The following is a 144,179-nucleotide window of genomic DNA, read 5'->3' on the forward strand; positions in this document are numbered from 1 at the left end:
CTAATTGAGATATCAGTACCCAGCAATTTTAATGCAGAAATTAAGAAAATGACCAAATATCAAGACCGTAAGAATGAAGTGAAAAGATCCTGAAAGCTGAAGAGCACCGAAATTGTACCATTGATAAATAGGAGCAATGGGAATGATCAAGAAGATCCTCACAAAGATCCCATAAACCATCCCTGGGAGCATTACCAAAAAATAAACTACGGTTTGAGGCTGTATGGGGCTCAATGACAATACTGAAGAGTCCTTGGAACAAAACTCTGAGAACAACACAAGCTCACAACTTAGCCCATGAATCGCAATCCTTCACCGAAGCGGGTGTGGATACTTCGAGTCCTGGGAGGGCTACGTCCACCTTATGAAACCCAAATTATGGAGATAACAATCAACGACTCACACAGTCTCTTAAGAGCTACATAATTTATTCAACCCACAAGATGGTACACGGCAACAAAAATCCCAGACGAACAACATGATTATTAAGCACATAAACATACAGAAAAAAAACACCCCGAAGAACCAAATCACCCCAAAGACCCAAAACACCCCGAAGACCCAAGACACCCCGAAGACCCAAGACACACCGAAGACCCAAAACACCCTGAAGACCCGAAACACCTGAAAGACCCAAAACACCCCGAAGACCCAAGACACCCCGAAGACCCAAGCCACACCGAAGACCCAAAACACCCCAAAGTCCCCAAAACACCTCAAAGACCCAAAACACCCTGAAGACCCAAAACACCCAGAAGACCCAAAACACCCCGAAGACCCAAACACCCGAAAACCCAAAATACCCCGATGACCGAAAAAACCCCAAAGACCAAAAAGCCCCAAAGACCCAAAAGACCCAGAAGACCAAAAATACCCTGAAGACCCAAAATACCCCAAAGACCCAAAAAGACCCAAATACCCTTAAAGACCAAGAAGAACCAAAAGACCCTTAAGACCCAAAAGCCCCTGAAGGCCCCAACGACCCAAAAGACACTGAAGCCCCTTAAGACCTAAAAGCCTCTGAAGACAACAAAGACCCAAAACACCTCAAAGACCCAAAATACCCTTAAAGGCCCAGAGGATCCAAAAGACCCTGAAGACCCAAATGGCCCTGAAGACCCAAAACACCATGAAGACCCAAAAGACACTGAAATGGTCAAAGATGCCTACTCTCTGAAATGACGTGTGGTGAGGCGTGCGGAGCCTGCCAAGTCACGCTCGTAATACCATAAAAAACTATTGTGGATATAAAATAGTGTTACGTTTGTAGGGGGTAAACAATGAAATACCTTAGTCGAGATAGAATCGTGTCAATTAGGATCTCCCATATGTCGCGTAGAGGAATCTCGATGTATCTATGTAGGCCGTCTGTCCGGGTAAGAGCGTTTGCATGTCGCCATGAGGGGCGTGGCTTTGTGTTAAGTAATTCTAGGGCTTAAAGGTTAATTCCCCAGTGTGTAATTTGCCCCTGTCATCTTCCCTCTGTCTTTATTACAATAAAAAAGCCCACCAAACAACAACTATAACAAATGACTCATTCGCTCACAATGCCGCCAGGGCTAACCAATACCCAGCACATTTGCCGATCGTCACGTAAATCCCTCCTCACGACCGCCGACGTCATCCAAACATTCCCGAACAGCGACTGGACTCTGCCCCCGACGACTCATGGCGAAGAGGCGTGTCCTGGTGGAGGCGCGATTGGATGCTTGAGTGGTGTTCGATGGTTGGACTGAGTGTGATGTCAGCTTGGAACATTGGAGAGCTGAGGAAAAAAAAGCCACGTTTCGCCATCTTTGTCTCTCGTTCGTCTGGTCCTGGTTTTGTGGTGGATGGTCGCTCCTCTCGTGCTGCGCCTCGCTTGGCGATGGAAGTGAGGAAGGGCCGGTTGGCTGCTTGTTTACGTCTAGGCGTTTTCGGCACCATTTGTTGGTGCATTTCGCGGTGGTTCAAGGCGACGACCAGCCAGCCTTACCAGCCATTTGGGGATGCAAAGCTAAGTGCCAGCCGGCTTTAAATGAAACATCATTTATTTTTACTTTATTTCCCCTTTGTTTGTATACGAGTCTGTATGGAGACGTCTCAAATTAGTAATTTTAGTTTTTACCTCGCCTTTCAATTTTGTCCCTTGCATTTATTTTCATTAAATCCTTTATTTTTGCATTTCATTCTTGTATTGTGGATTTTGCTGTCTCGTCTTTGTGTTTCGTGGGTTTAGAATAACCCCGTGTGTTTCCAATCAGATAAGGCCTCGAACCTTCCCACGCGCACCAGAAATAATCCTGCCAAGTTCGACATACGCCTCAGAGTTAAAGCTCGTTATGGTCATTCGTCCTCTTGGGGTCTTAACCCCAGGGACACGACAACAGTAAACTCCACTGGTTGAACTAAAATAGTAACAGAACCAATCAATTTCAATTCGTGTCTTTTAAAGTGCTATTCATCATTTAAGAGTAGTAAAAGGAGTGAGCAAACATTGATGATTTAGCCATAGTACACGCCAAGTTTCCACTCTTGTTCAAAAATACTGTGGAACCTTTAAATGTAAATAATACCAGACTCTAATGCTCTGTAAATGTGCAGTGCTATTTTCCTGTAATATGCCATGTAATATAATACCTGTAATATGCTATTTTTTACTTGAAACGATTCCCATAGTACTGTGCCGTGTTATTGTAATACACACTATTGTAAGGTCATATACCTGAGATGCCGTCTTCCTGTTTTTCCCAAATTCTGGAGACAACTCATCAAGACTGTCTCAGACAGTCAGACACATACTCTGCATCTGCCTCATGACTGACAAATCAGAATGGACACAACAGCTCATGATAAGGAAACGTTCTTGAGTTATGCATTTGCTGAAAAAGCTCATCTTGCTTATCCTTAAACGTACTCCTTAGACAAGCCTAATTTAATCATACAAAGGGCTAATGGGAGATCAAAGACCGTCGTTTGGTGTTCTGCACCGAGGGTAAGTTCAATGACCTGAATCAGTTTCATTGCAAGGAATAATTAATTACCTCAGTCACAACTCACAGAGGTGGATGGAGGTTATGTTTTCACCCCTGTCTGTCTGTTTGTTACTTGCGAAAATCGAAGATTTTTCAAGTATTTTGGTTGGTCTTGTACATTATTCTGTCTGTTTGTCTGTTTGTTTGTCGCTGTATGTCAGTTGCCTACAGGTCACAATTTTCAACCGATCTTCACGAAACTTCACCAAATGGTGGAGTTGGTCATAAGCAAGAAGCCTATTGTTTTTCGGGTCAAAAGGTCAATAGGTCATCATAGGCCATAGGTCACCAACTTTGTCATATTTCTAAAATGCACAATTTTCATCCGATAAACTTGAAATTTGAAGAGGATTTGCATATCTCGACACTGAATTCAACCACCAAAATATTTTTGAGGTCAACATAGGCCAAAAGGTCAATATAGACATAATTTCTAAAATCCTCAATTTTCATCCGATTAACGTGAAATTGACAATACAGCTCAAACACGAATCTGATACTTCTGACCTATTATGCCATGCAGTCCTGCCTCGATATATATATATATATATATCTATATATATATATATATATATATATATATATATATATATATATATATATATATATATATATATACATACACACACACACACACACACACACACACATATATATATATATATATACATATATATATATATATATATATATATATATATATTGTTGCGGATATGAGGACTGTATTTTTTTGATTGTGTGTATTATTATGATTGTTATTCTGCGCCTCCTGCCTCCGGAGCTGTGTAAAGGTCAAAGGGCGTCCCATAATTAGTCCATAAAGCATCCACACTACAGCCAATCATAGAATACCCCTGTTCGATAGTTATATCTTATTCTGTGTTTTAGGGTAAGGCTGTGTCTCCCATTCATTGAAATACTCCATTGCACCAGTGAAAGAGATAGATTCCCTTCATTCCCATTCCCAAAAAACCTCCATCCCCCCTTTTCGTCAATTGCCATTCGCATTGCCAACTGCATTTTGGGCGGTTTTCTCTTCATCCGCCATTGACCACGAGGCAGGGTTGGGGAAGAAAGGCAGGTCCCCACCTCGTCATAGAGGGGAGGAGTGAGTCAGCCCCACTCAACCAACCACGAACAAGGGGTTGGACTTGGAGGGGGTGTGGAAAGAAACATCGAGGAGGTTCGCGAAGGTTGAGGGGCGGGGCCTATATAACCCGCAGGCAGGGCGTTTCCCAAGCGGCAGACGGGAGATGAACCATTACAGAGAGACGAGAGGGAGTCCAAGAGTTGAGTCCGAAAGAAGTCCAGGGTTGAACTGCAGCTCGAGCCACTGAAACTGCATTTACTGCAGCTCGAGCCACTGAAACTGCATTTACTGCAGCTGGAGCCACTGAAACTGCATTTACTGCAGCTGGAGCCACCGAAACTGCAGCCACAGCAGCGTGAGGCCTGGACGGCAGTTTGGAGCAGGGCCGCGAAGGGGCGGCGGCTGCCCAACGAGTTGATCGGTTGCAGGACCAGTTGGACCTCCCTATCCCGCAAGCCATCCATCTCCCGCCAGTCCTATCATCATTCCCTGCGTGAGTCTGTCCTTGTTTGTTCTGTCCCTGGGTTAATTAAGACTGTAGGTAAGCTAGCGTTGCACTGTGTATCTAATCTCGTTTGTAAATAAACGTGACTGCTTTCTTCCTACTTATATGTGTAAATAATAAATCCAATTACTCTTCTGTACGTCTTCTTCCTCTTTGTATTCGGTCGCTTTAGAGTTTTCCCGATTGAATAGCGGTGGCGCGATCCGGCCAAAGTTTGGGGCAAATCGGGTATTAATCAAGGAAGCACTGTTCGGTCGCGGTAATACCACCGCTCGGTCAAAATAACATCTTAACCGCGTCCGTAACAATTGGTGTCTGGGAGTGAGATACGGACCCGAAGCGCGCTTAACGCGCTCAAAATTACAAGCTGCTGGAAATTTGTGTTGTTTTACAAAAACCCGAATTTTGAAATCGCGCCATGGCTGGTCAAGGCGATCGAATGCCGGTGGGTGAGCTAGAGGAGGGGTTAGGAGTAACCCAGGATCAGAGGGACGAAGTAGAGGAGAACATTGGCAATGTGGTTGAGGGAGTATCAGACGCACAAAATGGCGTCCTCGCGCACGTGGGTGTAGCGGCACCAAATTTTGCCGCGCCCGCGACCGTAGCAGCGCCACCGGTGGATTTGAATCTTTTTATGATACAAATGAAGGCCCTTATGGACAAGAATAGTGAGCGATTGGAAGGCCAAATGGGACAAATGGGGAACCGGATGGATGCTCAGAGTGAGCAAATGAGGGCTCAGAGTGAGCAATTGGGGGGCGAAATGGGGGGCAAAATGGGAGAAATGGGGGAACGGCTAGAAGCTAAATTTGAGGGGTTAGACAACGGGATAAAAGAGGTAAAGAATGGGTTAACAGGGGTGGAAAATAGAATGGCTGCCCAGGAGAATCAGTTAGAGTGGGTGAAAAATGGGTTAATGGGGTTAGAAAATAGGAAGGAAGACAAATTGCGGGAAATAGGGGAGCAATCCGCCCGGGAAATCGACCAGATGGGGAACCAGATGGAGGAGATGAAAGAGGAGATACGACGAGGTGTAAGTGAGGAGGGCTCGGGGGTACGCGAGGAGGTAAAGCGAGGCGAAAAGCGTATAGAGAAAGAGGTGAGGAATAATACGGCGAGGTTACAAGGGGGAATAGAGGGTCTGACGAAGGGAGTAGAACAGCTGATAGAGGGACAGACGGAGTTAGTGGAGCAGGTTCAAAAGAACACTGCGGTACTAGGAGGGTTAAAGGCGACACAAAAAGAAATTAAAAATGACTTAATAGCGACACAGAGGCAACGTCAGATGGTACGTGAGGGACTGACAACGAGGTTGGAAGAGGTGACAGAGGTAATGGAGACAAAGGACCGGCAGGTGAGGATGCACATAGAGACGGTCAAGGTAGCCTTAGAGGACGAACTTGAGGAGATGCACCGGGAAATAAAAGAGGTGAAGCAAAAGTTAAAGGAGATGTTAGAGGGGGTGAGTGAAATTAAGAAGAGACGGACAGAAACTAAAAGAGAAATCCAGGAGGAGGTGATGGAATATGTACAAGGTTGGTGCTCAACTCATAATGGTGTGCTCACTAACCAAATAAAGAGTTTTCAGGTGGCAGAAGAGGTGCGACGAAGAGGTGCCAAGGTGAGTGGCGATATATTCGGAAATGTATATGATGTGAGGGGAGCTTCAGTCGGCTTGGGGGTTGATTTAGACCCGGGTGTTCGTGAGAGGCCGTTGGTGAAGTGTGCGACAGGTCTGGTGTGCGAAAAAAGAGGTGTGCGAGAATGTCCGACCATGGGGTGTGTGAGGAAAAAGTGCGTGCCAAGGAGTGAGTGTGCTGTCAAGAGTGAGTCGGTCGTAGCGCGTGTGCGAGGGGGCACATGGAAGCGCGGTGTGGTGAGTGTTACGGAGGAAGTAACGAAAGAGTGTGCGCAAGAGGATGCGCGAGAAAGGTGTGTAACGGACGGGTGCATGGGGAAAGAGTGCGCTGTCAAGAGTAAGGGAGGATGCACACCTGTGGTGAGTGTTACAGAGGGTGTAACGGGAGAGTGTGCGCAAGAGTATGCGCGAGAAAGGTGTGTAACGGACGGGTGCATGGGGAAAGAGTGCGCTGTCAAAAGTAAGGAAGAATGCACGCCTGTGGTGAGTGTTACAGAGGATGTAACGGGAGAGTGTGCGCGAGAAAGGTGTGTAACGGATGGGTGCATGAGGAAAGAGTGCGCTGTCAAGAATGGAGGTGAAAGTAGTGAGAGTGACACGGAGCGTGAGTTGGTTGTGACAGGTGAGCGAGGATGTACACCTGGAATGGAAGGATGCACACCTGGAATGGTAGAGCGTGTGTGGGAATGCACACTTGAGTTGGTCGTGAGGCACGTGGTTGGGTGTGCGAGTGAGAGCACACCTGTGGTTGTCACAGAGGAGGTGACCGAGGAGGGGGCGCGAAGAGGTGTGTTGGTGAGGTGTGCGAGCGACGAATGTGTGCCAAGGTGTTCGGTGGTCAGGTGTGTGACCAAGTCTGTGAGCGGAATGAGTGTACCTGGGGGTGGAAGAGAAGGTGCAATGACCAAGAGCAGGGAGACGGCTGGATGTATGAGCAAGAAAGGGGTAGCGTATGCGTGTAAGCATGCAGGTGAGGCATCGACGGTAACCGTGTTAGAGGTTAGAACGACATTTAGCCGAATCGGGCCCTCGGTGCGTGTCGGGCAGCTTCGCGTGCCGCGAGAACCAGCGGGGATCCGAAGCACGGCGGGTTCGAAAGGACCGCCGTACGTGATCCACGCTGGGCCGCGCTGGGAACGGCCGCGTCCGTGCTCCGCTAGGCGGAACGGGCAGCCCGATAGGAAGGGTCGTCATGGCGACCCCTTTTTGTTAAGGCGTTCCGGCAGGTCGAGATCGGGCAATTGGATGGCTCCACGCCGAGGTGGTGCGTGGGATCTCGGCCCGGGTAAACCTCCTTCCCTGCACCGAATGTCGGACGCATCCAGCCGCCGGCACCAAAGAATCCGCATTCATTGCTCGGCTGTACGAAGCCGAGCTTTCGAAGTGAATTGGCGCACTGAGAGGATCTAATAAGTAGACGGGTGATGAGGTTAGTGTTTTGGACCCGAAATTAGAAAAAAGCAAAATTTGATGATTGGCAAAGGATTGGCAGTAATGATTGGCAGATGATGGGTAGTGATTGGCAAATTTTTGATTTGTTGAAATTTGATGTGCAAACTTGATAGTGGGACCTCCCCGATGTGGTGGGATGGCCAATCCACCATCCCTCACAAAAGGGGGGGGGGGGCAAAGGAGCACTAGCTTATGGGGTTTATGGCAGTGAAAACTAGCCCGGGTGGGTTAGGATATTGTGTGTAGGGACCTAGAAGATGACATTAGGTAACGTTAAGGTTAGTTAGTGACAATGACACCTGTAGTGGGGACGCAGGTAGATTAGAGTGGATGATAATGACGTGGTATGTGCTTAGTTTAAAGGGAAGATGGGGAGCACTAAGTTAGCAGGGCAACAGGTAGATGAGATGATGCCGTGTGAGTGTTGGAGGTGTCGTCGGAAGTGTATTGTGAAAGTGTATGGTGAACAGCTGTAATTGAACAGGAGTGATTGCACAGGTGTGCAACTGGACAGGTGTGTGGCGCAGTGTATGAGTGAGTGAAGGTGATTGTGTATTGTGCTGACCGAATGGTCCAGGAAGAGGAGGAGGGTGCAGGTGGCACCAGGTGTGAGTGCACAGGTGTGCACCAACAGGTATATGGAATAAATGGTTGTGTGGAATACATGGAGTGTGGGATATATGGCGGATTGGAATGGATGGTCGTGGAGTGAGTATGGTGGAAACAATGGAGTGGAGTGGATGGTGCGAAGGTGTGAATGGGGGAAGAGTGGACCCCCATCACGAATACCCGGGGCGGGTAGTGTAAGTGTTAGGTAGAGGGTATAGGTAAATTGTGGTTGGATATTGGCATCTGTGATGCGGGTGAGAGAATGGTATTTGGATGGGTGCATTAGTGTTGTGGAAATGGCTGGGCGTGTAGCCTGTTAGTGTGTGTAGTTGGTTTGGGCACTCCACCACTGTGAGGATGTCGGCCAGGTGAGGCCGCAGGTGGGCTCTGGGAGCCGGTAGTAGTTGTTGTGGATGGGGCCCGAGGATCCGGAGGACGGACCCGGGTAGCCCAGTGCCAGAGGGCACCGAGTGGGGTGACAGAGCCAGGAGGGGCCTTCCTCAGTTAGTTAGGTTAGGGTGAGGAGCTAGGTAAGCTCGGGTGGCAACTACAGTGGTGGAGGTGTGCAGGTGGGTAGACCTGCTGGGAGAGCTACACGTCACAGCCCAGAAATTGTGCAAGGGCACCGGGAGATGAATCGGGGGAGTGAGACCCCAAATTGAGAAGCACCACAGTTGGTCAATGGGAATTGGTTTTTTAGAACCCAGAGTGTAAATGGCCAATGGATTGGCAGGGAGAGACCCCGGGTAGTGTAAAGTGTGTTAATGTCATTTAGAGGATAGATAGGATGAAGGATCTCCTCGCACCATCTGCATCCACTCACCTGAGGTGACAGGTACTCCGCACCATGCCATGTTTATTATTTTTTGAGGCAAATGTTTTGGATTGTGAGACGCATCATGACGTGGGTGTGACATTGTGCTTGATGTTCCATCTCTTCCTCCTTATGAGGATTGATGACGAAATTGAGTGATGGCAAATTTTGAAGTAGAGGGATTGTGGAGACGAATTTGGTATAAGGGAAATATGGGGAAGACGTGACAGTAGCGACGAATTGGTAAATGTGTAGATTTTTGTACATATGGGGTAAGGGCAAGGGTAGTATAGGTGACAGGGGGGTGACGTACAGTAGGGACGAGCTTTCTCATTTCACCCTCCGTACGCATTTCGCCTTGCATTGCCTTATTGATGTGTACCCTTGTGACCTTACCCCTCGCTCATTTGTCTTCCCCCTTTTGTCTCCCACATAACCTGTGCGCCATTGGGCGCCGAGGGGAGCGTGCGTGAGTCCTCCATTGTGCGCCCGGAACTCTCAGAACCAGCTGTCTGCATCGATGCACCACATTATGGACCACATGTCTGTGGCCGAGCACCGCTTATGGACCCCATGGGTTGGGGCATGGCCCCTCTGCTGGAACCGGCCATGAGGGCCCAAAATCTTGCTGGCGGACCTTTGCCACATGGCACCGATGCCCCACAGGTGAACCACACATAGTCGGCCCCTGTGGGCCATAAATAAAATAAAAACGGACACATTAGGTGCATTCTTTTATTGCAAATAGGCCGCCAGCAAGGGAAGATGACAACACCAGGAAAATAATAATAGCCAGCAGAGGGAGCCGAAGAGCAAGAGACCACCTGCAGGGTTAGGGGTTGTTGGTTTTATTTTCATGAACAACGGTGACTGCACCGATTGGTGCTTGGGGTTGTATTGGTGCGTTTTTGGGTGCTTTCATGGTGCATTGATGCAGAGCAGACTGTCTCCCCCCCCAGAAAGAACAATTACAGGTCCTGGGTTAGTTTTGTAAATAAAAGCAGAGTCATTGTAAATAATGCTCCCCACCGTCAATGTATAGTTTGAAGACCATTCCGCAATTCCGTTAACTGTGGGCGTAAGTCTGTTAGGCAGGGTGCAATGGAGCAGCGGGACACATTTCTTTATGTTTTAAAACTGTCGCACTCAGGGTCAGGTTAAAAGTAGAGGGAACTACACCTACGTGTCACACTAAATAAAAGTTGTAGGCCCGGGATGTGCCTAAGAGGAGGAGGGTGCAGTGTTGCGGATATGAGGACTGTATTTTTTTGATTGTGTGTATTATTATTATTGTTATTCTGCGCCTCCTGCCTCCGGAGCTGTGTAAAGGTCAAAGGGCGTCCCATAATTAGTCCATAAAGCATCCACACTACAACCAATCATAGAATACCCCTGTTCGATAGTTATATCTTATTCTGTGTTTTAGGGTAAGGCTGTGTCTCCCATTCATTGAAATACTCCATTGCACCAGTGAAAGAGATAGATTCCCTTCATTCCCATTCCCAAAAAACCTCCATCCCCCCTTTTCGTCAATTGCCATTCGCATTGCCAACTGCATTTTGGGCGGTTTTCTCTTCATCCGCCATTGACCACGAGGCAGGGTTGGGGAAGAAAGGCGGGTCCCCACCTCGTCATAGAGGGGAGGAGTGAGTCAGCCCCACTCAACCAACCACGAACAAGGGGTTGGACTTGGAGAGGGTGTGGAAAGAAATATCGAGGAGGTTTGCGAAGGTTGAGGGGCGGGGCCTATATAACCCGCAGGCAGGGCGTTTCCCAAGCGGCAGACGGGAGATGAACCATTACAGAGCGACGAGAGGGAGTCCAAGAGTTGAGTCCGAAAGAAGTCCAGGGTTGAACTGCAGCTCGAGCCACTGAAACTGCATTTACTGCAGCTCGAGCCACTGAAACTGCATTTACTGCAGCTGGAGCCACTGAAACTGCATTTACTGCAGCTGGAGCCACCGAAACTGCAGCCACAGCAGCGTGAGGCCTGGACGGCAGTTTGGAGCAGGGCCGCGAAGGGGCGGCGGCTGCCCAACGAGTCGATCGGTTGCAGGACCAGTTGGACCTCCCTATCCCGCAAGCCATCCATCTCCCGCCAGTCCTATCATCATTCCCCGCGTGAGTCTGTCCTTGTTTGTTCTGTCCCTGGGTTAATTAAGACTGTAGGTAAGCTAGCGTTGCACTGTGTATCTAATCTCGTCTGTAAATAAACGTGACTGCTTTCTTCCTACTTATATGTGTAAATAATAAATCCAATTACTCTTCTGTACGTCTTCTTCCTCTTTGTATTCGGTCGCTTTAGAGTTTTCCCGATTGAATAGCGGTGGCGCGATCCGGCCAAAGTTTGGGGCAAATCGGGTATTAATCAAGGAAGCACTGTTCGGTCGCGGTAATACCACCGCTCGGTCAAAATAACATCTTAACCGCGTCCGTAACAATATATATATATACAGTGGTACCTCGGCTTACGAGTGCCCCAACGTACGAGTTTTTCGGGATACGAGCCGTCGCTCGGGCGGTTTGTTGCTTTGGGATACGAGCCGAGATCCGATGTACGAGCTCAAAAAATTTATTTTTGAATTTTCCGGTTGTGGCTTCCGGTTCCGGTCACGTGGTTATCTTGCCGTGAAAGCATCTCTGCTTGGATATAAAACACGCAATCGTCGAAATACATTAGCGAGGAATCTCCTTGCTCCAGCCGGTGACGTCATCGGCGGGGATCCCCGCCAAAGCGTGTCGCGCGTGCGGGTATAATGAGCTACACCTGTGGATCACGTGACCACGGAAGCACGCCTCGCTTGAGAGGCATGGCTTTCGGTTTGCGTTTTGCTTTATAAGGCGCGATAAATGGGCTTGAGTGTTAGCGGTTCATGGCGTTGACGGTTCATGACGGTTCATGGCGTTGACGGTCAAAAACCCATTACATCAATTTTACCAGGCACTGTACAGTAAGTACAGTGGACACCAAATGCACGGTGGAAGGCTAGAAGTAGAAGATCGTCCAAGACAAGTGAGAATAAGCCATACTTTGGAGATGACGTCATTCGCTGGTCCGATAACCAAAGATGTGGTATAAAAAACCAGGTGAGCTAACAATGCAGCAATTAAGGAATTCGGCCAAGGCACCGGCACACAACGACCTACCTACATCGAAAGACTCAATGCCAATGGTGACAGAAGCCAAGACGGCCGGCTTAAACACCGCCGAAAGACCACGGTGTACCAACTTACGATGCAGAACATCTTGCACTTAATATGATGACAACAGGTGCCATCCTCTGACGTACCATTACAGGTACAGGTACAGTACACGTGAGCACAGAGCAAAAGTTCACTGAAACCGAGATTAAGAAAAAAGAAAAAACACCTCGTGGTCCGTGCTCGATATCCGAGTTTCAATCTTTTCAAACACATGATGCTCTCGGTCACGGTATCTCCTGCGAGCTGCTTCTCCTTCAACCACACAAACAACAACTTCTCCATATCTTCATGGATAGAGGTCCAGTTTATTTCTTTACATTCTCTTGTATTATGTACAGTATATACGAGGTCGTGCTTGTTTATACATTATTTGTTATTTATAAAGTACATTTTTGTTATTTAAAAGCACCTAACAAAAAAAATTGGTGTTTTTTTTTTGAGGCTGGAACGGATTAATAGCATTTCAATGCATTTGAATGGGAAAATTTGCTTTGACTTACGAGCGATTTGGCTTACGAGCTCCGTCACGGAACGGATTAAACTCGTAAGCCGAGGTACCACTGTATATATATATATATATATATATATATATATGTATGTATGTATATGTATATATATATATATATATATATGTATATATATATGTATATGTATATATATATATATATATATGTATATATATATGTATATGTATATATATATATATATATATGTATATGTATATATATATATATATATATATGTATATATATATATATATATATATATATATATATATATATATATATATATATATGTATATATATATATATATATATATATATATATATATTTATATATATATATATATCGTGGTTATCAACTGAAATACTCGAAAAATGAGTATCGTCACTATTGATATACCTATTCTGTAAAAAAAAAACACCTGTATTTCTATAAAATAAAAAAGTCATCAGGTTGTTTGTAAAAGTTTTCATTACCCTGTGCTGAGTTCAAATTCAAAATAAAAACTTGAGCTCCACTTGTCATCTTACAGCCCAAGGCACAGGTTCTTCTTCTTCTTAATTTTTCTTCAAGACAGGTTCTTCTTTTTTCCTCAAACATTTATCGGACATGCATTTACCGATCTTGTTCAATCTTGGCACACAGACAAGGAATGATGACTTACGTATGCGCGTCATTTTTCTTTTGAGATAAGAGCCAATATGGTCGACTGGTGGCCATTTTGTTACTGAAACGTATCCCCAAGCATTTATTACTCCCGCCAGGGAGTAATGCATTCGATCGTGTCCGTCCGTGTGTGTGTGTGTGTGTGTGTGTGTGTGTGTGTGTGTGCGTGCGCGTGCGCGTATGTGTGTTCATATGTTCGTGTGTTTGTGAACAAGATATCTGGAAAAGTTCTGAACGGATTTGGATGAAAGTTGGTGGGATGATTGCCCTTGGGATAAGGAAGAATTGATTCGTTTTGGTGAAGCTCAGGATATTATTCCGGATCCAGGAAATTTTTGAAGGATTTTTTTACCATTGGAAGATGGGGCTCAGCAGCGGCCACCCACGGCGGGAGTATGCGCTCCACTGAGTGGCGTTCTAGTTGAACGTGCATGGCCCGATTTTGTTCAAACTTGTCACATAGTACATGGTGGCATATACGTGCACTTACTTCACTTTGTTTTGCAATTTATCACAAATGGATGACTGGTAGACTGGCGGCCATTTTAGTTGTAAAACAAACCTGATATTGACCATGTCCTCAACCATTTCTCGGACATGTATTTACCGATTTTGTTCGAAGTTGGCACACAGGTAAAGAATGATGGGGTACATAAGCACGTCATTTTTTCCGAGATCAGATCCAAGATGGCCGCATGGCAGCCACTTTGCTACTTAAATGTGTCCCCATCTATTTCTCGGACATGCATGGTCCGATTTTCTTTCAAATTGGAAAAAAGCCAATACATGAGTATACATATGCAGAAGATTTTGTTTTGTCATCCCACTAAAGACGGCCGACTGACAGCCTTTAACTCCGTTCAGCAAAATTGCTAAAATCACGGCGGGGGCCATGATATTTTATGTCTTTTGCTTTTCGTCACATTTCGTATGCAGCCAATGGTTGTTGTTTGCATCAATGCTGGGAGCATGGCTGTAGCACTGATGCAGTGTCCCCTGTTTCCAGTAAGCTGGTACTCATTTTGCCGACCTCGAAAGGATGACAGGCTGAATCAACCTACCTGATGTTATTTAACAGCACGACTGGACTCCAACTCAAGACACTAACAACTTAAGCGAGTCACCTTAAGTGTGAAATATTCACCATGCAGGCTTTTGTCACACACATTACCTCAACATACGCGATATTCAAAAACAACTAGAACTGCAATATCAATAAATTCTAGCAAATTGCTCATTCCTTTACAGTATTGGAATTACATGCATGAAGGAACACCCTTCTATATTTGCAAACGGTACCTTGAAAGTTGGGCTGAAACCGAAATTATGTTTTTAAAAAACCTTCGTTAATAAAACAAGTACAAAAAGTTTTAATTAAAACAAAAGCCGCGTCGATGTTACACAATGCCTAGATGCAGCTGTGCCTATAACGTCGATGTTATAGGCACAGGACATTCCTATTGATTCGATTACTTGATGTTATTTTTGTGCAAAGTGAAAATATATCTCGGCAATTTCCCGTGTGTGGCGACGAATTTTTAATATATCTCGGCATTTTCACGTCTGTTATTTCAGGCGGTGTATGACTGACCATGCCGCGATTTAAAAAATATATATCTCGGCAATTTCCCGTGTGTGGCGACACGTGAACGAAGCTATGCTCCTCTCTCCACATTATTGTGACGACGTATAAATTAAATATTTCATCGTGACGATTGTCATCAAATGGACGAATTTTTAATATATCTCGGCATTTTCCCGTCTGTTATTTCGGGCGGTGTATGACTGACCATGCCGCGATTTAAACAAAATATATATATCTCGGCATTTTCCCGTCTCTTATTTCGGGCGGTGTATGACTGACCATGCCGCGATTTAAAAAAAATATATCTCAATGGACTTGAAGTTACAGGCCTTTGAGAATTCATTTCGTTCTATAAAGGGCAACTTTCATCGGATTTTCTTCCCGCTTTTTTTCAACCGAGTCTAAAACTATGTTAGCGACTGTGAAAAATGAAATGATATATCGAATTTGATTTGAAATAAAACTGTGTGAGAGAGGAAGACACCACGGGCCTACAAAACAGGCCTCAAAGCTATGCGAGTTAATAAAATGGTGGATATTTGTTTATATGAAGGCTCTCCCAGAATGGGTGGAGCTATGGTTCCCAGAATGGGTGGAGCTTTGAGGTTTTGTCTTCTCTGCAAGAACAAGAAGAACAAGAAGACTAACAACAACAACAACAACAGCAGAGGGCACTCTATGAGCAGCGTCTGCGACGCGGCTAAAAATAAAAACTTTCTCATCCCTTTGGGCAGTTTATAATGGTCGGATTGCTGCCGAGATCTTTCCGAAAATAATAAAAAATAACCCTTTGTAGATAGGTGAAGCAAAAACATGTGTACTGCTTATGTGCATATAAAATACATCGTGGTAATATACACCTTTTATCATTCAAATTGCACTTGGCCATGGACTGACACCCAGCCCAATGGTCTGAGACCCACTGTCTGCGCTGCGAGTTTGATTTTGATTTTAATTGTGGGAGGAGTCGGGTGAGCTGTCCAACCATTGGGGTGAAGGCAGTCGTGACGTCACTTCCGTGAATGTGAGATCACTTTCTGTCTTTTATATGTTCTAGTAGGGTGTGCTTACACATTGTGTAAGCAATAACAAACCGTGCTTTATACATATAAGTTTCTAATAAATAGATGCTTTATGATTATAGGCAAGCATCACTGACCTGCTGCTATATATCAATTTAGGTTATTTGTTTATTTATTTTACGGACACTTTAAGTTTAAAGGTTTTTTTTTTTTACATAAATTTTCATTTACGGACGCTTTTTCTTTTTTTCTTTTACGGACATAATTGTCATGTTTATTTCACAATTTTCAAATGCTAGATATTTGTTGAGGGTTTTTTAAAATTACGTATGCGTTTACGGTTTTTAACGTAAATTTTCATTTACAGGACTTTTCCAATGGTTGTGAGATATCCTGGTGCACCGGCTTCGATGTCCATCGGCATGCCAAATTTCAGCTTTCTACGACACCTGGAAGGTACCGACATTAATATCAGTCAGTCAGTCAAACAGTCTGTCAATCAGTCAGTCAGTGGTTAGAAAGAGCTTTATATATATATTTATATTCAATTATCAGAGTAATAAATTATTGACTGGAGTTTTTTATCTTCCTTTTTCAGCCGGCTCCTTACGTTGAAAAATGTTTGGATATTTGGTTGGATCAATCAGTCACAAGCTGCCTCCAGGTGTAATGGTCATGCTGTACATGTCTCTTCATGTTCCACCCCTAATTGGTGTACCCCAGAGGGAGAGCAAAGTTTTGCAGTGATCTAGTCTGGTCCATGCAGCACTGATGTACAGGGAGGCCATTCGTGTTACAAAACCATCGTTTACAGCTTTGAAATTGGATTTCTCCTCTCTGTTCACTGATTGGTTTCTGCAGTTCATCGATAAGTATGTGCTGAGCTCTATCTCTTTCTCCCTGCTCTCTTTCTTTCCATTTCTATTCCTCCTTCTTGCCTCTCTCTGTTCCACAATGTATTTGACATCGTCTGATTGGTGTCATTGTCATGCTGTTGCTGTTGTTGGTGTATGAAAAATGTCAGTAGGACATATGGCATCCCATCCATAAGAGAAAACCTTCCTCGCAGGACACACACACACACACACACACACACACACACACACACACACACACAAACACACACACGAAAAGTTTTCTTTTTATCTAGACAGTTGTCTCTAGTCATCATTGTCTAGTCATCTAGATTCTAGACATCGATCTCTTTCTATATGCATATATGAGCATTACATCCAATAGAGGATGTGTATGTAGCCAGGGCTACATTCACTACAATGGAAACGATGTTGACCCTTAGGGATTTTTACAGCACAGCTGCTGTGGCATTTTGTCTTTGTCCTTTACTTTCTGCTGAAATTGTCTTTTGTTGCATGATGTGCTTGACATCTTTGCTTACAAGGGATCTCCAGGTAAGTTGATCTTGAATCTGCTATTTTCAGGTATTTATATCAATCACACGAGCTTTGAAGTTTGTTTTAATAATTTCTTTGCATCAACCTATTGTACCACCACTGGCTCATTCTCTCATCTATATGTCTCTGTTTAAGTTTCCAACTCATCTCATCATGGTTTTGCAATTATGACATGTACACTGGTCGTTGCTGCAGCAGCAGGTACTTCTGCCTTAATAATTTTGTCCTGCCAATTAGTTTTTCGGATTAAAAAATAGAAGATTTTCAAAACCATATGTGTGCCTTCTGTATGTTATCCAGGTTTCACATGCATCCCCACAGCAAGGATGGAATGACTAATGCATGATATCATTTCAGCTTGGTGACATCTCTGAGGTTATGCTTGTTGAGGATTGTGTGATGTCACATCTCAAATACTGAGCTGGCTCAATTGATCCTCCCGATGATAATTTCTTGACCGATTTTGAGTCATTTTGAATGATACTCCCAAGGTTATGTGAACTGATTAACGGTCATCAGCTGGATTGCATCTACAGTGACGCATGGACATTGTGGTGTTATTCGAGATGCATACCGTTTCTGGACGGATCTTAGTGTTGCCAATTCTAGCCTGGGTTCTAATCCCAACCGAGCCGTAAACCGTCATCCCACTGTTTTACAGGTACGGTGATTCGTCAATGCATGGTCTGTCCCTTGAATGGACGTTAAACTCCCAGTGTCCTATCTCCCAGCATTAGTTGGTGAACCCTGGGTACACAGCCTAGATTGATACTTTTGAGGCTTGGGAATGTCTCCGTTCCACCTTCTGAAACCCACATGTGGAGATAACAACGAATAACACGCGAAGCGTGCAGGGTTAAGCAATTGATTCATGTCAGTCCGTCCATCTGTCTTATCAGTTTATCATCATCAATTTATGATCGAGGAAAAACTTGTTGAAATTGAATGTTTTATTTTGAACATGAATCGGAACATCAATATGAAGACAATTTTCCCTTTGGTTTTGAATTCGTCCCGATCGCACATGCGCAGAGATGAGTGAGAAAATATATTTATTCTGTCTTCTTGCCTGACAGTCAAACAACATTGAAAGTCATTCAAACAAAAAAGTCACTGTTTGTAAAGACGTTATAAAAAGACGTTATAAAAGATACAAACAATAGCCATGAATAACTAATGTAACGTGTTCGGTCGGGTGGTGTAATATACACTGGGTAAAACGGTGGTAAAACGCAGAATTAATTGATATATACACATTTTAAACAAATTTAACACAAGTCTAACCCGCAAGGCTAACCCCCACTCTAGCAGGGAAAATGGCCTTTTAAAAAAAAGGGAATGGAGGCTGTATATTGACAGGAGAGAGACATGCATTCTGTTCTGCTCTCAACCAAGGCAAACTCGGTGGCAGAGGTGTGGCTGGCATTGTTCACAGGTTGCACATGCACTCTCAACACCTCCCATAATTGCAACCAAGAGTTTTTGTGAGCCAAATGCTTGGCTGTGACATTGCCGCTCAATAACTTGCGAGTTTGAGGGAGCCTCACATTTGAAGTCTACTGCAGAAGTGTGTGGTGTGTGAGATAATATGAGTGTCACTGTATGCACGACTGGTATGTATTTGGAATGAGTAGCATTTTATGAGGTCATGCTCTTCATTTTGTTAAGCAAACAAAACCTAAACCCGATGTGCTCTAAATTCAGAAACCTGGCCATGGATCATCAAATAACATCTGTGAATCCCATACTTCCCATTCTGGCCGTGCTTCTGAGGAATGATTGCTGCAAGCATTGCTAAAAAATTAATAAATAACAAGACCGAAAAATCTAACTGCGGCGTAGCCGGGCTTGTTTGATACTTTAGTTGAAGAGGATAGTATGATCTGGGTGGAGATACCAGTTACCAAATACTGTAAGTATTAAATTATTTTGAAGTACTCCAAGTCTCTAAGCTGTTTGTCACCATGGAAGTGAAGAGATTGCATTGAGACACTGGTTTATTCCATATGTTTTGAGTCAACAATGAACCACCCATACACCGCTTCAATCCAGTAACTTTGCAGTCATGACAAAAGCGATTGCAGTGTTACAATTATATTTACTATATTATTATTATTATTATTATTATTATTATTACGAAGATGATGTTACTGTATTAATAAACCGAGGCTAATTCCTTACTCCCGTGATAATTAGTACACCGCTTCTCATTGAGTCATCAATGGACCATACACCACTTCAATCCAGTAACTTTGCAGTCACAACAAAGGGATTTCAGTGTTACAATTATATTTACTATATTATTATTATTAACATTATTATTATTACAAAGACGATGTTACTGTATTAATAAACTGAGGATAATTCCTTACTCCCGCGATAATTAGTACACCGCTTCTCATCGAGTCATCAATGAACCATACACCACTTCAATCCAGTAACTTTGCAGTCACGACAAAAGGAATGCAGTGTTACGATATATTTATGATATTATTATTATCAACGTTATTATTATTATAAAGACGATGTTACTGTATTAATAAACCGTGACTAATTCCTTACACCTGCAATAATTAGTACACCGCTTCTCATCGAGTCATCCATGAACCATACACCGCTTCAATCCACTGATGTTGCCATCACTACAAAGGGATTGCAGTGTCACGATTATATTTACTATATTATTATTATTACGTTATTATTATTATTACGTTATTATTATTATGAAAATGATGCTACTGTATGAAAAACTATCCACTGACTCTACGGTCACTACCTTTGAAGGAATACCATGCCATGTATTCACCACTCCTGCCTTACTACCACCATAGCTCTCCTCTTTACTCAAACTGTGGCCCCTTGTCTTGTCAGTGTCCCTTCTGCTGAAAAATAATTTTGAATTTATTTTGTCTATACCCTTCATTAAGGCTCTCCCTGTAGGATAGTATGGCTTTTAGCTATTGCAGGGTTTGTTTCTACAATTAGTGCCCCAATTTTAATGGCACCCCAGAGTTTCCTAGACCCCTAGGAGTACTAAACCACCATTTTGCATTTTCTCCCTTTTTTCTGCCAATTTCCAAGGACTTTCAGAATAAAGTTTTGCATCAATAATGGGAATAAAAACTATGCATGGTTGACATAATTTTTTGACTTTGACCTAATTTTAAAGGAAATGACCAAATTATAGACATTTTAACATTTATCATCAAAACTCGACTAAGGCTTGTCCAATCAGAATGAAATTAGACTGTTTAGATAGCCTCGAGTAAGGCGCATTTATGCTTTATTTACTTCATACCCCTCTGAGGTCAAAGTCAAATTCTGAAAGAAATAACGTGGCCATGGTCAAATAAATGGCGTTCTGAAAAAAAAACATTTTTTTTTCTCATTGCTCAATTTTGCCCATGTGGAATCTCAAAGACCGCTTGGCCTTCCAAGATGTTTTGTGGACAGGTGGGGTGTGTAACAAGGCAGGATTGATTCGATTTTGGTGAAGATACGAATATGGATCCGAGAATTTTAAAGTGATTCTTCACCGTCGAGTGATTGGGATAAAAACGATATGGACGGATTTGGACAAAACTTGGTGGATGAGTTGGGAATGTGGCAAGGATAAATTGATTTGATTTTCTGGAAGATACAAACATGGATAATAATTTTTAAAAAAAATGTAAAAGTGATTCTTCACCATTGAGAGATGGGGCGAAAACTCGGTGGATGCGTTGGTTAGGCGACAAGAACAAGCCTATTTGATTGTGGTTCGGGTCCGGATCCAGATCGGGCCTATCAATGGGATACAAAACGTAAACTGTCCAGCCTGGTGGAGGCTTGTGCTCTACCAAGTGCCCTTCTAGTTTTTGATTGTGACTTCATTAACAAACTTGAATGTTTCTTAGATGCATCCAACATCACCCTTATGGCCTGATACACAGGAATAAGATGACGTTGAGTCGCACTTTAAAATAAGATGCAGGTTTTATTGCTCACCATAATATGCAGCGTCAATCGGCTTCGTCGTATTTATCTAGCTATATTGGCAGAGTCTTCTTCACTACGATACTGTCCCTCTCACATGCCATGCCCTCTCATGCTGTACATCAATGTATATATATACATTGTCTTTTTATTGTCTTATTATATATATATAATCTCATTCCTCTCTGTGTATGTGCGATCGGGATGAATTCAGAGCGAATGCACGGTAAGACGGTAAACTTGTCTTCCTATTCATTTTCAAAACATAACATTCAATTTAAATAGGCTGTTCCTCGATCATAAACTGATGATCATAAAATGATAGGATGGATGGACATGAACCAATTGCTTACTCCCGCTTTTCGCTTCACATTTGCAGGGTAATAACATAGTTACATTTGCTCCTCTCCAATCCTCTGTGACCTGTGCTGACTCCAACGAGCTGTTAACAAAATTGGTTAGCATCACGCTTATCTGCTCTGCCACGTCTCTCAATACTCTTGGATGCATATTATCTGGCCCTGGAGCTTCATTATCCCTTTTCTAGCTGTTTCTATATACTTCCTCAATTCGGATTTTGATCTCCTCCACGAGCCAATTCTCACCTCCGAGATAGATTCTCTCAGCTATTGGAACTTCCCCTGACTGTTCTTGTGTGAATGAAGTGGCCAAAAAACTTTAATAAACCTGCATTTTAATATTTATCATCCACCGATTCTCCAGTGCTAAGCCCCAAGGGGCTCCCAATGCAATATTTTTCTGGCCCATTTCTGTTTGTTCGATTGTCATCATCATTCTTGAAGCACTCCCTTTGTCCCTTAGAATATTCCCATTGCTTCCTAAACCAAAAACAGTGTTGCTTGCACCATACTTCCAAGAATTGGTTTAAAGATATTGCTATACTTGGTACAGCTCACACCACCACCCATTCTCAGGAAAATCGGGGGGGAGGGATGGGGCAGGGGGGGGGGGGGGGTAAATCACATTTTAACTAACATCTTTACCTAGCCTTCTTATTTTCAAAGTGAATTATCCTCGCATCATCAGCCCCTACATTCACCACAATCAATGTCCCTCCACAATGACAAAACATCTACCATATAAAACAAAAGGTCAGTTTGAGTTTTTGTACAGATGTCTGTCCCCCTTCATAAGTGTAGGTTTTAAAGGCCAATCTTTTAACACGAATGTGTGTTCACTGCCGTCTATTTTTGAGGATAAAAAAACTCGAAAAACATTTTCCATAAAATAGTAATTATGTTTCTTACATTGGAATTGTAGACGGTGGCTTGCAAACCGAGCCTCAAGGGAGGTATACAGAAGCGTTTTTTTTTAATAACAATAAATGCAAGGCGAAGGCAGGTGAAGTTCGCTGCACGTAACATGCAACACAAGCAGAGTAAAACGAGTGTTCATTTACATCTGTATGATGTCCAACAAATAAAGACGATTATAAGCACATCTGACACTAGGCCGAGGCTTCAAATTTTGACAAGCTCACAAGGCTGCACCATCAAATAAACTGTTCCATCCCATCATTTTTGACCTGCCCCGTTACCCCTGCCCCAAAATGAAAAGTCCACAGCCCCAGAAGCTACCCACCCCCAACGAAAACGATCTCTCTGGCCTCCCTCCCATATCCACCCAATGCCTAACACCACACATAGCTACCACACCCACAGCAGTATCATATTCGTCTGCATCACAACACTCATGTGCACCTGAAGCACCCCATCGACTCCCACACCAATAACATTCCCAAAGCTGACTTCACCAACCACAACCCCATCACGGTCACCCTCACTTGAAACATGCCCAATGTCATTACCAACCACACCATAAGCCACACATTATGCAACCCCATGCTCATCCACACTTCCACCTGTATTCAACACAATGAGATTGATGTACGCACCCCATCGACTCCCACACCAATAACATTCCCAAAGCTGACTTCACCAACCACAACCCCATCACGGTCACCCTCACTTGAAACACGCCCAATGTCATTACCAACCACACCATAAGCCACACATTATGCAACCCCATGCTCATACACACTTCCACCTGTATTCAACACAATGAGATTGATGTACGCACCCACCATATTCAGTCCGTTATTGCCCTTCCATACCCACACAGTTGTCAGCACACTACCTACTTAGACCTTTGCCCACACATTCTGCACCTCCTACACAAACTGCATTCACTGCACCTCTCAAATCCACGCCTGCCATCAATCAATCAATCCCTTTACTGGCCCCACCACTCATCCTGAATACGGCCAAACCTTCAACTTAATTCAACAGATCCAACACCATCTGACAAATCCTTCAAAGTTGTTGTTCCTTTCCTCACATCCACCCACCAAAGCCTTAGGGGAGCCACATCTAAACATTTGGTGTAGGAAAGACCCCTGCCCCCTTACACTTCAGTCACCACTAACCTGGACACCATTCACCCACATACGACCCACAAAACACTTTTAACAACTATTCATGCATTTGTTCCTGGCCCTGCACTTATCTGGTGACATCTGCTTTGCCTCATCCTCTTATTTTTACTCAATCAGACTTATAATTCAATATATTTTTACTCATCCTCCTCAGACTTATAACCCTTGGTGCCACAATCTGTAGTGGGATGACCATCATCACGATGAGTAGATGCGACATTTGAGTGATGCATCTCTCCGATGACATTCTTTGGGGTGCCCCATTGTGAAATCTACTCCTTCCGTGCCTGTCCTCTGGCCTCACGCCCATGCAATCTCCTCCATCACGCTAATCAAAACATCACCATCCACGAGTGCCAAATCCATCTGCGTGACTGAGCAACCTGCCATGTGCCCGTGCACCTTGTGAGCCCACGGTCTCCAGCAGGCCGCCCAGACCCATCAATGGAGAACACCATGGATCCTTCACCCATGTCCTCAATCAGATGCTTAAATGTCCAGAAATCAGAGCAAGGACCAAAAACTCCCTGATATGACCACCCAGCACGCCGGCTAGAAGGAGAATTACATCGCTGCCACAGGTAACTGGGAGTGAAAGCTGCCCTCAGAACTATTATCAGGCACAAAGGGAATCCCTACTTTAATGCCAGGAATGTGTAGGCCAGAGCACTGGTGAATGAGCTGCCAATCTTCCCTACTGAGCTAAAGAGGCACAGGCGGACTTGGCGGCTCCAGCTCTGTGACAGGACTCAGCAGAAGTGTTTCATAGTCCTTTAGAGACCGTTTTGCCAATACTGATGCCTTGTTTGCCACTTTAGATTCCTTCTTGGCCTTGTGGCTCGTCATCCACTAAGTGGTAAATCAGTTTGTGATGGTGGAGCCCAAACCCTCTTGCATAACATCCAAATGTCCATGACCTTGATCAACATCCAAGAAACCAACGTCCTCGTCCAATTGACCTATAATTTTAAGAATTTTCTTATTGGGTCACAGAATTGGTTCACCAATCAAAAGCGAGAAGCTGATGATTTTTGATCTAAAGCTCAAAGATCAAGGCTGCATAAAATCAATTTTCATTCATTCATTTTTTAAAAACTGTTTTCGTTATTTTGAGCTTTCAGAAGAAGAAGACGTCTGATTTGAAAACGGTTGGGCTTTCATTTTCTGGTGCTTTCTAATTTTGTATTTTCCATTAATTTTCGAAAATTTGTAGAATTTGTTTTTCACTTGGAAGTTGTGGGTTATGATGTGTAAATAAAGGTAGAAAAGTCTGATTGAATGCAATTTAATTCCAGTCTATGAGGCAACAAAAGGTGAAAATTTTGAAAGGGGATTTAGATTTTCCATTGGCACTGTGTGTATATATATATATATATTATATTGTTACAGACGTGGCTTGGATGTTATTTACCGAGCGGTTTTATGGTATGACCACGTCTGCACAAGTTACCCGATTGTGCCCGAACGTTGACTAATCGCGCTATGCTAGACCAATGAAGGAAAAAGAAGACACACGGCTGGAATTAATACGACACGACACCAGGGATACGGTTCTCAAAGGTTGTTATTACAATAATGCGGAAGGTTTAGATTACAGGGACAAGAGGGAAACATAGGAAGGTGGGCACTTAAACACACTTATATTAACCCCAACAGACGACAGATAAACGGGACAAGGCTCACTCACACGGGGTTTGATGGAAAGGACAGGCGGGTAGCGATGGCTCCAGGTGCACCTGGGCTCAAAGGTCAGAATCGACTCGGTCCGGTCCAGAGATGCGGGGAGGTCGCAGCGCTCGGATGGCGTCTTGTCTGCTCAAGCTGGGGGCGCATCTGACTCAGCGCTCGCAGGTGGCTTTCCTTCTCCAAGCTGGGTGCGCATCTCACCTCACATCCGGCGCGGGGCCGCGTATATCCGGCGGGGAGTGACACGCCCTCGGCTCGTTAGCTCCGCCCCAGATGGAATCGGCACGTTGCTTCCCATTGGGTGCGTGGGGGGGCTACTGGCTCCGCCCCTGACGAGGAGCTGACAGCCAGCCCCTTCGGGGTAACGCCGTGGAGCGTATGGTCATGGCGGGTAACCGAGCCGGTGTGAGGACGCACACTCTCCGCCCCTCTGTTGTTGTAGTCGTAGTTGTAGTTGTAATTGTTGTTGTAGTTGTTGTTATTGTTGTTGTTTGGGGAAGAAGATGGGAGGAGGTATGGGAAAGGTCCTAAACTCACTACTGATGCCATATAATCACATTCTGGTGCAACGAAGAGTCATAATTAATGGAAACGAGGCCTTAACTGACATAGATTAAGAATAACTAGGAAGATGTCCGAAAGTTGTCTACGTGTGGTGCGGTGGACCTGGGCACGACATTTAATGGGGGAATAAGGGGAAGGTCGGCTCTACTGATTGTTATTTACATGCAATGGGACTAGGGAATGGGGGATTGGGGAAAGTTGGGGAGTATTGGAGAAAATAGGGGAATATTTACAAGCGGATATGGAGGCCAAATTCCATATTCGCAACATTGCACCCTTCTCTACCCTCGGGGCGTCCCGACCCGATAAATTTTTACCTACTTTAGTGTGGCACGCAATGTAGTTCCCTCTACTATTAACTCTACCCTGAGTGCGACAGTTTTACAGATATTCACAAATGAGTAAATATGTCCCCCTGCGACGTTGCACCCTTCTCCTCACAGAAACACACCCACAGGATAACCGAATCCGGAAAGAATTCGCAAACTAAACATACAGCCGGTAGGGAGCATTATTTACAAGACTACGCTGCTATTTACACTACGATCCAGGACCTGTTTTTGGAGGAACACATGCAGATGTTATGCATAGAGAGAGCGCGCTTGCCAACATCGATACACCAACCCACGAGTGCTCTGTGGCCGACGGCCTTTAATAACGTGCAGAGCACCCTTCCCGAGCATCAACAGCACCACCCCACCACCAATCGGTGCAGTCACCATTGTTCATTGGAATAAAAATAAATTCGACAACCCCTAACCCTGCAGGTGTCTCTTGCTCTTCTTGTGGTGCACTTGGTGTCAACTAAAAGTGGTTCACCTGTATGGCATAGGTGCCACGTTGACCCATAGGTCCATCCCCGGGTGGTGCTTGGCCGCAAACGAACTGCGGTCCATTGTGGGTGGCCACAAACATTGCGGTCCATATGGTGTATCGATCCCGGCAGCAAACAGCGAAAGTGCAGGCCCACAACTGCGCAGCCAGCACCTCTCTCTCCTCTCTCTCTACCCCAAAGCCAGATCCTCGGAGGTGGGAGACAAAAGAAGAAACAAGTGAGTAAGGTGGTAAGGGCGCAAAAGTGCACGCAATGTAAGGTGATGCACACTGGGGGCACATGGGAACCAGGTGAGACAGGTACGTTCCTATCGTACGCCCCCCCCCACCAGGTAACCTACATGGCCCCTCCCTTACCCCTTACTGCATCCACAAAACACAACACTACCCATAAACATCTACTTTACAAATCGACAAACATCCCTACTGTCTTCCCCGTTCCTCCCCTATACCAAATTCGTCTTCTCTCCCTCCTAACCAATCAAATTTGCCATTTTCAACTCTCATCAAAATTTGCCATTTTCAACTCAACATCAAAATTTGCCATTACCAATTCATCATCAGTCCCTCCTAGGGAGGGAGAGATGGAATCACCCCAATGTCTCATCCAAGTCGTGATGCGTCTCACAAATCCTCACAGCAATCTCATTTCCTGCACAAAACAAAGAAAACACAGGTGTGGAGTCATCATCATCACCACAGGTAAGTGGCTGCGTATGGTGCGACAGGTTCATCAATCCTAACTATCTCCTAAATGACTTTAACAACTTTACACTACCCGGGGGCTTTCTCCGGCCAAACCATTGGCCCTCTTACACTATGGGTTCTAAAAACCAATTCCCATTGGCCAAACTGTGGTGCTCTTCAATTTGGGGTCTCACTCCCCCGATTCATCTCCCGGTGCCCTCGTACAATTTCTGGGCTGTGGCGTGTACCTCTCCCAGTGGGTCTACCGACCTGCACCCCTCCACCAATGCAGTTGCCTCCGAGCTTACCTGCTCCTTACCCTAACCTAACTACCAGGGGAAGGCCCTCTGGCTCTCTCCCCACTCCGTGCCCTCTCTGGCACTGGGCTGCCCGATCCACACCCGGGATCCTCAGGCACCCACTCACAACTACCGGCTCCCAGAGCCCACCTGCGGCCTCACCTGGCCGACATCCTCACAGTGGTGGAGTGCCCAACCAACTACACACACTAACAGGCTACACGCCCAGCCATTTCCACAACACTAATGCACCCATTCACAACACCATTCTGCAACCGCACCACAGATGCCAATATCCAACCACAATTTACCTATACCCTCTACCTAACACTTACACTACCCGCCCCGGGTACTCGTGAAAGGGGTCCACTCTTCCCCCATCCACACCTTCGCACCATGCACACCACTCCGTACCACTTACTCCAACTCTCTCCACACACCTGTACCTGCACACCTGTGCTCTCACACCTGGTGCCACCTGCACCCTTCTCTCCCCAAGCGCATTCGCGCTGATCCACACGCTCACTACTCATACACTGCTCCACACACCTGTCCAGTTGCACACCTGTGCAATCACACCTGTTCAATTCTCACCTGTTCAATCCTCACACACACGGCATCATCTCAGCTAACTACTCCCTTCTGAAACTTGCGCTTCCCAGTCGTCCCTTTAAACTATTGCGCTCCCTCGTCATTATAATCCACACTAATCTACCTGCGTCCCCACTACAGGTATCAGTCACTAACTAACCTTAACGTTACCTAAGGTCATCTTCTCTAGATCCCTACACACAATATCCTAACCCACCCGGGCTAGTTTTCACTGCCATACACCCCATAAGCTATTGCGCATTTGCCCCCCCCATGGGAAGGGTGGTGGGTTTGCCATCCCACCACATCGGGGGTCTCTCACTACCAATTTTGCACATCAAATTTCAATAAATCAAAAATTTGCCAATCACTGCCCATCATCTGCCAATCACTACTGCCAATCCCTTGCCAATCATCAAATTTTGTTTTTCTCTAATTTTGGGTCCAAAACACTAACCTCATCACCCAGTCTACTCACTACTGCCTCTCGGTGCGCCAATTCCTGTCCAAAGCCTGGCTTCGTAAAGCCAAGCAATGGATGCTGGTTGTTTTGTGCCAGCGGCTGGATGCGTCCGGCACTCGGTGCAGGGACGGGGGCTTACCCGTGCCGAGATCCCACGCACCACCTCAGCGTGGAGCCATCCAATGCCCCGATCTCGACCTGCCGGCACGTCTCACCAAAAAGTGGTCGCCATGACGACCCTTTCTATCGGGCTGCCAGCTCCGCCTAGTGGAGCCTGGACGCGGCCGTTCAAAGCGAGGCCCGGCACGCACCGAGGGCCCGATTCGGCTAAAAGTCGACCTAACCTCTAACCCGTGTAACGTCGATGCTTCACCTGCATGCTTACACCCCGCAGCCCGTTCCTTGCTCACACATCCAGCCGTCCCCATGCTCCTCGTACCTTTCCTTACACATCCAGGTACCCTCATTCCACTCACAGCCTTGGTCACACACCTGACCACCGAACACTTTGGCACACATTCGTTGGTCGCACACCTCACCAAAACACCTCTTCGCGCCCCCTCCTCGGTCACCTCCTCTGTGACAATCACAGGCGTGCCCTCATTCGCACACCCAACCACGTGCCTCACCACCAACTCCAGCGTGCATTCCCACTCACGCTCTACCATTCCAGGTGTGCATCCTTCCATCCCAGGTGTACATCCTCTCTCACCTGTCACAACTAACTCACGCTCCATGTCACTCTCACTACTCTCACCTCCATTCTTGACAGCGCACTCACCCTTACTCTTGACAGCGCACTCTTTCCTCGTGCACCTGTCCGTCACACACCTTTCTCGCGCACACTCTCCCGTTACACCCTCTGTAACACTCACCACAGGTGGACACTCTTCCTTACTTCTGACAGCGCACTCTTTCCTCATGCACCTGTCCGTCACACACCTTTCTCGCGCACACTCTCCCGTCACACCCTCTGCAACACTCACCACACCGCGCTTCCACGTGCTCCCTCGCACACACGCTACGACCGACTCACTCTCGCCAGCACCCTCACTACTCCTTGGCACGCACTTTTTCCTCACACACCCCAGAGTCGGACTTTCTCGCACACCTCCTCTTTCGCACACCAGACCTGTCGCACACTTCACCCACGGCCTCTCACGAACACCCGGGTCTATCTCGACCCCCAAGCTTCTTAAATCCCCTGGCGCATCATACGCACGACCATATTGGTCACCACTTACACCGGGTCCTCTTCCTCTTCGCTTCTCCTCCATTACCTGCGAATCCCTCATCCGGTTAATGAGCACATCACGATCCAAACACAGACTTTGGACCAATTCTTTTATCTCCTCTTTTATCTCCTTGTTATCCCCTCTCCGTCGCTTCTTAATTTCGCTCACCCCTTCTTCCACTTCTTCTAATTTGTGCCTCACCTCTTTTATTCCCCGGTACGTCTCCTCAAGCTCGTCCTCCAAGGCTACCTTGACCGTTTCCATGTGCGTCCTCACCTGCCGGTCCTTCGTCTCCATTACCTCTACCACCTCGTCCAACCTCGTTGTCAGTCCCTCACGTACCATCTGACATTCCCTCTTTGTCGCTATCAAGTCATCTTTTAGTTCTTTCTGTGTCGCCTTTAAACCTCCTAATACCGCAGTGTTCCTTTGAACCTGCTCCACTAACTCCGTCTGTCCCACCGTCAGCTGCTCCACCTCCTGCGTCAGGTCCTCTATGCCCCCTTGTAACTTTACAGTCCCCTTTCTCACCTCCTTTTCCATGTGCTCCTCACAGTGCCTCACCTCCTCGCGCACTCCTCCGACCTCCTCACTCACTCCTCTTCTGATCTGCTCTCCCATCACTTGCATCTCCTGCCCAGATGCCACCCTCATCTGCTCCATTTCCTCCCTGTGAGCATCCAGTTTGGTTTCTACCCCCATTCTGACCCCCTCTATCTGCTGCTCCATTTGTTTAACTTCCCTTTCCGCTTGGTCCCTCATGTCCCTCAATTTGCCTTCCATACTGTTTTCTAACCCCTCTAACCCATTTTTCACTCCCTCTATTTGATTCTCTTGAGCGGCCATTCTGTTTTCTACCCCCGTTAACCCATGTTTCACTCCCTCTATCTGATTCTCTTGAGCGGCCATTCTGTTTTCTACCCCCGTTAACCCATTCTTTACTTCTTTTATCCCGTTGTCTAACCCCTCAAATTTCTTTTCTAATCCCTCACCGGTACCCCTCATTTGGCCCTCCAATCGCTCACCCTGAGCATCCATCCGGTTCCCCATTACCCCCATTTGGTCCTCCAATCGCTCACCCTGAGCATCCATCCGGTTTCCCAACCGCTCACCCAATCGCTCAATCTGGCTCCCCATACTCATCTGTACAGCTGCCTGTAGCTGCGCAATGAGGGCCTGTATGTCAATCGGCTGCATGTTAAAGCCCGGTGATACAGCGGGCTCGGCTACCGCGCGCTCTTGCGAGGCGCCATTTTGCGTGCCTGCTACCCTCGCTGTTTCGCTCTCCTCCTGTCCCTCATTTTGGTCCTGGATCGACCCTACCTCACTCTCCTTTACCGGACCCCAGCTGTCTTGATCCGCCATAGCGCGACTTTCAAAATTCGGTTTTTATTTTTTATTTTCGTAAAACAAATTCAAATTTCGCCGTTATAATTTCGCGCGGGAAACGCGCTCCGAATCGATTCGGTCGAGCGCCGTACGCGCTCCGGCTCGATTTTCCCTCCCAAAATTTGGGCCTAACTAATTTAGTCCCGGGTTCGAATTCCACTCCTCGACACCAATTGTTACAGACGTGGCTTGGATGTTATTTACCGAGCGGTTTTATGGTATGACCACGTCTGCACAAGTTACCCGATTGTGCCCGAACGTTGACTAATCGCGCTATGCTAGACCAATGAAGGAAAAAGAAGACACACGGCTGGAATTAATACGACACGACACCAGGGATACGGTTCTCAAAGGTTGTTATTACAATAATGCGGAAGGTTTAGATTACAGGGACAAGAGGGAAACATAGGAAGGTGGGCACTTAAACACACTTATATTAACCCCAACAGACGACAGATAAACGGGACAAGGCTCACTCACACGGGGTTTGATGGAAAGGACAGGCGGGTAGCGATGGCTCCAGGTGCACCTGGGCTCAAAGGTCAGAATCGACTCGGTCCGGTCCAGAGATGCGGGGAGGTCGCAGCGCTCGGATGGCGTCCTGTCTGCTCAAGCTGGGGGCGCATCTGACTCAGCGCTCGCAGGTGGCTTTCCTTCTCCAAGCTGGGTGCGCATCTCACCTCACATCCGGCGCGGGGCCGCGTATATCCGGCGGGGAGTGACACGCCCTCGGCTCGTTAGCTCCGCCCCAGATGGAATCGGCACGTTGCTTCCCATTGGGTGCGTGGGGGGGCTACTGGCTCCGCCCCTGACGAGGAGCTGACAGCCAGCCCCTTCGGGGTAACGCCGTGGAGCGTATGGTCATGGCGGGTAACCGAGCCGGTGTGAGGACGCACACTCCCCGCCCCTCTGTTGTTGTAGTCGTAGTTGTAGTTGTAATTGTTGTTGTAGTTGTTGTTATTGTTGTTGTTTGGGGAAGAAGATGGGAGGAGGTATGGGAAAGGTCCTAAACTCACTACTGATGCCATATAATCACATTCTGGTGCAACGAAGAGTCATAATTAATGGAAACGAGGCCTTAACTGACATAGATTAAGAATAACTAGGAAGATGTCCGAAAGTTGTCTACGTGTGGTGCGGTGGACCTGGGCACGACATTTAATGGGGGAATAAGGGGAAGGTCGGCTCTACTGATTGTTATTTACATGCAATGGGACTAGGGAATGGGGGATTGGGGAAAGTTGGGGAGTATTGGAGAAAATAGGGGAATATTTACAAGCGGATATGGAGGCCAAATTCCATATTCGCAACAATATATATATATATATATATATATATATATATATATATATATATATATATATATATATATATATATATATATATATATATATATATACATACAAGGGCGAAACGTCGGTAACTGTGAGTTTTGCATGCACTTGTGACAGTATCTGAATTTATAATCCATAATGACGCTCTGCTAGATGGTTCCCCTGGAGCTTTGCAGGCAATGCGGACATGCATGGCGATGACGTCATGACGTTCGCTCATTAGGTTGGAGAACCAGATTACAGATACCAATTATATATATATATATATATATATATATATATATATATACATATATATATATATATATATATATCTATATATATATATATATATCACTGTTTATGGATTTGTGCCTGGCCTGCAGTTATCTAGTGGTGGTGGTTATCTCGTTATCAGGCAGGTGTTGTACACAATTGGTATTCCCAGAGGAGATCTGTGTGAGAAGGTTGCGGCCTGACATTGTCATCTGGTCAGGTGCAACAAGACAGGACATCTTAGGGGAATTGTCTGTACCTTGGGAAGAGAACATGGAGGAGGTGCAGGAGAGGAAGAGAGGAAGTACAGTGAGATGGAGGCAGAGTGTCGGGAGAAGGGTTGGCAAGTTTCTTGTCAGCCATTTGAGGTGGGGTGTAGAGTGTATATTGGCAATTCCTTTTCTGAATTTCTGGCTCGGCTTGGAGTGTGTGGGACAGAGAGAAGGAGGATGTGGGACAAAGTTGCCCAAGTTGCCTTGAAAGACTCACTTTGGATATGGAGGAAGTTTATGGAGGCATGTCAAACGGTGTAGGTTGAAGTTGTGGGTGGTGGTTCATTTCAGCCTAAAGGGGTAGAGACTGAGCACGGAAGAGAAATGGAGATGTGTGAATGGTGTGAGTGTGTTTGTGTGTGTGTGTGTGTGTGTGTGTGTGTGTTGCAGGAGTGGGTGTTGCAGGAGTGGGTTTGTGTGTTGCAGGAGTGTGTTTATGTGTTGCAGGAGTGGGTTTGTGTGTTGCAGGAGTGGGTGTGGTTTTGCATGAATGTGCTTTGTTTGAGTGGTGCATGTTGTAAGGGTGGTGGTCAGTTGTTTTTCTTTTGTTTTTGGTGTGTGAGTGAGTGGATGAGGGGCTGTGGATTCTCAGAGAGGAGGCGGTTTTGTTGTTGTAGTCTGTGTTCTCACTAGCTGGGGGTGGGTGTATGTACGCATCCGGGTTTGGCTCCTGCATGTAGTGGCGTATGTGCCTCTGCTGGCCCACCTTAGCTGACTGTATCGAGGTTGAAGGGCCAAAGCGGGATGATGCTGAGGACCTCGACTGAGGACCCGGTGTGTTTTGAAATATATATATATATATATATATATATATATATATATATATATATATATATATATATATATATATATTGTTGCGGATTCGGGGGTCGGCGCTTCCCTTATAAAGGGGGGGTTAATCCCCTTGTCTTTTAAGCTGGCTGTCCCCCAATCCTGGAAATTATGACGCTCCTCCCGGTCGGAATCAGCTAGGGTGATTGGTCAATGAAGTCCCAAAAACCTACGTACTAACCCCAACCGCGAGCAGGGAAATAACTCCCGCTCGAACCACGGATAAGATGGAATATTGCCGAGCGGTTAGCAATCCGCGGCCCGAGCCGTTAACAAAGACTAACCCGATCCTGAGCGGTTCCGAAATCGTGCCACAGCTACTCAATTGAGAAAATACGGTGGCGATCGAATGAGAGGAAACCAGAGTAAGGGAGGAACAAAGAGTGGGTTTATTAATTATTTACAAGACCCAAAGAAGAGGAAACGAAAGCATGTACAAGAAAGGAGAAACAAAAGGACACAGGGCAAGCTTATCGATACAGTCTTACTTACAACCCCGGACAAACAGACAGACTCACACGGGATGGTAATGCCAGGGGAGGAAGGTCCAGGCAGATGGTCCAGGCGATGGGATCCGGTCCAGGCTCTGGGTCCGCGGGCGAAGAATGGCAGGCAGCTTCGCGTGTCATTGGCGCACGACTGGAATTACATATGCGAGGGCTGGGACTGCTGCATACGTCTAGCGTGCCAAACTCTCTCTCTCTTGATCAATCAAGGTCCATATCAAACAGCAGTTTGTATCATACGCGGGTTCCCTGCGCAGTTCTTATTAGAATGTCCTCGCTCACGCAGTCTGCAGTTCTCCCAATAGCAACCGTCCCCTGCACAGTTCGTTAACAATGGAGCTCCCTCACGCAGTCCTTTCAATAAGCAAGGAGTCCGTGGCACAGTTCTGAAAGCAGTCCTCGCGCTTGCGCTTATATAACGCGCTTTGAAATCAATGCGCGCTTCATAGAGACACGCCCACCAGTGAGCTCACCTCAGCCCTGGTTGGATAGCGAGGGCTCACCGGCTCCGCCCCTTGACGGCTCGTTGACAGGGCCACACCTCATTCTTGGCGCTCCGCCCCCTTCTTCTCCAAGCTTGACCGCGTGCGTAATGGCCTTTGGAGCGAGGCAGCGATGCTGCTGTTGGGGTGTAAAAGAGCCGATGGCCGCCGAATCGGAAAAGAAAATTTTATGCGCACCGGCGGTCATCGAGCTAGAAAAAGAAATAATTCAAATTGAAGAAGAAATGATTATAGTTGAAATTGGGGCCGAAGAGACGGCAGAGAAAGTAAATGCAGCACAGGAGGTAGTAATGGAGCCTGAACAAAGTTTGCATTTACATCGTGATGTCGTGCTTGCTAACCCCAATAAAAGTTTGCAGGTGTTGCTGGAGAAGAAGGTCCCTAAGGTGAGCGAGAATGTGTTTGGCGGGAAAAGGGTTTTGGAGCGCTTGGGATCAAGACGAAACCCAGGCGGTCATGGAAGGGCCGTTGTACGGTGTACGAGAGCGAATGGCGCGCGTGTGCGAGAAAAGTGTGCACCGGAGTGCGAGTGTATGGCATAATGTGCATGAGAAGGGTGTATGGAAAAAGAGGGTGCGATGGGCGAGGAGAGTGAGAGAGAATGCACACCAGAGCGTGTTGTAGAGAGTGTGCAGGAGTGCACACCAGAGCGTGTTATTGGGTGTGTACCAGAAGAGTGCACACCCATGGACGTTACGGAGTACGTAACGAGAGAGTGTGTAATGGAGTGCACAATAAAATGATAATTGTGACTGTCTGTCATAACATCTCAGAAGTCCAAGATGGCTGACAGCCCAGCAAGCAGAGGTAATGCTGGAAATGTCTCCATTGGGTTGAGTGGACCTGTTGGTAGAACCCTGAGCTGTCAATGAAGTGTCAATGCTGTGCAGCATTGACGGATAATAATAAGAGTGAGAGTACTCATCTGTGAAGTTATTTGTTGGATAGGTCGAAAATTGTGAAAGTTGGTCTTTCAATAGTTGGTCACCTCCCTCCTGGGGTGGATTGGAATATGTGTTTGTGTGCGGCAGGGACCGGCGGGGATCGATGCCACGGCCGTGTCACAAGGACCGACGTGCACGATTCGTGCCGGATCCCACCCTGTATGGTTGGTGCCGTGCCGGGGTGAAAAATGGCGATCGGCAAGGTTCAAGGGGAGGTAGGAGAGTTCGGAGCTGCGCCCCCTGGCGGGTGCGGTGCTCCGACCGTGGGCGGTTGGGTCATCGTGCATGGGACCGCGAGGCCCCGCGTAGAGATGGCGCTCTGAACCTCGGCCTTTCCATGCCTCCTCCCCTGGATCGAAAATGCCGGACGGACCCAACCTACAGTAGACCAACCACCCGCACGGATTGCCTGGCCTCTCGAGGTCGAGCCGTAATGGCGATGTATTTCCACATGGAGAGGCTCAAGTGGAGTGGACGAATAGCAATAGTGTTGGGGAATGGTACCCGGCGTGGGGGAATTGTGGTTTTACCATTCCTCACTCCGGGCTCATGAGCATTAGATTAGGGGGATGGCAGTGACATGCACATGGAGGAGCCAGTGATGGTTACCTCCATGGGGCACCGAAGCTAGCCGAGGGCGGGTTCGGATAATTGTTAGGGAATTAGAAGGCAGATGGTAGAGGACATGAGATTTAAGTAGTGAGTGACTTTTGTACTGTAGAGGGGACGTAGAGAGCTTAGGTGGATGTTAATGACGAGGGAGTGCTTAGTTTAATGGGATGACGGGGAAGCACGAGTATTAGGGGAAAAGCAGCTAGATAGATGATGCTGTGTGTATGAGGAATTGGTTGAGAATAACCAGGAGTTGTGTATGGGAGACAAAAGGAATGGTGTTTGAGGTGTGTGAGCACAAGAGGTGTGCCAGATATGTGGTGTGTAAGCACGAGAGGTGTGCGAGGTAAAAGGTGTGCGAGAAAAGTGGTGTGCGACATAAATGGTGTGTGGATGAGTGGTGTGGAATGCTTGGTGTGAGATAGAAGGTGTGGAATGTATAGTGCGAAGAAGTGAATGGGGGGAGATGGACCCATTCACGAATACCCGGGGTGGGTAGTTTAAAGCCAGGTAGAGGGCTTAGGTAAATTGTTTGGATATTGACACCGTGCGGGAAGTGGCACTGTGCGTGCAAGAACGCACGGAAGTAGTGCGGGAAGTGCGCACTGCAAGACGGAAGTAGTGTTGTGCGGGAAGTGGCAAGTAGTGCTTTGGTTGGGTGCATGAGTCAGTGACAGGGCTGGGCGTGTGGCTTAATTGGTGCGTATGGTTATTGGAGCACTCCGCCACTGGTAGTTTGTCGGCCAGGTGAGGCCGCAGGTAGGCTCTGGAAGCCAGTTAGAGTAGTGGTAAGTCGTTCAGTGGGACCCGAGGATCAAAGGGAAGGACCCGGGTAGCCCAATGCCAAGGAGGGCATCAGAGGGGTAAAGAGCCAGGAGGGGCCTTCCCCAGTTTAGGTAGTCGCAGGAGCAGGTAAGCTCGGGTGGCGACTTCAGTGGCGGAGGTGCGCAGGTAGGTAGACCTGCTAGCAGAGCCACACGACCCAGCCCCGAAATTGTGCAAGGGCACAGTAAGAAAAATTGGGGAGTGAGACCCAAATTCGTAGGGTACTGCAGAGTGGTCAATGGGGAATTCGGTTTTTAGAACCACATGGTTTAAAGAGGCCGATTGGCAGGGTACGACCCCGGGTAGTTTAAAAGTTAATGTCAGTAGAGTAGTTAGGATTTGAGGAATTCCCTTCGCGCCATCCACATCCATTCACCAAGGAGAACGAAGCTCCGCACCAAGACCAAGTGCAAATGATTTGAGTGTAAGACGCATCAGGATGTGATGAGACATTGTGGTTGTTCCATTCCTTCCTTCCTGGGAGGGATTGGGAGACGAATTTGGCTTAGAGGGGGATATGGGAGACAAGACGTAGAGACGAATTTGAATTTGTAAATACAAGGAAGGGCAAGGGTAATGTAAGCTGACGATGGGTGGGGGGGGGGGGGGGGGTACGAACGGTTAGGGACGAGCTTGCTCTGCTCGCTCCTCCGCGCCCCTCATGCTGCATTACCTTGTATTGCTGTGTACCTCTGTGCCCTTTCCGCTTTGCTGGTGGTGCTTTGTCTCTCCCCCCACCCCAGGACCATTTTGGAGGTGGAACTGTGCAGCTGCACCTTGCTACACCTGTGCAGCACCCCCTGCTGCACTTTGCAACATCTGTGCAGCTGAACTGCATGGCACTTTGCTGCCGTTTCCTTATCCTTGGTTGTGACTTTGCTGTACATGTGCAGCACCCTGCTGCCACAAACACTTTGCTGCACATTATCACATTACACTTATGGACCACAAGTATTGTGGCCTTACACTTCTGCTGTGCAGCACTTTGCTGTAAACTCACCTTGCATCTTCGGACCACCTGTTTTGAGTGGCAGAAATGTCATGCAGTTGGACCACATAGGGTTGGCCCTGCTGGAAAATAAAGGAACACACTTGTTGTGCTTTTTTTTTTTTTGTGCTAGGGCCGAGAAGAATTGTAAGTTTATTAAGCCCCGAAGAGCAGGAATGGCCTGTATGCCAGTCCGGGGGCCTGCCGGTTCGATATGTACACACAGAAGATAGAAGATGCAAGACACCTGCAAATGAAATGTGATGGCTTTTGAATGTGTATTTGTGCTTTGCTGTGCTTTCTCTCCTCTCCAATCTTTGCAAAAAAAGACAGGTCCTGGGTCATAGAACTGTAAATAAGGTTAGGTTTTGTGCTTGTATGTAAAAATGCTGCCCACCGGCTTTATGTTTAGTTTGAAAACAATTCTGCAATTCGGTTAATTGTGGGTGTGATTCTGTTAGTTAGCTACTCAACGCAGTAGGTGAGACATATTTAGTGTTTTAAAACTGTTGCACACACGGGTTAGAGTAAATGTTAAGCCCCTGTCACACCTTGACGATTTATCCAGCATATGCCGATGTATCAAAATTTATCTAAAACGCTGGCGTTCGCTGAACTATCGATGTTTTTTTTCAGTTTTGGGCGTATAATAGCGTATTCATAACGAGTTGGACGAATGCATAACGTATTAGTAACGTACACAGAACGTTTCCATAACTTATAGATAACTTATACCAACGAATGCTTAGCGTGTTGTCGGCGTTCACAACTTATGCCCAACGATAGTCTAACTTATGCATAGCGCGCGGCAGCGTATCGCCGACGATCACGTGGCGTAGCCTATTAAAAGGCTGCCGCTCGACGATTCAAATCATAACCGCACTAGACATCGAAGTGTCAACATCACCATCATGCCGAAGAAAACTTCGAAGAATGCTGCCAAGAAGCATTTTTTATTTGTTGAATTGTACATGTATATTGCAAAGTGCATAATTGAAAAAAAGCTTTTTATACGATGCTCATTTCAAGAGGAATCTTACTGTCTCTGAGGTCCTTTATTGCCTGAACAATGCAGTAATACAAATATCTAAATCATCCTATCTTGCCACGGAACTGCGCCAGCTGGGGAGTTAACCCAGTGCTTGAGGAGATTCCTCTGTTTCTTTCCATCCTTGGAGGCAGTGTTGGGGCCAGTAGCTGTCTGTGTATCCTCCAAGTGATGTCCCTCTCACCATGCTCCTGGAACAAGGTCGCGGTTCTCATTCTCTGCCCGGTCAAGCTGCTGGTTCTGTAGTCCTGGGTACCTGGAATTTGAATTTGATTTTATTTACTTATAAAGCGCACCTATAATAAAAACATATATTCTAATGCGCTGTACAATAAAAAGTAATATAATGATACATATAACATTTAAGGTAAATCATATAATGTTTATAAGCATAGGCTAAAAGTTAAATTGCATTGTATACTGTATAATATATGCTATGTAAACATGAATTACCTGGTCCTCATGAGGTTGTGCAGGATCAAGCATGCTTTGACAATGAGCTTGACAGTGGAGGGGTGATGCTGCATGGTACTTAGCAGACCCTGGAATCTGTTAGCCAGGATGCCGAATGCATTTTCTACTACCCTCCTTGCTCGGCTAAGCCTGTAGTTGAAGATGCGTTGTTCATTCGTCAGACCCCGGAGGCTGTATGTCTTCATCATGGTTGGTCGTAAGGCGAAGGCATCGTCACTGATAAAGAAGTAAGGCACGTCCTGGTTGTCGTTGGGAAGAGGCTCAGGGTCAGGGAAACCAAGGGTACCGTCTTCAGCGCATTCCTTCAGCTCACAGTCATTGTATATCTGCGCATCTGATGCTGATCCAGTACCGCCGACATCTGCCCAAATGAATTTGTAGTCAGCATCCACAAGCGCCATCAGAACAATGGAGTAGAATCCTTTGTAGTTGAAGTATTGGGACCCACTCTTTGGAGGACAGCGGCAGGCCACGTGCTTCCCGTCAAGTGCCCTACATGTATGGAGAAAGTTCCATCGTTGGAAGAACTTGTCAGCTATGGCGCACCAACCATCAGGAGTACTTGGGCAAACCAGCACCTCATCCACGTATTCATCAATAATGGCTTGACAGACTTCTCTGACCACTAGGGACTGGGTGTTGTGAGGGACCCTCCATCCGAACTTCATCGAGGCATACTTGTTTCCAGAGGCAAGGTGACGCAAAGTCAGTGCCAGCTTCATGCCAGGCTCAAGCGGCTCCCTGTAGAAGGTGTACTGCTTGGTTATCCTTGGACCCACTCTGGCTAGCAGCTCGTCGAACATCGCTGGGGGCATATGCAGGAAGTTGGTGAAGGATGCATGGTCCTCGTTATGGAGTTCCACCATGAGCTGGTCATACATGCCAAACTGCCGTCGCCTCCCGATCCAGGGTCTCACCCAGTTCCTTCTCCTCCGTTCACCTCTTCTTCTCCTGGCTCTATTGGCACGCAACTGGTACAGTGTCAAATCGATGAGGTCATGTTGATGTTGGAGGACAGCTAGTAGGTATTCTCGTCTCAGCCTTGCCGGATCCTCCATCTCTCGGATGACATGGACATCTGCTCACCATGGAGTCTGGAACACTGACGGGTTCCTCCTGTGAACCCCATTTGTACATACCAATTCCCCTAAACGCTGCCAATACACCATTATACGGTAGCTGTAAGTTAGAAACACGTTCAGTAAGTTCTGTGGTCGTCCGGAAGACGTCAAATACGTCTACATACGTCAATATGCGTTGGAGATACGTTACACATAGGTTCAAAGCACGTTACTCATAGGTTAGAAATAAGTTTCGGGTACACTAGACATTATCTCGACGTATTTTGACTTATGAGTAACTTACAAGTAACGTGTGTCGACGTGTGTCAATGATCGCCTAACGTGCCTACAACTTATGGCCAGCGTATGCGGAACGTGTGAGTCATACGCTGGCATACGTCGACAAATTTTGTGCATGCACAAAATTTGTCGACGAGCTCGGCATACTACGATGTATGCCAGCATGCTTCAGCGTGCTCTTAACGTATACAAAACTTACCCATAACGTATTCGACGTGTGCCAGCGTATTCGCCAAATTTTTCATACGTCGGCATACACTGGCTAAAATGTCAAGGTGTGACAGCGGCTTTAGGGGGAACCACATCTATATGTCACATGTAATTGCAAGTTAGTCCCAGATCTTTCTCAAAACCGGTCGTTCCAGTTTTTGTAGGTTCGACTCGGGGACGAGTCTGACGAGGGAGGGGGGCAGTGTTGCGGATTTGAGCTTGTAAAGTGAGTCTAATAAAGGTTAAAATTTGTCCCCTATAGTTAGTCACACAAGCAACATGTAGCCTCGCGATAGTATCGTTATGTCTTAGTATTTGTGAGCTTAGTTCCTTTCCATTGTTAGTTCTGTGTTGAAGTAGAGTCAGGAGAATAGGCCCTACTGCCACCGATCATCCAACGTCCGTAGCCTCAATCCCTTTTGCGCTAACGTTGGTTCATTTTGGGCGAGTTAACACGAGGCAGGCTAGGAGGACCGGGGCAGAGCCGAGGGCGGAGCGGCAGAAGCGCTGATGGTAAGCACGAGCCGCCAATCAGAGCTCAGAGGTGGTGGCGGCGGCGTTGCGTCACAGGGAGTGGTGCGAAGATTGGAGAGAGTTCCAGAAGGTTCGTGGGCATATCTATAACACCCGCTGCACAAAGCCCTCAAAAGGACTCGCGCGTACATGGCAGTAGAAGAGAGGACTAGCGCGGGAAAGCCGATGAACAAAGGACTGCTGCCTAAGGGACTTGATGCAAAGAACTCGCGCGCACTGACCAACCAGCTCAGAGGATCGAAGAAGAGGAGTTGTGAGCGTCCAAGAGCTGTACGAGATACGTGGGCAAAGCCGACGCGCATGAACTGAAAAGACGCGCTTTTATGAGTGACGCTCGGTTGAGTTTTAGGCCGATCACTATGCAGTGCATTTGAGATGCGCGAGTGAGGAAAACGGCTGTGTAATCGCCAGCCGTGCTGAAAGTCCCACCCTTTTCCGTTCCGCCTCGTTATCAGCCTTGTTCGGGAGACGTGCTACGGCTTCCTGCCATCGCCTGCTACCATCTTCGTGGGACGTGCTCGGACCGTGGAGAGCCGGACGGAGGCCGTCTCTGGACGACCACGTCGATGGGTTGGCTGACCATCTACCCATCTGCAATTCCCTGTGAGTGAGACGGGCCCGTTGTCTGGAAAATAAGACAAGACTGATTAAGGCTGCTCTGTGTCTCTGCGTCCCCGATCATTGTAAATACGTGTGGGAATAATTAAGCCTGTGTTCTTCCTTTCTTCCATTCGACCGTTCCTGTGGTTTATTCATTGGCTAAGCGTGGTACGGGTAGAACCGCTCAAATCGGGTTCCACTAATTAAGACTGCACAGACCACGTGGTACTCAATCCGCTCGGCGTACTCAAACCACACGTGGCTCTTGCGAGGCTTGCTTCCTCGCTTCCGTGGCAGCGCGGGGAATTAGGTACGAGCGAGAAATGGTCCCGAGACCCGACTACGCGTTCTTCCGGAAGTGACGTATCAAGCCTCGGTTCCGCCAAGCCCAGCAAGAACAAGGGGATTAATCCCCCTTGGTAAGGGGATTAAGGGCGGTGTAGAACGCCGGATCTCCTAACCTCAGCCTTCCCCTTACCAGGGGGTTTAGGGGGGGGATTAATCCCCTTGTCTTTTATCTAGCCGACGCGATCCGGGGCTATGACGTTCCTTCCGGTCAGCGCTGAATAGGGTGGTAGGCCGAATTATTCCTATTACCTAATTACCAGCGCCTCCCAGAATGAATGAATGAATGGAATCCCAGGAAGCAAGATAATAAACCCCCCCGAACCACGGTTTTAGTGGACACGCTGAGCGATAGCGAGCCGCGATTCGGGCCGTTCACAGGTACTAAACCCGATTTGAGCGGCTGTAATCGTGCCACGCTTACCCAATTGAGAAATCACTAAAACGGTCGGATTAAGAAGAAAGAACAAAGTTTATTCACACTATTCACAATGATGAGAAGAGGAAGCAGAGGCACAGGGCAATCCCTAATGACAGTCTTAACTTATCCCTGGACATGGGCCCGCTCACACTCAGTCACACTCTCGGACTCACTCACACGGGGTTTGTAGGTGGTCAGGCGATGGACCAAGGAATGGCGCCCACAGCTCGCTCCGGTCCCCGACTCGCCCGCGAAGAAGATGGTAGGCCGAAGAGGGTTGAGCAACCGGTGGCGTTCCTCGCAAGTCGTTGTCGCGGAGCGGACAATTATATGGGGGGATCGGTAAGCTGGGCTGGCGGTTACTTCGCGGCTCACAGCTACGTACGTAATAGAAATACCGGCGCTTTATATGCGCTCCCAGCAAGCCCAAAGCCAAATCCTCAACGAGTTCTTGCAATCAGTCAGTATAACAGCGCCTCTCCCAACCAGTCCTCAACAATGGCGCTTTCCCACATGAAGTCCTCGAGCCCTTGCACAATCAAAGTTCCCCCAGTGAGTCCTTTCACCAATGCCAAACGTGACAGTCCTCTTGGTAAAGCGCATATACTCTCAAGTCCTGGACAGTCCTTTCACAAAGCCCCTCGCTCATCAGTCCTGGACAGTCCTTTAGCAAAGCCCCTTGCTCATCAGTCCTCGACAGTCCTTTCACAAAGCCCCTCGCTCATCAGTCCTCTGGAAGGGCTTTGCGTGCGCGATTATATAGCGCCGCCCAGCGAACCCTCTCGAATTTGCCAGACGCGCTCTCACCACGCCCCGTAGGCCATGCCGACGGAGCCCTGGTTGGTTGTTGGGGTCTTACCGGCTCCGCCCTTGACGTCTGCTTGACGTACCCACACCCCGATTTCGCGCTCCGCCCCCCTTTTCCAGGCCTATCTCGTGGCATTTGGCTGGTTTGATCATCCTAATGCGAGGGGCAATGGGGCGCAGACTGGATGGTGCACAATGGGGAATGGGGCACAGACTGGATGGTGCGCAATGGGGAATGGGGTGCCGACTGGATGGTGCGCAATGAGGTCGATTGGAGGGTAGGCTGCAAAATGAACGGGGCCTACTCTTATTTATTCTACACAACGCAGGTATCACTATTGGAAATGTCCTTATCTCACATATACTATGAAATAACTAACGTTCTAAGGTGGCCTACGTGTTGCATGTGGACTAACTATGGGGGCAAAACCTTTAACCTTTATTAATCAAATATGTACACTTCTCAGAACCGCAACACTATATATATACATATATATATATAGTGTTGGGGAGCATGGAAAATATATATATGCCAAGTCTGAGAGAGTATCAACCCTTGTGTATTTCAAAGAAACTAAGTTCGGGTTAATGGCCGAAATTTCAACTTTTCCTTGCTTTCCACAATGGTTGGCATACTTTGATAAACATCATGTTGAATCCATTCATTCTACCTATACAAGGATTCTCTGCCTTTCATGATTTAGACTACCTTTCTGGTCATAATTTGCCTCCTATGTGCAGTTCCCTGCTTTTTGTTGGTGACAAGCAAAACTTTTGTCCTTTGCATGTTCATGAAAAATTTACAACTTATCAGAACTTGTTTTACCAACATTGCAGTTACAATGAGTTTGTCTTTTTCTTTTTTGTATACAAGGTCGAGGCTCGTGTAAGAGCTAACATTGATCACAAAAAACACAAACTGACACATAAAACATATGATAAAAGGAGCGGGAGACAAGATGGAGAGCAGGGACATCGGGAGATCTGTGGTAGGTAGACGGCTTGGGGGGGGGGGGGCATGGGAAAGTGGGGGGGGGGGTTGGGGGGGTGGTGGTGGTAGGGTTAAAAAAAAAACACATGGACACTGCTTGGAATTCCAGGAAAGAAGTCGGTATTTCATAAAGGTGGATCTGGGGTGAATTAACGGGGGTATAAGAGATCCAGGTTTTGGATGGGGGAAGATAAGAGATGGTGGTGAACAGCTGTTTTAAAGACCTGGAGGGAGGAGTGGGATTGAAGAGAGTGAGGGAGTTTGTTCCAGAGGCGGGAGAAAAGAGGAATGAAGGAGCAGAAGAGGGTTTCTGGCAGCTCTTGTGCGACCTGTAGGAATATTTGGGGGACAGAGCACAGACAGAGCTGGGGGAACTAGGCCGGATAGGAGTCGGTAGCAGACAAAGACCACCTACCTGCCTGAAGAAAAGAAAAGAGGAATGAAAGAGTGAAGGTGAATAGAGAGTTTGGATTTTGGCAGTTTAACCATGAAAGGGTTGCTGGCAGATCTTGTGCAGTGTAATGTCTTGGCAATGAAATGTAAAGGAAGGAAGTTTAAAAAAAAATTGTTTCTATAATTCAAGCATGACGAGATAATTCACTGAAGCCAACATATTTCGACCCAATTATGAAGCGTTTCTCTTGCATACTAGAATAAAATTGCCTTAGCGGGGGTGCTTTGTCGGGACACACTGTACTGCGCATGGGGCTGGTGTTATAAGTATCTCACACTGTGAAATCACGACAGGTGGGGATCATGTTTGACCCAGCATTTGATGCAGGTAATAATTCACACGCGGTTTTGATGTAACAAATTAAATGATGCAGAGGTCTCTGTGTTTGCCATAATTGTTGCCATAGGATGAATTTATTTTTTCCAAGTTAAGGTTTGCTCAAAGGACCTTCAGCTTGTTGTGTAAAATTGAGACAATAAATAGAAGGGAGGATGAAGGAAGAGAGAAAAGAGGGCAGGGGGATGTGGACGAAATGAGTCGTTATTAATTGTGGTCTGGGCATGCTCTCAGAAGTCGAATTTCCGTCCTGAAGGAAGTGTACCTAAGCCAGTGACGGTCCAAAATACGTCGATGTGGTCCAATCACCAGAAGTAGCTGAGTGATCAGCAATTGTGAGCAGAAGTTTCCTGGAAGTCCTAGCAGTGTCCATGTGTTTTATACCTCGAACCACTCCCCCCCCCCCCATTCCCATGCCTCCTCCCCCCAAGCCCTGTCCCTCCCACAGATCTCCCGATGTCCCTGCTCTCAAATGTTGTACTTGTGTGCTTCCCTCTCTCTCCCCCATCTTGTCTCCCGCTCCCTTTATCTCATCTTTTATGTGTCAGTTTGTCTTTTTGTGATTAATGTTAGCTCTAACACGAGCCTCGATGTTGTTTACAAAAAAAAATTTAAAAAGTTCAAATTACCTTTGTGCAACCTTTTACCATGGAGATTCGTACACAAGGCTGGAATTGCGGAAATACTGCTTGTGAGGCCCCGCATTGGCGAGGTTGCATCCCTTAGTCAGGTTCATTATGTTAACAAATATAATTTCGTTCAAAATTTTGGGAGATTAGCAAACCTGTACATTTTAGGAATCATCAGAGCATGGAGAATCCGAAAATCAATGTTGGCATTTGCACAGACACAGATTTTGGATTTTCAAAATGGCCGCCATAAAATACATATTTTACGCTATCTCGGCTTCTAGTAAACCTAGAAACTTAATTAAATATGCTAATCCTATGTTTTCTGGGTCAAGGAATCCAATAAAGGCCTCAAAATAGTGCTCAGGATTATAGAAAAGCAACAAACAAAGGTAATTGAAAACCATTGTCTTTATATTTGTGATATAACTGTATTACATAATACATGATATTGCCAGTCCTTTGAAGTTATAGGTATGGGTTTATAAAGCAAGAAATCAGCCCTGTTAGTATCAGATTGAACTATAAGTCCTATACACAGGATCTACTAGGTCTATACCGTTCAGGAATATGCTTTTACCGATCTTCATCACTATCCTGAGTGTCATTTTCGCAAAGGTGTCTACGCAAATGCCAACATTAATTTTTGGATTCTCCATGCTCTGAATATTCCAAAAATGTATAGTTTTGCTCATCTCCAAAAATTCTGAACGAAATAACATCGTGAACCTGACTACCTGGTTGCGGGTCGTACACGGTTCCGGCTGCGGAGGCTCATTTGTTGCTGTACCATGTTCACTCAAACAAGAAAAGCATAGGGCAGAGTTTCTCAGCCGCATTTCCCCAACGACCTCCACGTCCATTTCTTTGGTCGGGATGACCCCATACTACAAATGCAAAGGTACATGGATGCATGAATGAGAATTTTTTGCACAGAAATCACGACAAAAGGGTAAAAGGTAACCTGTTCTGAAAGAAATCTGGACATTTCTATTTCCTTTTTGGACATAACAAGTCAATTTGGGGTCTGGTCTAAAGTCTAGTCGAAAGCAAGCATCAAAGCTCACTCTTGCTATTTGATCAACCTGTAGGTTTTACTCCCTCGTTTGCTGATTTTTGGTTTCGCCTCTACGTTTGAGAATGCAAGTTCATGTCGGTAAGTCGTTGAAAACATTACTTGGACTTCTGTAACTACCTTGCAAATTTGTGAATATTTGTTCCTTATCTTCAACCAAAATTAGATCAAATTCACGCAGGGTTTGCGCAGTATTTTGGCATCAACATCCCGGCGTAACTCAAGGAGCACTTCTTGAACGTCGTCCTCCTCCACCGCGGCGATTTGGCACACAAATGGGTTTTGAATAAGAGGGAAGAGTCTTTGAAACCCAGGGAACACTGGGAAGTAGTGCTCCAATTATATTTTGAATTTGCGCAAGGTGGCACGAGTCGTCTTTTTGACCTCGCTTGGACCCATCTCTGCTTCTTGTCCAAAATGTGCCAGTATAGGGAAGGTTGCAAAATGGGACATTTCCAATTTTATGACCCAAAGGTAAAGCTTGTCCTTGAAGGCATCAATTTTCTCTGTTGCCTCAATGATGGTCAGCTCTCGTCCTTGCAGCACCGCATTGAATATGTTGAGTCTGTGAAAAATGTCGACTAAATATTCCAACTTCAACACCCATGTTGCGTTTTCGAAGTTCGGAACTAACTTCACCTTCTTCTGCTCCCTCAATAATTGAGTTAAACTCTTTCGGTAATTTAGTTATGTCGGCTCGGAGATCGAAAATGCCTTCAAAGAACCTTGCCTCGTGAAAGCCAGCGTGTATCCATGTGGAGGAGCAGTATTTTGGATTGAGCTCCCATCGCCTGGAACACTTCCAAAAATTGTCAGCTGCACAGGTGTTCTCCTCAAGAGGTAAACAAAACAAGAATCCCTCTATCAGAGAATTATCATGCATATATCTCACGAATGCAATCAGTTGAGCAAGAGGCAATGTTTGTGCTCTCATTGAGCTAAATGCTCCATGCTTTGGCAGTCCAGAACTTCCTGATCACCTGTTCCTTATATCTGTCATAGCATTGGCTCACTGTAGACTCACTCAATAAGACCTCATTTAACAACCAAGATTCTCGCTCACCAAGCATGTTGCGAACCATGGTTTTTCCTGCTGGAGTGATGAGCTCTTCTTCAATGTGCTAATCTTCAATGGGCCCACATTTGTCTAAACCTTCTCTTGCCTTGACAAGTGGCACACTTATTGTAATCTTGCCTTGCCATGGTGGCACCATGTCAATTCCATACTTGGTGAATGCAGGGGTTCCTCTAATCATGAATCGGCACACCTCCCACTTTCTGAGGGGCAACTGGGAGGTGTCATCTCTCCTTCCATCCCCCTCCCATACTCCACCTACTTCCCGCCTGTAGGTGGGAAAAAATGTCTGCACAGCCTCCTCCACTTGCCCATTTTTACCGAGTTCACATAAGGGAACACAGTGGGTGAGACATCTTACACTATCTACCATCTAAATTAGACAATATTATCCCCTTGTGATGGTTCACAGACAACTTAACCCAACCCACATGCACTTATTACAGGGATAAAGAACCTTAAGACTATCCAAGAAAGAGCGGTGGTTAAGGCCTTATATTTAACTAACTACTGCCCCATCCCACAAATGTAACAGTTATGCAAATTGCCATGGGAAGCAAGAAGCTGATATTTCAGGCACTACATTTCATCAGAGCTCAATAACTACATTATTTGTTACATTCAGCCAACAACTCATTCGTTCCTCTTTTTTCATGCCTGTGGAACCAACATTCACATTTTCTACAATCTCATCCTTCCTCTAGGTCTTCACGACAGCTGTTCACCAGCATCTTAGATCACCTCCCATCCAAAACCATGATCCTTTCTACAGGTCCTCAAGACAGATCCTCCACAGGTCCTCTAGGTCTTCACGACAGCTGTTCACCAGCATCTTAGATCATCTCCCATCCAAAACCATGATCCTTTCTACAGGTCCTCAAGACAGATTCTCCACTGGTCCTCTAGGGCTTCACGACAGCTGTTCACCAGCATCTTAGATCATCCCCCATCCAAAACAATGAACCTCTTCTACCCCTGTTAATCCTGTTTAAGCCGACCTCTTTCCACATTTCCAGTTTTTCCTTCCTGAGACCTTTTTTTAGTCATGATCAAAGGCTCATAGTGGAGCTGTGACATACGCACATGGACATATGAGACACAACACAAACTGTTAGATGAGACAAACACAGCTACTGAGCTTGGGGGAAGTGCCGTCACTTCCGGGGTACTCTGGGTACCAGTGATGTCACAACCATGGCGCTGCTTTTATTACCGCAATCAGTGGGGCATTTCCAAAGGAGGAATTGCCTCCTCCCCATGGAGTTTGCTTCAGTATCCATCTTGAACTCCCCGACTCCAAGCTCATTCATCCCCGCATTCGTTATTTATCCAAGTCTCCCTCTATTCTATCAATCAGCCCTGTTGCTGGTGTTTTCCCCCTTTCTTTCTCCTTTTTCTTTTGTTCTGTTGCGTCCTGATCCATTCGGTGTTGAAGCTCTTCCATGAGCCTTCACCTTGTATCCCCGAATTTTTTTTTTTAATGGTGCATTATTCTCACTTGTCCTCATTTCTCCTTGACTGAAATGTATCGTGGACGTCAAATATCCCACCATGTTCCTGTTTGAAATAGACAAAGACCCAGCACGTAAGAACCAAGGCCCCGCTCCAAGTATACAATCATGGAATGGTCATACAGAATACAATACTGTGACACGAAATTCCCATTAGCTTCATAATGAATGTTTATCCTCTGCCTCATTCAACATAGCAATGTCTTGCATGTTGCCACAATCTGGAGTCTGGGCATTACGTTATTACGTAATTTATTGAGTGTGATCTTGGGTTAAATTGGGCGAGCAATAAAATGGATGACGTCATCGGTCACGTGGTTTGGCAGCCATATTTCTCCGGTGTAGCCGGAGTGCAATGCCGTCTGGAACAGCGTTTATCTGTCTGTCTGGTGTATGTATGTCCCTCACAAAGGTCCACCCATCTGGTCACATGACAGGGGCATGGCAGGTCCTCCACTCGGTAGATCCAAGCCCAGCTACGCCGTTGTTAGACTTTCGGTATTGGTTTCGATTTATTTGTGGTAATTTCCGTGTTTGAGTTTTTGGAAGTTCTGAGTGGAACAACAGATATGGTAAAGAAGCAGAAACAAATGGAAACCCGTTTTAATTACTCCCGCTAGGGAGTACTGCATTCGATCGTGTCCGTGTGTGTGCGTGTTCGTGTGTTTGTGAACAAGATATCTGGAAAAGTTCTGAACGGATTTGGATGAAAGTTGGTGGGATGATTGCCCTTGGGATAAGGAAGAATTGATTAGTTTTTGGTGAAGCTCAGGATATTATTCCGGATCCAGGAATTTTTTGAAGGATTGTTTACCATTGGAAGATAGGCCTCATTTTTTTTTAACATTATCTTCTATATATTCTATATTTAACATTGTGTTATGAAAATAGTTTTCATATTTGTTGTAAATGTAGTTTAAACTCGTGGTTATGCGTTAGAGCGGTGTATTTTGTTAGCAGCGTCGTCTTCAAGGTACTTTTAAAAAACATATAATAAAGACATATTCTGTCATTTTAAAACCACCAAAGTGACTATTCGGTTTCCCCGTTTCATAAAATGTATCGTTTGATACGTATAATGCTTTAAAACTTTTTTTTTTTTTTTTTTTTTTTTTTTTTTACCTCAGAAGAGATATCAACATTTACCTCGGCGAATGTCAATCGCGGTGTCAGTATTTGATGAACTTATGAAGTCTTAGGTGAGTTATAAGTGTGACCAGCATGTGCACGGGATTCTTCCCAGAAGAATGAGTGGTCGCATTAGCTTGTACGACTTAAAATGAGCGAGTTTTGTTTTGACGTTTGGGCCAGTTTTACATGTTGTATCCCTAAGGAATGAAACGAACTCTTTTCCTGGCTTACAGTTTTAATTGAAGTCACACACGCCTCAAAATACACTCACTTATATAGAATTGAACGCTGAATCCGAAAATGTAAGTGAAATTGCCTTGTTTTCTTTAAACATTATCTTCTATATATTCTAAATATATATCTGTGCAGTGTCTGTCTTGTGTTGTCACTGAACTACTCCCTCAAACTTTTGTGAAATCGTACTATTTCAACTTGACCCACGGCGGGAGTATGCGCTCTACTGAGTGGTGTTCTAGTTGCCATGTGCAATTGCTCGAACTTTGAAATAATTAATCAATTAATTAAGTAATTCTCATATTTACCAGTTTCACATCATGTACTTACTATAACATAAGAGGGACAAGGAAGGTGCAGGAGAATTGGAGGTAAAGGAAAGAAAATGAAAATAAAAAGTCTAAATGGATATGTGTAAACCCTGAAAAGGACGAGCTGGGAAAGCATGGCGTGCACGATGGGGTCATGAGCTTGTCTCCCACAAGTAGTGGAAGCAAAATGTAGATTAAAGAATAATGGACACTAAATTAATTTAGGGATAAAACCTAGGAGATGGGCCAGGATTGGAATATGGGGAAATGAGGCAATATAAGGGGTGTACCCGTGAGATACAGAGGGGTAGAGTTGATTACGCAACCAATGGAGATCAACATTATTTTTCATCAACATTTTCCATTTTATATACACGTATGTAATTTATGTACCATAAACGTGGTCCTTGCTGCACTACGTTTGATGTGTGGTCATCCACACCAGTCTTTATGAAGCTCACACAATTGTGATGGATGTTGGCCTTTAGAAGTTGAGTGAAAACGACACCAACTGCTTTCCCTGGTTACCTGTTATATTTTCCCAAGTTACATCATTACACTATAATTGCATGTTGTTTATTCGGACTCAATGTCAAGCACTTGGCATGATGACAGTCCAACTGTCTGATAAGAATGTCAAGCAGTGATGTGATAGGTCCATTACCTCTCCACTTCCTAGTCGTCATACACATGGAGATGCTTACTGTGTACATTTTCTGGGTGTTACATATGTCAGTCATCTAGATGAGGGTGTGTTTAGCCAAACGAGCACCCATTACAATGGTTGTCGTGTGGCGGCTTTGCCACTGGGTGGTGATGTTTTCTAAGTATTGCAATGTATCAGTATCTGCAAGTCTTGTTTTGAGCAATAATGTCTACTTTCAGGAGAATTGCAGTTGTAGTCACCACTACATGTGCTATGTTTGAATGATAAACATAGGGCTGAGTGCTCAAGTCCCAGCTGCCAGCATGTGTGTTATATGAGACAGCATCTCCCTCACAAAGGCAGCTGATACATAACATACATTGTCAACACGCATTGGGAATGTATATTCAAGCAAGATTTGACTTTATAACATTAGGTAGTAAGGCATAAATAAGCCTGTTGGCAAAATGAATACCAGCTTGCTGGTAACGGACACTGCATCAGCAGCACAGCCGTGCTTTCAAAAAATGATGCAACCAGCAGCCATAGGCTGCATACGAAACAACAACAGTACGACTAGGAAGGCATCTTGTGTATAAAGATTAGTTCATGTCTGTGCTGGCACCGCCCATTATACACGTCACACGTCATTATACACGTCACACGTTATTCACGTATACACGTCTGTGCTAGCACCACGCCCCCTCACCCTCAGCGTCACAAGCACCGCCCATTATACACGTCACACGTCATTATACACGTCACACGTCATTATACACGTCACACGTCATTATACACGTCACATGTCATTACACACGTCACACGTTATTCACGTATACACGTCTGTGCTAGCACCACGCCCCCTCACCCCCAGCGTCACAAGCACCGCCCATTAGTCAGGCGCCGCCATTTTGTTTCCTTCCTATAGCTCTGACGTCTTATAGGCTTCTGGTGTACATTTAAAGTATCTTCTGTCATTAAATACTAGTACCGACTGCAAAGCCGCGATGAGCCGGCGAAGCCAAAACCTCTTGCCACTATTTTACCCATCACCATGGCATCAGTAGGTTAGGTAGTTGGTAGTAGGTAGGTAGGTAGTTGATAGTAGGTAGGTAGGTAGTTGGTAGTAGGTAGGTGTAGTAGGTACCGTACCTGGTAAGACTTGGTAAAAGAGAACAGCAGACAGTCCTCCCCAATACCTGCATACCTCTTGCCACTATTTTACCCATCACCATGGCATCAGTAGGTTAGGTAGTTGGTAGTAGGTAGGTAGGTAGTTGGTAGTAGGTAGGTGTAGTAGGTACCGTACATGGTAAGACTTGGTAAAAGAGAAGAGCAGACAGTCTTCCCCAATACCTGCATACCTCTTGCCACTATTTTACCCATCACCATGGCATCAGTAGGTTAGGTAGTTGGTAGTAGGTAGGTAGGTAGTTGGTAGTAGGTAGGTGTAGTAGGTACCGTACCTGGTAAGACTTGGTAAAAGAGAAGAGCAGACAGTCCTCCCCGATGGCAATACCTGCATACAATACAATAAATGTCACAAGAAGCTTAAGGAAGTAACTATAGGATGTGCTAGCTTAAGGCCTATTTTTAACTGGGCTTAACATACGTTTTCACAGTAAGTTTGTAGTCTTCTAACTTCAGTCGCTGTCAGGCGCCAGGGCTGGTTCTCTGACTCTCCGGGCACGGCAGCTTCGTCCACCAGAAGACGTTAGCTTGCAGTGATTAATTCGGTGAATTCCATCTCAACTTCGGATATTTCCGGCCGTGAAAAACTATCCGTATTTCTAAACTAAATATGCAAACCGCTTATACCACATTTCTGGCCGTGAAAAACTATCCCGTATGGCCGCGAGATTTCTAAAAAATAATTCTTCGTCAATTTTAGAATATTTGACGTTTTCGGACATTTTCACCGTCCGAAACGCGTAATAATAATTGGTTCTGGTGTTTGATGACGATTTTCGTTGAAGATAACGAGGTTGGTCTTAACGTATTTTAATTACTAATGAGAGGTTTCATTAGAATCATTAGATTATGAATCAAAGAACGACGGGTGAAACAAGCTCCGATTGAACTGTTTCGCAATTGTTTCATGCAAACTTCTGCATCCGGTCGATGGCTGTCTCCAGCACTCCATCCAGTGAGTGATTTCATTTTAGGCATATTTTTGCAAATGCTCGACTCTCATTGGGTCTGGTGTTTGGTGACGCGTTTTGTTGAAGATAACCAGGCCCGTGCGGGCCGATGTTGGTCTTAAATTATTTTATTAATACATCGGAGGTGCATAAGATTGTGAATCAAACGACGACGGGTGAAAGAAACTCCTAATGAACGTTTTAAATTTGTTATGCATACTTCCGCATCCGCAATATGGCTGCGCCCACTGCGCTTCGGATTCTAGAGCCAAGGCATAATCAGGTTTTCAACATAATACGTACTCGTTTATTGACAACACCGGCTTTGCCGGCTACTAGTACCGACTGCAAAGCCGCAATGAGCTGGCGAAGCGAAAACCTCTTGCCACTATTTTACCCATCACCATGGCATCAGTAGGTTAGGTAGTTGGTAGTAGGTAGGTAGGTAGTTGGTAGTAGGTAGGTAGGTAGTTGGTAGTAGGTAGGTGTAGTAGGTACCGTACCTGGTAAGACTTGGTAAAAGAGAAGAGCAGAGAGTCCTCCCCAATGGCAATACCTGCATACAATAAATGTCACAAGAAGCTTAAGGAAGTAACGATACGATGTGCTAGCTTAAGGCCTATTTTAAGAAGTAGGAAAATTCTCAAGCTCAAACAGTGAAAAAAACATGACCCATCACCAGGGACATCTACTGCTGCTGCTATTTCGAGCAGCATATGCTTACGCATGATTCGGTTGTTTTGCACCAACCTCGTTCCCGGCGTCGCAGACGTGTCGAGGGCGCTGGTAAGATGTCCTGTGTCGAGGGCGTTGATTGGCTGATTCGGTTCTCCGACGGCCACGAGATTTCTAAAAAATAATTTTTCGTCAATGTGAGAATATTTGACGCCGTTTTCACCGTCCGAAACGCGTAATAATGTTTTTTCAAATGCTCGAATCTCATTGGTTCTGGTGTTTGATGACGATTTTCGTTGAAGATAACGAGGTTGGTCTTAACGTATTTTAATTACTAATGAGAGGTTTCATTAGATTATGAATCAAAGAACGACGGGTGAAACAAGCTCCGATTGAACTTTTTCGCAATTGTTTTATGCAAACTTCCGCATCCGGTCGATGTCTGTCTCCAGCACTCCATCCAGTGAGTGATTTCATTTTAGACATATTTTTGCAAATGCTCGACTCTCATTGGGTCCGGTGTTTGGTGACGCATTTTGTTGAAGATAACCAGGCCCGTGCGGGCCGATGTTGGTCTTAAATTATTTTATTAATACATTGGAGGTGCATAAGATTGTGAATCAAACGACGACGGGTGAAAGAAACTCCTAATGAACGTTTTAAATTTGTTATGCATACTTCCGCATCCGCAAGATGGCTGCGCCCACTGCGCTTTGGATTCTCGAGCCAAGGCATAATCAGGTTTTCAACATAATACGTACTCGTTTATTGACAACACCGGCTTTGCCGGCTACTAGTACCGACTGCAAAGCCGCAATGAGCCGGCGAAGCCAAAACCTCTTGCCACTATTTTACCCATCACCATGGCATCAGTAGGTTAGGTAGTTGGTAGTAGGTAGGTAGGTAGTTGGTAGTAGGTAGGTAGGTAGTTGGTAGTAGGTAGGTGTAGTAGGTACCGTACCTGGTAAGACTTGGTAAAAGAGAAGAGCAGAGAGTCCTCCCCAATGGCAATACCTGCATACAATAAATGTCACAAGAAGCTTAAGGAAGTAACTATACGATGTGCTAGCTTAAGGCCTATTTTAAGAAGTAGGAAAATTCTCAAGCTCAAACAGTGAAAAAAACATGACCCATCACCAGGGACATCTACTGCTGCTGCTATTTCGAGCAGCATATGCTTACGCGTGATTCGGTTGTTTTGCACCAACCTCGTTCCCGGCGTCGCAGATGTGTCGAGGGCGCTGGTAAGATGTCCTGTGTCGAGGGCGCTGATTGGCTGATTCGGTTCTCCGACGGCCACGAGATTTCTAAAAAAGAATTTTTCGTCAATGTGAGAATATTTGACGCCGTTTTCACCGTCCGAAACGCGTAATAATATTTTTTCAAATGCTCGAATCTCATTGGTTCTGGTCTTTGATGACGATTTTCGTTGAAGATAACGAGGTTGGTCTTAACGTAATTTAATTACTAATGAGAGGTTTCATTAGATTATGAATCAAAGAACGACGGGTGAAACAAGCTCCTATTGAACTTTTTCGCAATTGTTTTATGCAAACTTCCGCATCCGGTCGATGGCTGTCTCCAGCACTCCATCCAGTGAGCGCTTTCATTTTAGACATATTTTTGCAAATGCTCGACTCTCATTGGGTCCGGTGTTTGGTGACGCGTTTTGTTGAAGATAACCAGGCCCGTGCGGGCCGATGTTGGTCTTAAATTATTTTATTAATACATCGGAGGTGCATAAGATTGTGAATCAAACGACGACGGGTGAAAGAAACTCCTAATGAACGTTTTAAATTTGTTATGCATACTTCCGCCTCCGCAAGATGGCTGCGCCCACTGCGCTTCGGATTCTCGAGCCAAGGCATAATCAGGTTTTCAACATAATACGTACTCGTTTATTGACAACACCGGCTTCGCCGGCTATTAAAGTGAGTGGGTGTACCTGTGCTTATTCGGAGAGACGAGTGTTTCCTGAGAAGAATAAGGTGAGTGACGTGTCTGTGTTCTCTCAGATTTTGGTTTTATTAATGTTTAAAGTTCCCCATGCTTTGAGGCCTAACAAAGCTAAACCCTTTCAGGATATCCCACAATTTAGTCTTGTGATATCACTTTTAACTCAACTGGACTATGTCCAGCTGAGTTTTTGTTGACACCCAGTGTCCGTCGTCTGTCTGTCTGTCTGTCTGTCTGTTGTCTGTAAACAATTCGACGTCTGCGCTGTAAAAGTCACAAATATTGATTAAATTTGATGAAACTTGTTATGCAGCATCTTTAAGACATAAACTAGTTTGGGATTGCATTTGGGCAATCTGGGTACCATTCCAAAAATGGGCGTGGCAGGGCGGCCATATTGAAAAATCAATTTTTGTAATATATTTTTAGCACATATAAACTACTAGCTGAGGTACCCGGCTTCGCCCGGGTTGCATAAGAATAATACAAATATATGATGAAAAGAACATGTATATTTTAGAGCAATATCACAGTACATTTCCTACATGACGTTTTGTCAATTTTCAATTTCTCAAAACCTCTTGGTATACAACATTTCTGGTTTTCTTACTTGGTGCCAAGACATAAAGATTGCTTGGTTTTCCAACCCTCGAGCAGCCCACGTTCAGCTGGCCATGGGAAGTACCCGGCATTGCCGGGTGGGGGAAGGGGGGGAGGAGGAAGGGGAGGGGAATGGGGGGGGGAGGGGAGAAGAGGGGGGGGAGGGAGGGGGAGGAGGAGAAGGGAGAAGAGGGGGGGAGGGGGAGGAGGGAGGGGGAGGAGGAGGAGGGGAGGGGGGAGAGGGGGGGAACGGCTAGCTTGGCAAGCGATAGCAGGATTTTTACTTTGATTTTTACCTCAATGAGGGCTATATATATACCCGTGCTTGGAGCCTTCAAGTTCAACATAAAGTTTTTTATGAAAAATAATGCAGATGTATAACAATCCACCAATGCAAGTTCAGAAATGAATGCAGATCCTTTACTTTGCGATACAAACGCAATTCCCGCCATTTCCACTCACGATCGAGGCCCTCCACAGTGGCTGCGCCTCTTCGTCCTCCTACAACTTCGTCTCACTTCTTTCACTCAAAATGCACGAAATTCTGCCGCATGAAATTATGTAGAGGCCTCGTCGTGGGGATATAAGGTACATAAGGAAGGCGTTGTAACAGAAGAATCAAAATAAAAGTGGAAGACATGAGGAAATGTGGGCTATTCTGGACCCACAGCCAAACCCGACAAACCATTGCAATACACCCCGAACGTCTTCGCCGCCACAAACCACCATGGAATTGCAGGTGGCACGGTTTTTTTTGATATTAAAATAAAACGTAGCCTATAACCACCAGGATTTTATGCTGATTCCGAATCTGTGTCTAAAACTTTTCTCCGATGTGTAGTTCTTGAGTTATAAGCGGACATCCAGACAGACACACATATATACACACACACACACACACACACACACACACACACACAGACACTCCTCCTTTATATATAGAGATATAGTTTGTGGTTCTATTATGCATATTCTAACCATATTGCTGTAGACCAGTTGAGTTCAGGTTCCCTGGAACCTCTCTAGTTTATATATTATTTTGATTGTCATTGACGTAGTTCAAGACGACTCAATGAAAACAAATCCTGAGAAAATAGGACAAAATTAGACGTTTTTATACAATAAAATGCATTCTAAATAGATAAATAGATGTGTGGCTTTTGGACTGGGGGATTACTTATTCGGATGATCTATTTGATGTGTGTTTCCCTTTTCAGATTTCCAGCGAGGTGTTTCTGAATGAATTTTGGGAGAAATCTGGAAAAAAAAATAAACGTATTGAAAAATCTGGGGAAAAATGAACGGGTCACTGCTGCTGTTTCGTGAGATGCATGCATGCTATATAGGACCTCTTTGAAAGCTCTTCCCGGCCACAGGGAAAGGAGGAGGGAGGTGGGCGAGAGGAAATAAGATTGAGTTACGTAGTAACTACTGTAATAATATATAGACCCCCATTGAAATTAGGGGGAAGGAAAGGGGGAGAGTGGGGTGAGAGAGTGGGTGTAAAGGGGGAGAGGAGAAAGTGTAGGTTGAGGTGGGAGAGGGAAGGGGGGATTGCTGAGGTGTTGAAGTCCATTTTACATGATGTTATTACAATTGGTGGAGCTTATATAAGAAGTTATTATAAATCTTATTATTGTAGCGGTTACCGCTTGATGCACACAATCGCCTTGCACCGGCCAGAACACGGCCAGACGCGCCTCTCCCGGGCATGCCCGGACTCACTGTTCCCGGGCATGCCCGAACCTCCCGGGCACGCCCGGTCTCGTCTTTCCCGGGCATGCCCGCTCTCGCCTTTCCAGGGCTCGCCCAGAGCGTCCGGGCATGCCCGCTATCGCCTTTTCAGGGCTCGCCCAGAGCGTCCGGGCATGCCCGCTATCGCCTTTTCAGGGCTCGCCCAGAGCGTCCGGGCATGCCCGCTATCGCCTTTCCAGGGCTCGCCCAGAGCGTCCGGGCATGCCCGCTATCACCTTTCCAGGGCTAGTCCAGAGCGCCCGGGCACGCCCAGCCTCGACTTGCCAGGCTGCAGCCAAACACGCCCGGGCAGGTCCAGACTCGCCTTTCCAAGGCTCGCCCTTGACACCCGGGCATGCCCGGTATAGCTTTTGCCGGGCAAACTTCCCGACATAAATGTGTATATATATTGCTGCCCGATAAACGGGCTTAGGAGAATACCTTAGCTGTTTTGTTTCAATAAAGCAACTCGGACGAATTCCGTCTTTGGTCGTGTCAATTCTTTTGACTCGCGTTGGAGCGCAGTTCCTTCATTGGTGACCTACCGACATGGATACGGCAGTGACGCTTAAACTGCCTACCTTCTGGGAGGCTCACGCGGCTGTTTGGTTCGCTCAGGCGGACTCTCAGTTCGCCCTGCGAGGCATCACGGCGGACGACACCCACTTCCACCATGTTGTGGCGGCGCTCGGTTCCGCCACCGCGGCCCGCGCCTTGAGCCTCCTCGAGCACCCGCCAGCTGCTGACAAATACGACGCGCTGAAGACACTCATCCTCGACGCTTTCGCCCTCTCACCGGCAGCACGCGCACGGCGCCTGCTCGCTCTGCCCGAGCTCGGCGACACGCGCCCGTCCGAGCGCATGGACTATATGCTCTCGTTGCTCGGTGAGCACTCTCCGGATTTTCTGTTCCGCGAGCTGTTCCTTCGCCAGCTGCCTCACCCGGTACACCTCGCCCTGGCTGGCACGTTGATCACGGATTCCCGCGCCCTCGCCAGGGAAGCCGATAAGATCTCCTCGGCGGGCCAGCACATCGGCGCGGTTACCTGGAGCCCGCCGCCGTCCGAGGCGACGCCCACGACGCCCGAGCGCCCTGCGCGGTTGGAGGCCGAACTGCCGGTGCAACTGGCGGCCGCCACGCCGCACCGCCCACTTCCGACACGACGGCCGGGGCCTCCACCTGACCGGGCGTGGTGTTATTACCATGCCAGGTTCGGACACAAGGCTCGGACGTGCCGGCCCCCGTGCACTTTGGGAAGGTCGGGAAATGGCCGGGCCGGCGTTCATTCCCAGCCATGAGCGCCGGCCACTCGGGCAACTTGCTGTTTATTCGGGACAAAGCGTCTGGGCGGCGTTTCCTGTGTGACACCGGCGCCCAACTGAGCGTCATACCGGCCTCCGAGCAGGACAGGCGGGACGCCGTTTGCGGCCCCTCTTTGGTCGCTGCTAATGGCTCGGCCATACGCACTTTCGGCCCATGCGTCATCACCCTCTCCTTCGGCAGACAGCGTTTTCAATGGACTTTTATGACCGCCTGCGTCCCCATGGCTTTGCTGGGCACCGACTTCCTCTGCGCGCACGGGCTGCTGGTCGACGTCAAACGTCGTCGCCTTGTCAACGCCGAGACCTTCAGCTCCCTGGCGTGCACGATGAGCAGCTCCGCGCCGACCGAACCGGCGTGCGCCCTCCCGGCAGCGAACGAGTTCGCTCGCCTGCTCGCGGAATTCCCGGCCCTCACGCGGCCAACGTTTTCGGCCGTCGCGGTGCGGCATGGGATCGAGCACCACATACCCACTACGGGCCCGCCGGTCTACGCCAGGGCCCGCCGCCTCGACCCGGCCAAGCTCGCCGTAGCGAAGGCCGAGTTCGACGCGTTGGAGCACCTCGGCATCGTGCGGCGCTCCGATAGCGCGTGGGCCTCGCCACTGCACATCGTGCCAAAGCCGGGGGGTGGATGGCGCCCGTGTGGCGACTACCGCCGTCTCAACGACGCTACCACCCCCGACAGGTACCCGATCCCGCATATTCAGGACTTTTCCGCCCGTTTGGCGGGACGGGTCATCTTTTCGAAAATTGACCTGATACGGGGCTACCACCAGGTACCTGTCCGGGCGGCCGACGTCCCGAAGACGGCCGTCATCACGCCGTTCGGCCTGTTCGAATTTTTGCGGATGCCGTTTGGCCTCAAGAACGCGGCCCAGGCGTTCCAGCGCTTGATGGACAGCGTGCTGCGCGACCTGCCGTTTCTTTTTGTCTATCTGGACGATATCCTCGTCGCCAGCACGTCCCGCACCGAGCACCTCCTCCACCTCCGAACACCGTTCGGTTGCCTCAGCGAGCACGGCTTAATTGTCAACCCGGTCAAATGCCACTTCGGCTCGACGACCGTTGACTTTTTGGGCCACCGCATCACCAAGACCGGGGCCGTGCCGCTGCCGACCAAGGTCGAGGCCATCACCACGTTCCCGCGTCCCCGTTCCATCAAGTCCCTCCAAGAGTTCCTCGGCATGGTGAATTTTTATCACCGATTCGTGCCCCGCGCTGCTCAGCTCATGCGGCCCCTTTACGAGGCCCTCCGGGGCAAGCCGGCCAAGCATGACATTGTTTGGTCCGCGGCCATGGACGCGGCCTTCGCCAGCGCCAAACGGGCCCTCGCCGACGCAACGCTGCTGGCTCACCCGGTGCTCAACGCGCCCATCGCCCTCACAACGGACGCCTCCAACTACGCGGTGGGCGCCGTCCATGAGCAATGGGTGGACGGGATTTGGCAGCCACTCGCTTTTTTCAGCCGGCAACTCCGGCCGAACGAGTTAAACTACAGCACGTTCGACCGCGAGCTGCTCGGGCTATTCCTGGCCGTTCGTCATTTCCGACACCTCCTGGAGGGCCGCCCGTTCACGGCTTTCGTCGACCACAAGCCGGTGGTCTACGCAATGGCTAAGGTCACGGAGCCGTGGTCGGTCCGCCAGCAGCGCCACCTCTCCGCCGTGTCGGAGTTCACCACGGACATCCGGCACGTCGCCGGCAAAGACAACGCCGTGGCCGACTGTCTTTCTCGTGCCAGCGCGAACGCGGTCCACCTCGGCGTGGACTTCGCGCTCATGGCGGCCGACCAGACCACCGATGCCTCGGTGCAGGCACTCCGTGCAGCGGACACAGGCCTCCGCCTGGCCGACATTCCCTTCGCGGGCACCGTCCTGCTCTGCGACGTCTCCCAGGGCCAGCCTCGCCCCATCGTGCCCGTTTCCTGGCAGCGCCGCATCTTCGCCTCCATCCACGGCCTTTCTCACCCGGGCCGGAAAGCTTCTCAGAAGCTGGTGTCGGCGCGTTTCGTCTGGCACGGCCTTCGACGAAACATCCGCGACTGGGCCAACGCCTGCACGGCCTGCCAGCGGGTCAAGGTCCACCGCCACACCCAGGCCCCGCTGGCACCTTTCGCCATGCCTGAACGGCGTTTCGACCACGTCCACGTGGACCTGGTGGGTCCCCTGCCCCCCTCGCGAGGGTTCACCCACCTGCTCACCATGGTGGACAGGACCACCAGGTGGCCGGAGGCCGTGCCCCTCGCCTGCACCACCACCGCCGACGTGGCGCAGGCGTTCATCGCCACCTGGGTCGCGCGCTTCGGCGCACCAGCGGACATCTCGTCCGACCGCGGCCCACAGTTCACGTCTGAGCTTTGGGGCGCGGTCGCCCGTTCGTTGGGGGGTCACGCTGCACCGCACCACGGCCTACCACCCCCAAGCCAACGGGTTGTGCGAGCGGTTTCACCGCTCCATGAAGGCCGCACTCATGGCCGGCCTTCAGGACGACGGTTGGGCTGACCGGCTGCCGTAGGTCCTTTTGGGCCTTCGCACGGCCCCCAAGGAAGACCTCCAGGCGTCTGCCGCCGAGCTCGTCTACGGCCAGCCGCTCCGCGTCCCGGGCGAATTCGTGCCCGACGCTACCAGTCCCTGGTCCGCCACTCGCCAGCGCTCGGACCTCCAGGAGGCCGCCCGACGATTTGCCCCCGTGCCGACGTCCCACCACGGTGGCCCCCAGTCCTACGCCCCCCCGGCGCTTCGCACAGCGGAGTACGTCTTTGTGCGTCATGACGCGCACCGGGGGCCACTCCGGCCGCCGTACGACGGGCCCTTCCGGGTCCTGCGATGGGGCGACAAGTCTTTCATCGTCGACTTCGGCGGCCGGCCGGACCGGATTTCTGTGGACCGCCTCAAACCGGCGCACATGGACGTCGACCGACCACCATGGTTGGCCCTTTCTCCGTGGCGAGGCCGCCCCCAGTCCACAGTTCCCCCCGCTCGACCACCCACCACCACGTCGGACCCCTCCCCACGACCCTCCAGGGGTCGCTTCGGCCAGGTCATCCAGACCCCCCTTAAATTGACCCTGCCGGTGCAGGTCGATTCTGGAGGGGCATGTGTAGCGGTTACCGCTGGATGCACACAATCGCCTTGCACCGGCCAGAACACGGCCAGACGCGCCTCTCCCGGGCATGCCCGGACTCACTGTTCCCGGGCACGCCCGAACCTCCCGGGCACGCCCGGTCTCGTCTTTCCCGGGCATGCCCGCTCTCGCCTTTCCAGGGCTCGCCCAGAGCGTCCGGGCATGCCCGCTATCGCCTTTTCAGGGCTCGCCCAGAGCGTCCGGGCATGCCCGCTATCGCCTTTCCAGGGCTCGCCCAGAGCGTCCGGGCATGCCCCCTATCGCCTTTCCAGGGCTCGTCCAGAGCGCCCGGGCACGCCCAACCTCGACTTGCCAGGCCGCAGCCAAACAGGCCCGGGCAGGTCCAGACTCGCCTTTCCAAGGCTCGCCCTTGACACCCGGGCATGCCCGGTATAGCTTTTGCCGGGCAAACTTCCCGACATAAATGTGTATATATATTGCTGCCCGATAAACGGGCTTAGGAGAATACCTGAGCTGTTTTGTTTCAATAAAGCAACTCGGACGAATTCCGTCTTTGGTCGCGTCAATTCTTTCGACTCGCGTTGGAGCGCAGTTCCTTCATTATGATGTTAATCTTATAATGGAGCAAACGTATTTATGGGGCAGGGCGGGTATGACCTCATTTTGCCAATACTATAATTTAAGGGGGAGGGCGGGTGTGACCTCTCCCCCCATCATCCCCCAAACTATAGGTATTTTCTCTCTTCTCTGAAACTACACATACGATTTTGATGAAACTTGGCCACAAAGCTTATCAGCTGATTGTAAAACATGATGACTACACACTAGTCGTTGGAAAACTTTGCAATCCAGCTCAGTAACTGCTGATGTCATCAGTTCTACAGAAGAGTTAGTTTGTGCAATGTGTGATTAAGGAGGCGAATGATGAAAGGTTCCATATTTTTTTGCAAGCTACATATATGTGCCACATTATCCACACTTGAGAAGGAAAACATTTTTGGATCCATTATGCATTCCTTCCTGCAAGGTAGTTTTGCTGTCGAGGCTAAAGTGGGCTAATTTTGTGGTACATGCGAGTATATATATGGAAAAATCACAAGCTGGTCAAACACTTGGAATATGTCTTTCAATGATGACAAATCGCACACTTCAACAAAGGCCGCAACAAGTGAGTCCACACTCAGGAGAGCGAGAAAACGACATATAAAGCCATGAGGTGTATTGAATTTGAACCAAGGATCTCATCATTCAAAGTTACGTGCTCCAAAGGGAACATTCACGACAGGTACATTGAAATAAAAAAAATACATTATTACTGTAACTGTACTTATTTACTTCCACCAGAAAGTTGCACGTGCCCACACAGGGTTCTAAACGGGGTGGGGATGTGGGAGGCAAAAATGTAAATGGCATCTTCTGTCATCGAGCCAGCAAGCTGGGAGCAACGATTCACATTTACTGCCACGTCTGATGCAATTTAAATACTCAAATGGCGGCGAGGTTCCCCATTTGAAACTGTTTGTTCGACATACATTATGTAGTTTTCTTTTAAGCCTCGGGACCGAAATAAAATTTAGTATTGGTGTCAACGCCAGTGACCAATTGCAAATGAATAGTAAGATGCTTGCAAAATAAAACATTTATTTCAATTTTTTGAATACCTAGGTATTATTTATCTTTTGTATAATGCAAAGTTCGTCAATATGAATACCTCTGCCACCAGAGGTAGACGGAGGTTATGTATTCATGACTGTTTGTCTATTTGCAAGCAGGATATCTCGAAATTTTCCAAAGAATTTGGACGAAACTTAGTGGAAAGGCTGGGTTTGTGATAAGGACGAATCGGTTAAATTTTGATTAAGATCTGGATACGGATCCAGATACTAGAATCACCTCCGCCACCGAAGGTGGACAGAAGTTTTTTCCACCACTGCCTGTGAGCGGGATATCTCAAAAAGTTTTGGACATATTGGGAGGAAATTTTGGTGGACATGTTGGGTATGTGACACGGACGAATCAATTTAAATTTTGTGACGATCCGGATTTGTTATGAGAATTTTTCATTGTTTAAAGTGATTCTTTGCAATTGAGTGAAAGGGACAAAAACTATATATAACAAGATATCTCAAAAAGTTTTGGATGGATTTGGATCAAATCCTGGTGGACAGGTTGGGTGTGTGACAAGAACAAATCGATTAGATTTCGGTTAAGGTCTGGATCCTGATTCGGCTTACCAGTGGGCTGCAAAACATAAAATGTTATGCGTTCTGCCGAGTGCAGTTCTTGGAATTATTTGTTTAGTCTAATGAAACACATACATGCTTTTGTAGAATTCTTGCATGTCTGGTGCAACCATTATATTTATCTTCACCCACCCCCCTCCTCAATCCCCCACCCACCCGATTTGGAATAAAAATCTTTCTTTTTTTTCTATACAAGATCGAGGCTCATGTAAGAGCTAACACTGATCACAAAAAGACAAACTGACACATAAAACATAAAACATATGATAAAGGGAGCGGGAGACAAGATGGAGAGCAGGGACATCGGGAGATCTGTGGGAGGGAGAGGCTTGGGGGAGGAGACATGGGAACGGGGTGGGAGGAAGGGGGGAGGGTGGGAGAGGTATAAAACACATGGACACTGCTAGGACTTCCAGGAAAGAAGTCGGTATTTCAAAAAAGTGGATCTGGGGTGAATTAACTGAGTGATCTGGAGAATCTGGGCTGATCTGGAGTGGATTAGTGGTGCAATTATTACTTCAATACACCTTTATTGTATCACTTATCCCATCAAATCCTAATACATCCAATTCAAAATTGTGCAGTCATATTAAATGTCAGTGCATTTCCTCTCATCCTGACAATTTAATTATATTCTGCCCAACTATTTTCCTCATTTCTTCCCACCAAATCCTTTTTTTATTTTTCCAACAACTTTGGCATTCTTTTCGTCATTTTTTCTCAGGTTTCCAGATGTGGAAACATTTAACGCAGGCGCTCTGAAGGATCACAAAACTCTCTCCCACAGGGGAATATGGATGGGAGTCGGGGGTTGTCGGAAGTCTTGCAGCTGACACTTTGCACCGCCATCTATCTTCAGACAGGCTCTTGCCTGTTTGGCACTGTCTCCCATAGTTTTGCTATGTTGTACATGTCAAGAAGGTCAAAACTGTACTGCCCTAAAGTCCTCCTGTCATTCCTTTCATAATACTGGGATTTTCAGGAAAAGCAAGCTTTTTGGAAGAGATGTTGGCCGGGAAGAAAAGAGCTAATGAGAAAAATGATGTTTGAAATTGTGCAGACAGCCGTTCCTGACAGCTTGGGAGTCAAAGTGAAACACGTTTCTCGTGGGTCTGCTTCGGAAGTTAAGAAACTTCTGGAACAAATAAATGCTTGCTTTCCAGAGACGAATGAATCCCTGTTCAATGGATAGATCCAGTTGATCAGACTTTAGGCTTCCAAAGGAAAATATCACATTCATGGCATTGTGCAGAATAAACGAATGAAATACATCTCTTAATGAGGTTCTGGCTCTCCAGAAGGAGAACATTGAGGTATCATAAAGTACTCTTACTTTCTCAAAGTAATCTTGCTCCTTAAGACGTAAACTCTTTACAAGAATGGTCAAATACTGACATCTCCACAAATGTTTTAAAAACACATACAATTGCAAAATAAGTATCGCTTGAAGTAAAAATAACTAGTTACCTCCACTACCAAAGGTGGATGGAGGTTATGTTTTCACCCCTTGTCTGTTTGTTTGTTACTTGCGGAAATCGAAGATTTTTCAAGTATATTGGTTGCTCGCGTGTCTTATTTTGTCTGTCTGTTTGTTTATCAATCGCCTACAGATCACAGTTTTAAACAGATCTTCACGAAACTTCACCAAATGGAAGAGTTGGTCAAAAGCAAGAATCTTATTGGTTTTGACTTCAAAAGGCCTAAGGTCAACAACCTAGGTCAGATTTCTAAAATCCTCAATTTTCATCTGATTGACTTGAAATTTGAACAGGAATTGCATATCACATCACTGAATTCAACCACCAATTATTTTTAAGGTATAACAGTGAAAAGGTCAACATAGGCCTGATTTCTAAAATCTTCAATTTTCAACCAATTGAGTTGAAATTTGAAGAGGATTTGCATATCACTTCACTGAATTCAACCACCAATTATTTTTGAGATCTGAAGGTCAACATCTATGCCGAATTTCCAAAGTCGTCAGTTTTCATATGATTTACATGAGATTTGAAGAAGATTTGCATATTTGATAATTGAATTAAAAATAATTCTTTGTTATTCTTCACTATTGAGAGATGAGACCAACACGATAGCATGATATTTCAAAAAAAATTGAACAGATTATGACAAAACCAGGTGCATGAGTTGGTTAGGCGACAAGAACAAGCTGATTAGATTTTGGTTCAAGTCCGAATCCAGCTCCAGCCTATCCATGGTATACAAAACGTAAACTGTTCAGCCTGGTAGAAGTATGCGCTCTACCGAGTGTCGTTCTATTCCTGATGTGACTGTGTATAAAAGCATGATCATTTTCTCTATTTGCACATGCCGTTTTATCAGTTACATTTGAAAACCTGCAAAACAAACGTGTATTTTGTACTTGCACGGTTGTAAAGCCATTTTTCTAGACAATGAATGTCAGAGGTTAAAATATAAAAGTGCAATTGCCCTCCCCTCCCAATCCCTTTAATTGCACCTTCCAGGTATTGTCGTTTTGCAGGATTTCTAATGCAAAAGCAGGATAATAATAATAATAATAATTCATTTATTTTGTATAGCGCTTTTCCAGAAGCCCAAAGGCGCTTTGACAGAGTGGCAAACATAATGCATAACAATACATGAAAACAACAATTGCAAAAAGACAAGAATCAATAGGGAAATATTTAAAGCAAAAGGAGGGAGAAGGAGAAGAGATAGTCAGGGGTTAAATGCTGTGGGTTGAATGTTGAATGCAGTGTTGAACAGGTGGGTCTTTAGTGATGTTTTGAATGTGGTGAGTGAGGAGGAGTCTCTGATGGTGTGAGGTAGTGAGTTCCAGAGGGTGGGAGCAGCGATGGAGAAGGCCCTGTCCCCCCAGGATCTGAATTTGGTCCGGATGGAGGGGGTTAGGAGGTTGGTACCAGCAGAGCGGAGGTTGTGGGTGGGAGTGTGTCTGGAGAGGAGGTCAGCCAGGTAGGATGGGGCCAGGTTATGGAGGGCTTTGTATGTCAAGAGGAGGATTTTGTACTGGATTCTCTGGGGGATGGGGAGCCAGTGAAGCTTGTAAAGGACGGGGGTGATGTGGTCACGGGTCCGGGAATGGGTGAGTAGACGGGCAGCGGAGTTCTGAATGTATTGGAGTTTATTGGTGATTTTTGAGGGTGAACCATAGAGGAGGCTATTGCAGTAGTCCAGACAGGAGGTGATGAAGGCGTGGATGAGGGTTTCTGCAGCCGTGGAGGAGAGGGATGAGCGGAGACGGGCAATGTTTTTCAGGTGAAAGAAGGCTGACTTTGTGATCTGTTTAGTGTATTTGTCGAAGGAAAGGGTTTGGTCAAAGATGACGCCAAGATTCCGGATGTGAGGGGAGGTGGATACTGGGATACCGTCGATGTTGAGGGCAAAGTTATGGGTGGATTTTGTGAGCGTTTTTGGGCCAATGATGATTATTTCAGATTTATCACAGTTAAGCTTGAGGAAGTTGATTTGAAGCCAGGATTTTATTTCAGTGATGCAGTTTGTCAGGATAGAGTGGGTGTCGGTGGAGACGGACTTGGTGGAGATGAAAAGCTGGATGTCATCGGCGAAGCAGTGGAATTGGAGACCATGACGGCGGATTAAGTGACCGAGCGGGGACAGGTAAAGGATGAAGAGGAGGGGGCCAAGAACTGAACCTTGGGGGACACCTTGGGGGAGGGGAGCAGTGGGGGATTTGCAGTTATTGATGGAGATGAACTGGCATCTGTCAGAGAGGTATGATTTAATCCAAGAGAGGGCAGTGCCGGTAACGTTAAAGGTGGATTCAAGTCGGGTGAGGAGGATAGTGACTAGTGTGATCGATGGTGTCAAAGGCAGCGCTGAGGTCGAGGAGGACGAGAATGTTGAGGTTGCCAGCGTCAGAGGAGAGGAGAAGGTCATTGGTGATTTTGAGGAGAGCAGTTTCAGTACTGTGGTTGGACCGGAATCCGGATTGGAATGTTTCATACAGGTTATTGGCAGAGAGATGATGTTTGAGTTGAGTGGCTACAGCGCGTTCCAAAACTTTTGACAGAAAGGGTAGGTTGGAGATGGGTCTGAAGTTGTTTAGGGTGTCAGGGTTTAGACCAGGTTTTTTTAGAATGGGGGTAACAGCAGCAATTTTGAGGGAAGGTGGGACGATGCCTGTAGACAGGGAGGAGTTTATTGTTGCAATGATAAGTGGAGAGAGAGCAGGGAGGGAGGCTTTGACAAAGCTGGAGGGGATGGGGTCAAGAGTGCAGGTGGCAGTTTTCATTCCTATGAGGAGTTCAGAGAGGTCAGTAGGGGAGATTGGGGAGAACCGAGACAGGGGATGGCAGGACAAGGGGGGGCAGGTGGTTGGAGGGGGAGCGGGTGCGGCGGTGGTCAAGCTGTTGTAGATGTTGTCAATTTTGCGTTGGAAGAAAGAGAGGAAGGAGATGCAGTTGTCTACTGTGAATGACTGGGTGGTGGTGTTCAGGGGGCGGAGGAGTTTGTTTATTGTCGAGAAGAGTGCTTTTGGGTTTCCGGAGCCAGAGTGGATAATTTGAGAGTAGTAGGCAGAGCGGGCGCGGGAGAGGGCATCTTTGTAGTGTTGTAGGTGGTCCTTGTAGGCTTGGGAGTGAACTGTGAGACCCGTTTTATTGCGGAGTCTTTCAAGTTGGCGAGCACGAGTTTTCATCAGGTGGAGTTCAGGGGTAAACCAGGGAGCAGAATGGGTGAAAGAAACTGTTTTGGTTTTTACAGGCGCAAGCTGGTCAAGGCAGGAGGAGAGAGTGTGGTTGTAGTAGTCAGTGAGGTCGGAAGGGGTGTGGAGGTCAATGAAGGGAGAAGTGGACATTTTTTCAGAGAGGGTGGATGAGAATGAGGTAGGTGAAAGAGCGTTTAGCTTACGGAAGTTGATTGTGCGATAATGCCTTGGTGTTGGGGCGGGGATGTTGATGGTCAGAGTGATGGCTAAGTGGTCAGAGAGGGTGAGGTCGGAGCCATAGAGATGGTGCAAATTTAATCCAGTGGAGCAGACAAGGTCCAAAATGTGACCACGGATATGGGTAGGAAAGTCGACATGTTGAGTGAGGTTAAAGCAGGTGAGTAAATCAGTGAAGTCAGTGGTTATTGTGGAGTCAGTGGAGTCCATGTGGATATTGAAATCACCAAGGAGGAGGATTGAGGGGGAGAGGGAACATAGCTGGGTCAGAAAGTAGGAGAAGTCAGACAGGAATGATGGGTGTGGTTTGGGAGGGCGGTAGACGACAGCCATGACTGACTGCGTGCGACCAGAGAGTTTTAAAGCCAAGTGTTCAAATGATGGAGCAGATGAGATGGAGATGAGGTTGGTCTTGATGTCAAAGTTAGCTCTCCCCTCTGGTCTGCTCCTGCCTCACACCTAGCCCGTCTTCACGCTGTTGAAACCAAAGCGTTCAGAATCATTGGAATCTCCCGCGATGAAGCTAACTCCAAGGGCCTTTCACTCACTCACCGCAGGCAGGTTGGTGGTCTTTCCGTCTTCTACCGACTCCTCTCTGGCCTTGCCCCCCCCAGCCCTCTCTGGGCTCTGTCCCCCAAATATTCCTACTGGTCGCACAAGATCTGCCTGCAACCCTCTTATGGTTAAACTGCCAAAATCAAGACTTTGTGCTCACCTTCACTCCTTCATACCTCTTTTCTCCCACCTCTGGAACAAACTCCCTCACTCTCTTCAATCCCACTCCACCCTCCAGGTCTTTAAAACAGCTGTTCACCACCATCTCTTATCCTCCCCCATCCAAAACCTTGATCTTTTCTACCCCCGCTAATTTCGGTCCCCTTGTGTTTTATACTTGTCCCACCCCCCCCCTTCCCACGCCTCCTGCCCCCAAGCCCTCTCCCTCCCACACTTCTCCCTGCTCTCAAATGTTGTGGTTGTGTGCTTCCCCTTCTCTCCCCATCTTGTCTTCCGCTCCCTCTTTTTGTATATTTTGTTTGTCTGGTTGATTTGTTTGTGAAATAAATGTTAGCTCTTTCACGAGCCTCGATTAAGTATACAAAAAAAAAAAAAAAAAAAAAAGCCAGGGATCGAATGCTGAAGTTTTGTGGAGAATGAACTTGTTATTGCAAACAGATGGTTCAAACAACCCAAGCACACAGACTGTACACATGGATTTCACCTGATGGGCAACATATAAATCAAATTGACTATATTCTAATCAATAGAAGATGGAGAAGTGCTGTGTAATTTGCCAATACTCTTTCAGGTGCAGACTGTACGACAGATCATGAACTCCTTGTGCCAACACAAGTCAAAGTGAAAACAAAACTGACCAGATATAACCTCAAAAACGCATCTCCGACCATATATGACTTCGAAAAGTTCTAGTTTTAGCCATTTCGTTTTAAGCTTACATTTAATCCTGATAAAACTGTATTCTGCACTATGAAAAGTAGGACATTAGCTTTATTTGGCAGAGAGGAATGGTTGAGGTTAATTACTGGGAACACTTAACAACGAGTCATAAATTAGATTTGATTGGTAAATGTGATGGATTGATTACTTCACCGCTTAATGTCATAGCTACTCATGTACAGTTTACTTTGAGTAGTTGTGATCAAGTTTTTGAAGATTCTGATCAATGTGAATTCAAAATTGCTAAATAACAAGCTTGGTTTCTTGTTACTCAAACTAAGCTGTAATAACAGTCAGCACTGTTATGATGGTCGAAAACACTAGTGGAGACAGATTAAACACGAGTGGAGACAGAAGACATAACATCTGTAAAGCCTTTGTGCAATTTTAAACTTTTCAATACACATACACGAACATCTATATTATAGAAGTGTCTGATTGTCTGTGTGTATGTATTTGTATTATTTGTATTAGTATATACGTATATTTGTATTATTACCTTTGACCCCAAAGGTGGATGGAGGCTATGCTTTCACCCTGTCTGTCTGTTTGTTTGTTTGTGAACAAGATATATCAAAAAGTTGTCGACAGATTCGGAGGAAATTTGGCAGAGATGTAGTGTATGTCACAAGGACGAAATGATTAGATTTTGGTGAAGATACGGATTCGGGTCCGGCTACTAGAACTTTTAAAGAGATTTTTCACCATTGGGAGATAGGGCCAAAAACGATACATAGCAAGATATCTCAAAAAGTTGTGGACGGATTTGGACGAAACTTGGTGAACCAGTTGGGTGTCTGACACGGATGATGCTATTCGATTTTAGTGAAGATCTGAATATGGATTCGGTTATGAGAATTATTTAATTTTTTAAGTGAATCTTCACCATTGAGTGAAGGCGATAAAACCAACATATAGCAGGATATCTCAAAAAGTTATGGACGGATTTGGACGAAACTTGGTGGACAGGTTGTGTGTGTGACAAGGAAGAATTGGTGAAGATCCGGATCCGGATAGTATACTTTTTAAAGTGATCATTGGGAGATAGGGCCAAAAATAATACATAGCAGGATATCTCAAAAAGTTGTGGGGGGATGATTTCGAGTAAATGTGATTCTGTATTGTGATTTTCTGGTCTACTCGGATACAAAACGTAAACTGTTCATCTGGTGGAGGTATGCTCTCGACTGAGTGCCGTTCTAGTTATATATATATATATATATATATATATATATATATATATATATATATATATATATATATATATATATATATATATATATATATACATATACATATATATATATATATATATATATATATATATATATATATATATATATATATATATATATATACTGTATATATATATGAATGAATGAATGAATGAATGAATGAATGAAAATGAATGATCGTTTTAAGGCCATTTTCCTCGCTAGAGCGGGGGTTAGCCTTGTGGGCCCCATGACAATCATGGTTCTAAAGCGCGGCGTTACGCGCGCTGCTTGTAAACAAGGAGGAAGCGGACAACGCGGTAATTTGTAAGAGTCTTTATTCAAGAGCTCACTAACACTGGCGCGCTCCGGGCTGCGCGCCCGGTGTATATCCTGAGGCCACGCCTACCCCTCGGCGTGGCCGCCGCCCACTTGGTGCGCGGAATGATGTCACCACGCCAGTGAGCTTCCGTGTCCGCCACACACGCCCCCCCCAGAATTCCCGCGCACCTGGAGGGCCAGTTTGCGGGACAAACGGATGACCCGGCCGAAGCGCCCTCTGGCGACCGGCGGCGTCCGGGGTGCAGGAATGCCAGGTGGGATGCCCCCGGCTGTACCCGGGATGGGTGCCGGACCGGGGGGCGGCGTGCCTGCGGTGCTGGGCGGTGCCGGGGGTCCGCCCGCAGGGGGGCGGCCCCGACGCGGGGGCCGAGCCACCGGCGGTGGGTAGTCCACGTCGAGGTGGGCCGGCTTGAGGTGGTCCACAGAAACACGGTCAGGAGTACCGCCGATGTCCAGGGTGAAGTGTTTCACCCCGGTCTCCAGCACGTGGAAAGGCCCGTCGTACGGGGGCCGCAGTGGTGTCCGATGGGCATCGTGGCGGACGAAGATGTACTCCGCCGTGCGAACCTCCGGGGCGACGTGCGTCGGTGGGTGCCCGTGGCGTGCCGTCGGCACCGGGGCGAACCTCTGGGCGGTCTCCTGCAGAGCGGAGCGCTGCTGTGCCGCGGACAATGATGCTGTGGAGTCGGGGAGGAACTCGCCCGGCACCCGCAGCGGTTGCCCGAAGACCAACTCCGCCGCGGATGCGCGGAGGTCCTCCTTGGGCGCCGTCCGGAGGCCCAGCAGGACCCAGGGGAGCCTGTCGACCCAGCCGCCGTCGCGGAGGGTAGCCCGGAGCGCGGCCTTCAATGAGCGGTGAAATCGCTCACACAGACCGTTAGCCTGGGGGTGGTAGGCCGTGGTTCGGTGCAGCTGGACCCCGAGCCCCTGCGCAACCGCCCCCCAGAGCTCCGAGGTGAACTGGGGGCCACGGTCGGACGAGATGTCTGAGGGGGCAAAGAACCGGGCGACCCAGGTGGCGATGAAAGCCTGCGCGACATCCGCCGCCATCGTCGACGCCAAGGGCACGGCCTCCGGCCACCGGTTGGTGCGGTCCACCATGGTGAGGACGTGGGTGAAACCCCGCGAGGGGGGCAGAGGTCCCACCAGGTCCACGTGGACGTGGTCAAACCGGCGTTCCAGCACCGTAAACAGGGCCAACGGGGCCTGGGTGTGCCGGTGCACCTTGGCGCGCTGGCACGCGAGGCACGTCCTGGCCCAGCTGCGGACGGCCTTCCGGAGGCCATGCCAGACGAATTTGTCGGCGATCAACCTTTGGGAGGCCCTCGCACCCAGGTGGGACAGGCCGTGGATGGCGTCAAACACCTGGTGGTGCCAGCCCACGGGCACGATGGGGCGAGGCCGCCCGAGGGAGAGGTCGCACAAGAGGGCCGCGCCCGCGCCGTCGAACGGCACCTTGGTGACGCGGAGGCCCGTGACGGCGGTCCGCAAGGCCTGGACGTCGGGGTCAGCGGCCTGGTCCGCTGCCATCCGGGCATAGTCGATGCCGAGGTGGACTGCGTGGGCGATGGCCCGGGAAAGGCAATCCGCCACCGGGTTGTCCTTCCCCGCGACATGCCGGATGTCCGTTGTGTACTCGCACACGGCCGAGAGGTGACGCTGCTGCCGGGCCGACCACGGCTCGGTGACCTTGCCCATCACGAATACCAGCGGCTTGTGGTCGACGAAGGCCGTGAACGCACGGCCCTCGAGCAGATGGCGGAAGTGCCTGACCGCCAAGTGAAGCCCAAGCAACTCGCGGTCGAAGGTACTGTAACGGCGTTCGGGCGGGCGACGCTGCTGGCTAAAGAACGCCAGCGGTTGCCAAGCTCCACGCACCCATTGCTCGTGCACCGCGCCCACCGCGTAGTCCGAGGCATCGGTGGTGAGGGCGATCGGCGCATCAGGCGCCGGGTGCGCGAACATGGTGGCGTTAACCAAGGCGAGCTTCGAGCCCGTGAACGCCGCGTCCATCTGCTCGGTCCAGGTGACGTCGCCTTTGCCCGGCTTACCTCGGAGAGCTTCGTGCAGGGGGCGCAGAAGCTGGGCGATACGGGGCAGGAACCGATGGTAAGAGTTCACCATGCCCAGGAACTCCTGCAGCCCCCTGATCGTGCGGGGGCGCGGAAACCCCTTCACCGCCTCCACCTTGGCCGGCAGGGGGAAGGCTCCGTGCCTGGTGACGCGGTGCCCCAGAAAATCGAGTTCGGCAACGCCGAACCGGCACTTTGCGGGGTTCACAATCAGGCCATGCTGGCCCAGGCGTTCGAAGAGCGTGCGGAGGTGGTGTAGGTGCTCTTCGCGGGACGCGCTGGCGACGAGGATATCGTCCAGGTAGACGTATACAAAATCCAAGTCGCGCAGAACGCTGTCCATCAGCCGCTGGAACGCCTGAGCTGCATTCTTCAGACCGAAGGGCATCCGCAGGAATTCGAAGATTCCGAACGGTGTGATGACCGCCGTGTTCGGGACGTCCTCCGGCCTGACGGGGACCTGATGGTAACCGCGTATGAGGTCCACCTTCGAGAAGAAGGACATGCCCGCCAAACGGGTGGAAAAGTCCTGAATGTGGGGGACGGGGTAGCGGTTGGGGGTGGTGGCGTCATTGAGACGGCGATAGTCCCCGCACGGTCGCCATCCCCCGCCGGGCTTCGGCACGATGTGCAGCGGCGACGCCCAAGCGCTCTCCGAGCGCCGAACGATGCCGAGTCGCTCCAGGGTAGCGAACTCCGCTTTTGCTACCGCCTGCTTCGTCGGCTCGAGGCGGCATGCCCGGGCGTAGACCGGTGGCCCGACGGTGGGGATGTGATGGGCCACCCCGTGCTTGATGGCCCCCGCCGAGAAGGTGGGCCGCGTGAGGGCCGGGAAGCCGGCGAGGAGGCGGGTGAATTTGTCCGCTGCCGGAAGCGTACAGATCAACGTGGCCGGAACCGAACCGTTCAGCAAGCCGCTTGGCAAGCCACTCGGTGAGCCGCCCAGTGGGCTGCTCGACGAGCTGGGCAGCGCACAAGCGAGCGAGGTGAACGTCTCGGCCTGGACAAGACGTCTGTGCTTTACGTCGACCAGGAGCCCATTTGCGCACAGGAAGTCCACGCCAAGCAATGCCATGGGCACGTCGGCGGTGACGAACGACCATCGGAAAACCTGCCCTCCGAACAGCAGAGAGAGGCAGCGTTTTCCATACGTACGGATGGGCGTCCCGTTTGCGGCAAGCAGCGCGGGGCCCCCGCCCGCGGTGTGCTTGTCCGACGTACCGGCAGGAACGACACTCACCTGCGCTCCTGTGTCGCACAGGTAACGGTGCCCGGATAAGGTGTCCGTGATGAACAGCAGGCTGTTCGAACAGCCGGCGCTCATTGCCACTATCGAGCGCCGGCCCGGGCGTTTCCCGACCTGTCGAAGGAGCATGGCGGATGACACTGTCGAGCCTCGTGGCCGAACCTGGCGTGGAACCGGCACCAGGTGGTGGAGCTGGAGGAGCGTGGCTGGCTCTGCCAGGCCGGTGGAGCCGGCGTTGTTGCCCGCGGTGGCGGTTTTCGCCGCGGCGGTGGGTGGGGCGTGGCGGCCGCCACGAGGTGCGTTTCAGCATGCTGTGTATGCTGTGGAAGCTGATGCCGTGGATCAGCATCGGCCTCGGGATCCACGAGGTGGGCCGCACCAACTCTCGCCCGCGTGTCCGAAGCTGCGAAGTACCTGTCCGCCTCGGCGGCCAATGCTCGGGGTTCCGTTAGCACGGTCCCGGCCAACCTGAGGCGTACCTGTGCTGGAAGTTGGCGACGGAAAAGCGCCCGGAATAGAGAACCAGGGGCTTCGTCGCCCAACAGTGACAGCATATGGTCCATTCGGACCGACGGGCGCGTGTCGCCAAGCTCGGGGAGATCCAGGAGGCGGTCGGCCCGTGCGTCCTCCGTGAGGCCGAACGTGGCTAGGAGCAGCCGCTTGAGTGCCTCGTACTTGTGGCCGTCCGGTGGGTGGCGAAGGACCGACACAACTCGAGCGGCCGTGCCGGGCCCGAGGGAGGCGACGACGTGGCAGTAGCGCATGTCGTCGTTGGTGAGGCGCCGAAGCTGAAACTGGGCTTCGGCTTGGACGAACCAAACTTCGGCCTGGGCCTCCCAAAATTCGGGAAGTTTAACCGACATCGCGTTGTTGGGCATGGCAATGGCGTCGTGTTTGGAAGGATCGCTACGGCAGATCCAACGTCGAGGGTCACCAGTAAAGCGCGGCGTTACGCGCGCTGCTTGTAAACAAGGAGGAAGCGGACAACATGGTAATTTGTAAGAGTCTTTATTCAAGAGCTCACTGTAACACTGGTGCGCTCCGGGCTGCGCGCCCGGTGTATATCCTGAGGCCACGCCTACCCCTCGGCGTGGCCGCTGCCCACTTGGTGCGCGGAATGATGTCACCACGCCAGTGAGCTTCCGTGTCCGCCACAGTTCCCTGTTTGAGGCAATGTTTTTATGGCCGGATGCCCTTCCTGACGCCAACCCTTGGTCGCCTCTTACGATGCGCAGGGATACGGTGCACCTATTCTAAGCCGGGGTATACACCGGGATCATTCAATATTATTATATAAATATTATATTTATATAAATATTATATAAATATATATATATTTATTTATTTATTTTATTATATTCTATTTTGTATTATATTATAATTGTATTATTATTATTATTATATATATATATATATATATATTTGTATTATTACATTGTAGCGGCTACCGCTGGGTTTTCACAATCGCCTTGCACCTATCAAGGACGCGGAGCGATCACCATGCCGGGCTCGTCCAGGACGCCCGGGTAGGCTCGCCCTCAACTTGCCAGGCCGCAGCCAGGACGCTGGGCCACGCCCCCTCTCGCCTTTCCTGGGCAAACGCTCCGGGATAATATGTATATATATTGCTGCCCGATAAACGGGCTTTTCAGAGTGCCTGAGTGTTTGGTTTGAATAAAGCCACTCGGATGAATTCCAGCTTTTTGTCGCGTCCATTCTTCCGATCGACGTGGGAGCCCCAGCTCCTTCAACATATATATTTGTATTATTATATTGTATTATTATATGATATTTTGTATTACTATATTATATTTGTATTATATTGTATTATTATATGACTAGCCGAAACCCGTGGAACATCCACGGAAGGGAGGATGTGGTGTATGGATAGAGTGTACCATTATGGATGGCATAGGGGATTTGCTTGTCCGAGTAAGAGTTAGGAAGAAAGATGAGAATGAAGAGTGCGTATATGCACAACGATCGCCGACACCGGCACAAATGCATGCTCTGGATTGTCCACTCAGTGGTGGCACTCAGTAGAGCGCATACCTCCGCCAGGTGGACATTTTATGATTCGTATCCACTGATAGGCTGGATCTGGATCCGACATGAACCAAAATCGAATCAGCTTGTTCTTGTCATCTAAACAACTCATTTAACCAACTCGTACACAACTTTTTGAAATATGCTATATATCGTTTTAGGGCCCCATCTCTCAATGGTCATGAATCGCTTAATAAATTAAAAATTCCCGTATCCGGATCCGGATTCGAATCTTCACCAAAATTGAATCAATTCATCCTCGTCATATGCCTAACCTGGTCACCAAGTTTCGTCCGAATCCATCCACAACTTTTTGAGATATCGTGTTCATAGTCAAACAGACAGGTGGCGGTGAAAACACAACCTCCATCCACCTTTGGTGGTGGAGGGAAAGAAAGCGCGCCAAATGGTAAACCTTTTATAGAACTCCTTTTTGTGGCTCTCTAATGATCGATCCCCTCCGAACCCCCACCCTTACCCTACTCTGTTTCCTTCTCACCCCTTTGATCCTCCGTCACAGTTTACCCTAAAATACACGCCCTAAAATGAAAGATCCTTTTTATAATCTCCGACACTCCATCCCTTGGCACAGCCGTTACCTGGCACTCCGGCACGCACACTGCAGCACTGTTAGCCTGTTCATGGCCATGCCCGTGGAACATCCACGGAAGGGAGGATGTGGTGTATGGATAGAGTGTACCATTATGGATGGCATAGGGGCTTTCCTTGTCCGAGTAAGAGTTAGGAAGAAAGATGAGAATGAAGAGTGCGTATATGAACAACGTATTTATTGCAATCTACTTAAATGACAACGCTACGATATACTTTTGAAAAATGAATGGATTCGTAATAGGAATCGGCATAGCGCCATTCTGGGAGTGTTACGTCTCGCCACCTGCTACACCTCTCTGAGTTACGAGGATTTATGCAACGCACCCCGAGTATCGCAACGTCACTCCATTTCACTTTATTAAAATGACGATAAAGACGTTTCCTTATATATCCTAATTTAAAATGTTCAAGGGAATAAAAAGACCATTTGGTTCACACCAGCCATGTTCACACCACTCGACTGTCCAATCAGCGGACGGCTCGCATCGCCTTCGCCCAGCAGACGCCAATACGATGGCGTCGTAAGAAGGCGTCGTATCGGCCGTTAATCGTATGCTTTTTGGCCCCAAAGTCGACTAATTCAGATTTTTCGACTGTGGCTGTACGTGATAAACAAAGAGCGCGGTTCGTAGATCGTAAATGCATTAGTGCCGTGGGCATCGGGTCACGGTGTGCAGCGTAAAAGGGATAACAAAGTCGAGTCCTTACGGTATTATTATATAGATATTTTGTATTACGATATTACATTTGTGTTATTATATATGTATATTTTCATTTGTCGCCATTTTTCTCAGATGACTGAACGGATTCTTCGTCAAACTTTCAGTTTCATCAGTGAGTGCCAAGGAGTGTTTATATATATATATATATATATATATATATATATATATATATATATATATATATATATATATATATATATATATATGTATATATATATATATATATATGTATATATATATATATATATATATATATATATATATATATATATATATATATATATATATATATATATAATTCCAGTAATCTCTGTGTGTGTGTGTGTGTGTGTGTGTGTCTGTGTGTCTGTGTGTGTGTTTGTTTGTTTGTCTGTGACCGCTGTTTCTCGACAACCACGGGTCCGATATACTTGAAACTTGCCAGGTATATTGCTGGGGACCCGAGGATGTGCCTTTTCAAGGTTTGAAATTAATCGGACAAGTAGTTACCGAGCTATGTCCAAAAAACGATTCAACCAATCAGAGAGCAGCGAGCTATCACGTGTGCCGAACGTGGCGAACAGACTCTGCCTCGGACGGCACATTTGAGAGCGTATTCATTTATTTCACGTTGGCAAACTATGTTGGCGTTAAACTATGTTTTAAAACTAATTAAAACTAATTTGCGATTCTTTCGCTTTCCTGCGCGTTTGTGCACGCTATGGCGATTTCTTTACCAAACTCCGCAAGCCGTTCGCTTTGGACCAAACCATTTCATGTAAATAGAGGGGGGGGATTGTCACCGTACTCGCAAGCCGTTCGCTTTGGACCAAACCATTTCATGTAAATAGAGGGGGGGGGGGGGGGGGGGGATTGTCACCGTACTCGCAAGCCGTTCGCTTTGGACCAAACCATTTCATGTAAATAGAGGGGGGGGGATATAATTTTAGATATAGATAAAGTACGGGCATGCCCTAGTATATATAATGTTTTGAAGAAAGAAAGTTCGTTTTTTAAAAAATTGCTTTGTCGTGTCTGAGCCTTTGTAGCTTTATGAAAGGTAATCTTAAATATCCCCGATTAGAGTGTGTGTATGTAATATTATATTAAATATAAATTTTCCTTATTGGGTGTAGATAGGGGATTGTGTTGGACACTTACAAAAAAATAGAAAAAAAACCAAATTGATTTCTTCAAAATGCCAACAGGATTAGAATATCTGTTGGGAGCCGTTGGTGAGTAGAGGCATTAAAAGAGAGGCTGAGTAGGGTCGATGATGATGTGGTTGAGCTTGAAAGTGGTTGGATGTCAATGAAAACTAGTCTGTTGGGAGCCGTTGGTGAGGTATGTGGATGGACAAAAGGACCACCGAGGCACTCGGAAACATGGTGGTGGGATGATGAAGTTGGAAAGAGGATTGACGAGAAGAGGAAGGTTCAAGGAGTGGCAGAAGGCGAAGGGTACGGGAGCAGAAACCGCAGAGCATGAAAGTTATAAGGCAGCCAGTAAGGCTGCAAAGAAAGAGGTAGCAAAGGCGCAGGAGGCATGTAGGAAAATGTTCGGAGAACGCTTGGATTCGGAAGAGGGTCAGAAGCGGTATTCAGGGTTGCAAAGCAGATAGCGAAAGAGAGGTGTGATGTGATGGGGGTGAGTTGCTTGAAGGATGAAGTGGGACAAATCGTTGTCGACCCAGATGGAATTAAAGGAAGATGGAAAAGATATATGGAAATGCTGTTGAATACAGAGAATGAATGGGATGGCAACATAGAGAGTAACCCAGTTTTAGGACCGGCAGAGAAGATAACTGAGAAGGAAGTTAAGGAAGCGATAAAAGCAATGAAGGGTAGAAAAGCGGGAGGGCCGACGGGAGTTGTGGGAGATATGTTGAAGGCAGCAGGAATTTGGGGTGTGAAGAGAATGACAGAGATCTGTAATCTGGTGGTGAAAGAAGGCCGCATTCCAGTGGATTGGGAACTGAGTACCCTCGTCCCTCTATACAAGGGGAAAGGTGACCCTCTGGAGTGTGGCTCGTACCGAGCGATAAAGTTATTGGAGCATGGAATGAAGGTATTGGAAAGGGTGTTGGAGAGGAGGATAAGGAAGAAAGTGAAGATCGACGAAATGCAGTTTGGATTCATGCCAGGAAGAGGAACAACAGACGTGCTTTTCATTGTGAGGCAGTTGCAGGAGAAGTACATGGAGAAGAGGAAGAAGTTGTTTCTTGGGTTTGTTGATCTGGAGAAAGTATTCGATCCGGTTCCACACAAAGTATTGACATGGGCATTGAGGAAGTTAGGAGTGGAGGAATGGTTGATCAGAGTAGTGATGGCAATGTACAAAAGAGCGTGCACAGCTGTAAGGACGAAGGACGGGAACAGTGGTGAGTTTGAGGTGAAGGTGGGAGTGCATCAGGGGTCGGTACTAAGTCCACTACTATTTGTAGCTGTGATGGAGGTGCTGGCTCAGAACGTAAAGGAGGGTTTACCATGGGAGTTGTTGTATGCAGATGATCTGGTGTTGATTGCGGTAAGTATGGATGGACTGAAGGAAAAGATGAACACGTGGAAGGAATGTATGGAGACAAAAGGTCTGAAGGTGCATATCGGAAAGACGAAGGTGATGGCAAGTGGTAAAGCATGTGGTGAGGTGGAAAGAACTGGGAAGTGGCCCTGTGCTGTGTGTAGGATGGGTGTCAGAGTGAACTCCATTCAGTGTACAATGTGCGCTGAGTGGGTTCATCAAAAATGTAGTGGTCTGAGAGGTCATTAACCAGTGTTGCAGCTACATTCAAATGTAAGGTGTGCACAGAGGGAGCTGCAGATGGAGGAAATGTTGAGTTGGATCTTGGAGACGGCGTGAAGCTGGAAGGTGTGAAAACATTTTGCTACCTCGGAGACATGCTGAATCGAGAAGGTGGATCAGACTCGGCAACGGTTGCTCGAGTGAGATGTGCATGGAAGAAGTTTCGGGAATTGAGTGGCGTGCTGATGAGGAGGGGAGTGTCGTTGAAGCTGAAGGGAAAGGTGTATGCTGCATGTGTGAGAAGTGTTATGATTTATGGGAGCGAGGCATGGGTAATGAACGTAGAGCAGCAACGAAGGTTGGAAAGGGTGGAAATGCGAATGGTTCGACGGATGTGCGGAGTATCGTTGAGAGAGAGGAAGACAAATGATGAATTGCGAAAGATGATGGGAATAGAGCCTGTGATTGATGCTGTGAAGAGGAACAGGTTGAGATGGTTTGGTCATGTGTTGAGGAAGGATGAAAGTGACTGGTTGAGAAGAGTGATGGAAATGAATGTAGAAGGAAGTAGAAGACGGGGAAGACCGAGAAAGACTTGGCTAAAGATGGTGGAAGAAGACATGCGGGCAAGTGGGTTAACAAGGAGAGATGCAGAAAATAGGGCAAAATGGAGAAGATTGTCATGGGGACCGCAAGGCTAACCCCCGCTCTAGCAGGGAAAATGGCCTTAAAATGCATGTTGTTGTTGTTGTATTAGAACATCACCAGGCAATGTCAGGTACTCCTGCTGGTGTTATGGATGTTATCAAACGAATCCAAGCTGAGTTATCCAAACTTTAATTAACACAATACATGGCCTAACGTTTCGGTTAACAACACGTAACAAGACGTGCCTCTGCTAACCTTTCTCAAGAGTGATGAGCACTCCATCAACCTCCCCCTATAGACCAAAATATGGGGAGAGGGGTGGGCAAAGATGGACAACCAATCAAATCATGTGTCATGGCACTCGGGAATTCTGACCTTTAGCATTTTAAAAAGACCTATTACAACATATAAAAATCAAACAAAACACTTGATGTAACTAAATTGGATTACAACTCCAAATGTTTAGATAAGATCAAAGAGTAATTGTTCACTCTTAATTCAAAATAATTCGATGTAATCTCACACATTTCAATGTAATCCTTCGTGATGTGACATCAGATAAATGTCATTACATTTGCAACAAGATCAGTCATCAGTACGGTCAGCATGTGGCTGTGCGGCAGATAGGTGGAGAAGGGGTGGAGAAGGAAGGGAGGGGTTGCCTCATGACACGTTACATAGAATCATGGTTGTGATGTGTTACATGGAATCCCCCCTTGGTGCGTTTATGTAAGAGTGGTCCAAACTCTAACAGCAAATCCACAACCTCTGTGTGATCGATGAGTGTCAAGGACATTAAGCTACCAAGGAAGGACAAGGTTGGGGTGGTGTATGCGGTGCCCTGTGGTTGTGGAGCCGAATGTGTGGGGGAGACGAGAGAAGAATAGAGAGGACAGAGCTAAAGATGGGATGGATGTGTGAGGTAACACTCAAAGATAAGCAGAGTAGTGTGGACATAAGAAAGAGGCTCAAAGGTAGTATTTGAGAAAGCAAGGGTTGAGAAACAGAAGATTAAGGTAGTTTGGGCGTGTGACAAGAAAGAGAGAAGATGAGTCTGTCAAGAAAGTCACTAGTTTAGTAGTTGAGTGGAAAAGACCAAGAGAGGTAGACCAAAAAAGACCTGAAGGATGCGATCATCAGAGACATGCAGTTGTTGAGGTTAATGGAGGAGGATGCTTCTGACTGGACTAAGTGGAGAAGGGCCATCAGCCGACCAACCCCAAATATGGGAAATTGGTCATTAAACACGTAGTAGTAGTAGTAGTAGTAGCAGTAATGGCAGTCGCAGACACGATTATCACGAAATCGACAACTCAAAAATAAAGTTGCACAGACAACTGTGTGGCTACATGTCCCCAGATGTTCTCCTAGCACCACCTCATCCACTATATTTGGATCATTGCTTGAAAAAGATGTAACAGTGTAACCCCCACTCTCCCTCATGGACGTTTGGACAAACTCTTTCCCTCTTCCGAGACCCATTCTATTCCTGGCAAATTAAAATTCCCCAAAGTCCATTCCTTTCCACAGGTGTCTTTAATTCTTCATGAACCCCTCTTTCCTGTGATTCATTCATTCCAGGTGCCACATACATGCTTTCTACAACTACCTTTCTATTCTTAAAATCCAAATCTCAAACCACACAGAATCCTCTACAATGTCTACAATAACACCCTCCTCCCTCCTTCATGTCATTCCTTACTCTCGAAACAATATAGTATTTTAGTCCCCTCTGTTAGACTCCATATTGGGCCGGAGTGTGCACTTGTGCAAGAAATCACCAAACTTGGCCCAGATGACCTTTCAAAAGTCCTCTTCAAAGTCTGATCAAGGACAGACACTTTTGACTTCGTTAACCTCTCCTAATTAGCATAAATCCAAGATGGCTGCCACAAAACTAGGCTGCTACTGGAATACGACATATTTCAGCAATTACTGCTCCGAATTAAACATGCTTGGAATGTAGATTGACAGTTCTGATGATCAGGAATTGAAGGAACTATGCGTCGTGAACATACGAGCTGTAGGTCACATGGAAAGGTCAAGGTCACTGCCATTTTTGACCAAAAACGACGATCAACTATATATATATATATATATATATATCTTACTAAAATTCACCAAATGTCCGTCCGTCTGTCTGTCTGTCTGTCTGTCTGTTCGAAGGTACCGTAAAAACTGCTGAACCAATCGCAACGATATTTTGGGTGGGTAATCCTGGGATCTCCAGGAGTAAAATAGGCTATTTCGTTTTCCCAATTTCAGCTTTGGTCTCCAGCATTCTCAGGTTTGGACTCCTGAATAACATTAGCGTTCGCATAACGTTCAGTGTGACGATGTTTTCATTGTGACAATGTTGTTTTCCCGGGTGCCGCACAAACGGCTGCACCGATCGCTGCACAGCTGCACCGATCGGACTCGGTGACCTCGAACAAGGACATTTTATAAGAACACGGGTTGAATCCCTGCTAGAGAGAATTCTAACCCATTTCAACTGAAGGAAACACGTATCGGGAGTACATATACGACATAGCGATTGTGATCACGATTATCGATCACGATTCACGATCACGATCATAGTGTATCGATCACTGCGGGACATTTGGTGAATTATAGTAAGATACTGTTTAGATTTTGATGATTTGCGTTTGATATCATTGAACGGATGTTTATATGAATCGTTTAAAATAAAAAAAGCCTTCAATTTCTGATATTTTACCTTTTCATTTGGGCCTCCCAATTGAAGCCCCGCCCATAGGGGGCGGGTACCGTTGCTAGTAGATATATATATATATATATATATATATATTGTTACAGACGCGGCTTTTGATGTTATATTGACCGAGCGGTGGTGTATTTAACCGCGTCCGAACAGTTACTCCCCGATTAAAACCCGATTCCACCCGACGTTGACCAGATCGCCCCACAGATATTCAATCGGGAAATCTCTAAAACGACCGAAAGAGAATGAAAAAGAAGAGGAAGAAGAATACGGAGGAAGAACAGATTTTATTATACACACACAGGCAATGGATGGAAGAAGCAGTAACACAGCGAATCGTTAACTTACACTATTCATTCTTACTTAACCCCAAGACAATGAGTAGGACAGGACGTTCACACTTACACAGGGGATATATGCAGGCAGGTAAGGCTTGAGATGGATTGCTTGAGAGGGAGGCAAGGTCGGGAGGCCGCAGTTCGCAATTCCTCGCGGTTTTGGCGGGAAACCCTCCGTCGTGTCTCCACTGCGGTAGACGTCACGCGCTGGTTCGGCACACCTGCTCCTTTTCTTGGGGTGGGGCCGTCTCCCTCCTTTCAGCGCGTCTCTCCAAAGCTGGTTTCCTTGACGAGTACCTCTCCTCTTTGGCTTGGAGCGTTTCGCATCTCACCGCTCCTTTTGGTGTAGCCTCTTTGCTCCTCTCCCAGGGTCATCTCCAAGGCCTCTCTTAAAGCAGTCCCTTACAGTCGCTTTTATCACCTCGAGCGAAATCAAGCCGCCGACTCCGAGGGCACGCCTACCGGGTCACTCACCGCGGTGTTGATTGGCTGTTAGGGCTGGTTCACTCCTTCCCTCTTATGACGAGGTGGGGACACGCCTTTCTTCCCCAACCCTACCTCGTGGCCAATGGTGGTTTGAAGAAAACCGGCCAAAATGCGGAAGGCAATTGGAAGGGAGGTTTTGGGGAAATTGGAAGGGCCTACGCTTATTTTGTTTGATACAATGCAAAGTCAATCTAGTGGGAAAACACATATTTAGCCTACATGGAATAAGGAAATACACTATTTAAAAGATATATCGTGACCTGCGTGTAAGTTTCATGGAATTAACTAGGACGACGGTTGCGACCATTATTTACATTACGAGGGTGTTACCGTACTTTTGTAACGTTCACATTGTAACGTTTCCACATTCGTTACAATATATATATATGTATATATATATAGTAACGAATTTGAGAAGTGTAACGAATTTGAGAAAATGTAAAGAATGTGAGAATTATGGTTTTGTGGTGTGTACATGGCACCCTCCGTAATGTAAAGAAAGGTCGAAGCTCGTCCTCTTAGTTAATTCCATAAACCTACACACAGGACACCATATATCCTTTTAAATAGTTAGTCCCTTATTTTATGTAGGTTAAGGATGTGTGTTCCCAATAGTTTGACTCTTCATTGCACCGAATTAAATAAGAGTAGGCCCCTCCGATGCCCCATGGCAGCTTCCAAGTGCCAGGTTTGCCAGGTTTGCTGCAATTGACTCTTTAGCCACTGTGCTGCAATTGACTCTTTAGCCACTTTGCTGCATTTCATCCCGTCCACTGTTTGCTGCATTTGACTCCATTACGCACGAGGTAACCAACGGAGAAGAAAGGCGTGTCTCCACCTCATCATCGGGGGGAGGAGTCAGCCAAGCGTGAGGAACAAGGCGTGGCTTTGCCAACGCGTCATCAAGAGGGGCGGGATCGGTAGCCCTCGCGACCAATCAAGGCCGAGGCGAGCTGACCGAGGGGCGTTTACAACGCACGCGGGTAAGAAACCAAAAAGCACGTTATAAAAGGACAAGCGCGGGTTTCTATAGGGCTTTTTGGAGAAGATTGAGGTCCTGGAGAAGTCACAGAGTCCTGAGAAAAGATTGAGAGGTCCGGAGAAGATTGCGAGAGAGGTGCGGCAGATGCGCGATCCAGCTAAAGCAGCCAAGAGAGAACGAGACGTGAGGGGGTGCTGATACTGCAGCAATACGCTGAGACTCTCTAGGCCCTATTGCCGGTTGTGGAGACACGGAGCTGCCAGCTGCTGTTCGCTTCGAGCATGGAACGTGGACCTCGACGGTGTGGAATTGCCCGGACCTTCCTGCCCTGCCATCGGCTTGGACCTTCTCCTCCCTCCAGTGATTCCTGCCATCATTTCCCCGTGTAAGTGTGATTGTTCGTCCGTCTTTCATGTTGTCTTGGGGTATTAATTAAGACTGCCATATATATAAGCTAATCATTGCACTATGTCTCCTGCTCCTTCCATTGCCTTATAAATCATCTTTCTTTTCCTTTCTGCTTAGTGTGTATAAATAGTAATAAATCTTGTTATTCCCTACTTTGTCTTTACTTCTTCATGCTCTTTCGGTCGCTTTAGAGGTTTCCATATTGAGTGTACGTGGCGCGATTCGGCCAACATTCAGGATCGGGTTTAGTGAAGGCTAATGACTCGAACTTCGGGTTGCTAAAAACCGCTCGGCAACTAACTAGACCATCCAAACCGGGGTTCGAGCGGTACTTGTCTCCCTAGTCTGCGGAGGGACGGATAAAGGTATTCGGGATAGACCCTGGACCAATAACCCTGATCCATTCCATCCCGCGGGATAGCGTAACAAGTACCAGGACCGGGGAGACGGCCAGCTTAACAGGACAAGGGGCTAATCACCCCTTGCTAACGGGAGAGCCGTCCCCCGTATCAGTAACAATTGGTGTCTGGGCGTGAGATTCGAGGCCCGAACCAAATTTTCTATAACATTAAAAAAAAATTGGTCGAAATTACGAGTGGCCGAAATTTTGTTTAACATCCCAAATTGAGTCGTGCCATGGACAATCAAGGCGATCGGATGCAGGTGGGTGAGCTAGAAGAGGGGTTAGGGGTAACCCAGGACCACAGGGAAGAAATGGAGGAGAGCAATGAGGAGGTGGTTGAGGGAGTATCAGGCGCACAAAATGGCGTCCTCGCGCACGTGGTTGCAGAGGCACAAAATGGCGGCGCTGCAGCAGCCGAGACCGCAGCGCTGGGGAAATTGGACCTCTTCGCGGCGCAGATGATGGGGTATATGGAAAAAATGGGTGAGCGAATGAGGGACGAAGCGAGGGCTGATAGTGAGCGATTGAGGGGCCAAATGGGAGCAATGAGGGACGAAGCGAGGGGTACCGGTGAACGGTTAGACAATAAATTTGCGGGGTTAGACAATAATTTTAAGGGGTTGGACAATAAATTTGAGAGGTTAGACAACGGGATAAAAGAGGTAAAGAATGGGTTAACGGGGCTAGAAGCTAGGATGGACGACAAATTGCGGGCAATAGGGGAGCAATCCGCCCGGGAAATCAAACGGATGGGGAACCAGATAGAGGAGGTGAAAATCGGGTTAGAAGGTAAACTGGATGCTCAGAGGGATGAATTAGAACAGATAAGGGCAGCATCTACAAAAGAAATGGAGGAGATGAAGGAGGAAATAAGACGAGGTGTAAGCGAGGAGGTCTCGGGGGTAAAGTGTGCGACAGGAGGTAAAGCGAGGTGAGAAGCGTATGGAGAAAGAGGTGAGAAATGGGACGGCAAAGTTACAAGGGGGCATAGAGGACCTGACGCAGGAGGTGGAACAGCTGACGGTGGGACAGACGGAGTTAGTGGAGCAGGTACAAAAGAACACTGCGGTACTAGGAGGGTTAAAGGCGACACAAAAAGAACTAAAAAACGACTTGATAGCGACGAAGAGGGAATGTCAGATGGTACGTGAGGGACTGACAACGAGGTTGGACGAGGTGACAGAAGTAATGGAGACGAAGGACCGGGAGGTGAGGACGCACATATAAACGGTTAAGGTGGCATTAGAGGAAGAGATTGAGGAGACGCACCGGGAAATAAAAGAGGTGAAGCAAAAGTTAGAGGAAGTGGAAGAGGGGGTGAGTGAAATTAAGAAGAGACGGAGGGAAACTAAGAGGGAGATAAAGGAGGAAGTAATGGAATATGTGCAAGGTCGGTGCTCAAATCGTGATGGTGTGCTTGCTAACCAGATAAAGAGTTTGCAGGTGGCGAAGGAGGTGCGGAGACGAGGTGCGGAGGTGAGTGGCGATATACGCGGCAATGTATATGGTATGAGGGGAGAGTCAGTCGGCTTCGGGGTTGGTTTGGACCCGGGTGTTCGTGAGAGGCCGCTGGTGAAGTGTGCGACAGGTACGGAGTGTATGGACAGAGGAGGTGTGCGAGAATGTCAGACTCTGGGGTGTGTGAGGAAAAAGTGCGCGCCAAGGAGTGAGTGTGCTGTCGAGAGTGAGTTGGTCGTAGCGCGTGTGCGAGGGGGCACATGGAAGCACGGGATGGGGAGTGTTACAGAGGATGTAATGAGAGAGTGCACACCTGTGGTGAGTGTTACGGAGGATGTAACGAGAGAGTGCACACCTGTGGTGAGTGTTACGGAGGATGTAACGAGAGAGTGCACACCTGTGGTGAGTGTTACGGAGGGTGTAACGGGGGAGTGTGCGTGAGAAAGGTGTGTAACGGACGGGTGCATGAGCACAGAGTGCGCTGTCACAAGTAAGGGGGAATGCGCGACCGAGTGTGGTGGTGAAAGTAGTAAGAGTGACACGGAGCGTGAGTTGGTTGTGGCAGGTGAGAGAGGATGTACACCTGGAATGGAAGGATGCACACCTGGAATGGTAGAGCGCGTATGGGAATGCACACTGGAGTTGGTAGTGAGGCACGTGGTTGGGTGTGCAAGTGAGAGCACACCTGTGGTTGTCACAGAGGAGGTGACCGAGGAGGGAGCACGAAGAGGTGTGTTGGTGAGGTGTGCGAACGACGAGTGTGTGCAAAGGTGTGCAGTGGTCAGGTGTGTGACCAAGTCTGTGAGCGGAATGAGTGTACCTGGGTGTGTAAGAGAAGGTGCAATGACGAGGAGCATGGGAATGGCTGGATGGATAAGCAAGGAACGGGCTGCGGGGTGTGAGCATGCAAGTGGAGCATCGACGCTAACCGGGTTAGCGGTTAGAGCGACGTATAGCCGAATCGGGCCCTCGGTGCGTGCCGGGCAGCTTTGCGTGCCGCGGGGATCCGCGGGGATCGTGACCGCGGCGGTTTCGAAAGAACCGCCGTACGGGATCCACGCCGGGCCGCGCTCTGACCGGCCGCGTCTGTGCTCCGCTATGCGGAGCGGGCAGCCCGGTAGGAAGGGTCGTCATGGCGACCCCTTTTTGTTGAGGCGTTCCGGCAGGGCGAGATCGGGCCATTGGACGGCTCTGTGCCGAGATGGTGCGTGGGATCTCGGCCCGGGTAAACCTCCTTCCCTGCACCGAGTGCCGGACGGATCCAGCCGCCGGCACCAAGCAACCCGCATTCATTGCTCGGCTTTACGAAGCCGAGCTTTAGAAATGAATTGGCGCACTGAGAGGCTCAAGTGAGTAGACGTGTGATGAGGATAGTGTTTTGGACCCGAAATTGAAAAGCAAAATTTGATGATTGGCAAGGGATTGGCAGATTGATAATTGGTAGAGTGATTGGCAAATTTTTAATTGGCTGAAATTTGATGTGCCAAATTAATGGTGAGAGATGCCCGATGTGGTGGGATGGCAACTTTGCCATCTCTCACAGCGGGGGCAAAGGAGCACTAGTCTTATGGGGTTGGCAGTGAAAACTAGCCCGGGAGGGTTAGGATAATGATAGGGATCTAGCGAAGATGACCTTAGGTAACGTTAAGGTTAGGTAGTGACAATGATACCTGTAGTGGGGACGCAGGTAGATTAGTTTGGATGATAATGACGTGGTATGTGCTTAGTTTAAAGGGAAGACGGGGAGCACTAAGTTAGCAGGGCAACAGGTAGTTCAGATGATGCCGTGTGTGTGAGGATCGAAAGTGTATTGAGCAGGGTATGAGTAAAGGATTGTGATTGTGAGTAGGAGTGAGATTGCACAGGTGTGCAACTGAACAGGTGGATGGAGCAGTGTATGAGGGAGTGATGGTGATGTGTGTTGTGTTGACCAAATGGTCCAGGAAGGAAGGAGGGTGCAGGTGGCACCAGGTGTGATTGCACAGGTGTGCAACAACAGGTGAATGGAGAACAGGTGTATGGAGTAAATGGTCTGGAGTATATGGAGTATTGGAATGGATGGTCGTGGAGTGAGTATGGTGGAAACTGTGGAGTGGAGTGGATGGTGCGATGGTGTGAATGGGGGAAGGATGGACCCCATCACGAATACCCGGGGAGGGTAGTGTAAGTGTTAGGTAGAGGGTATAGGTAAATTGTGGTTGGATATTGGCATCTGTGGTGCGTGGTGGAAGAATGGTGATTGAATGGGTGCATTAGTGTTGTGGAAATGGCTGGGCGTGTAGCCTGTTAGTGTGTGTAGTTGGTTGGGCACTCCACCACTGTGAGGATGTCGGCCAGGTGAGGCTGCAGGTGGGCTCTGGGAGCCGGTAGAGTTGTTGTGGATGGGGCCCGAGGATCCGGAGGACGGACCCGGGTAGCCCAGTGCCAGAGGGCACCAAGGGGTGACAGAGCCAGGAGGGGCCTTCCCCAATTAGATAGGTTAGGTCAAGGAGCTAGGTAAGCTCAGGTGGCAACTACAGTGGTGGAGGTGTCCAGGTGGGTAGACCTGCTGGGAGAGCTACACGACTCAGCCCTGAAATTGTGCAAGGGCACAGGGAGTTGCATCGGGGGAGTGAGAACCCAAATTGAGGAAGCACCACAGTTTGGTCAATGGGAATTTGGTTCTTAAAACCGCATAGAGTAAGATGGCCAATGGTTTGGCAGGGAAAGACCCCGGGTAGTGTAAAGTGTGTTAATGTCATTTAGAAGATAGTTAGGTTTGAAATCTCCTCGCACCATCTACATCCACTCACCTGAGGTAATGACGTAACTCCACACCATGCCATGTTTTTGTTATTTTTATTGTGCAAATGTTTGAAATGTGAGACGTATCATGACGTGGGTGTGACATTGTGCTGATGTTCCATCTCTCCCTCCTTATGAGGATTGATGATGAATTTGTGATGGCAAATTTGGTTAGAGGGATTGTGGGAACGAATTTGGTATAGGGGAAATATGGGGAAGACATGACAGTAGTGACGAATTTGTAAATGTGTACATTGTTGTAAATATGGGGTAAGGGCAAGGGTAGAGTAGGTGACAGGGGGGGTGACGTACGGTAGGGACGAGCTTTTCTCACTTCGCTCTCCGTACGCACTTCGCCTTGCATTGCCTTTTTTGATGTGTACCCTTGTGACCTTATCCCTCGCTCACCTGTCTTTTCCCCCCTTTGTCTCCCACCCGAGGACTGTGCGCCACTGGGCGTTGAGGGGAGCATGCGGAGGTCGTCTTGTGTGCCAGGACCCTCGCAACCAGCATGCATTGTATTGATGTACCACTTTATGGACCGCTGTAAATAAGAAATAACGTCACTGTAAATAATGCTCCCCACCGTAAATGTATAGCTTGAAAACAATTCCGCAATTCGGTTATCCTGTGGGCGCAAGTCTGTGAGGCAGGGTGTAATGCAGCAGGGGGACATATTTATTTGGGTTTTAAAATTGTCGCACTCAGGGTCAGGTAAATTGTAGAGGGAATTACACCTACGTGTCACACTAAAAGTAAAGTTTTATAGGCCCGAGACGGACCTGAAGGAAGGAGGGTGCAGTGTAACGAATTTGAGAAGTGTAACGAATTTGAGAAAATGTAAAGAATGTGAGAATTATGGTTTTGTGGTGTGTACATGGCACCCTCCGTAATGTAAAGAAAGGTCGAAGCTCGTCCTCTTAGTTAATTCCATAAACCTACACACAGGACACCATATATCCTTTTAAATAGTTAGTCCCTTATTTTATGTAGGTTAAGGATGTGTGTTCCCAATAGTTTGACTCTTCATTGCACTGAATTAAATAAGAGTAGGCCCCTCCGACGCCCCATGGCAGCTTCCAAGTGCCAGGTTTGCCAGGTTTGCTGCAATTGACTCTTTAGCCACTTTGCTGCAATTGACTCTTTAGCCACTTTGCTGCATTTCATCCCATCCACTGTTTGCTGCATTTGACTCCATTATGCACGAGGTAACCAACGGAGAAGAAAGGCGTGTCTCCACCTCATCATCGGGGGGAGGAGTCAGCCAAGCGCGAGGAACAAGGCATGGCTTTGCCAACGCGTCATCAAAAGGAGCGGGATCGGTAGCCCTCGCGACCAATCAAGGCCATGGCGAGCTGACCGAGGGGCGTTTACAACGCACGTGGGTAAGAAACCAAAAAGCACGTTATAAAAGGACAAGCGCGGGTTTCTATAGGGCTTTTTGGAGAAGATTGAGGTCCTGGAGAAGTCACAGAGTCCTGAGAAAAGATTGAGAGGTCCGGAGAAGATTGCGAGAGAGGTGCGGCAGATGCGTGGTCCAGCTAAAGCAGCCAAGAGAGAACGAGACGTGAGGGGGTGCTGATACTGCAGCAATACGCCGAGACCCTCTAGGCCCTATTGCCGGTTGTGGAGACGCGGAGCTGCCAGCTGCTGTTTGCTTCGAGCACGGAACGTGGACCTCGACGGTGTGGAATTGCCCGGACCTTCCTGCCCTGCCATCGGCTTGGACCTTCTCCTCCCTCCAGTGATTCCTGCCATCATTTCCCCGTGTAAGTGTGATTGTTCGTCCGTCTTTCATGTTGTCTTGGGGTATTAATTAAGACTGCCATATATATAAGCTAATCATTGCACTATGTCTCCTGCTCCTTCCATTGCCTTATAAATCATCTTTCTTTTCCTTTCTGCTTAGTGTGTATAAACAGTAATAAATCTTGTTATTCCCTACTTTGTCTTTACTTCTTCATGCTCTTTCGGTCGCTTTAGAGGTTTCCATATTGAGTGTACGTGGCGCGATTCGGCCAACGTTCAGGATCGGGTTTAGTGAAGGCTAATGACTCGAACTTCGGGTTGCTAAAAACCGCTCGGCAACTAACTAGACCATCCAAACCGGGGTTCGAGCGGTACTTGTCTCCCTAGTCTGCGGAGGGACGGATAAAGGTATTCGGGATAGACCCTGGACCCATAACCCTGATCCATTCCATCCCGCGGGGTAGCGTTACAAGTACCAGGACCGGGGAGATGGCGAGCTTAACAGGACAAGGGGCTAATCACCCCTTGCTAACGGGAGAGCCGTCCCCCGTATCAGTAACAATATATATATGTATATATATATATATATATATATATATATATATATATATATATATATATATATATACATATATATATATATATCAGCAACCACTGCACCAGGTTGGATATACTTGATATTATGTAGACTGATATTCCTGGGGGTAGGAGTTCAGATTCAAAATTATTCATGGCCTTGGGAGGTCAAGGTCACGAGAAAAGTTGGAGGTGATGTGTTGTGTGTATATATGTAAATGTCAATTTATTGGAGGGTGTTACCAATAGATTAAAACCAACATTTGACTCTTGGAGACTCATTTATTTTGAGGGAAATATCCAAACATGATAACAACATGACGGTGTTAATGAAGCATTTAAAGGTCTCATATTCCATTTTTTATGTTATCATGAATAAAATGAGTTACAAGAACTAGTCAATATGCAAGATACACAAAGGTCTGAACACAGAGTGTACTTTCAGGATGATAGGCCGACTAATGATATACCATCTATATGGTTCATTTTTTTAAATATTAAATTACAATCCTATTCAAAATACAATGTGGTGTATCAAACGTGATACATCATGAAATTTCGTCACAAACATGGCATGCTAAGGGGGTGGTGGTGGATCAGGACGTTCATAGTACGTACAGTGCATTCAGAAAGTATTCAGACCCCTTCTCTTTTTACACATTTTGTCTTGCTGCAGCCTTTTGCTGAAATCGTTTAAATTCTTTTTTTCCCTCATCAATCTACACTCAATATCCCATAATGACAAAGAGAAAACAGGATTTTAAAAAGTTTTGCAAATTTATTTAAAAGAAAAAACTGAAATATCACATTGACCATAAGTATTCAGACCCTTTGCTATGACACTTGAAATTTAGCTCAGGTGCCTCCCATTTCTCTTGATCATCTTTGAGATGTTTCTACACCTTGATTGGAGTCCACCTGTGGTAAATTCAATTGATTGGAAATGATTTGGAAAGGCACACACCTGTCTATATAAGGTCTCACAGCTGTCAATGCATATCAGAGCAAAAACCAAGCCATGAGGTCGAAGGAACTGCCTGCAGAGCTCAGAGACAGGATTGTGTCGAGGCACAGATCTGGTGAAGCCCACAAAAAAAATCTGCTGCATTGAAGGTTCCCAAAAGCACAGTGGCCTCCATAATTATTAAATGGAAGAAGTTTGGAACAACCAGGACTCTTCCTAGAGCTGGCCGCCCGGCCAAACTGAGCAATCGGGGGAGAAGGGCCTTGGTAATAGAGGTGACCAAGAACCCGATGGTCGGTCTGGCTGAGCTCCAAAGATCCTGTGTGGAGATGGGAGAAACTTCCAGAAGGACAACCATCACTGCAACAATCCACCGATCTGGGCTTTATGGCAGAGTGGCCAGTCGGAAGCCTCTCCTCAGTGAAAGACACATGAAAGCCTGCTTGGAGTTTGCAAAAAAGCACCTAAAGGACTCTCAGACTGTGAGAAACAAGATTCTGTGGTCTGATGAAACCAAGATTGAACTGTTTGGCTTCCGTCTGGCCACTCTGCCATGAAGCCCAGATCGGTGGATTGTTGCAGTGATGGTTGTCCTTCTGGAAGTTTCTCCCATCTCCACACAGGATCTCTGAAGCTCAGCCAGAGTGACCATCTTGTTCTTGGTCACCTCTATTACCAAGGCCCTTCTCCCCCGATTGCTCAGTTTGGCCGGGCGTCCAGCTCTAGGACGAGTCCTGGTTGTTCCAAACTCTTCCATTTAAGAATTATGGGGGCCACTGTGCTCTTGGGAACCTTCAATGCAGCAGAGATGTTTTTGTAGGCTTCCCCAGATCTGTGCCTCGACACAATCCTGTCTCTGAGCTCTGCAGGCAGTTCCTTCGATCTCCTGGCTTGGTTTTTGCTCTGATATGCATTGTCAGCTGTGAGACCTTATGTAGACAGGTGTGTGCCTTTCCAAATCATTTCCAATCAATTGAATTTACCACAGGTGGACTCCAATCAAGGTGTAGAAACATCTCAAAGATGATCAGGAGAAATGGGAGGCACCTGAGCTAAATTTCAAGTGTCATAGCAAAGGGTCTGAATACTTATGTCAATGTGATATTTCAGTTTTTTCTTTTCAAAAAATTTGCAAAACTTTCTAAAATCCTGTTTTCTCTTTGCCATTATGGGGTATTGAGTGTAGATTGATGAGGGAAAAAATGAATTTAAACGCTTTCAGCATAAGGCTGCAACATAACAAAATGTGAAAAAGTGAAGGGGTCTGAATACTTTCTGAATGCACTGTACCACTACACTTGCAATGGGCGGGGCACAGTAGGCCTTTGCTGCAGCAAGAACAGTTGCCAGTGCAGCTTACCCAACACACACATTATCCAGGTCATCCAAAGCCTTGGTGGCTCGTAGAGGAGGAGTCCAATAAGGGTCCCATCCTAACCCTGTCTCAATCAACCCCCATGATCCGGGTCGAGGCAACTCTTTCAATTATAAAAGGTAACAAGAGACTGGCCCCACACATACCCAGCTTGATATATATGTCACTCTCTTGACATGCTCTCTCAGAGCTGCATTAGTCGGTGGAAGGTATTCAAACCCACACGAGGACTGGGCAAAGATGTGTTGAATGGAATACATAAGTAATACTACGTAAGTATACATTACAATAATAATAGTAATACTACATAAGTATACATTACAATAATAATAGTAATACGACATAAGTATACACTACAAGAATAATAGTAATACTACATAAGTGTATCTATCTATCTATATCTATAAAACACAGTTTGTGTGTGTGTGTGTGTGTGTGTGTGTGTGTGTGTGTGTGTGTGTGTGTGTGTGTGTGTGTGTGTGTGTGTGTGTAATGTTACTGATAGACTCCTAAACGGAGAGGCTCACGTACTTGATATTTGGCATAGACATAGCCATTGAGCCTGGGACGAACATGGCCGAGACCATATTTGACGAGATCCATATTTTTAGCCGCGTCACAGACGCTGCTCATAGAGTGCCCTCTGCTGTTCTTCTTCTTCTTCTTCTTCTTCTTGTTCTTCTTGTTCTTGCAGAGAAGACAAAACCTCAAAGCTCCACCCATTCTGGGAACCATAGCTCCACCCATTCTGGGAGAGCCTTCATATAAACAAATATCCACCATTTTATTAACTCGCATAGCTTTTAGGCCTGTTTTGTAGGCCCGTGGTGTCTTCCTCTCTCACACAGTTTTATTTCAAATCAAATTCCATATATCATTTCATTTTTCACAGTCGCTAACATAGTTTTAGACTCGGTTGAAAAAAAACGGGAAGAAAATCCGATGAAAGTTGCCCTTTATAGAACGAAATGAATTCTCAAAGGCCTGTAACTTCAAGTCCATTGAGATATTTTTTTTTAAATCGCGGCATGGTCAGTCATACACCGCCCGAAATAACAGATGGGAAAATGCCGAGATATATTAAAAATTCGTCCATTTGATGACAATCGTCACGATGAAATATTTAATTTATACGTCGTCACAATAATGTGGAGAGATGAGCATAGCTTCGTTCACGTGTCGCCACACACGGGAAATTGCCGAGATATATATTTTTTAAATCGCGGCATGGTCAGTCATACACCGCCTGAAATAACAGACGGGAAAATGCCGAGATATATTAAAAATTCGTCGCCACACATGGGAAATTGCCGAGATATATTGTCACTTTGCACAAAAATAACATCAAGTAATCGAATCAACAGAAATGTCCCTTTGCCTATAACATCGACGTTATAGGCACAGCTGCATCTAGGCATTGTGTAACATCGACGCGGCTTTTGTTTTAATTAAAACTTTTTGTACTTGTTTATTCATATTTACCTCAGCGCATTTCAGCGAAGTACCCGCTAATCTCAGCCGGTTCCAGAGCAGCTCGCTGATTCGCTCAGAGCGATCACGTGATGTTCCATTCCCGCCGCCAGACTGATTCGCTCAGAGCGATCACGTGATGTTCCATCCCATCACACGTCACACGTTTTTTCACCTTTTATGCGATCGTGTTTTGTATCGATTTTGTGCGATATGAATTAAATGTCTTTGAAACAGCTGTGAAACGTCTTTCCACAACCCTTCCGTAACCGATTGGAGCAGTTTATTGCCGCACAAAACGAGATCCGCGAAGCGAGTTGGTCGAATCGTGCTGACCAAGATGGCGACACGGCGGCTTCACTTTTCACGGAGTATGAGCGTTCTATATATTTTCAATTCAGTGCGCCGGTGATTTGTGGCATAGACATGACCATTGGGCCTTCACGGTGTAATTTGTGCGAGGCTTTTGTCCGAGTGAGCTTGAGTCGAGAGGGCGAATGTACGGGTTGGGAATGTACGGGTCTCCCTTCCTCCGCCCGGCAACGCCCGTACTGGAGGACGTCACAGGATCGGTGAGTCTCCAAAATCCGCTTCGTGCTGTTGCGAATATGCAGGACTATGTCCGATTGTTATGCTGCTCTCCGACCATGAGAACTACAACGTCATTGTTGACTGGCCATCCCCTTCCCTCCCCCCTTTCCCCCTCCCCTACCCCCTTTCGCCCTCCCCCTCCCCCTTTCCCCCCTCCCCTCCCCCCTTCCCCCCTCCCCTCCCCCCTCCGGCTCCTCCCCTCCCCTCCCCCCTCCCCACCCCCCTCCCCTCCCCCCTCCCCTCACCACCCCCCTCCCCTCCCCCCTCCCCTCCCCCTCCCTCCTCCCCTCCCCCTGCCCCTCCCTCCCCCCTTCCCCACCCACCCCCTCCCATCCCTCACCCTCCCCCATCCCCCCCTCTTCTCCCCTCTCCCCTCCCCCTCCCACTCTTCTCCCCTCCCCCCCCGTTCCCCTCCCCCGCCCGGCAATGCCGGGTACTTCTGCTAGTCCTACATAAATTTGAGTCGACGGTTGGATGGAGGTGCTGTGTAATGGACATGTCTGTCGGGGGGAGTATTTATCATTCAATATATTGTTACTCGTTGGGTCACCCATGGGAATCCCACGGGCATGGACGTGTGTGATATTTGGACATCTTGATTTAGATGCTGCACATTAAATTTTACAAAATGGTAACTGGCAATTCATCAGATCCAGAAATGGTGTAATGAACACAATTTATTTATTTCACATAATATGTGACTCCTCACTCCTCTCCACCTGACGCTCTCCTCTCACAACCCTCACGCCTCTCCAATCCCACTCCTCCTCACACTCCCCTCCAATACCGCCTCAAACTCCCCTCCAAAACCTCCTCACACTCCCCTCCAATACCGCCTCACACTCCCCTCCAATACCTCCTCACACTCCCTTCCAATACCTCCTCACACTCCCCTCCAATACCTCCTCACACTCCTCTCCAATACGTCCTCACACTCCTCTCCAATCCCTCACACTCCTCTCCAATCCCTCACACTCCTCTCCAATCCCTCACACTCCCCTCCAATCACTCCTCACTCTCCTCTCCAATCGCTCCTCACTCTCTCCAATCGCTCCTCACTCTCCGCTCCAATCGGCCCTCACTCTCCGCTCCATTCGGCCCTCACTCTCCAACTCATTGCTCTTCACTCTCCAACCCCTTGCTCCTCACTCTCCAACACCTAGCTCCTCGCTCTCCAACCCTAGCTCCTCACTCTCCAACCCCTAGCTTCTCACTCTCCAACTCCTCGCTCCTCGCTCTCCAACCCCTAGCTCCATGCTCTCCAATGCCCCGCTCCTCACTCTCCAACCCCTAGCTCCTCGCTCTCCAACCCCTAGCTCCTCGCTCTCCAACCCCTCGCTCTTCGCTCTCCAACCCCTAGCTCCAAGCTCTCCAATGCCTCACCCCTCACGCTCCAACTCATTGCTCCTCACTCTACCCCCTAGCTCCACGCTCTCCAACGCCTCGCTCCTCACTCTCCAACTCATTGCTCCTCACTCTCCAACCCCTAGCTCCTCACTCTCCAACCCCTAGCTCCTCACTCTCCAACCCATAGCTCCTCACTCTCCAACCCGGAGCTCCTCACTCTCCAACCTCTAGCTCCTCGCTTTCCAACCCCTAGCTCCTCACTCTCCAACCCCTCACTCCACGCTTTCCAATGCCTCGCTCCTCACTCTCCAACTCATTGCTCCTAACTCTCCAACCCCTTGCTCCTCACTCTCCAAATCCTAGCGCCTCGCTCTCCAACCCCTAGCTCCTTGCATTTCAACCCCTAGCTCCTCGCTCTCCAACCCCTCGCTCCTCGCTCTCAAACCCCTAGCTCCACACTCTCCAACTCATTGCTCCTCACTCTCCAACCCCTAGCTCCTCGTTCTCCAACCCCTAGCTCCTCGCTCTCCAACCCCTAGCTCCTCGCTCCCCAACCCATAGCTCCTCGCTCTCCAACTCCTCGCTCCTCGCTCTCCAACCCTTCGCTCCTCGCTCTCCAACTCCTCGCTCCTCACTCTCCAACCCCTCACTCCTCGCTCTCCAACCCCTCACTCCTCCAATTTCTCGCTCCTCTCCAATTTCTCGCTCCTCTCCAACCCCCAGCTCCTCACTCTCCAACCCCGAGCTCCTCACTCTCCAACCCCTAGCTCCTCACTCTCCAACCCATAGCGCCTCACTCTCCAACCCGGAGCTCCTCACTCTCCAACCCCGAGCTCCTCACACTCCAACTCCTCACTCTCCAACCCCTCACTCCTCTCCAAATTCTCGCTCCTCTCCAACCACTAGCCCCTCATTCTCCAACCCCTAGCTCCTCACTCCCAACCCCTAGCTCCTCACTCTCCAATCCCTAGCTCCTCACTCTCCAACCCGTAGCTCCTCACTCTCCAACCCCTAGCTCCTCGCTCTCCAACCCCTCGATCCTCGCTCTCCAACCCCTAACTCCTCACTCTCCAACACCTAGCTCCTCGCTCTCCAACCCTAGCTCCTCGCTCTCCAACCCCTAGCTCCTCGCTCTCCAACCCCTCGATCCTCGCTCTCCAACCCCTAGCTCCACGCTCTCCAATGCCCCGCTCCTCACTCTCCAACCCCTAGCTCCTCGCTCTCCAACCCCTAGCTCCTCACTCTCCAACCCCTAACTCCTCACTCTCCAACACCTAGCTCCTCGCTCTCCAACCCTAGCTCCTCGCTCTCCAACCCCTAGCTCCTCACTCTCCAACCCCTCGATCCTCGCTCTCCAACCCCTAGCTCCACGCTCTCCAATGCCCCGCTCCTCACTCTCCAACCCCTAGCTCCTCGCTCTCCAACCCCTAGCTCCTCGCTCTCCAACCCCTAGCTCCAAGCTCTCCAACGCCTCGCTCCTCACTCTCCAACTCATTGCTCCTAACTCTCCAACCCCTTGCTCCTCACTCTCCAAATCCTAGCACCTCGCTCTCCAACCCCTAGCTCCTCACTCTCCAACCCCTATCTCCTCACTCTCCAACCCATAGCTCCTCACTCTCCAAACCGGAGCTCCTCACTCCAACCCCTAGCTCCTCACTCTCCAACCCCTAACTCCTCTCCAACCCCTAACTCCTCTCCAACCCCTAGCTCCTCACTCCCAACCCCTAGCTCCTCACTCTCCAACCCCTAGCAGTAGATGATAAATGTTGTTCCTGGGACAAACCCATTTAACATGGGAAATCCCTATCTAATGTCGTTTACCCCCCTCTCTTTTCCCACTTTTGGAAAACACCCCTATTAATCCAAAAGACTCTATGAGCCTTTTGGCCTTTTGAACCATGAGCTTATTGGCCTTATGAGCCAATTAATCTACTTGGGCTAATACATAATGAAGATATTTTAATTGAGCTAGGGCTGAATGGTAAACCCATCTTGATGTACCAGGCTGAACACTAACAGCTTGGAACCAATCCTTCATTGAACCTCCAAATCTCCATTCACTTACATGTAAATTTTCCTCTCACCATCACTTTTCTTCATTTCCCCTTAACACCTCTATTCCTTCCCCCCTTGGTCTTATGGGCCTTTTACTCTTACTATCAATGATCATTGTTGTTTAGTAGACCACTCAAACAATGATCCTACAAATATTTGTTTATGCGTAGGAAATAATTTAATTCTCCTACAACTCTCTTCACCATCTAATATATTAACAAAGTATATGTTTGAGTTTGGTTCTTTATCAAGATATTTTAACTGAGATAAAATAAAATGATAAACCTCCCTCAATGTCCTTGTCTGAGCGCCTCCAGTGCCACACACGTTTTGGTAGGCTCTGCCCACTTTTTGTTAAGCTCCGTCCACTTTTTGGTAAGATCCGCCCACTTTTTGTTAGGCCACGCCCACTTTTTACTAACCCCCGCCCACTTTTGGTTAGGCCACCCCCACTTTTGTTAAGCTCCGCCCATTTTGCTAAGCCCCACCCACTTTATAAACTCTTCAGCATTGTATCATTTCCAGGTAATACATTACATCATTTTCAGGGAATTTCCATCACATCATTTCCAGTTAAGACACGCCCAGGTTTGCCCAGGGAATTTCCACAGGAAATGACACACCCAGCCCTTCTTGTAAAAGGCACCGACCACACAGGCTTTTTCAAACACGCTTTCTGCTTCACTTGAGAATGGACTACTATGCCGAAATGGAATGGGATGGGCTAACTTTACTACCTGTGAAGCGCTCAACCTTCAGATTGATGAACTGGACTCGAACCTCTTATCAATGGAGGTAAGTTTATTTATTTATTTATTTAATTAATTATTTATTTAATTATTTATTTTAATTTTTTTTTTTTTAGATGAGACTCGTGTAAGAGTTAACAAAGTTTATTTTAATATTCATAGAGCTTGATTTATACAAATAAAAATATTGTATTAAATGAATACATTGTTATTTTCTTTCACAGGAAATTGTATCTGAGATACGAAATGAAAATTCTGCTTTTAACACAACTTGGGATGAAGTTTTTTTTTGTTTGAAGACATTTTGAACAACCAAGACCCCCAGAACGAGTTCTACCTTGATGACCCAGCCAAAAAGTTATACCTTGGAGATCCACAAAATCCTGAAAAAGAGTTTTACCATGATGATACTTGTTGTGAGTTATCAAAACAAAACCCACTGAACAAGTTCTACCTTGATGAGCCAGAATACAAGTCATACATTGGAGACCCACAAATTTCTGAAAATTGGGAAAGGGGAGTTCTCCCTGATGGTCCACAGTTATACTATGTGAGACACATCATAGAAACCCTAAAAAATTGTGAAACGGGAATTCTCCCTGATGGTCCGCAGTTATACGATGTGAGACACATCACAGAAACCCTAAAAAATTGGGCAAGGAGAGTTCTCCCTGATGGTCCGCAGTTATACTATGTGAGACACATCATAGAAACCCTAAAAAATTGGGAAACGGGAATTCTCCGTGATGGTCCGCAGTTATACTATGTGAGACACATCACAGAAACCCTAAAAAATTGGGCAAGGAGAGTTCTCCCTGATGGTCCGCAGTTATACTATGTGAGACACATCACAGAAACCCTAAAAAATTGGGCAAGGAGAGTTCTCCCTGATGGTCCGCAGTTATACTATGTGAGACACATCATAGAAACCCTAAAAAATTGGGAAAGGGAAGTTTTCCCTGATGGTCCGCAGTTATACTATGTGAGACTTATCACGGAAACCCCCAATATTTCTGAAAATTGTGGTTCTACCTTGGAGACTTGGAAAGATGGTTATATTTTTGGAGACTCGGAATGGGGGTTTTGTTTTGATGACTCGGAATGTGATACCTATCTTGGAGGCTCAACAGGAATGTGGTTATACCTTGGGAACTTGGAAAGTTGGTTTTATTTTGGAGACTCTACCTGTGGGGTCCATCTTGCAGACTTTTTGCATTCTAAAACAATGAACAATGTTCTTTGTTTAATGACGCTTGATTTAAGCAATATCAAGAAAGTTCGAGGAAGAAAATGCTGGAAAATTCTTTCTTCCCATTTCTACTTCTTCAAACTTGAAAGCCTTGAAAGACAGAATTGGTAGAAGAGGAAAAAAAATAAATGAAATACGTATTTAAAAAAGAAGAAAAAAAAGATTATGTTAGGGTTAGGGTGGGATTTTGAATGTGAGGGTTAGGGATGGGGTTGGGTTAGGGATGGGGTTGGGTTAGGGTGGGATTTTGAATGTGAGGGTTAGGGTTGGGGTTGGGTTAGGGATGGGGTTGGGTTAGGGTTGGGATTTTGAATGTGAGGGTTAGGGATGGGTTGGGTTAGGGATGGGGTTGGGTTGGGGATGGTGTTGGGTTAGGGATGGGGTTGGGTTGGGGATGGGGTTGGGTTGGGGATGGGGTTGGGTTAGGGATGGGGTTGGGCTAGGGATGGGGTTGGGTTAGGGATGGGGTTGGGTTAGGGATGGGGTTGGGTTAGGGTTTGTATATTATTATGACTCACTCACACATACACACACACACAAAAGTTAAGCCCCAACTGAAAAGTTGAGGGATTCTGTGTTTGGGGTTCACAGATCTCAAGAACGTATCCCCATTGTACACACAAAAGTTAAGCCCCAACTGAAAAGTTGAGGGATTCTGTGTTTGGGGTTCACAGATCTCAAGAACATATCCCCATTGTACACACAAAAGTTAAGCCCCAACTGAAAAGTTGAGGGATTCTGTGTTTGGGGTTCACAGATCTCAAGAACGTATCCCCATTACATTTTATTTATTTATTTATTATTTTCGAGGGTATCATCTGCTTACTTGTGTTTTTTGTAATTCTTGTGAGTAAAATGAACCCAAGATTTCTTCCCCATTCATATCATATAATTTGTAAGTCCAAGGGACTGTATCCATTACATCAACAATTTTAAATTATTCATTAGTCCATCTCTTTGTATAACCTTTCTCAAAATGGCTTTTCCATCTGTATATTCTTACAATATCACCAACTTTGAACTTGAGCTTTCTCAAATTGATCTCCTTTTCATATTCTAATTTTGTAAATGTTTCTGATGGTTTTGATTTTGTTGATGAATGAACTGTATTATTGTAATTATCTACAATATTCTGGATTAAATATACCCATTGTTGAGAACCGAGTTGTGTGAATTTTTTATATAGTTTCTCTTTCAAAGTGCGATTAAAACGCTCAATAACAACTGCCTTTCCTTCATTAAAGGTGCTGTATAATTTAATATCCTCCCCCTTAAGAAATTTCATAAATATTTTGTTATAGAACTCTGTTCCCTCGTCAGTCCATAACTTCTTTGGTTTTCTTTTACTTTTACTAAATATTCCACTGAAAGCTAACATAAGAGTATTACCCCTTTTGTTTTTCAAAGGAACAACCCAGGCAAATCTACTCCTCAAATCAATAACGGTTAAAGCATACCTGTATCCCTTATCATTATTTAGTTCGATTAAATCAGCGGACCATATGTGGTCGGTGTATTTAGAATAAACTTTCCTTCTTTTAAACTTTGTGATTTTCGGTTTATGTAATTTATTAGCCAAAAGCTCCTCAGTCTTGATGACATCATTGGAGTTTAATAGTTTTTTGGGGAATAACCAAGACCAAGTTTCAATTTAGCACATCATTTTTTTCACAATAAACCGATCAACTTTCTCTCTCAACGTAGGATTTCGTATCAAAGACAAATTATACAACATTTCTCTGTCTGCTTCATGTTTTTCATCCAATGTAGTGGTATTCCCATAAGCAATATCATGCTTCATACACACTTCATCAACCCTATTTATAGGCTTGGACCAAGGTTTAGGATTGTCAGCTTCATCTAATCTTTTATCCAGGTTTGTTCCAGGACCACAGAAAGAATATCCAGGTAGATGTAGTTCCCCAGGAATTCCAGTTGTTGTAAATTTACTTCCTGACAGAAACTTTTGTATGTCTCCTCCACTTTTAGGAGAGATGAATTGGCACTTTTTAGAGCCACACACTTGACATATTCCTTTTTGATAATCTCTATTATTTTTAGCTTTAACATGAGATATTTTTAGATTTGGTTTTCTTTTTGCATTTGAGACAATAACTCATATTTATTTATCAGAAAAATTCCGACAGAGTATCAAAACCTTTTTTGTTTTTAACATATACATTTCAATCTTGATTTTTAAAACATAAAGAATCCTAAGGAATGTCTTCACTCTCTCCTCCATTTATTTACAAATAAAAACTAACTAAAGTCAATAACACCAACATCATCAACTACATGACCGTTGTCTTCTTCATGTAAATCTCCTCGCTGAACTCATCTCAACCATTTTAAAAATCATTATCTTAGTAAGAGTCGTTAATCCTTTATTTTCCTCTTTGGTGCGTTGAGATTTATTTATTTGCTGTAATACACTCAATCTTTTACGAATCTCACTGATTTACATCTTTTTATATTTTTCCTCCCTCTCTCTTTGCTCCCTTTCCTCCCTCTCCTCCTTCTCCTTTTTCTCCCTCTCCTCCTTCTCCTTTTTCTCCCTCTCCTCCTTCTCCTTTTTCTCTCTTTCCTCCTCCTTTTTCTCCCTCTCCTCCTTCTCCTTTTTCTCCCTTTCCTCCTTCTCCTTTTTCTCCCTTTCCTCCTTCTCCTTTTTCTCCCTTTCCTCCTCCTTTTTCTCCCTTTCCTCCTTCTCCTTTTTCTCCCTTCCCTCCCTTTCCTCCTTCTCCCTTTCCTCCTCCTTTTTCTCTCTTTCCTCCTTCTCCTCAACTCCTTCCTCATCCCTTGCTACCCTTGAGCTTGAGTCCCAAAGAATATTATACATATACTCATCTGGATTTTGAGATATTCTTGTATCTATAATTATTTTTCTCATAATAGGATACCAATAAGATTTGTTGACGATTTCTAAAAGAGTTTTATATTTCATAACTTTGAGAAGTTCATTTTTATTTAATATTTTAAACAAGTCTCTATTTGTGGGTTTAACAATATCAGTATAAGGCCAGTTTTTAATGACAAAATTCCCATGTATATGCCCCACATCATAAGGTATGTAATACCGAGCACCCTTTTCTTGTAGGTATCCTTGAATACAAAAATTATAATTCTCTTGTAGTCTTCTTCCTGCCATTTATGTATCAGAAATATATGTGAGATTAATATTATGACAGGTAATACCACCCCATCTTCCCACTACCAAATCGGTTTGTATTCCTCGGCTTTCTATCCTTATCTCATTACCCTCCTTCTTTGTCATGCTAACCATCGCTATGCTATCATATATTTTTCTTTTCTTAAAATCATGTATTTGTTGTTTACCAATTGTACTTCCACATAAATCCTTATCCTCGCCAAGCAGATAATATTCTTCTTTACGAGACTGATTCAAATCATGTAGGTCTTCTAAGTTTATTGAAAAATACCAATTATACCCTAAATCAGGCATATCATACCCCCATTTATTAATTCGCATATTAACTATATGTCCTTCTTTATAAAATTCAATTGTAAGCAGGTAGTGAAATTCAATGAGGAAAGGTGTATGGTCAGTATAACCAGGTGTTGTGGTTGTAAATTTTACCTGTTCAACAAAACATGCTGTTTTCTTTAAAAATATATATTGTGATAAATCACTGAATCTAATTAAGTCATTTGCATCTGTAGGGTTTGGATAATTGATTAATTTATAAGTATTCTTCATATTAATATTTTTACTAATCCTATAATTTTGTCGTTCAGCCTGTGCCTTTGTATAATAATTTGATAAATCAATATCCTGAGAGGATTCTCCAAAGATAGAACCATCTTTTCCAACATGTCATTTATATTAGATTAAAAATGATATCATAAAAATTTTCATTATTGTTGAGTTGAAATAATACATATAAACATAATTGACCACAACATTTAGAAATAATTTCTTGAACTTGAAATGTTTGATAAACACCATTCTGTAAGAATTGTATTACTTCAACAGGTGGTGGCATACCATAACTATCAAAATAATATTTATCCTGACTATTATGAATACAAACCCAATGAGAACCATTCTGTGTGTCTAAATTCATAATAATATTCTTTGTATTCTTATTTATATGTATTAATTCATCTCTCATACAAATAACCGCATTATCAATTTTTTGTGTTTTACAATACTTAGCTAGTTCTATATTTGACGTTGTATTCTTTCCAAATTGTTTAAACCATTTATCCGTTTATTTATGAGAAAGATACAATCCATTACCCCGTTTAGTTAGTTTAACACCCGCTTGAGCGATAGAGGAAAGCATATCTCCAACCAACAATCTAGCTTTATCAGGTAGACTTTCAAGTTTTTGAGAAAAATCTACAATTACACCACTTCCACTAATTTGTTTCTCCAACTCCTTGTTATGTCTTTCCAATTCTTTTTGAGCTTTTAGTTGTGCCTTCTTTTCGTTAGCAGTTTTTACCGCTGCTGAAATACCACCAGTCAATGCTCCCGCCGCACTTAAACCAGCAAATAAAGGAATTAGAAACGGGAGAAATCCTCCTCTTGACTCGTCTATTGAATATTTCTTTAACATAGGTTTTGTCATTTTAATTTTAAGTGAACCAGTATCATTTAGTGTTTTTACTTGTGTGTGTGTGAGTAAAACATCAATTCTTACAGCTCCTTTTCTTTGAATTGTATTAACATTAATAATACAAGGCTTTTGATTTTGAATACAAGATGTTAATTTATTAAGATTGATTTGATTAACATATACCCCTACCATTTATTTATGAGAAAAAACCTATGTGATATTAATCATAACACCATTATCTGTATTAATCTGTAATTCTGTTTCTTCCAAAAGCAAACAATATGTATTAACCTCTTCACTCTCCCCTCTTTCAATGTATGGAGAAGTGTCCACTCTATTAGACTTTATAGTTTCTTTTTGAGAACTCAGGTCAATTGTGTAGATTGTATAAAGTTTTTGAAACGCAACCATATCCAAAATAGGGTTATTATTACCATTACTTTCACACACCTTTTGGTAAGACTTGTCGGCTTCCGCATAATCATTTTTTTCCCAATCAATTTCCAATCTATCTCGCGGATAAAATGTTCCATCAAGAGAAACCCGAAGTTGTTTCACCTTAGCATTATCACACAGTGCATTATTCTTATTAGTACCGTCCTCTCCATCTGGTTTTTTAAAAATGAGCCAGAGGTATCGTGGCTTTCCTTGAAGAACACCTAAATTCCAAGTGTAGGTAGTGTGTTCCAGTTTATCGTGTTGACATCTTCTTTTAAGGTATGATACATTTAGCGGGGTCTTTGAGTTAAGTCTTTTATTTAACATCTCTTCCGTTTTAAGATTAGGAGTATATTCACTGATATACCAACACAAATCATTAATAACAAATTTATTATTGTCGCCAAAAGCAATTTCAGCCCCAAAAACCAACCTATTTACATTATCATTCCTTTGTAGTTGAAATCTAATTTTAAGACCATACAAAACTTTATCATAATCACAAAATCCAAATATACCTTTCAGAGGTACCGCTACGGTAAAACTATTCTCTACTTTTGTTTCATCATTTTACATTGACTTCCTTTGACTATAACCAGGGTCAGCATTTGTTCCCGTTGACATATCAGGAATAAAACCTTCAACAGCTCCCTTACCCATTCTATCACAAAACGAATATAGTGTAAATTTCATCATTTCAGATGTAGCAGAGACATAATCAACCGCTTCAACCTCTTGTGTTCCAATATGCAGGCGAATACTATCAACATTTTCCAGAAGAAATCATTTACGAGTGTAGCATTAGTGTTATTCGCGGCCTTAGTGAATTTAAATTTACACAGCAAGAAACTATCAGCGAGATTCAAGTAAGTTTGTTGCTTAATTATTTCAAAACTTTTTGTTCCATTTGAATTCCAGTCTGTTCCTGTTATAGCATTTACCTTAAAATAGTCTTCCTTTTCGTGGAGTTTGAAATGATAATTGTATCATCCAAATCATAGATACTATCAATCGCTTCCATGCTTTTATTTATATAGCATTAAAATCGTTGAAACCCTGACCCAGGTATTTTCATAATTTTTTGTCGTTCTTGTGAAGATAGTTGAGTTTTACCTTTTTTAATTTCTTTGATTGCTTGTAATTTATGAGACTCCTTTTGAGCATCTTTTATACTCTTTATAGCTCCCGCAACTGAGCCCACGGCAGAAGCAGTTGAACCAATTAGGTCTTTATGTTTAAGGATGGTTGAACCAATACCCATTAGAGTATCAATTATCCCATCTCCTTTATTTCTAAATTGATGTCCCACACCCCGTTGTCTCTTTGGTTTATAGTATCCTTTACCAAGAAACATACTGTTACGGTCCGCGGATTAGGATGTTATTTTTACCGAGCGGAGGTATAACCGCGGCCGAACTGTTCTTCCCCGATTCACCCGATTTACCCAAACGTTGGCCGTATCGCGCCACAGCTACTCAATCTGGAAAACTCTAAAGCGACCGAATGCAAAGAGGAAGAAGACGTACAGAAGGGTAACTGGGTTTATTATTATCTACACACATAAGCAAAAAGAGCAGTCACGATTATTTACAGGGGACATGAGACGCAGGTGACACAGTGAAAATTACTAGCTTATACAGACTTAGTTACTACCCAGGACAGAACAAACAAAGACGACTCACATGGGGAATTGCAGAGTGGATTGGCTGGAAGGAGGTGTGTGGCTGGAGGGGGAGGACGGCACGGAGCTGGCTGGAGCTTGATCCCGCACGGGACGTCAGGCTGGACCTCGACAGCCGCTGATGCCACCGATCCTGTCGTGTGCGCGGGATCACGGGTCGGATCACGGGTCGGATCACGGGTCGGATCACGGTCGGAGCCGACGCGCTGGTGGGGGGTCTGGCGTGACGGGTTCTCTCCTCTCTCTTTCTTTTGTCCAACCACTCTTTCTCCAACGCAACCACTCAACGCAACCACTGACCACCCCTGACGACCAACTCAGCTCTTGTCATGGACCTCTCTTTTCAGACTCATCTCCTTGTCTCTGTAAAAGCGCATCTCTTCTGACGACCCAGCTCTTTCCTTGGACTCATCTCTTTTTGGGGGCGTCTCTTCTGGGGGCGTCCCGCCGCGGGTTATATAGGCCCCTCCCCTCAACCTTTTCGAACCTCCCCCAAACGTTCTCTCTCCGCCCTCTCAAGCCAAACCCCTTGTTCATGGTTGGTCGAGTGGGGCTGGCTCACTCCTCCCCTCTCTGACGAGGTGGGGACCCGCCTTTCTTCCCCAACCCTGCCTCGTGGCCAATGGTGGTTGAAGAAAACCACCCAAAATGCAGTTGGCCATTGAAATGAAATGAAAGGGGATCTACTCTTATTTCACTTGGTGCAATGGAGTATTTAAATTAATGGGAGACACAGCCTTACCCTAAGACACATAATAAGGAAATAAACTACTGAACAGGGGTATTATCGGGTCCTGTAATGTGGTGTTTCATGGAATAACTACCGAGACGCCCTTTGACCTTTACACTACGGAGGTATTTACAAGGATCATGACATTTACAAAGGGTGATCTTTACAACAATTTACACTACAACGACAAAAAAAAAAAACCATTCTCATATCCACAACAATACCTTCACCCTTATAGTATGGTGAAAGGAACATCCCATCCCCTGTAATTATTTTGTATTTTCCCAACTCGTGTTTTCTCACAATAACCATTGTTTATTTATCAAAAAAAACTTCACGAAGGTGAATTCTGATGGATATAATTTCTTCATTAAAGGAGATCATACGATTATCTTGATCGGTTATCCTAAAATTTACTCTGTATATGGTTTTTCCTGACACAGGTAAATAGGCGATTTTTTGGTTCCATATTGAATTTATAACGAATTGGGGTTGAGTATGCACTGAATGAAAATATTGTATTTGTTCTTATTCCATCGTTATAAGCACCATCAATCAAATCACAATGAATTAATACTGAATTTATACCGGAGGATATTTGAATGACATTATCACTGTAAGACGTCCCGTTAGTTTCAATCTTTTTTGAAGAGAAACCCAATAGCTCTCTGAACGAATTTTCAATCGTGAAATTAACTTTATAATTATTTTTAAGTTTAATCGTTGATTTTGAAGTGTGTTTTTGAATATCTATTACCATATTTTTTGGTTCATCACCTTTTTCTTTCATAAGGCGAGAGACTTCTGAAGATATTTGAGAAATCTCATAAGCTCCGGGTGAAACGGTTATAGTTTTATATCCACTTCCTGGATTATAACAAAACTAGTTGTTTTTCTCTGTGATATTAAAAAGGGTATTGTAAGTCTCCATTGACAACAAAGAAACCTCATATTCTTTTGTGGGGTCAAGTTGTAGTGGGTAAGGGAATGAAGCTGTGTAATCACTCATTGTGAAATTAAAACTAAGAATTGTGCTTCTCATCTTATTTAATATCTAATAAAATATCTTTGTATTGACATTTATTAATTATTTTCATATTCATCAACTGATCTAAAATGGCTGAGGATTCATTAAAACAATTGTTGTTTCCAGCCTTCTTACTACCTAACAACAATAATAGCCTATTAACTAATTGTGATGGGTCATTTGGAAGAAAACTAACACCCGAACCAAGCTTACTTAAAGCATCAATAATATGTTTCTCCTTCTCAATCTTCTTCCTTTTACCAGCAACAGAAACTCCATAATCAAGTGCATTTAGCAACTCAATATACTCTATCTTCCTCTCTTTCCATATCAAGTGGTTCATCAAAATATTTTGAAGCGCTGAATCCGGAGTTTGTTCAAAGAAACATTAATCTTGGAGTTAATTCAACATTTGGTTGAGCAGAACTTAAGAACACCAATTTATCATTAAATATCAATAACTTTTCTTTCACAAGATAGAACTGTGCTGGTTCTTCTGTTGGAATGAGACCAGCTCTGGTTTTTGAATCCGCTGAATATTCATTGTTTTGTAGAGCTTCCACAACATAATTAGGGGGTTGATTTACCTCCTCCAGTTTCCGAAATAATCCTTCATCATCATATTCTAATTCTCCAAGTTCTTGCTCTGTCATTTGACTAAAATCTTTGAGCATTTGAAGTTTTTTCGGAGTAAATTCTACCGTGGGAACTGTAGGTGAAATCGTTTGTTGAGTTTTTAAAAGTGGTTTAAAATTTTTCTCTTGTTTTCTTTCAAATGCTTCTTCACCAGTTAGTTTCTGTCTCCGTTTCTTCTTTATCTCTTCCTGTTGCTTTACAACTTTTGAAATCAACTCTTGATGTTCTTTAAACTTTCTCGCTCTTCCTTTGACATTCATTTTCTGTATTTATTTATTGAAAAATATCAGTTAGTATCTCATCTTGTTTCACAACAATATATTTATATTTTCCAATCGTCTGTTTCATATAATTTTCAAATTCTTTTTTACTACATAACGTAGAGCAATTATCTCTCCAAAAATTATTTACATCTATTGAATTTAATTTAAATAAAATAAAAGTATTAGCATTGTTTCTTATTGAGCGCCGAGGGAGTTGAAAATATGACTGACTAAGATAAATACAATTACAAGAAGAATGTCTCCCTCTTGTATAGAAGCTATCCATTACTGTTTGGTTTCTCTCATTAACACAATCATCAAAGATGACGTGGTTCTTTTTTGATTTATCTAAATCTTGAGGTGAAGGTATATCATCCGTATTATCACTGAGAATACAAGTTATGGGTTTTGGTTTCGATTTTGATTTCTGTGTATCACAAAGTAATTGTATTATATCTTCAATATTATAATCATTTAGTTTGTTTTGAAGTTTAAATAAACCGATAATGTCTTCCTTTTTAAGACCCGCATTAAAACCCTGTGAGAGTAGTTGATACTCGGGTTGAAAACTTGACTTTGTAAAAATTATTAAATTATCATAATCTAAAAAATTAGGACCAAGGAGCATCTTTAAAAGTAAACAGGTTTTTCCACATCCGCTTGAACCAACTATTAGACATCTCAATGAATTTGGAATGTTTTTATGGTTATTAAATTTTATCTTATTTTCCCAAACGGGTAAAAAATCATTCATTTATATATTTGGAAAACAAGTCATCTAACTTTTTTTGAGCTATTTTAGAAACTCTATATTTTTTCCTGAGTTCGGGTTTAATTTCAAAATAATTCATTATTTTATTTATATCGTATCTTGTTTTAACATTTCCATTAAAATTATTTTGGATAATAAATATCATTAAACCCTTATACATTTCCTCAATACAAATAGTCTCGTCCCTTGAAAGAAATGGTGTATTATCATCACAATACTTAACATTCATCTCTCTTATTCATCTTGTAAAATAATTCATTTTTGGTTCTAATTTAAAAGATTTATATATATTTATATATATTTTATTATCGTTAATTAAAATTAAATCACAGAAAATACATTGTTTATATGAACCCTCATTATTAAGCCCTATTCTATCACAAGCCAGACAATTCTCTAATTTATCATATGGAGAGTCTGGAAATTCTAAATATCCTTCAGAACGTATCATATTTATATGGTAAATTTTTACTTAAACTAAACGCAAGTTTATTCATTAATAAATACAATGTTTCAAAGCACAAAAGACAAATTTCAATCAATCTCTACTTCGGTGGAAGATATAGAAAAATATGTCAAAGATGTTAAATTGAACAAAGATAAATATGGAAATTTTTGGGTAAAACCAGTTATGGAAAATAACATGAGCCCCTCTATTTCATTTAAAGGAAGAGCTCTAACTATACCTGGAAAGACATCCATTAAAGTAAATCTAACAAAAGTTTCTCCTCTGCTCCTGGCAATTTTTTCAAAGCTTGAAAAAGTGATCGATCGTGATACTTTGAAAAAGAATGATAAGACCATCAACAATACTCGTGGAGAAATTTGTATTTACTTTTATAATCCAAAGGGTGTAGATCTAAGTAAAATGAATGATGTTAATATTTCTGGTGAAATGTCATTTCGTTCTATGATAGTTAGAGATTATTTAAAGATAACTTTTGATATAAAAAATGTAGAGATTGAATCTGTTAATGAAAGAAAGTATATAGATATTGATGGGAATATTTTTCCTGCTAATTAAATATGAGTCTTTACAGCAGTGAAGATTTTACTATTTTATTGAACTCGGACGATAGTGATGATAGTATTTCATTGAACTCAGATGATAGTTATGATGCTAATAGTTTGTGCTCAAATGATAGTTATGAGAGTAGCTTTATTGATGACTCTGAGTATGATTCTGAGTATTCATGTGATAGTTATGACTCAGATGATTCTGAGTGAAAAAGTGTTTTAGTTTAAGTATAGTTTCATATATAAAAAGCCTGTAAAAAGGCACTTTCTTCTATAAGTGTTTTACTTTAAGCACAGTTTCATCTTTAAAAAAGCCTCTATAAAGGTGTTTTACTTTAAGTATAATTTTGCGATATAAATATGGTCAAAGCAACGTATTGCGACGTTTGTGAACAAGAATATAAACAATACAAAAGACACCTTAAAACTAACAAACACACATTTAATCTACTTTACCTACTAGCTCCTATTCAGAAGGAAACAAAACACTGTTCTGTCTGTCATAAAAATATCCTCAAGAAAGGCTTCGAAATACATCTTAAAACAAATCTACGTTTATCAAATTTTATCACAACTAAAAACTCTGATGGCACATTCAAAGGACATATTAAAATAAGAGTCTTTAACTTCAAACCTCCTGAACCAGAGTCTATAGTTGATGCGGTAGAAATAGTTAAACCTGCTGCTTTGTGCTCAAATGATAGTTATGAGAGTAGCTTTATTGATGACTCTGAGTATGATTCTGAGTATTCATGTGATAGTTATGACTCAGATGATTCTGAGTGAAAAAGTGTTTTAGTTTAAGTATAGTTTCATATATAAAAAGCCTGTAAAAAGGCACTTTCTTCTATAAGTGTCAAACATTCAAACATTCAAACGTTGATTGAAAAAACACTAAAAGAAATGAAACCACTTAAATTTTATATGGGAGTAAAATTAGAAATGACAAAGGACGAAGGAGTTATAGATACACCATACATGAGAACTGAGCCACACTTTATATCTTCATATCAAGATTTTAAAACATCAGGAGTCTATGATGAACTTATTAAACAAGAGCAAGATGTGGATAATTCAATCGTAGGAAGTGGATTCAATATAGGAAAAATTATTTACATAGACATTCATATTCTTAAATCAGATCCTCTAAAAGCTTCTTCTTACATTGATTTACCCAGTGTTATCAAAAATAGAAAAGCAGTTATCAATATCAAAAATAAAGACAATAAATGTTTTCTCTGGTCTATTCTAGCACACTTACATCCTCCACATTTTCATGATGAAAGAGTATCTCATTATAAAAAATATGAGAACACATTAAATACGAAAGATCTAAAGTTTCCTATGGCTTTAAATGATATTCCTAAATTTGAAAAGATGAATAATTTATCAGTTAATGTTTATGGTCTAACAGAAACAAACAACATTCAGGTTTTAAAGCTTTCTGACAATTGTAAACAAACTCATATTAATCTTCTATATTTTAATTCAGAGGAAAATTCACATTATACATCCATCAAAGATATTGCTAAATTAATAAAACCACAAGTATGTAAAAGAACAAATAAAATATATATTTGTTTGCGTTGTCTTAACTTCTTCCATACACAAGAAAGATTAGATAAACATTCAAATTATTGTGGTGAACATAAATCAATGGTAATCAATATGCCTGAAGAAGGCTCAAAGATCACATTCAAAGATGAAAAGAAAAAGATCAAACATCCATTTGTTATATATGCTGATTTTGAAAGTATTCTAGAAAAAATAGATACTGCTTCTCCAGATCCAAAAGAATCATACACAAATAAATATCAAAAACATACTCCTTGCGGTTTTTGTTATTATATCAAATCATCCGTTGGTGATAAATATAACAAGTTAGAGGAGTATAGAGGCTCAAATACCCCAGAGGAGTTTGTTAAACGACTAGAAAAAGACTGTGTCCGATTAACCAAGATAATGAGAGAAACCAATAAACCAATGTCCTTGACGAGTGAACAGAAAATGTAATTTAGAAAAAACAATGTTTGTCATATTTGTGAGGAAAAAATTGGTGAAGGTCTAAAGGTTAGAGATCATTGTCATCTCACTGGTAAATATAGAGGTCCGGCTCATCAAAGTTGTAATATTAATTATAAACTCCCCTCTTTCATTCCTGTCTTTCTTCATAACAACGCTCATTATGATACGCATCTATTTATTAATGAATTTTCAAAGACATCTGGACACATTTCAGCAATTCCTAACACGGATCAGAAATACATTTCATTCATAAAAACAATTCACACATCTCCTATTACTCATATCAGATTTCTTGATACATTTAAATTCATGGCAAGTCCATTGGCTAACTTGGTTCAAAATCTAAAAGAGTTTCCATGTCTTTCAGAGTATTTTTCAGATAAAGATTTTCTAACACAAAAGGGAATTTACCCCTATGACTATATGGACTCATTTGAGAGATTCAATGAAACACAACTTCCTTCAAAATAAAATTTCTATAACAAATTAAACAACAGTCATTTATCTGATAAAGATTATGTACACGCACAAAATGTTTGGGAAAAATATAACATCAAGAATCTTGGCAAGTATCACGATTTGTATCTCAAAACTGATGTGCTTTTATTGGCCGATGTATTTGAAGCCTTTAGATCTGTTTGTCGCACTGGATATGGTTTGGATCCTGCTCACTACTACACAGCACCTGGATTGGCTTGGAGCGCGATGTTGAAAATGACAAAACAAGTTTGGATTTGATAACCGATGTCGATATGCTTTTGATGATTGAAAAGGCAAAAAGAGGTGGAATTTCACAAGTCTGCTCGAGTAGATACGCAAAAGCAAATAACAAATATCTTCCAAATTATGATTCAACGAAAAAGAGTTCTTACTTGATGTACTATGATGCGAACAACCTGTATGGCTGGGCAATGTCTCAGGCTCTTCCTTATGGAAAACTTAGATGGGTAAAGGAAAAAGACTACAAAAAGGTTTTACAAGATGTATGTATCTCTACACAAAAATAATTGGATGATTCAAAGGTTGGTTATTATTTTGAGGTCGATTTAAAATATCCTGAAGAACTTCATATCAAACATAAAGATCTCTTCCATTTTCTTGTGAGAAAGAAAGTCCAAAGAAAGAATGGTTGAGTGATTACCAACGATCGTTTGATATAGGTGAATCAACAGAAAAATTACTTACTACATTATATAACAAGAAAAATTATGTTCTACACCAAATAATTTTGCGACAATATTTATCAAAAGGTCTAAGAGTAGAGAAGATCCACAGGGTTCTAAAGTTCAATCAAAGTCATTGGCTAAAGGAGTACATTGATTTGAATACACAAAGAAGAACAGAGTCAAAAACAGATTTTGAGAAAGACTTTTATAAATTGATGAATAATGCGGTCTTTGGTAAGACCATGGAGAACGTGAGGAAAAGACAAAATATCAGACTAGCAACATCCTGGGAACAAGCATCAAAATTAATTAATAGACCGAGTTTTACTCGAGCTGAGGTCTTTACTGAGAACTTTTGTGCGATCCATTTGATTAAAGAGAGTATTGAAATGGACTAACCTATTTATATTGGAACATCAATTCTTGATTTATCAAAGTCATTAATGTATGATTACTTTTATAATAACTTGAGGAAGAAATATCAAAATGATGTTAATCTACTTTATATGGATACAGATAGTTTTATTTTGAAAATTAATACTGATGATGTTTATTCAGACATGAAAGAGGACATTAATATCTATGATACAAGTAATTACAGTCCAGAGAGTGAGTTGTTCTCTTCTAAAAAATAAAAAGGTGATTGGAAAGTTCAAGGATGAATTAGGAGGATATGTTATGAGTGAATTTGTGGGATTGAGGTCAAAGGCTTATGCTTTTAAATACATTGTGAATAACGTTGAAAAGACTGATAAGAACTTAAAAGGTGTAAAGAAAAATGTTATTAAAGAAACAATAAACTTTAAGGATTATTATAACTGTTTAACAACAAAGAAAGAAGAGTTTAGAAAGATTAATGGAATAAGAAGTTATAAACATCAATTATATACAGAAGAGATAAATAAGAAAGCATTAGGAGCTTTTGATGATAAGAGGTTTATTTTCGAAAATGGAATTGATAGTCTCCCTTATGGTTATATAAGTATATAAGTGATAAGTTAAAAAGGGGGTTAGGGATTTTAACGGGCTACCGCCGCCTTTTTTTACTATTATATAAATGATAGAACCAAGTATCAACCAGACTAAAGAGTGGAGGTGTAATCAACCTTGGTATATAAATGGAAAACATGAATGTGAAAAATATCAAATAAGACTTATTGAAAAGGCAACTTGTAAAAAAGTTCACAAAACAAATAAGAGAATTAATTTAAATACCGGTGAGTTGGGTAAAAAAGATGGAAATATTTTTGAGTGGACAGAAAACTTTGATGGTTGTCAGGAAAATATATACTTTAATTTAAAAATGGTGTGTGGCGCAGGAGGCGCTCAGACAAGAACATTAAGGGAGGTTTATCATTTTATCTTAGCTCAGTTAAACTATCTTGATAAAGAACCAAACTCAAACATATACTTTGTTAATGTATTAGATGGTGAAGAGAGTTGTAGGAGAATTAAATTATTTCCTATGCATAAACAAATATTTGTAGGATCATTGTTTGAGTGGTCTACTAAACAACAATGATCATTGATAGTAAGAGTAAAAGGCCCATAAGACCAAGGGGGGAAGGAATAGAGGTGTTAAGGGGAAATGAATAAAAGTGATGGTGAGAGGAAAATGTACATGTAAGTGAATGGAGATTTGGAGGTTCAATGAAGGATTGGTTCCAAGCTGTTAGTGTTCAGCCTGGTACATCAAGATGGGTTTACCATTCAGCCCTAGCTCAATTAAAATATCTTCATTATGTATTAGCCCAAGTCGATTAATTGGCTCATAAGGCCAATAAGCTCATGGTTCAAAAGGCCAAAAGGCTCATAGAGTCTTTTGGATTAATAGGGGTGTTTTCCAAAAGTGGGAAAAGACAGGGGGGTAAACGACATTAGATAGGGATTTCCCATGTTAAATGGGTTTGTCCCAGGAACAACATTTATCATCTACTCCTAGCTCCTCACTCTCAAACCCCTAGCTCCTCACTCTCCAACCCCTAACTCCTCTCCAACCCCTCGCTCCTCTCCAACCCTCCTCATCGTTGTTGCAGCAGAATCCTGTGCGGTTCTCCCGTCTCGTTCTTTTTCTTGCTGCATCATGTTCAAGTTTGCATTGATGTTCGTCGACGGACTCGTTCGCCCATGTCATTTGCTTTCTTGCTGCATCCTGTTCAAGTCTGCGTTCATCATCGACCGTCTCATTCATTTTGGAAATGGACGTTTTCACGCAACGCCTGAATTGTCACGATCCTCAAGAGGAAGTGTTTCATAATCATCAAATGACAAATGGCAAGTAAATTACTTTGTGAAAATTAAAGATTTCAAATAAATCTATTCAAAGTGTGTGTGCACATAACTAATAAAAAAACGAAAAATATCTCTCGGTAATTTCCTGAAACATATTTTACTTCCGGATAATAATGTTGAATGAAATAAGAACGAAGAAATACATGTCGTTTTGTGACGACTGTCATAAAAAGTAAAAGTAATATATCTTAACGGAAAAGAAAAAGCGAATTTTAAATATATATCGACATTTTCCCTGACTGTTATTTTAGGCAGTGTATTTTCGTGCATCAACGTAGCGCGATTTTCAAAAATATATCTGCATTTTCCCGTGTGTGCGTGAATGTTCTCAATTATTTCTGACACTGAGTCTAAAACCATCGATAAAAATTAAATCAGATGGTGAATTCGAGATAAAATCGTGAGGGTGACTCAATGAATGGGCTTTATTTTACAGACCTTTGAGAAATCATTTCTTTCTATAAACGGAAACTTTCATAGGATTATTTTCCCGTTTTTTTTCAACCGAGTCTAAAACTATGTTAGCGACTGTTAAAAATAAAATAATATATCGAATTAGAGTTTAAATAAACCTGTGTGAGAGAGAAAGACAGCACGGGCCTAACTAAACAGGCCTCAAAGCTATTCGAGGTAATAAAATGGTGGATATTTGTTTACATGAAGCCTCTCCAAGAATGGGTGGAGCTACTCTGCAAACGGAGTAAGCCACACCCTGGACAGACAGACAGACAGACTGACAGACAGAATCACCATAGCCTATTATAATACAGATACAAGTGAATAAAAATTTTTATGCGAAATTAAAAAGGCAATTACAAGTGGAAGGGGTGGTGGTGGATGACAAACTATAGTCTAAAAAAAGGTCCTAAACAAGATGGGGATGATGTTGGTTTCGAGAGTAGCTAATCGTATTGCCATCACATAACAATCCCTACATCACTGCCTCATTTACAATTCATCAGTTATAGTCCAGTCAATCTGTAATTTGACCTCAAACAAATTGCAAAAGAAATACTTTCTTGATAAACATGCTTCGTAATATTGCCTTAATGATATATCAAAAGTCTAGAAAAGTCTAGAGTGCGGAAACAGTTTTAAAAACGAAATAAATTTGATGGATTTTGCGTCCGACTTTTCGGCAGAGGTCAGATACAAAATAGTTTGAAATCTAAGGAAATTTGGTTTTCAAGCTATGCTAATACAAGTCTGTATCAAGGGCTGTCAGGGGACACTTTTTGGTTGACAAAGCCCTTAATGCTATGCTGATTTCAAAGGCATTCAGAGTACCCTTGTTTGAAGAGCATCAACATGACGACATGTCCAATGACATCAGAGATTCAAATGAACATGATGTTTCTGATGTTACGCCAAGGGAACCAGATATTGCAAATATTCCTCAAGTCATCGTCTCTGAAGATGAAGCAGCTCAATGTCCTACCAGGATAACCAGCAACAATGTCTTGTCAGAATGTATTGAACTCTATGAATATCTGCTGAAAGGAGACGTTACTGCGGAATCAGTCTGTATGGAGAATGTTGTTGACAAAATGAATGAAAAGCTTGTGTGTGAAAAAGTAGAACTCATTCATCATCGCACGCCATCTCTTTGGCTTCAGTACATGGATATGATAGACATACTCCACAAGTTTATAAAAGCAGAACGTACAGGGAACTGGCATGTTCATCTTCAGTCTGTACAAGACATGTTGCCGTATTTTGCTGCTGCTGGACACAATTTCTATGTGAAATCAGCTTACATGTACTTGCAAAATATGTAAAATCTAGAAGCAGATCACCCTGAAGTGTACACCTGCTTTGAATCTGGACACCATGTACTCAGGAGAAGTGATCGTTTTTGGGCTGGCTTATCTACAGATCTTGTAATAGAGCAGGTTTTAATGAGAAGCATTAAAACAACAGGTGGATTGACTAGAGGACACGGAATGTCAGAATCTCAGAGAGCACAGTGGTTACTCTCCAGACCAGCTTGTGCAGACATCAACATTGCCATGCAGCAGTTTACAGACACTGAATTCTACACAAGTGAACAGCACAAAGAAGACACGCCAGCAAGAAAATCTAGAGATTACAATGACACCAAGACAATTTTGTCTTTCCTTGAGGATAGAAATCCATTTGCAGAGGATCCAACCCTTCGGAACATAGCAACTGGTGTGGCAGCAGATGCAAGTGTAAATGTTGACAGAGCAAAAGAAGTTGGCCTTCGTGTCCTCAAATCAATGGTTTCTCAGAATGTACAGAGCTACACCTTTAAGAAGGCAAACCAAGCTGTAACCCTTGGAGCCAAGACAGCAGTGAAGATAGATGGAGAATCAGTACAGGTTGACCCTCAGCTCCTGTTTCAACGTTTAATTACAGCAGCTAACGGCCTCTTTGATGACATCTCGGAAGTCTTCACTTATGAACTCTGTAGCTTTCCTTCTTCATTGTTTGACTCATCTGGTCTCCTCAGAGAGGCACAGAAGCCAGCACTTGCAGATGCAATATGGACTTTAGCCGGATATGACATGCCAGCACCAAACGTAGAAGATCTGCATCATGTTTTTGACAGTGGTTCTCTGCTGCAACGCATACCATGGCCCCAAGGATCTAGTTTTGCATCCCTCTGCAAATTGTATGTAGAGTATGTCTTAAAGTACTCAAACCCCACAGTTGTTTTCGATGGGTATTGCAATGGCCCATCCACAAAAGACCATGCTCACATGCAACGCAATGGTGGAACATACGGACCTGAAGTCAGATTCACAGAGCATATGCATCTCAAATCCAAGAAGCAGCAGTTTTTGACCAACTCTGCAAACAAACAACGTTTCATCAATCTGCTCAGCAAGAAGATGGAAGAAAAGGGAATCAAGACGTTACATGCTACTGGGGATGCTGACCTGCTGATTGTCCAGACTACAGTGTCATCAGCATCTGCAAACGTGACAGTATTAGTTGGAGAAGACACTGATCTTCTTGTGCTTCTATGCTACCATGCAGACATCTGCTCAAGAGATATCTACTTCAAGTCGGAGGCCAAACAAACAGCTGTTAAGAAAAAGCGTGTGTGGAACATCAGATGCATCAAGCAAAGACTTGGCCCTGAAATATGTTGTTTGCTCCCATTTGTTCATAGCATAACAGGATGTGATACAACATCTCGTTTATATGGAATTGGAAAGGGAGCTGCATTGAGAAAACTTAAAAGTGACCCTCATTTCAAGCACCAAGCTGAAGTATTTTCCAGAAAGGCATCAAAGGAGGAAGTCGTTGTGGCTGGGGAGAAAGCACTTACCTGTCTGTATAATGGTAATCCTGGGGAAGGCTTGGATCTATTGAGGTGCAGGAAATTTTGCAGCAAAGTCATGACTAATACCCCATTTGTCCATGTTCATGTCTTACCGCCAACGTCAGCAGCAGCCAGACACCACAGTCAGCGTGTTTACTTGCAAGTTCAGCAGTGGATAGGGCAAGATGGGGATTTGATTCCAGAGGACTGGGGATGGATTACAGCCGGTGACAGACTTCAGCCTATCCGTACCCACGCCTCCAGCACCAGAGAAACTACTGAAGATCACAAGATGTAACTGTAAAACAGATTGTGACAGTCGACGCTGCAACTGCAAGAAACATGGTTTGCAGTGTTCAGTTGGATGTGGAGACTGTCGTGGCATCAGTTGTTCAAATGCACCTTCTGTTGACCTTCAAGCCGACCTTCACCGGGAAACATAGACATTCCTAAGGCAAAGGAAAGTGAAAGAGGTAGTCCACATTATGAAGAAGTTTATTTGAAATGAGATTAGGCTGTTTAATAGATGAAATGATAATCTGATAACACAGTGATGTATAATCAAATTCGATAACAATCGGACTGTTTCATATCAAGGCGGTTAAAAACCACATACAGGGTGGGTCAAGGAAAACCTAATTTTGAAAATGTTCCCCAAGCTGAATGTTTCTAGACTTTTTATATGTCATGTAGGAAACAGTTCTTATATTGAAACAACTAAAATACATTCTTTTGCAATTTGTTTGAGGTTCGCATATTTTCGGTCATTGATTGACTGGACTATTATTGCTTCAAGCTTCTACAAACACTCCACTGGTTACACCAGTACTTGATTACTCTTGTAGTGTAGCCACATACTGAGATTCTACAAATTAGCAGTATGAGTACAATGTTATAATATCAGTACATGATCATCAACTTCTTACAAACTGCATGAACATCTCTAGAAACAACATTCTATAATTATCTTCATTTGTGATTGGCTACTGTAGGTGGAAAAAAGAAAAGTAGGAAACACAACTGAAGCTGCAAGAAGTCCCTGAAATTATATTGGACCTTCTTATACTTATGCAGAAATGAAATATAGGAGCTTCTAATACTTTTAGCTAGGCCTAGCCCGAGACAATAATCTGGAGACAGTGATGTCGGGATTGTTTTATTTTGGTATTAATAAATTCTGGACCTTGGCAATTCCAAATCGGTAATCGACAGTATCCAAAATATTCATAACAAGGGCAAGGTTAAATGTTTATCAACTTTAGATTTTTTCACACTGTACACAAACATTCCACATGTCAGGCTCGCAACCGCATTGGACAGAGCGGTAGATAAAGCATTTGCAGGAGGTAATAAAGTATACATTAATGTATATCAAAAAAGAGCAAATTGGTCTGTAAAAGATAATCAATATTCATGCAGTTTTTCAAAAAGTAAACTCAAAGAAAGTATTCGATTTCTTCTAAGCAACAGTTTCTTTACATTTGGCAACAAGATACTCCAACAGACAGTGAGGATACCCATGGGTTCAGATCCCAAGATACTCCAACAGACAGTGGGGATACCCATGGGTTCAGATCCCAAGATACTCCAGCAGACAGTGAGGATACCCATGGGTTCAGATCCCAAGATACTCCAACAGACAGTGGGGATACCCATGGGTTCAGATCCCAAGATACTCCAGCAGACAGTGAGGATACCCATGGGTTCAGATCCCAAGATACTCCAACAGACAGTGGGGATACCCATGGGTTCAGATCCCAAGATACTCCAGCAGACAGTGAGGATACCCATGGGTTCAGATCCCAAGATACTCCAGCAGACAGTGAGGATACCCATGGGTTCAGATCCCAAGATACTCCAGCAGACAGTGAGGATACCCATGGGTTCAGATCCCAAGATACTCCAACAGACAGTGGGGATACCCATGGGTTCAGATCCCAAGATACTCCAGCAGACAGTGAGGATACCCATGGGTTCAGATCCCAAGATACTCCAGCAGACAGTGAGGATACCCATGGGTTCAGATCCCAAGATACTCCAGCAGACAGTGAGGATACCCATGGGTTCAGATCCCAAGATACTCCAGCAGACAGTGGGCATACCCATGGGTTCAGATCCCAAGATACTCCAGCAGACAGTGAGGATACCCATGGGTTCAGATCCCAAGATACTCCAACAGACAGTGGGGATACCCATGGGTTCAGATCCCAAGATACTCCAGCAGACAGTGAGGATACCCATGGGTTCAGATCCCAAGATGCTCCAGCAGACAGTGGGGATACCCGTGGGTTCAGATCCCAAGATACTCCAGCAGACAGTGAGGATACCCATGGGTTCAGTACCCAAGATGCTCCAGCAGACAGTGGGGATACCCGTGGGTTCAGATCCCAAGATACTCCAGCAGACAGTGAGGATACCCATGGGTTCAGATCCCAAGATGCTCCAGCAGACAGTGGGGATACCCATGGGTTCAGATCCCAAGATACTCCAACAGACAGTGGGGATACCCATGGGTTCAGATCCCAAGATACTCCAGCAGACAGTGAGGATACCCATGGGTTCAGATCCCAAGATGCTCCAGCAGACAATGGGGATACCCGTGGGTTCAGATCCCATGATACTCCAGCAGACAGTGAGGATACCCATGGGTTCAGATCCCAAGATGCTCCAGCAGACAGTGGGGATACCCATGGGTTCAGATCCCAAGATACTCCAACAGACAGTGGGGATACCCATGGGTTCAGATTCCAAGATACTCCAGCAGACAGTGGGGATACCCATGGGTTCAGATCCCAAGATACTGCAGCAGACAGTGGGGATACCCATGGGTTCAGATCCCAAGATACCCCAGCAGACAGTGAGGATACCCATGGGTTCAGATCCCAAGATACTCCAGCAGACAGTGGGGATACCCATGGGTTCAGATCCCAAGATACCCCAGCAGACAGTGAGGATACCCATGGGTTCAGATCCCAAGATACCCCAGCAGACAGTGAGGATACCCATGGGTTCAGATTCCAAGATACTCCAGCAGACAGTGAGGATACCCGTGGGTTCAGATCCCAAGATACTCCAGCAGACAGTGGGGATACCCGTGGGTTCAGATCCAGCCTCTTTATTTGCAAATTTGTTTCTGCACATGTATGGGTCTGATTGGGTCCAGAACATGTGCAGGAATAAATTAACTGCATGAACATGTGGAAACATCTTCAGGTTCATTGATGATTTGTTGACAATTAACGATGGATTTGTATTTGATCAGCTTCATGATGATCTATATCCAGAAGAACTTGAATTAAAAAAGGAAAACCAAACTTCCACTTCAGTTTCCTTTCTAGAATTACAAAGTGATATCCATAATAATAAATTTCACACCAAATTATTGGATAAACGAGATGCCTTTCCATTCCATATTGTCCGAATGCCTTTCTTAGACGGCAACATTCCTAAAAAGCTATTTTATGGTACGGTTGCAGGTGAAATAATTAGGACTGTGACAGCAACCACACACAGCTCTGAACTTGTCAATAGATTAAAACAACTAGTCAGATGTGTGTTAGTACAGGGAACTACATTTGGTAGATTAAAACGAGTTTTCTTTAATATCACAAAACGACACCAAATCGAATTAGTAAAATACGATACGAATATTAAAAATATTATTCATGAGATATTTATGTAAATATAGAACAATATAATAATTAAATATACTACAAATCAATGTTAATAGGAATCAGTGGTTGCTAGGATATGGCAGGATGCAAAAAACCGTTGCAGGTGACAGTTTGAACATTCCAAATACAGTTTGATCCAGAGGTAGGTGGTGTGGTCGTGCTGGTTGGTGGACATTGGTTTATTTAAGGTAAGATGTGTATGATTTAATGAAATTATCATATTATGGAGTGTGAAAGGAAAGTTATAAATATATGATAATACATTAAATCCTCCAGCGAGTAAAGTTGGAATAAGTGATGTTGCATTGATGGGTTGACTGACTGCCTGGACGCAACTGAGGTTGTGGATCTACTGATGTACTATCTATTGATGTGGATCCATGATCGAGGTTGTGGATCCATGATCGAGGTTGTCGATCTGCCGTTTGGAGAGGTCCTGGGCTGAAAGGATCGAAAACTCAAGGAAGAATAACGGTGCCCAGCTGATGATCCGTGCAGTCGGGAAACTAGTCAATTACTTGCAGGTTAAGGTTCTTACTTTTGGTAAGGGAACTATGTTTTGAGATTTACAATTTAAATAAAGTTGTATATGGGATGTTGTGAAATTAACATCATTTACAGCAATCCTTTAAATTATTTATACTAGCGTGACACGGCGCGCTCCGCGCACCTCACCACACGTCATTTCAGAGGGGTAGGCATCTTTGACCATTTCGGTGTCTTTTGGGCTTCATGGTGTTTTGGGTCTTCAGGGCCATTTGGGTCTTCATGGTCTTTTGGATCCTCTGGGCCTTTAAGGGTATTTTGGGTCTTTGAGGTGTTTTGGGTCTTGAGTGTCTTTTGGGTCTTTGATGTCTTCAGAGGATTTTGGGTCTGAAGGGTCTTTGGTGTCTTTTGGGTCTTCGGGGTCTTCAGGGGCTTTTGCATCTTAAGGTTCTTTTGGTTCTTCTTGGTCTTTAAAGGTCTTTGGGTCTTTTTGGGTCTTCAGGGTCTTTTGGGTCTTCTGGGTCTTTTTGGTCTTTGGGGTATTTTGGGTCTTCGGGGTGTTTTGAGTCTTCAGGGTGTTTTGGGTCTTCGGGGTGTTTTGGGTCTTCAGGGTGTTTTGGGTCTTCGGGATGTTTTGGGTCTTTGGGGTGTTTTGGGTCTTCGGTGTGTTTTGGGTCTTCGGGTGTTTTGGGTCTTCGGGGTGTTTTGGGTCTTCGGGGTGTTTTGGGTCTTCGGTGTGTTTTGGGTCTTCGGTGTGTTTTGGGTCTTTGGTGTGTTTTGGGTCTTCGGTGTGTTTTGGGTCTTCGGTGTGTTTTGGGTCTTCGGTGTGTTTAGGGTCTTCGGTGTGTTTTGGGTCTTCGGGGTGTTTTGGGTCTTCGGGGTGTTTTGGGTCTTTGGGGTGTTTTGGGTCTTCGGGTATTCAGGGTCTTTGGGTATTCAGGGTCTTTTGGGTATTCAGGGTCTTTTTGAGCCTCAGCGCCTTGAAGGGTATTTTGGGTCTTTGGGGGTCTTCAGGGTATTTTGTGTCTTCAGGGGTCTTGGTGGTCTGAAGGGTCTTGGGGGATTTTAAAGGGTCATCAAAGGTCTGAGGGGTCTCAGCAGTCTTGACGCAATTAAGAGGGTTAATTAAGAGGGTGGTAATTTTATTTGTAGAAGAAGAAGAAGACGTTTTCGTCGCATATAAACATACATACATACGGTACATAGCGAACCATATACGTTTGCGCTATTATAATAAGATTTACGTTGAGGAACAACCAATGCTGTGCTATTAATTAAATGCATTTTAAAATAAGAATTGAACAAGAGAAATAAGAATTGAAAATTATAAGAGGTAGAATTGAGGAACAAAAAAAGGAAAAAGAAAAGATGTGTGTGTGTGTAACAATGACAAGCTTGTAACCGCATTGGTACATATGAACATATATCCGCATATGGATAGAGCAGTAAATAAAGCACATTAATGTATATCAAAAAAGAGCACATTGGTCTGTCAAGGATAATCAATATTCATGCAGTTTTTCAAAAAGTAAACTCAAAGAAAGTATTCCATTTCTCTTAAACAGTTTCTTTACATTTGGCAACAAGATACTCCAACAGACAGTGGGGATACCCATGGGTTCAGATCCCAAGATACTCCAACAGACAGTGGGGATACCCATGGGTTCAGATCCCAAGATACTCCAGCAGACAGTGAGGATACCCATGGGTTCAGATCCCAAGATACTCCAGCAGACAGTGGGGATACCCGTGGGTTCAGATTCCAAGATACTCCAGCACACGGTGGGGATACCCATGGGTTCAGATCCCAAGATACTCCAGCACACGGTGGGGATACCCATGGGTTCAGATCCCAAGATACTCCAGCACACGGTGGGGATACCCATGGGTTCAGATCCCAAGATACTCCAGCACACGGTGGGGATACCCATGGTTTCCAATCCAGCCTCTTTATTTGCAAATTTGTTTCCGCACATGTACGGGTCTGATTGGGTCCAGAACATGTGCAGGAATAAATTAACAACTGCACGAAGATGCGGAAACATCTTCAGGTTCATTGATGATTTGTTGACAATTAACGATGGATTTGTATTTGATCAGCTTCATGATGATCTATATCCAGAAGAACTTGAATTAAAAAAGGAAAACCAAACTTCCACTTCAGTTTCCTTTTTAGAATTACAAATTGACATCCATAATAATAAATTTCACACCAAATTATTGGATAAACGAGATGCCTTTCCATTCCATATTGTCCGAATGCCTTTCTTAGACGGCAACATTCCTAAAAAGCTATTTTATGGTACGGTTGCAGGTGAAATAATTAGGACTGTGAGAGCAACCACACACAGCTCTGAACTTGTCAATAGATTAAAACAACTAGTCAGATGTGTGTTAGTACAGGGAACTACATTTGGTAGATTAAAACGAGTTTTCTTTAATATCACAAAACGACACCAAATCGAATTAGTAAAATACGATACGAATATTAAAAATATTATTCACGAGATATTTATGTAAATATAGAACAATATAATAATTAAATGTACTACAAATCAATGTTAATAGGAATCAGTGGTTGCTAGGATATGGCAGGATGCAAAAAACCGTTGCAGGTGACAGTTTGAACATTCCAAATACAGTTTGATCCAGAGGTAGGTGGTGTGGTCGTGCTGGTTGGTGGACATTGGTTTATTTAAGGTAATATGTGCATGATTTAATGTAATTATCATATTATGGAGCATGTAAGGAAAGTTATAAATACTAGTGAGGTACCCGTGCTACGCCTCTCCTCAGACCCAGAGTTGTTCGGGTTCCCAGACGGAACCCTCTCCGTGGTGAAAGACACATGAAAGCCCACTTGGAGTTTGCAAAAAAGCACCGAAAGGACTCTCAGTCTGTGAGAAACAAGATTCTGTGGTCTGATGAAACCAAGATTGAACTGTTTGGCTTCCGTCTGGCCACTCTGCCATAAAGCCCAGATCGGTGGAGTGTTGCAGTGATGGTTGTCCTTCTGGAAGTTTCTCCCATCTCCACACAGGATCTCTGGAGCTCACCCAGAATGACCATCGGGTTCTTGGTCACCTCTCTTACCAAGGCCCTTCTCCCCCGATTGCTCAGTTTGGCCGGGCGCCCAGCTTTAGGAGGAGTCCTGGTTGTTCCAAACTTCTTCCATTTAAGAATTATGGAGGCCACTGCGGAGCCAGCACCTCTCTCTCCTCTCTCTCTGCCCCAAAGCCAGATTCTCGGAGGTGGGAGACAAAAGAAAACAAGTGAGTAAGGTGGTAAGGGCGCAAAAGTGCACGCAATATAAGGTAATGCACACTGGGGGCACATGGGAACCAGGTGAGACAGGTACGTTCCTACCGTACGCCCCCCCCCCCCCCACCAGGTAACCTACATGGCCCCTCCCTTACCCCTTACTGTATCCACAAAACACAACACTACCCATAAACATCTACTTTACAAATCAACAAACGTCCCTACTGTCTTCCCCGTTCCTCCCATATACCAAATTCGTCTTCTCTCCCTCCTAACCAATCAAATTTGCCATCTTCAACTCTCATCAAAATTTGCCATCTCCAACTCAACAGCAAAATTTGCCATCACCAATTCATCATCAGTCCCTCCTAAGGAGGGAGAGATGGAATCACCCCAATGTCTCATCCACGTCGTGATGCGTCTCACAAATCCAACAGCAATCCTTACTTCCTGCAACACAAAACAAAGAAAACACAGGTGTGGAGTCATCATCATCACCACAGGTAAGTGGCTGCGTATGGTGCGACAGGTTCATCAATCCTAACTATTTCCTAAATGACTTTAACAACTTTACATTACCCGGGGTCTTTCTCCTGCAAAACCATTGGCCCTCTTACACTATGGGTTCTAAAAACCAAAAACAGTAATGAAATGGCTAATTTGATGTATCCAAGGCAACTATTTTTGAGGTCAAATGGTCAAAGGTCAACTCAATGTCAAAACTTCTAAAATCATGAATTTTCACCTGAAAAATAATTAATTTTCATCTCATTGACCTGAGCTTTGATTAAGATCGTCAATGTTAATGAAATGGCCAATTTTATGCATCCAAGGCAACTATTTTTGGATGGAAGGTGGATTTTGCAAATATCATGCTCTGCACGAAGTCTTTCTTGTTTAGTTACTATTTATTTGCTACGAAACTGTTTCAACAATATAAATAAAATAGGTTAAATAGCCAAATAGATAAGAAATCTCTTTCAAAGCTATTATTTCATAACGTATGCTATTTTTGGCCAAATTTCGATGTTCCAAAACTAACTATTTAAAATGTTTTTTCATATGGAGAAAAATAAGGAAAATATATATTTTTGTGTGTATTTTTTCCTTATTCTTCTCCAATTTTATGACATTAGGTTACTCATGAACATATCATTAATTGTATTTTTGTTGAGCCGTGCATCTTTGTAGTTCATACGTTTATTACATAGATATGTGGTGGGATATTTTAATCTTCCCCATCCCACACCCTTTCCCAGGTATGCTTAATTACCTGCCCCTTTCCTTCCTTCTCTTTGATCTTACCTATCTCTTGTCTCCCCCTTTTCCCTTCTTCCTCAACTTCTTCTACAGCCCACTACCTTTTTTCTCTGTAGGTTTTTCTCATCCTCCCTTCTCCTTGTTTTCCAAATTTCATGTTCTCAGTTTGGTACCTTGCTGCCCTCCTCCCCTCCGCCCTTTTCCCCTGCCACCTCCAAATCATATCAATGAGGGATACTCTATCAGCAGCAGATGTCCCACTTGCTAACAAAGTCGGTGGATCTCTCATGCATATGTACAATGATGCAAAGTGTTTACCTTTTCTGGAAAATCGTTATCGAGCAGGGTGGCCAGTTATTTTTATTTCAATCAAACAAGTATCAGAGAAGGATTGTTGACGTATTAAATCCTATCATACTATCGTACTATATTACTCTCTATAGTAATCTCTTTAATTCGGCAAAGGAAAATTTTCCAATGCGTTGTGGAATCCCATAATAATTTCCTGGTTGTGGAACTGGCTCACTTACCTATATACTCGTATCCACGTTTGATGAATCTGTTGATTGGAGACAGACAAAATTCTTCTGATGATCAAGACCATAACAGAAAGAGGATAAGTACTTTATTTTCCTTGGAGCCTCTGAAGTCTGAACCACGAGAGTTTGGGAGGGGACGGAGTTCATGCTATTGAAAGCACATGTGCTGACACAGTTGGTGAAGCCGACATGAAGCAAGTTTTTTTTTTTCTCAGGCTTCGTATGTTGTAACCATTTGGGCAAATGTCAACATTGGATAGATGAATGGTCTTTGGGGACTGCTCAACCCCACCTTGAGAACAGGGTCAGAACACACATAGATCCCTTTGATCAAATTGTCCTGTGCTGTGAAAAAGACATTACATGTTTGGAAAGCTGTAACTGAGTAACAATTGAAATCAGTCATTTGCTCCAACAACTGCATGGTCTATAAACGTCTTCCACACGTCTGGCATACACACTAGAGAGCTGCGGAGACAGTGGCATCTAAAAAATTACCACTGATCGATGTCTGTTTAGTCTGTCCGATGTGGTATTGGACTAAGTTCACTGTTTTCCTTCCAAAATGTGTCTTGATCTCTTGTAGTATTGGACGACGTTCATTACTTTCCTTCCAAATACTGTCTTGATCTCTCGGTACGCTCTCATTGTGTATTTTAGCCGTCATCAGAGAAACAAGTCAGTGTTTGTTTGCCGTTTTATACAAACATATTCAGCCTTGATATTCTTGCATTCTTGGTATATGTTCTGACTTCGTATGAAGATACCAACAGAAGCTTCCAAGTCAACAACATCACAGTTGTTGACATGGATAAAGCTTGTGTCAGTGGTCCTGAAGAGCTTCTTGTGTCAGTGGTCCTGAAGAGCTTCTTATGTCAGTGGTCCTGAAGAGCTTCTTGTGTCAGTTGTCCTGAAGAGCTTCTTGTGTCAGTGGTCCTGAAGAACTTCTTGTGTCAGTGGTCCTGAAGAGCTTCTTGTGTCAGTGGTCCTGAAGAACTTCTTGTGTCAGTGGTCCTGAGGAGCTTCTTGTGTCAGTGGTCCTGAAGAACTTCTTGTGTCAGTGGTCCTGAAGAGCTTCTTGTGTCAGTTGTCCTGAAGAGCTTCTTGTGTCAGTTGTCCTGAAGAGCTTCTTGTGTCAGTGGTCCTGAAGAGCTTCTTGTGTCAGTGGTCCTGAAGAGCTTCTTGTGTCAGTGGTCCTGAAGAACTTCTTGTGTCAGTGGTCCTGAAGAGCTTCTTGTGTCAGTGGTCCTGAAGAGCTTCTTGTGTCAGTGGTCCTGAAGAGCTTCTTGTGTCAGTGGTCCTGAAGAGCTTATTGTGTCAGTGGTCCTGAAGAGCTTCTTGTGTCAGTGGTCCTGAAGAGCTTCTTGTGTCAGTGGTCCTGAAGAGCTTCTTGTGTCAGTGGTCCTGAAGAGCTTGTGTCAGTGGTCCTGAATAACTTCTTGTGTCAGTGGTCCTGAAGAGCTTCTTGTGTCAGTGGTCCTGAAGAACTTCTTCAAGCTCCAGCACATGCCTCTGCTGGGTATATGGGTATCAAGCATCCAAGAGCAAGTCATGATCCATGGAGATGAGACAATGTTCCTGAAGGACATTCAGTTGAAAGTCTCAGCTCCAAGGTATGAACAGGGTAATCTATGATTGATACCTGGGATGTGGCTGCCATTAACATGGAAGTTGTGGAGTTTCTGACAGATTTATTACAGTAGAGTTTCCATGTAAATTAAGATCTCATGAACTTTTTGAAGCCATTTGAAAAGTTGTAATATATGGCTGATCTCAAGACAATTCAGGAGGTAATCTGCTCAGACCTGGACTTGATGCATTTGAACATGGAGTACAATGACCTGCTTCTAAAATCCATAATGTTAGAATTAAATGGACAAGGGATGGTAGAGTTGTGGAATATCTGAATGGGTTTTCACCTAATAATTTTTGAGGGAGTTTCATTGACAACCTCTAATGCACAAATCCATCGATCATGAGGCCTGAAAAATGTACTTTCAATCTGGTTTCTGCAATAAATAAATATTGCAGAAGTAATATATAGTCAGAACTTTTTGCTTTTAACACAAGGAACATATGTTTCTAATGTGCAGGTTTGAAACTTTTACAACTTTTATTTATTGTGAGGTCATTATTGTGAGGTCATACAGGACTGTGATATTTGTGTACATTAATTTATTCTTGAAATCCTGATATATTGATTTGGTTAATGCATTTCTCATACTCTGTTTCTGATAGCAAATGCCCCAAAATACAGAATGGACTCCTGTTTAGCTGTTATGGAGTGATTATATCACATATAATAAAGAGCCAGACTGATATGGGTCATGTGCTTCATGTAAACTTAACCCAGCACCTATACAATGGCACAGAACTCCATGCTAGAAAAATATTAAAGTAACTTCACAAGGATATTACATAGTGTGAGCTCATGCAGTTTCACTATTCCTCAAGGAAATTATTTAAATGATTTAACGGACAATTTCTCAAGGTCTAACTGCAATGGAAAAACTGAAGAATAACATCCAACAGCTCGCAGCTTTATGGATTTAGTGTAGAGCCTGCCCTACAGACCCATGTACACATGCGACTTAAGAGAATTTGAATGTTGATTTGGGTAATAGACACATACAGCGTTAAAACTTCACTAGGTCGAATTTTGAAAAACTGGGTATAACCGGGGAAAGGCCATGTTTCAAAATGGCTGCCACATGGCCGTCGGCCACCAAGAAATGCACATAAATTTTGATGGAAACATTGTAAAATAATGGTTTTGATGCCTATGATGGGTGTTTAGGTATGATGAATACAATGGGGTTGTTGAAAATGATTTTGAAGATGCCTAGTTACTGAAATCCAAAATGGTCGCTCATATCAACCAGGTGAAATTTTCCACTGTCATAACTCAGAAGCTATTTGACCTAGAGGGATGAATGAGATGTCTTTCCCCACTAAATCAAGGTTGCCTGATTGATTGAAGGGGGGTTTGAAGGTTGCCTCAGGTCTAGTTCACCAGAAATCCAAGATGGCAGCCCATACAACTATGTCAAATTTTCTCACGGTCATTTTTTCACTCAGACACTATATATTTGACCTAGAGGGATGAATGAAGTGTCATTTCCCACTAAATTGAGAGTATCCTATTCAATAAATGTGTTTTGATGTAGTCTGAAGTCAAAATCAACAGAAATTGATGTTTGTGATATATTTAATGGCATTTATTAGACATTTTTGTTTTTTGAAATATGTGTTTTCATTATGAACATCTTCCATGGGAACCTTGAAACCTCCTTCAATCAATCAGACAACCTTTATTTGGTGGGGAAAGACCGCATTCATCCCTCTAGGTCAAATTGTTTCTGAGTTATGATCGTCAGATAATTTCCCCTGGTTACTATGGGTGGCCATCTTGGATTTCAATAACTAGGCATCGTCAAAATTAATTTTCAACAACGCCATTATATTCAGCATACATAAACCCCCATTGTAGACATCAAAACCTTTCGTTTACAATGTTTCCATCAAAATGTATGTGCATTTCCTGGTGGCCGACGGCCATGTGGCAGCCATTTTGAAACATTTCCCCGGTTATGCCCAGTTTTTCAAAATTCCACCTAGTGAAGTTTTAATGCTGTATGTGTCTATTATTCAAATCAACATTTAAATTATCTTAAGTAGCAGATGTGTACGGGTCTGTAGGGCATGGCGTGCATCAATAAAGGAAGTAAGTCGGCTTACCATAGTCAATAACAGGAAATCCACATCAGGTACAGCCTGGAAAGGCACAGTTGTCACATTGAGAAATGTTCATCAGTGAATAAGTTCATAAAATATCTACAAAACTATATTCATAGGAGGTGGATGAACTCATTACAGAAACAACTGTTAAAATAATCCACCACACAATCATTATTCCATCAAATTGGATTCTATAATTTCAAACAAATTAAAATATTAAAGTAGGCAAGTGTAGTAAATTAATAAATGTTATGTGGGTAGGTCTGTGCTCGCTGGTCACTTCATTATACTTGACAATATTGATATGATCAGTGTTTTCACAATGATGCCATCGATATGTAAATCGATATGAAGGTCAAATTGATATATGATAAACCAGGAAACTTTTTAAAATATGGGATATTGAACATCCACAACCTCGATACAGGTGTAACTGCTACACAAGTAATGGAGTGCTTAAATTTGCTTTTAGTTAAATCTTTACACCAAGAGGTGTTGAACCCAAATTAGACAGCTCGATATTAAAATCTATCAACTAGACTATCCAATACAAATGTTGGGCACAAAATGCTTAAAAATGAAGAAAAGCATCTTGCAACTGGACGCATGCTTTGCTTAAAGTTAAACTTTGTCATTGGAAACCAAATCAACAGCACAGGTGTAATGAGGTGCAAGCAGACATCGGTGTTGCAAAAGGGTAGACAACTATGGAGTCTTGATGACTCTCCAAGTGGCAAATAAAATATCAATGCAACTTAGCTTTGTGACTCACCTATGATTCCAATGGGATTTTGTTACATACGAAGGCCATTAGGGGCAGGGGCAGCACCATGTTCTGTAACATATCTAGAACAAACATGTTGTTACCTATGCCAGCAAATAAAAATAAAAGGTAGACAAAGGGTTATGTTTTCACCTCTGTCTGTTTGTCTGTTTCTTTGGTGTTTGCGAAAATTACAGATTTTTCAACTATACTGTATTGGTATGTTATTTGTTATTTATTTGTCTGTGAACAGGATATCTCAAAGTTGTGGACGGATTGGGATGAAATTTGGTGAAAAGGTTGGATATATGACAAGAACGAAATGATTAGATTTTGATGAAGATCCGGATCCGGATCCGGATACTAAAATTTTTTGAGTGAATCTTCACCATTAAGAGATAGAGTGGAAAACGATATATAGCACAATATCTCAAAAAGTTATGGACGGATTCAGACATGGACGGATTTAGACATGGACGGATTCGGACATGGACGGATTCGGACATGGACGGATTCAGACATGGACGGATTCAGACATGGACGGATTTAGACATGGACGGATTCAGACATGGACAGATTTAGACATGGACGGATTTAGACATGGACGGATTCGGACATTGGTGGATTGGTTGGGTGTGTAACACGGAAGAATTGATTCAATTTTGGTGAACATTCAAATCCGGATCCAGATCAGAGAATTTTTAAATTTTGTAAGTGATTCTTCACCATTGAGAGATGAGGCCAAAAATGATATATAACATGATTTTCAAAAAGTTACGGACCAATTATGACAAAACTTGGTGGACGAGTTGGTTAGGTGACAAAAACAACCCAATTAGATTTTGGTTCAGGTCCACATTCAGATACACCCATCAGTGGATACAAAACATAAACTGTTCAGCCTGGCGGAGGTATGCTCTCTATTGAATGCCGTTCTAACTTCGAGTTAGCTCACCTGGATCGAAGTTCAGGGGAGCTTATGCGATGGCGCGTCGTCCATCCGTCAGTCCATCCATAAACACTTGAAACTTCTCCGAAACCGCTGATGGGATTTCGACCAAATTTGGCACAAATGATGTTTGTTGTGTTGTGAATAAAGTTTGTTCACGGAATTAAAAAAAAAATCTGGGTCGAAGGGGTCTATGTGGGGTCAAAGTTGAAACAGGTTTGGCCCCACAAAAGAGGAATTTGCTTTTTCCTCTGAAACTACAAACACAATTTCGAAGAAACTTCACCACAACCTTCATCACCCGTGATGGATCAACGGTTTTTCAAGGCATTACATAATTCTGCCCCGTTGGGGATCTACTGGGGAGGGGGGTTGCCCCCCCCAAATAGGTGTTTGCTTTCTTCTAAGAAACTACACATGCAATTCTGATGAAACTTGACCACAACCCTGATCACCTGTGTTGTACCGAAGTTTGTTCCTGGAATTAAAAAAATCGGGGTCTAAGGTGGTCTATGGGGGTTGTCCGCCAAAATAGGTATTTTGAAGGAGCAGGGCTCCTGCTTGAGACGGACGAAGTGACGGACAAGACACAAACTCGTCCGAGAAGATGTTTATTGTATAATCAACTCGGGAACTCTGCCAGCCCGTTTATCGGGTTCGCATACATATAATCCAAGCCAAAAAGCATACGTCAGAACCAAAGCCACGCCTCTCAGGCGAGGCACGCTTTGGTGGTCATGTGACCGACAGGTGCAAGCAATTATAACCTCGGCGCCGCGGTTTCTCCGCCGGTTACGTCACCGGCTGGGGCAGGGAGATTATGTTGCTGGTCTCGAGCTTTGGGGGACCCATGGGTCGCTACACACGCCCCCCCAGAATCGACTTGGTCCAGGAAGGTCAACCTGAGGGGGGTCCGGATGACCCAACCGAAACGACCCCTGGCTAGTCGCCGGGGGGGGGGGGGGTCCGGTGTGGTGGCGGGTGGCCGGGCGGGGGGTGCAGTGGACGGGGGGCGGCCGCGCCGCGGTGGGAGAGCCAGCCGTGGCGGCTGGCCGACGTCCATGTGGGCCGGCTTGAGGCGGTCCACCGAAATCCGGTCCACCCGGCCGCCGATGCTGATGACGAAGGACTTGTTGTCCCGTCGTAGGACCCGGAAGGGTCCGTCGTATGGTGGCCGGAGCGGCCCCCGGTGCGCGTCGTGGCGCACAAAGACGTACTCCGCCGTGCGGAGTGCTGGGGGGACGTAGGATTGGGGGTCGCCGTGGCGGGATGTGGGCACCGGGGCGAAACGTTGGGCGGCCTCCTGGAAGTCCGTGCGCTGGCGCGCGGCGGACCAGGGGCTGGTGGCGTCGAGCACGAACTCGCCCGGGATGCGGAGGGCCTGGCCGTACACCAGCTCGGCGGTGGACGCCTGGAGGTCCTCCTTTGGAGCCGTGCGGAGGCCCAAAAGGACCCACGGGAGCCGGTCGGCCCAGCCGTCGTCCTGGAGGCCGGCCATGAGTGCGGCCTTCATGGAGCGGTGGAACCGCTCGCACAACCCGTTGGCCTGGGGGTGGTAGGCCGTGGTGCGGTGCAGGGTAACGCCCAACGTGCGGGCGACCGCGCCCCAAAGTTCGGACGTGAACTGTGGGCCGCGGTCCGACGAGATGTCCGCCGGTGCGCCGAAACGCGCGACCCAGGTGGCGATGAACGCCTGGGCCACGTCGGCGGTGGTGGTGGAGGCAAGGGGCACGGCCTCCGGCCACCTGGTGGTCCTGTCCACTATGGTAGGCAGGTGGGGGAACCCCTGCGATGGGGGAAGGGGACCCACCAGGTCCACGTGGACGTGGTCGAAACGTCGCTCGGGCACGGTGAAAGGAGCCAGCGGAGCCTGGGTGTGACGGTGGACCTTGGCCCGCTGGCAGGGTGTGCAGGCGTTGGCCCAGTCGCGGACGTCCCGTCGCAACCCGTGCCAGACGAAACGTGCCGACACCAGCCTCTGGGACGCCTTCCGGCCCGGGTGAGAGAGGCCGTGGAGCGAAGCAAAAATGCGACGCCGCCAGGTGACCGGCACAACGGGGCGAGGTCAGCCTTGGGAGACGTCACAAAGCAGGACCGTGTCCGCGAAGGGGACGTCAGCCAAGCGGAGGCCCGTGTCCGCCACACGGAGCGCCTGCACCGTGCCGTCGGTGAACTGGTCCATCGCCATCAGGGCGAAATCGACGCCGAGGTGGACGGCGTTGGCGCCGGCTCGAGAAAGGCAGTCGGCCACGGCGTTTTCCTTTCCGGCGACGTGCCGGATGTCCGTGGTGTATTCCGACACGGCGGAGAGGTGGCGCTGCTGGCGGGCCGACCACGGCTCCGTGACCTTGGCCATGGCGAAAATCAATGGCTTGTGGTCGACAAAGGCCGTGAACGGGCGGCCCTCCAGGAGGTGGCGAAAATGGCGGACGGCCAGGTACAGCCCGAGGAGCTCGCGGTCGAAAGTGCTGTACTTCAACTCGTTGGGCAGGAGTTGCCGGCTGAAGAACGCGAGTGGCTGCCAGGCCCCGTTTACCCATTGTTCATGAACCGCGCCCACGGCGTAGTCGGAGGCGTCCGTGGTGAGGGCGATGGGAGCATGGGGTACCGGGTGGGCCAGCAGCATGGCGTTGGCAAGGGCCCGTTTCACGCCGGTGAAAGCAGCGTCCATGTCCGTGGACCAGACGACGTCGCGCTTCGCCGGCTGGCCGCAGAGGGCGGTGTACAAGGGCCGCATGAGTTGCGCAGCTCGGGGCACGAAGCGGTGATAAAAGTTCACCATCCCGAGGAACTCCTGCAGCGCCTTGACGGAGCGGGGGTGCGGGAAAGCGGCGATGGCCTCGACTTTGGCCGGTAGCGGCACGGCGCCGTTCCGGGTGATGCGGTGGCCCAAAAAGTCGATCGTCGCCACACCAAAGTGACATTTGGCCGGGTTGACGATCAAGCCGTGCTCGCTGAGCCGGCCGAACAGCGTCCGGAGGTGGAGGAGGTGCTCGGCCTTGGACGTGCTGGCGACGAGGATGTCGTCCAGGTAGGTAAAGAGGAACGGCAAGTCGCGCAGCACGCCGTCCATCAGGCGCTGGAACGCCTGTGCCGCGTTTTTGAGGCCGAAGGGCATCCGGAGGAATTCGAAGAGGCCGAAAGGTGTAATAACGGCCATCTTCGGGATGTCGGCCGGGCGGACGGGCAC

This window comes from Myxine glutinosa, chromosome 3, assembly GCF_964187855.1.
Source record: "Myxine glutinosa chromosome 3, kmMyxGlut1.1, whole genome shotgun sequence".
Classification (NCBI taxonomy): Eukaryota; Metazoa; Chordata; class Myxini; order Myxiniformes; family Myxinidae; genus Myxine; species Myxine glutinosa.